Source organism: Mus caroli, unplaced genomic scaffold (genome assembly GCF_978045245.1).
Source record: "Mus caroli unplaced genomic scaffold, Mus_caroli_1 scaffold_17, whole genome shotgun sequence".
In the NCBI taxonomy this organism is placed as follows: Eukaryota; Metazoa; Chordata; class Mammalia; order Rodentia; family Muridae; genus Mus; species Mus caroli.
The window spans coordinates 30,717,099-30,860,447 of NW_028227272.1; the positions used below are offsets into that span (position 1 = coordinate 30,717,099).

The window sequence follows — 143,349 nt, forward strand, 5'->3', positions numbered from 1 at the left end:
CAATCTACCCAAGCCTCGCCTCCTCCTCTTTGCCTCTGTGTCTAGGCCACATTTCCCAGCTTCCTTCCCAGTTGGGTGAAACCTATTGTCGCGTTCTCCCTAGTGGAATGTAAGAGGAAGTGAGGCACACCCCTCCCGGCCTGGCTCCTGCTTACCTCCTGTGTTCTTACCTCCTCTGGCTGATTGGAATGCCGAATCCCAAAGCAAAGTTGGAAGCCATATGCTGTTGAACGGTAGAACCAGCGGATTGCACGTCCCTAAAAGAGCTGCCTCGCAGACCTTGACTTCTGTGTTGTGAACAAGGAGGAAATATCGTGGGGTTTAAGCTGCTGAGTATTGGAGTCTTGTTTGTTACTGCAAACCAAGGCACGAAAGCCTCTGTACAAGCTTCGACTCTGCTTAACTTGAGGAGGCAGAGACACTGGATTCCCGCAGCCCGCCGACTTCCCTGTCAGCTCCTATGGTGCACCCTCAGTCCTGCTTCTGGAGCCCTAGCTCCTCCAATTTGACCTGAGCTGTTTTCAGTCTAGATCATCAGACTCCCAAGGCCAGATTAGATCTTTGAGGGCATCTTACATATCCTCCCGGTTCTAGAGCGAAGTTCTAACTCATCTGAGATGATCGAGACTCTTGTCTGTATTTCCAGGTTCCTGAAGAAGAAGTGACACTACTGTTAGTACCAAACCCTAAAAGGCAGAGACTGTAGAAGGTTTGCTGGTAGCCTTCCTCACACACCTGTCTGCCACAAAGATCCATTTCCCTTCCCATAAAACTATGCCAGTCTCTAATAGCTGTTATGAATATCAAAGCCCCCACACTAGCTGTGGTGGTTTCAATATGCTTGGCCCAGAGAGTGTGGTACTATCAGGAGGTGTGGCCTTGTTGGAGGAAGTGTGTCACTGTGGGTGTGGGCAGTGAGACCCTCCTCCTAACCACATGGGATCGGGTCTTTTCCTAGTGGCCCTCAGATGCAGATGTAGAACTCTCAGCTCCTGCACCATGGCTGCCTGGATGCTGCCATGCTCCTGCCTTGAACCTGTAACCCAGCCTCAATGAAATGTTGTCCTTTTTAAGAGTTGCCTTGGTCATGGTGTCTGTTCACAGCAGTAAACCCTAGCTAAGCACCAGTCTTCTGGTCCTTCTCACCTCTCCCTCCACTACACTACCTCCCACACTGGTCTACCGCCCCACCCCCACCCACCCCACCATCTGTTCTTTATAAAGGATGGATTTTCCTACTTTTGCTCCACTCTCTCATCTTCTCTCCCCACTTTTTTTCCTCTGCTCCCAAGAGCTATCCCTGCCCAGAGCTGATTCTCTTCTTGTACTTTCTGTCCCTGAGAGGCAGCCATGGCTACTTTAGACTTCCCGAGTGCCTCTGGTTATTCTTTCATACTTACAACAAACCTTTCTTTCAGATACACCCATAGAGTGCTCCAGTCTGGTGGTTTCACTGGGCCCTGGCTTATGTGTCCTTAAGGCACCTGTTTTAACAGCCTTGCCCCTGAACCTTAAAACACTGGGATAGAACACTTCTTATTGATCATCTAGGACAATGTGTTTTATAGATGAAGTAATTAAGGCCTAGGTCACAGTTAAAGGAATCAGGGGAAAATAAGATTCTAGGAGCAAGCGGGCAGCTGTTTGCAAGTTCCTGACCCGAGTATAGCCTCCCTGATAATCCCTCTTGCTTTGTCCTAGGAGATGGAAAGGTATTAAGACCCAGCAACATCTTTGCAGCCCTTCATCCACCAGTTAGGCTGGCAGTTCCTCTGGAAGTTCAGGTGACTTAGAAGTAGAAAGACAGATCTGTGATGCTTAAAGGGAGAGGCAGGAGGCAGGTTCGATGCCCTTGGGCACTGGAGGCAAAGGCAAGATTCCCAAGTGAGCTTTCTGAATACACACGAGAAGCCCAGACAGGCCTTTAACCCCTTACGCCTTCCTGTTTGCCTGAAAGCATGTCCTGATCTTTAACTAGTCCTCCTTTCTGTTCAAGGGAGGAAGCTATGGTGACCAGAACCTCAGAGCACAGTGTACTGACCAGCTAGAGCTTAGCCAGCTGGAACTGGGCTGCTATGTAGTCCTGCTTGTTAACAGGGGAGCTGTGTCAGGAGGTGGGGCCATGCTGGGATTTGTTGTTGTTTTAGAAAGAAAGAGGACTGAGCATTTCATGTGAGACCTGAAAAGTTAGGTTTCGTTTGTGGTTCTATAAACCCTAACCCAAACCAATTCTCCACTCTTGGCTCATTTGTCTAAGGTAAACTTGTTTATACGGAGCATCCTTTGTGTCCTGCCAAGTGACTCACTTGTACTGAGTCACCAGAAAATGGGTCTAGGCCCATCTGCCGCTGCGTTGGACATTATGATCTGATCGTTCCCCTGGAGGCGGGTCGTGGAGGCTTGGAGACAGAGAGAGGAGGCAGAGACATGGGGAAAGAGACAAGCCTGTCTCCTGAACATTTGGTAAACAGACAAAGGACCCTAGCATATCTGAGAGCATCCCAAGGGATCTGTGGTTTTCATTTTGGATGAGATATTGTCTGAATTATTGACAACTCTAAGCTATGAGGTAAGCATGAAGCCACATGGTCATTCAATGAGAAATCCTTTAGTTGTTGGTTCTCTTAGCATCTCTTAAGCAAGTTATTGCCCCCTATTTTGAGCTGCTCGTTCTTGACTTACAAAGAAAAGAGATTTGAGTCTTAAAATCTGGACATATCATTTGTCTCCTGGGAGGGGAGGGAACAGGGACACACACAGAATTTTACTTACCAAGCAAGTTTATTGACACTCTGTCTTGGAACATCTCCCCTAAAGGTTTCATTTTAACTTCAGTGTGGGCTGCATTTTTTTTTAATGTTTAATTTGCAAATTGCTGTCCTTTTCCTGGCTATGGGTTTTCCCTTGCCCCAGACACGGTTCAGTTTTCTCTTCCCTCTGGCCTCTTTGGGTGTCTCAGCAGTGACATCTTTGAAGAACTATGGTGTAAGCCAAAGATAGCGTGGGAAGGAAATCAGGCTTATGAGCCTTAAAGAAGATGAGGGTTCCCGCCCTGGCTAAAGCAAGTCTTCTCACCAGCGCTGGGGACCCAAAAGGGCAGCGGTGGGTTGGGGCCTTTTCAGATCCTTAAGGGCAATGCAGGTCCACGGTATGGAACAGGGTCTAGGATTCACTTCTCTGTCTTTTGAAAGCTCTCTGTATACTCACTCACCTGATGTCAATTACACCGCCAGAATCTACTTTTCACAGACCTACTGTGTGGCTAAGGAACTGGGAAAGTGCCCCCCACCCCAATTCCATTTCTCCAAAAGCCAAAGCGATACTCCAGGGTGTGGGCCCTGTGACAAAAGTCGCAGGGGGCTCCATGAGTTCACCCGGGGGTTCCGTGAACTCACCCGGGAGACCCAGACCGCCCCCGCCCTCTTCCTGCCCTCTCCCCGCCCCCGGGCCCCCGCGCGGGGCGGGTGATGTCAACCGAGGAGGAGCCGCCCGCCCCGCGACCCGCCCGGGCTGATTGGCGTGTGGCAGCACCAGGGCTGCCTCCGCCCTCCCGCGGCTCGCACAACTTTTGCGGCTGAGAGCGCGCTCGCACCCTGCTCCGCTCGCCGCCGCCCTCGGCCCGGCGCCCGGCATGTGAGCGCGGGCGGCCGCCGCCACCATGGCCACGCCGCGCGCCCCGCGGTGGCCGCCACCGTCGCTGCTGTTGCTGCTGCTGCTACCGCTGCTGCTGCTGCCGCCCGCCGCCCCCGGGGCGCGGGGCTCCCTTCCCTCCCCGGCCCATCGTACACTCCTCCCGGTCGCGGGACCGCTTTCGCCGCCTGGCGCCGGACATACGGCCCCCGGACCGGTCGTCACGACCCGGCGGGGACGTTCCGGCCGTGTCCCCAGAGGCGTGAGCGCGGGTGAGTGAGAGTCTCCAGCGAGGGTCAGGGGGCGTGGGCGCTTCGCGGCTGCCCCATCCCGGCCGAGGCTCCGTGGACCCTCGTGGGTGGAACCCTGAGGGTGGCCCAGGACGGAGAAACGCTGTCCCTGGCCACTGGAATATAAAATGTTCACATGCGTTCCCTCCCTGAGCTTTGGAAGGAAACTCTCTTCTGGGGTAGCCCACACCCTTCTCACTCTTACAAAAAGAAGACCCCAAAGAGCCTCTCTCACCTCATGGGGAGTGGTAACTTCTGGCTGCTGTCCCTCGGTTTCAGCCCCCAACCCCCAGCCCCCAGATTTAGAACTGGTCTCTACTGGTCTAAAGCCTGACTTTCCAGTATAAGTAAATAACGGATTTCGGAGTTTGGAATGCTTCTAGTACTTAGGACTTCATAAAGGACAAAGAGTGCGCTTTAAAACAAAGCTACCCAGTTAACCTTAGGAGCAGGGTTACTTGGGATGGGGTTGGGGGCCCTGCAAGGTCAAACCCCTGGAAGCCACTGGCTGGCTCTGGACTGTCCTGGGGCCCTTTCCTCCCCCAGCCAGCTGCTTGCTGTGCAGGCAGGCACTGCCTGTCCTGGTCACAGAATGGGGACTCAGCTCCTGTGCCTGCCTCCTTTGTTTCTAGTTCCTTTTTCTGTTGGAAGAAAATGCCACGGCCTGGGTGGGATTCTAATGTAACCCCCACACGACCTTGGCTGTGTCTCATCTTTGGCTCTCAGTTTCCCCATCTGTGGAATGGAGGGGCCCCATTCCTCCCTGCCTCCAAGTGACAAGAGGTGACAAAATGAAAGTAAAAATAGTAGAAAGTGCTGTGAACCAAACCAGCCTAGGTGTTGTTAGCCATTTGTCCTCCCGTAAGAGGCAGAGGGCACACATCGGGCTCTGTTGTTGCCACACGGCTGGGACTGCCAAGGTTTTGTCCAGTTTCCACTTCTTGTCGGTCTGTCTGTCTGTCCATCTTACATGTTTTACAAACTTTCTCCAAACTTGCTCATCCTTAGAACGTAGAGGTACTACTTCCTAGAATTGAGTAAGAGAAACTTTTCTACCCTCATAAAGCCTCAGTTGAACCATAATCTCCCCTCCGCAGACTGCCTTAGCCTTGTGAATTTCTGAGTCACTGGTCCAAGACAGAGAGGGAAACTGAGGAAGGGTGAATAAAGGGAGGGAAAGCTGTGCTGAAGGTCCTTACAGACATGCTGTGCAGCCCCGACTTCCATAATCTTGATGACTGATTTTCAGAGAAAGGAATTGAGAACTTAGAAGACATTTAACTGTTCTAGATACAGTTGTGTGTAAGGAACTGATAACTCAGATGGCCACCTGGGAACCCAAGGCAGGTGCCACTAACTGGTACTCAGGCTGAGGGCTCCATCTTGTGAGGGGCTATGAAGGGAGCAGGGATGCTGAAGGGAGCAGGGATGCTGGGCTCCAGCTTGAGGCTGGCACAGGGATCTCCTTCCAATGGCAGAGCCTATTCCAGGCTCACACAGGCGTGAGTGTAGCATCAGGCTATAGTAGCACCTGAGTTAGGGGAGATAAGGTAAGAATGGGGGCCTTACAAGAGCCGGGCCTTCACAGCCATGGTGCTAGAACTGCTCTGTTCTGTTCGTTTGGGAAAACGCAGGATAGAGGCTTCAGGCAGAGGAAGAACCCAGGAAGGGGCAAGAATAATCCAGACTTTCTCTTAAGAAGGTTTCCTGATCTCTATTGCTCTAAGGCCCAGTCTTGGGCAGGGGTGTTTAAAAGGTAAAGTTAGAAGAGGTGCACTCTATGACCTGTTGAAACCTCCGAGAAGTTATCAGTGTGGCCGAAGATCTAGGCACTGCCTCTCGGGTTTCTGTTAGTGCCTCAAACGATGTCACTTAGGAAAAGGACACAGCAAACAAGCAGCTACAACACAACAGCAATCAGCGACCTCAGGGAGCCAGAGTTTTGTAGCAACCTCTTAAAATTTTCCTGGCCCACTTTGATCTCCTCCCCACTCCCCACTGGCCATTACACACTGCTAGGCCCTCACCTCTGCAGAAATCCTTGGTGGTCCTTTTGCAGACATTCAGCCTCCCTGATACCCGGGCAGATGGTCACTCATGCTCTGCAGCCACGTTTTTTGTGTTTAAGGAGATGAGTGTTCTTGATGGTAGTGAACCTTGACTCACACAAATAATACCCTTAAGCTGACAGTTGGGTTCCCTGAGCCACTTCTTCTGGGGGTGCTGGTGGCCAGTGCCTGGTCATCACGGTCTGGGCTTCCAAATATTCCCTGGTGAGTAGCAGAGACTTAATTCTTTTCAGAGGGTCCTTCTAGCTCCTCTCTCCCCAGAGAGTTCAAGGTTCCCACTGCTGGGTGGCTGTGTTTGCATTCCATTTGTGAGCTGTTTGCCTGTGTCACACTGTCCTCCAGGGAGAACTGCCCCCTGTTTGTATAGCCATTATTTGGCTTTTGTGACCCACCTGTCACCCGGTTCCGCTGTGTTTGCTGCTTCAGCCATCAATGAAAAGAGACCGAGAGCTAGAGATTTCCTCTCTCTGTGTCGGCTTTCCTATGACTGAGGGTCCCCCAGAGCCATCGCTCCGGGCTGAGAACTAAGTTTACTTTTTCAGTCCACGGGCCACACTTTCTGCGGGGCGGGGAGGTGGGAAAGAGGCTGGACTTAGACTGAGAATCCTCCGAAAGAACTTCCCCACCCGAGGGGGAAATGGTGCTGCTGCCTTGTTAAATTAAGCAGCCAACCCAAGGAATAATAATCTTACAGACATGTGGTTCCCTAAAGGAAGAGAGCCATGAGCCCATCCCCTTCTGAGATGTTAAGTGGTGGTTCCTAAATTGCTCTAACTTTGGAGCCCGACTTCATCCTTTAGCTAGGCTGCCACAATACCACTGCAAGGTGCTATGAAGGCTGGCTGGGGAAGAAAGTGTGACCCTTCTGGCTGAGGCTGAGAGGTAGTTCTGGGCATCTAGAAACCGCTTCTCTGACAGAGATTGTCACAAGTAGAGAGAGAGACTTGGTGTGCGGCATGCTGAAAAGCCACATCCTTTTCACCTTGCCTCTCTCCTGGTGCGTGCAGATGCTGAGCTCATGTTTTCTGCTCACCAGCTGACTTGTGTGTGGACAAGGGGAGACTTCACTGCGCCCATGCCAGCTGGGCAGTTACTGCCTCCTAGACCCAGGAGCAAGGGCAGGAGCCTCTCTGCCTTCCAGTGATCTCTCTGTTTCCACTGGTGCTGGCCAGATGTCTGAGAGCATCCTTATTCAGGGTCAGAAAGAAGGAAGCAGCAGATGGCAGTTGCTGTGTTCTTAGCTACTCCTTATCTACTTTAGTTAGCATCTTCCCTCTGCCCCAGCATCTTCTCTGTATGAGCAGGACACTTGAACTGCAATCGATACCTTTCATCGAAGAATCCTGCAGAGACAACAGGAAGGCAACTAACTGACATCCCTCTTAGAACTCCTAGCCTTTGAGCACCTGTGTGTGGTCAGAACACATATGTTATTTTACCCCATTTTACCCTCAAAGTCCTGCCAAGGGTAGTGCTTCCCATTAATCTCCCTTTATGGGAGACGAAGCCTAGCAAGGTTAGGTTACAGGGAAAGGAAGGAAACTGGGTATGATTTCAATCAAATTCATTAGCCCATCTCACCACGTTATGAGGTCTCTGTTTCTCATCTGAAGGACAGGAAAACCTTGTTATAGACCCTTAGGAGGTTCTCCAGCTCAACATCCTTGCGTGAAGTTGGGGACCCTGACTAGAACGAGGTGGCAGTCAAGATGCTGACAGGAGAGAGCTTTTCCAAAAATAATTTCTAAGGCTGGAGAGATGGCTCAGTGGTTAAGAGCACTGGCTGCTCTTCCAGGGGACCAGGGTTCAATTCCCAGCACCCACATGGTAATTCACAACTGTCTGTAACTCTAGCTCCCAAGGGATCTGGCACCCTCAACAGACATACATGCAAGCCTAACATCAGTGCACATAAAGCAAAACAAAACAGAAAAACCACAAAAACACACAAAATAATTTCAAAATATTTTTATTTTTAAGTGTGTGCATGTTTGTGTGCGTGTGCATGTGAGTGTGTGTGTGTGTGTGTGTGTGTGTGTGTGTGCGTGCGCAGGTGCCTGTGGAGGCCAGAGGCAGGTGGTTGTAAGCTGCCCAGTGTGGACTCTCAGAACAGAACTCAGGGCCTCTGAAAGAACATTGTACACTCTGAACCTCTGAGCCATCTCTCCAACTCCAAGAGAGAAGATTTTAAGATTATTTTTACGAGTAGAGGGATTGCCCATGAAAGTGCTTAAGTGTATAGATGTATAGAATGATGTTTTATATTGTTATTATGATACACAGCCTATATATATATATATATATATATATATATATATGTGTGTGTGTGTGTGTGTGTGTGTGTGTGTGTGTGTGTGTGTGTATACCAGTCCATAGATTACAGGTGCCTGGGGTAGCTCATTCATTTTCACTGATATGAAGTGTTGAATTCTGTGGGCTCTGGGCTGGGACCATGGAACAGTGACTAACATTGGCAATTGTCAGTTGCTCTCTCAGCACCTGCTCTGTGGAATGAAAACACGTTCAGAAGTTCCTCCCATCGCTTCCATTTTAACATCTGCGCAACTCAATATTCATTTTCCCATAGACGTGAACAAAGAGACTTCTGTCCTGTCTTTTCTCCCTTCCTTTTGTCAGAGTATGACAGATGTCTCCCTGCTTCTAAAAATAATCCTAAAAATTCTACCCTCTCTGGACTGGGAATGTGGCTCAATGGCTTCAAGTGCACACTGCTCCTGCAGAGGACCTGGGTTTAGTTCCCTGGGTTTAGAATCTCACTGGGCAGACTCACAGCTCCTGTCACTTCAGCTCCACAGGACCATTATAATGCTTCTGGCTTCCACAGTCACCCACACTCACATGCAAACACACACACACACACACACACACACACACACACACTAATTTTAAAAAAAAATTTTTTTTAGCCGGGCGTGGTGGCGCACGCCTTTAATCCCAGCACTCGGGAGGCAGAGGCAGGCGGATTTCTGAGTTCGAGGCCAGCCTGGTCTACAAAGTGAGTTCCAGGACAGCCAGGGCTATACAGAGAAACCCTGTCTCGAAAAACCAAAAAAAAAAAAAAAAAAAAAAAAAAAAAAAAAAAAAAAAAATTTTTTTAAATCTCTTCTCCGCAGGTTGTCGGCATCTTGGTTACCATCTCTTCTAATCATGATCCCAGAGCAAGCAATCCATGTCTTATTTGATTGGCTTATAAATCAGAAAATACTTATTAAAGCCTTACCCTGTCTGGAGAGCTTTGTCAGGTGACGTGGAGTTTGTAGGCACATCTGTGGTGTCCCCTTCCTCCCCAGGGATGATCTTGCTGGAGCCCAACTGTCAAGGATGTAAAACGTGGGACAACAATATAGTAATAATTCGTAAGCTAAGTAAAATCCACGTTGGTACTGACCAAAGGAATGGTATGGGCAGAGCAGGCTGTGGTATGGAAGTGTACACTGCAGGGGCTGCAGGGTGAGGGACCTCGTGAAGAAGGAGGGGGGTGCGATGAGTTTTGGAAGGTTGGCTCGGATATGAGTGGACAGATGTGGAAAGACTTTGGCATTAGCAGAATCTCACACGTTGAAAAGCTCAAGGCTGGTTTCTTCTTTTGTTTACGGTTTTGGGGGCTTATTTTTAGTTATTGTCCAGAATGATGGCTTCCCTGTGGCGTTTTCTGACATGTGTGTTATATGTTGCTTGTGTTTCTCTCCTGTTCCCCTAGCACCCGTCCCCTTTCTACTCTCCCCTAGTCCTCACTCTGTTTTCATGCCTTCTACTGAGTGTGCGTGTGCATGTGTACCTATGAACATAGGTCGCACAACACTCGTCTTTGTCTTTCTGTGTCTGGCTCATGTCACTCTGTGTGATCTGCACTTCCATGCGTGCCTCTAGAGTATCTTCATTCTCCTTGGCTGAATACATATGTACGTGGGTAGGCAGCACCTTTTCTTTATCTGCTCACCTATTGACAGCCATCTAGGCTGGTTCCATATTAGCTCAAGACTCTACGTAGAGGTTATCATCAGTCAAGGCCAGAGGAGAGAAGATGTGGGGATGTGAATTGGGATTGCGAAATTATCATAGACCACAGCCTGGGAAGGGAGCTAAGGCTGTTACAGAAGGGCCTAAGAATCCTGCCCTGTCCATGTAATGGAGCCACAAGCCCTTCATGGCCTTAGGGAAGAGAGCAGTGTCTTTTGTGTGTTCATATTTACTTGAGCCTGGAGTTGGGCCTTGCTGACAACCCCTGGCAGGTCTCTGCCTCACTCCAGCCCAGAAGGTATTCCGGAGCTTGTGGGAGGGAGGCTAAGAAATATTAAATCCTTGAGTTTGGGGGAATGGGCTAAAGTCAGGACAGGGCTGGAGTAGAGGCTGTGGGAAATGGAGGGTGAGAGAGACAAAGGCCTTTCAGGGGGATAACAGGAGAGCCCAAGGCTGCCAGCCAAGGAGATGCTGGGAGGGGAGAAGAAGGGAGAGGAGGGGAGGGGAGGATAGGGGAGGGGAGGAGAGGAGAAGGGAGAAGAGGGGAGGAGAGGGGAGGCTATCAAGAGGACTTGTCCTTCAGTGTAAGGAGGTGTCTCCTGCTGCAGCTTTTCACTGTAAAGACCCACAGGCAGCAGGTCCCAGCAGAAGAATTCTGCAGTGCCTTGATAGTAGGGACCTGACCTAGAGAGAAGCCAGGTCAGGTTCGTCCTGGAAGGGCAGTTGTTGAAGCCACATAGGAAGAGGAAGCTAGCTCAGCCTGGGTGGCGAGCACCCAGTCTAGATGACAAGAGGAAGAAGCAGTGACCCAGGCACCAGCCAGGGCGGGGAGGCACAGTGGGAAGTGTGGTGGTTTGGAAACTGGCTGTGGTCGGAAGAACACTTCAGTACCATACTCAGGATAGCCATGAAACCTGGAGGCTCTCCATCTACCTGTGAGAATAAGCTAGCGCGTTTCTGCTGACACATCCTTTGCCCTTGTTAGATCCAGGTCAGCGTGAGCAGGGAGACTGGGGAGGAAGTGGCTGGGCAGCTACCACTCTGTTTTATTTGAGCTGTTTAGTTGGGACAGGTAGGGTGTAAAGTGAAGCCTGTGGGTGGCATGGTGAGCGTGGGTGGCATCCGATGTGGTATCCCTGTAGCAGATTGGTCAGTGAAATGGAGAAAGACGATCAGAAAGATCTAGCGCCCACCGATTCTCCCCTGCAAGCCGACCACCCATGTCAGGAGCAGCACCCACCTACTTAACCCAGAAGCCCGGATGTCTTCTTCCTTGGCCTTCTACAGGCTGACTGTGCTTCTGACATAGACCAGGACTCTGCCCTCTGTGTCTCCCGTGCCCTTTCCGTTCACCCCATCCACCCTTTCCCACTAACGGATGCTCAGGAAAGCCACAGTGAACTTCTTAAAGTGTGACTCAGGTCACCTGATTCTTACCTTAAAACCGCTAATAGCTCTGCAGGGCAACACTACTGCCTTTCTAGACTCTGATGCTAACTAACTCCGCTTGCTTCTCAGAGCAGACAGTGTTTTCTTTTGCTTTGTTGTTTTTGAGGCAGCGTTCCGCTATGTAGCCCAGGCTGGCCTTGAACTTGGGATCCTGCCCCCTTACCTTCCCAAGTACTAGGATCACACGATCATAACCAGTAGTCAGTGCGTGTGTGCATGCCTGAGTGTGTGTGTGTGTGTGTGTGTGTGTGTGTGTGTAAATGCGAAATTTACTCCTGTCTTACTCCATCTTAGAGGCTTGACACAGGTGTCCCTTCCTGTAGCTCCCCTGTCACAAATGCATTAATATGTCAGTGTTGGAAGGAAGGCAGGTTGGCTGTGAGGACTGGATCCTGAAGGGCCAGGAAAACTGGAACAAGGTCACACTTCCTTTGCATGCCCTAGAGGGACTGTAGCAGGGCTGTACCCCATGCTGTAGGGCTAGGACTACCAGATCCTTTAGGGAGCTAAAAGACCATCAGCTAAATGCACCGAGGCTGCTAAAAACAGAAGAGCTCTTTCTGCTTTATATTTCAGCTCTAGGATCCTTGAACTCAGTAGCATTATTGTTACCTTTTGATCATGTGGCGTTCTTGAGGAAAGCATACAGTGAGATAGCACGGGAAAACATGGGCTATCTCCGCGTTTTTCCTTCCTGGGACTGTTAGGGCTAGGGGGCAGGGTGCAAAGGGGTGCTCTGATCTTGCTCAGAAATCCCGGGATATCTCTGTGTGAGGAAGGAGCCGAGCTTCTGGAGGTGAAGAGGTGGCTTTGGTAAGCTGACGTATGTCTCCTCCGTGTTTCTGGTAGATTGGGAGGTAAAGGCCGAGGAGGAAGATGAGTAGTGTGACTCCGTGCTCAGGGGTATCCTGCTACCACCATCCTTGGACGCATCCGAGTTTCAGGAAAGAGTAAAAAGTGCTCAGAAGAGAGTGCTAGGCTGTTGCCTGGAGGGATGAGCTTTGGACAGGGTTAAAGCCTCTGTTTTCTCTCCCTGGGAAGTAGAAGGGGATGGAGTAACTTCATTTGGGTTGTAGGCTTCATTCTTAGAGCCTCTGGAGCCACCATGGCATTTATTGTCACCATAGAGTAAGACTTCCAGTGTGTGACTAGAGTCCTGCTACCTTTACTGGCATTGACCCCAGCTGGTGTCCAAGCTCAGTGGCAGCCACTTGCCAGCTATGGGACTTTGAAGGTTTCGCTTCTTTGTACCATTGTTTTCTCATCTCTTAAGTGGGCAATTAAAGAGCCCTTCCCAGGGAGTATATGGGCCATCTGCCCTGTCAAGCCCCCAGCTCTGAGCCCAGCAGGAAAGCACTATAAATACTAGAAATTCTTCTGCTGCTGAAACTAGGGCTTGTTTGCACTGGGCACACTGTCTTACTTTGGTTTCTGCTGTTTTGGGTCAAAACCACATTGGAGTGGAAAGGGTCTATTTCATCTTACATCTTATGGTCCATCACTGAGGGAAGTCAGGGCAGGAACTGAAACAGACTATGGAGGAGCGCTGCTCACTGGTTTGCTGGCCTGGGCTTGCTTAGCCTGCTTCCTTATATGACCCAGAAACACCTCCTTATGAGCAGCACTGCCTACAGGTAACCTGGGTCCTCCCACCTCAAATGGTAATCAAGAAAATGCTCCTACGCACTTGTCCACAACCCCATCGTCTGATGGAGGCAGTTCTTTTGACCAGCCCAGTCTGATGGAGGCAGTTCTTTTGACCAGCCCAGTCTGATGGAGGCGGCAGTTCTTTTGACCAGCCCAGTCTGATGGAGGCAGTTCTTTTGACCAGCCCAGTCTGATGGAGGCAGTTCTTTTGACCAGCCCAGTCTGATGGAGGCAGTTCTTTTGACCAGCCCAGTCTGATGGAGGCAGTTCTTTTGACCAGCCCAGTCTGATGGAGGCAGTTCTTTTGACCAGCCCAGTCTGATGGAGGCAGTTCTTTTGACATCTCCTCTTTCCAGGTGTGTCTAGGTTTGTGTCCGGTTGATGAAATATAATCAGTGCAGACACTGTTGATAGCATCCTGCTATGCACACAGACATCCACTGGGTGTTTTAGCAGACCAGGTACCAGTTCTAAAAGCAAGACGCTCAAGTCTGCATCCTAGAGACCTCTGGCCTTCCTCTATTCCAGAGCTCCGCCATCCTCATCCATCTCATCCCTAGAACTCTCCACCCTTAGCCTTAAACAGAGCAGAAAGAGCCAGATTCAAAGCCAGAAAAGCTCAGTGCAGCCATCCCTGCCTGGTACCATCTGAGATGGGATGGGATGATCCCATAGGAAGGGAATGGGATGGGAAGGAAACAGTCACGTGAGGTGGGGTTGTGCAGTAATAAACCTCTGAGGAGCAGGTTTGCCGCTCTGTGTGCGATGGGCATTGTCCTAGGTGGGAACCTCTGGTGGGTCCTTCTTTTAAGCATGTGTGTTTCATTTTTAATTATGTGCATATGTGCATGTCTGTGTGGGTGTGTGCACATATTAAACACTGTCAGACTTTGGGGAGTCACATGAGCAGGAACAGAAATGTTGGCCTAAGTGTTGTCCCGATGAGACTTCTTTGAAAAGGCTCATACCCTCATAGGTGAGGTTTGTGGCTTGTAGGAAATTATTTATAGTACAGGCTTGCCTTGTGGTCATAGAGTGCTGTTTGTTGTCTGTGGTGGCCCTGTAGAGAGATGGCAACGGTGGCTCGAGGACTCTGACATGGGTCAGAGGACTTTGGTCTTAGCCCCTTCTCTGTCTAGCCATGTGGCCGAGGGGTGGGGGTCGGGGTGGGGGCAGGCTGCTTCTTAGTGTCTCAGGGTTATGTTAAAAATGGGGCCATTAGGAGCAGAAGATATGGCTCAGTGGTTAAGGGCACTGACTGTCCAGCCAGAGGACCTGGGTTCAAATCCCAGCACCTACATGGCAGCTTACAACTGTCTATAACTCCAAGATCTGACACTCTCATATAGACATACATGCAGGCAAAACACCATTGCACATTAAAAAAAGGTAAATGTATTTTTAAAAAATTGTAATGAGGCCATTAATATCTTTCCCACTCCTTAACAATTGTGACAATGACGGCACTCATAAACACAGTACTGTGAATGAAGACCTTGGGCGTATCATTTGCTCTGGACCTGCCTCCACATTTGTAAAACAGATATAACGGAACCCATCCTGTTGATTTCATGGTTATAAGCTTGAAATAAAACCACATGGCCATGCTTTGTAGACATGTACACACTGTTTATTATTAATGCTGTATCAGACTGTTAGTCTAAGACAGGGCTTCATGAAGGTTGACACGGCAGGATGAGGAGACAATCGGAAAGAAAGAGGAGAAAAGGGATGTTTGTAGTCAACGTCAGCGGCCTTTTTAAACGCTCTGTCCCTTTGTCCCTTCACTTGTCTCTGGCTGCTGTGACCAGTCCTCCCTGTCCTTCTCTCCCTCCAAGAGAGGCATCCTTCGCATCTCCCTTGGCCTTCGGCCTCCAGCTTAACCCCAGGGGTTGTTTGGGCAGTACCGCCTGTGAGCTGTAGAATCTCTGGAAAGAGACATGGGATTGCGACCGGAGAGTCAGAATGTGATCAGGTTGGTGAAAGTTGTCTCCCAGGGCAAATGTGTGGTCCTAAGGGAGAAGAGCTTTATTTCTGGGTGCTTCTGGTGTCGTCTTTCAATGGGACGAGGCTCTGGAGAGGCGGTTAGTTCTGAACTGGTTCTAAGAAACAGCCAGGTTTTGCTAGAAGGCAGGAGGAAAGCAGATAGGACATGCTGGGAGCAGATAAGTCATGCTGGGTAGGCAGGGAGAGCTCTACCCGTCTGCAACCCTACAGACTCTGCTAGGCAGGGAGAGCTCCACTGGTCTGCGAGCCTATAGACTCTATAGGGCAAAGATGGAGGGGGCAGCTTGCCTTCACCTGCTTTCTCGGAGCTTCACTCCTCTCAGTAGTTCAGGCCTGTCCCTTCTGCTAGCTGCCAGATGGTCACAGGTTTAAACCCATGGGTAGCAGTTACAGATGCAATGTGACATCCCTTCTACCCAGCTCCTCTATTGTTCTTGGTGGCCCTTCCTTCATCTCCCACCCACACTGAACTGCCATCATTTCTGTACTTGACTTCTCTCACCAGCCAGTAGTTATCCACCAACTCTTCCTCGCTCCTTGCCGGCATCCTCTTCCCCGCAAGTCCCAGTGGAACACAGACTCCTCTCATCTGTGGGCTACACAGAGCAGCATCCTCCTTTGGGCTATAAAACCTGTCTAGATCCCAGTGCCCTTGGTGACCCACCCTTGGAGCCCACCTAGGGGAAACCTGTTGGTCCTATTTGATGGGAGTGTGATCCCCACTCCTCTTAAAGAAACTTCTTAGCAAGCTGTGTGTGGCAGCACATGCCTTTAGTCCCAGCTTGCGACAAGTAAAAGCAAGAAGATCCATATGTGTTTGAGGCCAGCCTGGTCTACAGAGTGAGTTCCAGGACAGCCAGTGCTATTTAGAGAGAGACCTTGTCTCAGGCTATGGAGAGAGAATTTGTCTCAAAATATATATATATATATATATATAGATAGATAAAGAATCATGCCTGGTCAGGGTCCACGGGGGGGGGGGTCCCAGAGAGAGCTGATAACTCTGTTCCCAACCCGCTTCCCGCTTCCTCCTGAACCCCATGCCTACCAGGGTCTACTCCATTCATTTTCCAACAAGCATAAACAAATTAGATTTCCACGATTCCCTGGAGGCCACCGGAGCCACTTCACAGAGGTCTAGGAATACGTTAGCTGCAGAACTTAGAAAAGCTCCGCACAGGGCTGTGTAAATGTTGGAAGCCCTAGCCCCAGGTCCCGGCTCACACCCAGGCAGTTTCTTCCTGCCCCTTCTCGGCCCTCCTCTCTCTCCCCCTCTTCCTCCTCGGAACCAGGATGTTTTGCCTTGCCTCTTCATTGTTTCACTAACCTGGCAGGTCTCCTTTGGTGGAGCCCTGCCACAGCTTCCTCTCTGGGTGTGAGCTAACACAGGGAAGCACACAGGAGCAGAGGCCTGCTCTCGCCCTGTGCCTTCCTCAGCTCTTGGACAGGCATGGCACAGGCTGCCAGACTCGGCGTCCTTCCAGGGGTCCCCCTTGGCTGAGGAGCCTCTGCCAGCAGCCTTTGCATGTGCTTTTCAAAGGATGAGAGGGGCAGAGAAAATGCAAGGTCGGGTGCCCTTCCAAAACAAGGTAGACTACCCATTGCAGAAAGCTTTTATGTGTTCTTATCTAACTGAGTGGGAGTCTTCCGGCCTCGATCCCAAGACTTTCTCTTGAGGACACACGCGTGTTCTCTCTCTCTCTCGCGCACACACACACACACACACACACACACACACACACACACACACAGAATCCCATGAGTTATTTTTCTCCTGCCTGAGTAGGCTACTTCCCTCCATCGTGATCCTCAAGGGCCCCTCCTGGCCAGTTCTGTTTCTGGGAGGCTGACCCTAGTCTTACAACTCCAGGCTAGTCCTCGTCCTAGCCTGACTGAGTTCAGATCTCCAGATCTGTCTCTTCCTGAGAGGAAAGGACACGGCAGTGAACAGCTGACAAAGACTGGCTCTCACGGGCAGCGAGGGTGGTGTGCCTTGTCAACTTGACACTCTTCGTCAATAGAGCCTGCCCCAAGGGACTTTAAAAATAAAAAATCATCCTCAGACCTACATCCAAAGGCTCTGTGATGTGTGTGATTTTTTTCTTAGGGCTTCTCCTTTTAAGATAAGAACAAGGAACGAAACAAAGGTTCCTGGGAGTCCTGGACTGTCCACATTGACGGCTGAGTCTTTTGTTCACACAAAATCATTTGGCTCCCAAATGTCCTCCACCCAAAATCATTACATCCGCAGCAGCAGTTCAAAACACAGCCTGGAGTGGCCGTGCAGGCCTTTCTGGGGAGATTGCAACCACTTTCACACACATACACACACACACATCCAGGTTCCTGCCTGCCCCGAGAGTATCCCACCCCTGGCCATCCTGTCTGAAATCCCCCTCATTTGAAGAGTTCCTGGGAAGGGGAAGGCCAGGAGACTCCTCCTGGGGAGGGCCTCGGCAGCTCTGAGCAGAAGGAGGGCTTTCCAGCCCCAGGTTTTGCCTTGCAAACTCCCAGGGGCACCAGCTCTGCTTCGCTGAGCTTCTCACACCCCAGAGGGACACAGCTGACTTATTTACACAGCTCAGCCCTTACAGCAGCTCTCCCTGTCTGACTCATCCTTGTAGCCTATGGCTGGTGTTCAGTAAAAATATATGTTCTGGTTTTCAATGCTGCTAAATATACCCATCATAAAAGTTACCGCTTTGACCATTTCCAAGTTCCAGTCAACAATCACAATGTGATTGCACCCGTCACATTCATCTGCGGAAACCTCTCATCCTAAACAGAAACTCTTAAGTAATCGTCCCTGGCCTCAAGCCCCAAGTAACCTCTGGCCCGCTTTCTGTCTCCATGAAGTTTTCATTCCAAGTACTTCACGAGTGGAACCATACAGGGTTGGTCCTCTCGTGTCTGGCTCAGTTTGCTTACACATATTGGTAGCTGTAGGATATCCATTGTCTGCATATACCACATCCTGTTAACCCTCTCCTCCACTGCCTGCTTTCATCTCTGACTTGCTGTGGATACTGCTGCTGTGAACGGGTGTCAGTTATCTGTTCGGGTCTCCGCTGTCCGTCCGATGAGGTAGAGACCCAGAAGTGGGATTGCTGGAGACCATATTGCTAACTCTGTGTTGTCTAAGTTTTGCAGGGACTGCCTCACTGTTTCCACGGCGGCTGAACCATGTTTACATTCCTGCTGGCAGCACATATACTAAACTCCAGTCCGTCTGCATCTTCCTAGCCCTTGCTGCCCCCACCCCCATAGTAGTAGCCGTCCCTATGGGAGTTAGAACCGTTAGTTTGAATCCATACGTGCAACTCGCTGGCTAGACAGTGGATTTAGAACTATAATTCTCCCTCTTGTTCCTCTGTCCTGTCATCCAAAGCTAAGACTTAATTCGTTACAGTGATTCCTAGAGGACCTCGTCACCTTTAGAGAGGACTAGGGAGACGCCAATGCTAACCTAGCCACTGGCCAGAATGATTAGCACAAAGCTGTAGCAAGCTGGGAGTGGTGGCGCATGCCTTTAATCCCAGCACTTGGGAGGCAGAGGCAGGCGGATTTCTGAGTTTGAGGTGAGCCTGGTCTACAAAGTGAGTTCCAGGACAGCCAGGGCTACACAGAGAAACCCTGTGTCGAAAGAAAAAAAAAAAAAAAAAAAAACCAAAGCTGTAGCAAGTGACTTGGACACACACTGTCAATTAATTCAGGAGGAGCTGTCTAGGCTTCTCTTCTGGGCACCCACTAGTTTTATTGGCGATTAATTGGGAAAGACACCAGACATAAAGGTGTGGACTTGTAGCCTCTGATCTGCCACCATTTTCAGCGTTAACCTGCCTGGTGACTTCAGGGCTGTGCCTCAGTTTCCCCTTCTATTAAAGAGGGAAGAATTACCCTCGTGACTGCCTACTCAGAATGTAAGGATCTAGAAGGACAATTTAGGCCCCTTGAATTCTCCTGTATAAAGTGCTTTAGGTTAGGGAAATGTGTGGGATTCTTAATTGGCTCTCTTGGGATAAAAGCATAATTTCATTCTTGTGGGAAGGACCTGTGAGCTCTATGTTCTGCCTCTCTTCCGTAGGTGGCAATCCACAGGCTAAAAGAACCGAAAAGGGAGAGGAAAAGATTTCCCTCTTCCTTAAGACTTTTCTCTCCTCCCTATGTGAGCACTCCAATTTTAGGAACAATATTACAATTACAGAGAAACTCAATCATAAGCATGATACCCCATAGGTGCCAGGTGCCAGACAAAAGCTCTAAGGGGGCTTTTCAAGTTCAGGATCTGGGGGGCAGTGGGGTGCTCCAATGAGAGAGAAGCAGGGTTGGAGAAGTTCCAGGGCTGGGGATGAGGGCCATATGGCTGCAGAAGGTCCCAGGACCTTCATCCTTCTCCAATAGACTAAGTGGCCATTCTGCAGGACTGGTGCTGGTGGACCCCTGGGACCCTTCAGCTTATACCATCTTCCTCTTCCAAGGCCCTGAAATTACATCCTTGTCGTCTGTGTCCCTGCCGCTGGCAGACTGAAATCCTTTAAATCAGACCTGATCCTCAGTTCCACCTACATCCCCCATCTGCCATCCTTCTTTTTTTATCATTGATACTAGGCATTAGCCAGATGTTTGCTGTTGGAAGTCAAAACATCTCCTCAGCTTCACGTGTTGGAAGCAGACTTTTCGAGTTCCCCCGAAACTCATTCGAAACTCATTCTCCGTGCCCATGCCACTCTCTATTGCAGTTCCTTTCAGCATCCGTTGACATCATCTCTGCTGGAAAGCTGGTTTAGACATCCTCTTGCTCAGTCTCCTAGAGACTAATCTACAGCTGTTGGCACAGCAAGTCTGGTTTCAAAGCCCTTGCAATAAGACACATTTCCCTCCTCTTAGAGAGAAACAAAGTTGCCTTAAACCTGAAGTTTGAAAGCCAGAGGGATGGTTTTTTGTTTGGTTGGTTGGTTGGTTTGGTTTGCCGCCCCCCCCCCCCCCTTCAGCTCTACCAGCCAATGACCTGCAACCTCATGGAATACACTGGAGAAATAAAGGGCTTATCCTTCAACTCTGCCTTCTAAACACAAGATGATGCCAGGCTGCACTTGACGTTTGGCCTTCTGTAGGGCTGGATGGTGAGGGTAGGGGTGAGATCTCCAGGGGGAATCGGATTGTTTGGATACCGTTGCTGCTCAGGAGCAAGGCTAGCTTAACACACACACACACACTCATTCACTGGGATGCGGAAGGTGGCTGAGATGGGGCTGGGGATTGGAAGAGTTGCTGCTGAAGCAGCTGCTAATTAGGAAATCCGATTCCAGGCTGTGCCAGCTTCCCTCATGAACACCCGTTCCCACACAGATGTTTTAGAACATTAAGATGCTATAGAAATGGAAATTGTCAACTTGGGGGGTAAATATCCAAGCAAAGCAGTGTGACTTTCTTGTTAATTTAGTCTCCGTTCGTTCGTAGTACAGGGGAGAGTTTTGGACTGACACGGGGCTGAGCCCAGAAGGATTGCATTCTTGTTTAAGGGTGGCTGAGAGTGCAGACAGGCCAGCTCCAGCGGTTGGTGTGGCTCTTGTGGCTTTTGTGGCTCCATGGTCATGGGTTTGAATGATTGTCTCTGACAGAGAAGCTGGGTTGGAAAGGTGAATGGGGTAGCTTTGGCAGAGGCCACCTCTGCTCCTAAAGTGGGAAAAGCTAGAACCTAAGGCACAAAGAGACACTCAATAACTTCTTACCGATCTAGGCAATTACTAACCACAGCCAGCAGGTCTCAGGCCACCAGGAGTAGCAGTTCTGTCCTAAGGTGTACCTTGTCTCTGGATGCTCTGGAGAGATGCCCATTGGTCTCTTCTCTATGGCTGGTTCACTAGTTATGTCTACGGCTGACATCAATGGAAGCTGGGCATTGGGACCAAGCAGCCCACCCTCAAGTTATGTCATGAGGCCTTTGGCTGTGGCGTCACAAGCCACGCGCATGTTTATGTTTTATAAATGTCACTGGGGCCCCAGCTCACACCACTGCTTATGAGTCTCCTAAACCAACTTTGTATTTAACGGCTACAGCTCACCTACCAAGGGGACCGTGTAGGGTTCAGTTGAAGTCATTACAAAATGACTTTTCCAGATCTCCAGTCTCTGTGTCAAGATACCAGATGTGTTAGTTGCTTTTCTGTTGCTCTGAGAAGACACCAGGACTGAGACAACTTAGAGAAGAAAGAATTGGTCTCAGCTTGCAGGCTGGACGGTTAGAGTCCGTAATGGTGGAGTCAGCATGGTGGCAGGTAGCAGGCATGGCGGCAGGAACAGGGAGCTGAGAACTCACATCCTTTGCTGTGAGCACAAAACAGAGCAAACTGGAAATGCCAAGAGAATTTGAGCTTTGAAAGCCTGCCCCCGTGATGTACCTCCTCCAGCAAGGCTGTGCCTCCTAAACCTCCCCAGACAGCTCCGTTCCCTGGGAACCAAGTGTTAAAACTGGGGAGCCTGGGAGGCTACATCGTGAGACCCAGACTGGACTAGGCTACCAGCATGCTGTGTCTTAGCCCTCCTCCGTTAGCTTCTATTTTTAATAAGCCTACATATGCTTTAAAGATGGAATGAATTTTCACAAAGCTGTAGTGAAACTTCTGACCACTGTTAGTTGATATCATTTATAATTTTGTCCCTACCTATTAACTTTATTTTGTTTTCCAGTGATGCCCACTAATTTCTCTCTACAGAAATGTTATGTCCTTCCAAGGTCTACCAGGGTGGGCGTGACACATTCTAATTATGCTTAGGGTTATCGTGAGGTCCTGTCAATGGAGTTACCCTTCGGCACCAGTGAGTCTGATCCTGCCCTGCATGCTCTTGTTAGCTAAGGTTTATTCTACTGTAATAATCTCATTAATTAAAAACTCACTGTTTCTGTAGATGCACACACATGTTTCCCTTGCCTGTTGAATCGCCTTTCTTCTGATGTCTAGGGTTGCTTTCTTGTTTGAAATCAAACCTCGGTCACTTCTTTTAGGGTTAAGTCTTAAACCTGTGACAATTGGCTGACATTAACATATCAAAGCTGAAATTGGCCATCAGGTTCTCCCAGCATCCCTCAGTCTCCCTACCTATTACAGGCTATGGCTGGCATACCCTGCCCCTTACTTGAACTATCCAGCCCAGGGGCTTGGCTGCCCTCCCCCGCCCCTCCAGCTGCTTTTCTCTATATAATATAGCTATTTTGGTTACCTGGTTCTTTTGGTCCTTTTACCTCTTGGCCAGTCTCTTGGCTCAGGCCACGCCTCTTGATGGGCAGTTCCTCCCACTCTTTCCTCACGTGGCCAGCTCAGTCTGCCATGTTCACTCTGGACTCTCCCGGATGGCTCTGCCTCTGTCTGTGTGATGTCTCTCCCTTACATCTATAATAGAAACATCAACCCCTTAGGAGCTCTGGGCTCCTTCTTTCTCTTTTTCACTCAGGATGGAGGGCACTTAGCTCGCCTTTGAGTGAGAATCATTTTACTTGATTCTTTCATGGTACTTCTGAAAGATGGTTTTGCTCCAGATGTGATTCCAGCTGCTCTCTTAGCACATTGCAAAGGCTGCTCTACTGTCTTTACTTTGATTTCCTTTGTAGCTGGTTTACCTCTATTTGCTGTTTTTCTTCTGACGAAGACTTCTGTGAGTTTCTACAGGTTCATTATGATACACACACACACACACACACACACACACCCCAGGATTTTGTTAGAATTCCTTAGCTTACAGATCTGTGCTTTTCATTGGTTCTGGACATTTCTCTGCCATTATCTCTGTGAATATTGGCCTTTGGCTTGACCCCTCTCCTCCCACAGAACTCTGTTTAGAAGCTGGAGACATGGCTCAAAGGTTAAGAGAAATTGGTGCTCTTTCAGGGGACCTGAATTTGGTCCTCAGCACCTTTGATGGGCAGCTTACAGCTACCTGTAACTCCAGCTCCAGGGGAGCCTATATATTCTTCTAGTTTCTAGGGATACCCACCCACTCACACATCCCCACATAAAAAATAAATTTCAGTTCAATATGTGTTCAGCTTTTTTTTCCCCTAATTCGCTAAACTTCTGTTTATAGTTTCTGTATTTTTACCCGGTTCTTAGCATTTTCTCTCTCTTCCTTTTTAAGATTATGTGTGTGTGCCTGTGTATCTGTTTAGGGGTGTGTGCCTGTAAGTTCAGGTATCCATTAATATACACATCTTCTTCAGTGATTCTAGTCCTGGAAATCTTATCTGTTCATGAATGTTTTGTTCCTGGCTCATTTGCAATTTTTATTGTTGTTTTTGTTGTTGTTTTTCTGCAGTATGTTATTAGAGGTTTTTGTTTGTTTTTAATCAGTAAATGACAGGAATGGCTTTGAAGGTATGTCCATATAGAATGTTTGCGTGGATTTGCCTGGTTCCCCAAGGCACTGTCAGGTCCACTCCTTGTCTCCCCGTTATTCACTGATGTGTGAATGCCAGCGATCTTTAAATCACCTTTTAGATCATCTTTAGATCTCTAGCTCACCTTTAAAAGATGCGGTCTTCTTCAGTGTATGCACAGGGCTTAGCACCACTCTCCAGGACACCTGAATCATACAGGGAATGTGCATCTGTGCTGCTCACTCAGCCAAGATTAGCTTTGTGGTTACAGCCTTTATGGTGAGGTTGCTTTTAGCTTTCGGCTTAAACCAAGATTGACTGGCTGGGCTTCCTCGAAGTCCCTCTGTGGGTTCGTTTCCATTTGCCTTTTGTCCAGGGTCGAGTCCTTCCGATTCCAACCTGGTACAGTGGTTCCCTTTGAGCCTCCTTGAGAGTTCACGCGTTCTACCACTGTCAGCCCTGCCTTCCTCGAAAGGTTGAGATGTTGAATGGATGTCGGCTTCAGTCCTTGCTCGCCTGCCTCTGTTCCTAGGCTTGGCTGGGTTTGGGCCTCAAAGGATTTGATTCTTTCCTGATGCATCAGCTAAGAAGTACATTTGGGATATATATATATATATATATAGATGTATATATATATATATATACATCTATGTATATATATGTGTTTTATATAAATATATATAAAACATCTATTTTATTCAGGATTTTTAGCTGTTGATCGTGGCCAGATTATTGAGGACACCACAGGAGACTATCCCGCAGGGGACTATTGTCAACCATGTAGTTTTATTTATAGAGTGCATTTTTTCCATTCTTACATCTTTAGTCTGCCCTCGGGGAGATAGCATGGTTGCGTGTGAGCAGTGCTTTGCCAGTGGCCACTCTTCCTACAGTGAATTCCTTCAGCCGACAGGGGTCTGGGATCTCCACTCCTGACCTCTGAAGAAGGGGCTATCACTGCCTTCTCCTGCGCCAGCCACACTTGGGCCTCCTCTTCCTTTTTTATAAGGCTCTAATGGAGCTAAGGTTACCACCTTCCTTTTGTCTCTGGCTTCCCAGCCTTGGGGCATCACTCTCTCTGCCTTTCTGTAAGTCCTTTTTTTTTTTTCTTCTGATTTCCTTTGAGAGTAATTTTTCTTATTGTGTCCCAATTAACCAAAAGGGTAGAGATAGCATCCTTACACCTCTGTGCTTTTTCAGTCCTCTGCAGCAGCCCAGGAAGAAGAAGACAAGCATACCCGGTGGGTGGCTGCATTCATAACCTTAGAGACTTTGTGGTCACCTCTGGCAGCACCCTCCAGCTCGTAGCCTGTCAGCAAGCTGCGCCCCCAGAGGAGCCCAGAGGCCCTAGTGATTTCCCCGCCCCTCCAGGAAGCCTCTGCTAATTATCACCTCCAGGAAAGAGAGTCAAGCCATGAAAACAGTAATTCTCAGGGGACCGGGAAAGGAAATAACTCCCTTAGAAAGTTCTCAGAATCTCAGAGGGCAGTTTGTGTCATCACCACCCGACCCACCTCAAATAATCCAGTCGCTAGCCACTGCCTTGTAGGTGGCCAATGCAGTTTAGTGAGGTAGCTGCAGCCACGCCCGACCGTAGTTATTGAACCCTTAAAACATGGCCAGTAAAGGACTGGGGGGATAGCTCAGTGGTTAAGAGCACTGGCTACTTTTCCAGATGACCTGGGTTTGATTCCCAGCACCTACCAGTGCCTTCTTCTGGTCTCTGAGGGCACCAGACATGAAAGTGATGCAGACATACACTCAGGCAAAACCCACACATGTAAAGGGGTAGGAAACAGTAAAATATTAACTGGACTTCAAGTTCAGTACAAAAAAATATAATTACCATTATGATACTTCAAGTTTATATTGAAATGATATTTTGAATATGTTGAATAGAATAACATTTCATTTTTTATTTTATATATATATATATTTAAAGTGGCAACAAAGTTGGTTTTATGGGTTGTGGGTTTTGCTCACTTTATCTTCTGGGCAATAGTAATCTAAAAGATAACTTGTTCCTTTTTTTCCCTGTTTGTTCTATTTAGATGCAATGATAGTTCTGCCTGCCTGCAATCTCTGCTTATCAGATGCTTTGACATTTTTTGCCCGGGCATATAAAGATAGAAGTGACTTCATTCACTCCCCACTGAGAATTTTCCATGGTGCCACAGCCTGCAAGCCCAAGCACAAAGAGAAATATTCTCAAATCAGGAAAATAAAAATGGGAGGCAGGGAGCGGGGCGGTGGTGGCGCACACCTTTGATCCCAGCACTTGGGAGGCAGAGGCAGGCGGATTTCTGAGTTCGAGGCCAGCCTGGTCTACAGAGTGAGTTCCAGGACAGCCAGGGCTACACAGAGAAACCCTGTCTCGAAAAAAAAAGGGGGGGTAGCAGTTATAAAGATTTAATTTTTCAATTTGTGTGTGCGTGTACGTGTGCATGTGTGTGCATATATGCAATGCAAGTGTGTGCAGGTGCCCTCAGAGACCAAAAGAGGGGGCCCGAGTCCCTGGAGCCGCAGGTGTTGTGAGCCACTGGATGTGGGTGCTGGGCTGGACTCTCTGTAGGAGCAAAGAGTGCTCCTTAGTGAGGCGCCATCACCTTAACCCCTAAATGGAATTTGTAAGCAGTCACTCGGTCAGCAATAATCATTTTGGGGTGCTGAAGATTTCTTCGGGTTTGCTTTTCAAAAGCCATTGAGTTTTCAGTGACGTGCTTGTTATTTCAGCCTCTGCAAGGAACCGTTGGCTGGAAAGTAACCACCCTGAACCCCACATAAGATACAGTCCCTCTTATCAGAGTCAAGAGGACCATTCAGGTTCCAGAAAGGGAGTGACAGCTCAGACTGCCAGAATGAGCCACAGTTCCTCAGAAGGCCCAGAAAACCCCCGTCTCCTCCCTGAGACAAGTGCTGAGTGGAGCAACATGGCTTCCTCCCACAGAGCAGACATCGTTGGTCTGTGCCGTGGACCCTCTCCTGAGATCACCACGGCGCCAACCGCCCACAGCAGCTTGTTGTGTGAGTGTGTGTCTTGATGCTCATTCATGTATGTCCAGTCCTTGAAAACAAACTCTCTGCCCCATCACACACACACACATCCAAAGCAACTGTGTCCATGTAGAGGCTCTGCATTGGGGTGCATGAGGCAAGTCCTCCTCAGAGCCCCTCTTGTAAAGTCAGACCAGGGAGGAAGGTGCAGATTTGTTGAACATACTGGTTTGTCCTTTGACATCTATACTCCATGGCAGCCTAAATCCTCACCTCCAGCCTCCTGCCCAGGATCCTGCCACACAGTCATGTGTCTCAGGGGCGGTGGGAAAGGAAGGCTTTGTTTGTGTTGATGGAGTTTGAGTGGTTCTTGCTGCTTCAGTCTGCACAGTCCGTAGCTTAGGACTTCAGCAGAGGACTTGCAGTTCTCTGAGTGCAGCTCAACCCAAGAAGGACAAGACAAGAAATGTAGTGCTAATCAGGCACACCCCTACGTAGCAACAAGCCCGCTCTCCCAGTCCTTCCAGCAGCCTGGTGAGGTCCCGGTCATTCTTGCTCTGAGGCTTTGGAAACTGAAGCTCCCCACCGAGAATTTCCCCCAAGGAGAATAGTGGGCAGACTAGTCAACCCAGGGTATGGAAGCAGGCGGCAGGGTTCCAAGTGCGGAAAGCCCAAGTCTGTATGTTGGTGAGCGAGCACTACAGCTGAGGAACGGCATGCCTAGAGTGAGCAGTGATGTAAGGACAGAAAAACACGTGGCTTCCTGTGGGGCATCCGTGCCAGCATCCTCACCGGGAGAGTACAGAGCAGTGGGCGGACAGCACTATGGGTGCGGGGTAGGCATAGGATATTTGCAAGCCAGGCAGTTTTTACCTGATGTGGTGGGAAGACTAACTGAAGGGTTTTTGCACAGTGGAGTGATAGTGTTAACAGTCTGAGGGAGGTGCCATCTGGCAGCCAGCCTGTAAGGTGTCTGATATGGGAGTAAAAGAGGACCTGAAGTGAGTTGAACTATCAGGTAGACATCTAGACAGTGGGTGCTGGCTGACCAGGTGACTAAGAGCGGAAGAATAGCTCAGCAGAGAGTCTTCACAAAGGGAGGGCAGGAGACCTTGCGCCTAACAGGCATAGAGCCCTGGATTCAGTCCCCAGCACCATATAAAACACCGTGCATTCCCAGAATTCAGAAGGTGGAGGAGGCAGGAGAATCAGTAGTTCAAGATTGGGCTGGAGAGCCGGGCGGTGGTGGCGCACGCCTTTAATCCCAGCACTTGGGAGGCAGAGGCAGGCGGATTTCTGAGTTCAAGGCCAGCCTGGTCTACAGAGTGAGTTCCAGGACAGCCAGGACTACACAGAGAAACCCTGTCTCAAAAAAACAAAAAACAAAAAAAACAAAACAAACAAAAAAGATTGGGCTGGAGAGATGGCTCAGCCGCTAAAGTCACTTTCCCAGAGGAGCCATCTTCAGTTCACAGCACCCACACTGAATGTCTCAAAGCCACAGTAACTTAGCTCCAGGGGAGTCAATGCCTCTTCCGGCTTCCATAGGCACACACATGCATACTCGAGTATACATACATAAACACACACACACATAAATAAATCTTTTTAAAAAAATTCTTAAAAGTCATCCTTGAGCCGGGCGGTGGTGGCGCACGCCTTTAATCCTAGCACTTGGGAGGCAGAGGCAGGTGGATTTCTGAGTTCGAGGCCAGCCTGGTCTACAAAGTGAGTTCCAGGACAGCCAGAGCTATACAGAGAAACCCTGTCTCGAAAAACCAAAAAAAAAAAAAAAAAAAAAGTCATCCTTGAACTGAACCACCGACCAAAGAGCATACACGGGCTGGACCTACGCCTCCCCTGCACATAGGTAGCAGATGTGCAGCTTGGTCTTCACGTGGGTTCCAAACAACTGGAACAGGGGCTATCATCCCAAAAGCAGTTGCCTGTATGTGGGCTATGTTCTTCTAACTGCCTTGTCTGGCGTCAGGGAGAGGGGAAGCCCATAGCCTCCCAGAGACTTGAAGTACCAGGGTGAGGGGTATACCCAGGGGGCACCCACCCACTCAGAGAGGAAGGGGAAGGGACATGGGGGAAGGATTGTAGGAGTGGGTGACCAGGTGAGGAGCGGTAAATAGAAAAAAAAATTTAAAGGTTATCTTTGAGTTTGAGGCCAGGCTATACTACATGAGACCCCCACCTCAAAAATTAAAGTAAAAATAAAGATCCTTAAGCCAGGTACAATGGCATGTGCCTTTAATCCCAGCTGTGAAGAAGCAGTCAGGATCTGAGGTCCAGGCTGGCCGAGTCTACAGAGTGCGTTCTGGGACAGCCAGGGCTACGCAGTGAGATCCTATCTCAAAAAACCAAAACAAGTAAAACAGAAAAAGATTCCTATCAAAAGAAGGAAGGTGGAGAGCTGGTAGGGACCTCAGGCAGAGGCTGAAGCCATCGAAGGTGACTCTCTGGTTTCATACTCTGTGACTGTCTAGGGGAACTCCGTTCCGTAGGGGAAGGCATGAAGGCATTTTATGTTCCAGCCATTCATGAAGGCTGTAGAGCTCAGAAGCCCTACAGTGATACTCTCTGGTTTGGCTCATTGTCCAGTGTTGGGAATTCTGCATGTTTTGAATTCTGGTACTTCCTGGCGCACCTCATGAAGGTGAGGAATAAGTCCTCATGATCCAAGGCTGATCTCTAAATTGTAGAACAGTGGTTCTCAACCTTCCTAATGCTGTGACCCTCTACCACAGTTCGTCACGTTGTGGTGACCCCAACCATAAAATTATTTTTGTTGTTCCTTCATAACTGTAATTTTGCTACTATTATCAATTGTAATGTAAATATCTGTTTTCTGATAGCCTGAGGTGACCCCTGTGAAAGCATTGTTTGACGCCTCCAAAGAGGTCGAGACCTAGAGATTAATAACCACCCCAAAATAGTCTGAGGCTTGGCAACAGCTGACTCCATTACTGATAATCTTTTCCCTGAGGGCCGATCATGGGTGAGGTCAAAAGGCAATCTTTGGAGGCCAGCCTGGTCTACAGAGTGAGGATAGCCAGGGCTATACAGCGAAACCCTGTCTCGAAAAAAAATAAAACCAAATCAAACCAAACCAAACCAAACAAAACAAAAAAGACAATCTTTGGTTGGTGGTCTCTCTTGCAGTTCCCTAGTTTCCTAGGATGGGTAGTTCTTCCTGCCTTCTCCACACATCTGTGTATTTCATGAACTCTGAGTCTGAGCCCACTAGAGAGAACGCGCCATTTGGAAGGCCCGCTGGTAGGATTTTAACTGTTGTCGTCTGCTTTCAGCCTTGGAGAGCCTTCCTGAGTCACCCAGCAGTTCCAGGTCACAAAGAAGAATCACATCTTCTCAAACAGAGAGTGGGACATCCCTAGGCTTCCTGGAGAGGACGAGGGAGCTCCCAGAAGAAGGGACTGTGCACACGCAAGTGGCTGGCACCTGGGCTTCCCGCCAAGCCTCCCATCCTGCTCTGGAACCTGGGGAGTCAACTGTGCTCTCCCAGAAGAGAAATTCATCCAGCCAGGAACACTCAGGGCCACCATTCTCCTGGACTCAGAGTCACCCTCCTCCCTCAGACCACCCATCATGTGAGTACTCCTGTCCCCAGCTGAACCCTCCAATCTCAAAATAACCCCCAAGTGGCTGTGTATAGCCAGGTGGCTAAGTGCTGTGCCAGGCTAGGGGGCAACAATAAGCAAATAAGGATGATTTAAAAGCCACCCCTTCAGTGCCAAGTGCTTTGGGTTAGAAGTACAATAAATGCAGCTTATCTCAGTATTGAGCTTCTCACTTAAAATATGGAGGAAAATATCAGCTGGTCTGGTGGCTGCTGTGTCCCCGCCTCCTGTCTCCCCCTTTTCCTTTTCTCCCTCTCTCTCTCTACACACACACACAACAAAGATTACGTGTGTCTGCGGTGTGCTTATAAGAGAGGCTGTGTGCCAGGGGGCTTGAATAAAAGGTGAGCCAGACACCATTGCACCGTCTGATTAGCGCTTTTGAATCTTGTTTATTTTTGCAAAAGCAGTTTCTTTGATGGCCGAGAAAATAGGTGCGTGCCTGTTTTCCCGGCTTTGATTCAAAAGCTCACACAGTACAGGTGTTTGTGTGGCTTTTGTTAGGCCCTGTGGTTGTAGAGAACTGTCTTGTCCCATTCTGCCATGCCACTTCCGACGCACCAGCCCCAGCTAAGCTACTCTAAGCCACTCTTGTTTCTTCTGAGCCACTATATCACTTGTCAGACCAGGTCACCAGGACCTGCCCAGAGACTGTAGCTGTCTTAAGGACATTTCTAGAACAGTGTTCAGTAGTTTAGAATTGGGGGGCCAAGGGGGTGCTCACAGATCCCCCAGGGGGCAGAGGCAAAAAGATGCTGTAAGCTGCCCCTCTCCATGCAGTTCAGGTTGTGGTTTTAGCCTTGGGCTATGAGAGGCCAGACAGAGTGGCAGGATTTGCCCTTCAAAATCTTTTTAAGTCGGGGTTTTTTTGTTTGTTTGTTTGTTTGTTTGTTTTTAGTTTTAAGAATAAATATAGCTTTCTATTTATTCTTTGAGAATTTCATGCATGCATACAGTATATTTCAATCATGCTCAGCCCTCTCCATAATCACTGTCCACAACTCCTCCAGATTCCCTCCCTCCCTCCGTCCCTCCCTCCCTCCGGATCCAATCCTTGCTGCCCATAAATCCATGGGTGAGGCCATCCATTGAAGCATGGTCAACCAGGGACCACATCTCCTGGAAGAAACCAAGTCTCCCTATCCTAGCCAGCATCAACTATCAAGAGCTCCTCAGCCTGAGGTGGGGGCTTACGTTCTGCTCCCTCAACCACGACAGCACAGTTTTGTTTTGTTTTTTTAAGTACTTTGCAAAACTGGGAGTTTGTGTTTGTCATCAAAGCAAAGACTGGGCCCAGAGATCTACTCCTCTGGAACACCTATTTAAAGGACCAGTCTTCTTGCACGTCCCTGCTGATGGGGTGTGGGCGGAACTCATGCTTCATGTTTGTAGGAGATTGGCTTTAAGATTATTCGTAAGCAGCCTAGAGAGATGCCCACAGGTTGAGTCCTTCCTGCTCTTCGAGAGGACTGGAGTTTGGTTCCCAGCACCCATATCGGGCGACACTGAAGTCACAGTGTCTGTAACTTGAGGTCCAAAGGGCCAGTGTTTTCTTCTAGACATTCACAGGTACATTCACACAAACACACACATCTGCATGAATAAAACTAAATAAACCTTTTCAAAAAAAAGATGATTCCTAAGTATTGGTTGAATTAGACAAAAGCTATGATACTGTGCAGCCTCGGGCTCTGCGGCTTGATGATTTACAACCAGCTTTGTGTTTCTCAGAAATCTCTACTGTGATTCTGGTCAGGGTCATTGAATGTTAATCATACACATTACACCTAGTACTGCGGTGTATTTGAAATGAATCCGTGTTTCTAACTTTACTGGACTGGACTCTCTTCTTCTGTATGTTTTAAACAAAAAGGCAACAGACCCTCACATTCTTCCTTTAAAAAAAATAAAAAAAAAGACAGGGTCTTATTGTATAGTCCTGACTGTCCAGGAACTCACTGTGTAGACTGACCTTGAACTCATCTGCTTATCTCTGCGTCTCAAGTGCTGAGATTAGAGATGTGAGCCACTCAGCCTGCCTCTGACCCTCATTCATTGGGCAGTTGTCCTTCTAAGGCAGTGGTTCTCAGCCTTCCTGATGCTGCAACCCTTTAATACAGTTCTTCATGTTGTGGTGACCCCCAACCATAAAATTATTTCATTGTACTTCATAACTGTAATCTTTCTACTGCTATGAATTGTAATGTAAATGTCTGTGTTTTCTGATGGTCTTAGGTGGCCCCTGTGAAAGGATTGTTTGACCACCAAGGGGGTTGAGATCCACAGGTTGAGAACTGCTGTTCTAGAACCTTCCATGTCTAATGTTTGCAGTTTTGCTGACTTTCGTTGTCCTCGAGTCTTACTAAGAATTTGTCTTCCTTGGTGACCTGGGTATTCTGCTGTAGGTGATGTCAGACTGCCCTCTAAAATGTTCACTACAGAGGACTTTAGTGCAGAGAGCATACCCCAGCGAGTGCCTGAGGCCAATGAGGAAACAAATCTCTGTGGAAACAAGCCTCTGCCCTGTTTTTTTTTTTTTTTTTTTTCTTTTTTTTTTTTTTGGTTTTTCGAGACAGGGTTTCTCTGTGTAGTCCTGGCTGTCCTGGAACTCACTCTGTAGACCAGGCTGGCCTCGAACTCAGAAATCCGCCTGCCTCTGCCTCCCAAGTGCTGGGATTAAAGGCGTGCGCCACCACGCCCGGCCCCTCTGCCCTGTTTTTAAAGTTAGCCTGGCACCTTCTAGCCTACCCAGAAAGCTCGGTAAACCTCTCCTATTGAATGGACTTCATGAGATTCTACTGAGTCCCTTTCTGAGTCCGTGACTGACACAGGAGCTTTGGGGATGTAGGCCAGAGTGCCTAAGGAGGACCAGCAGGACCTATCACAGCAGACTTGGAGTCAGCCTGCCGTACCAGCCTGCTCAGTGAATGAGGACAAGCAATGGGGTCCTCGTTCAGGGGAAGAGTTTGTGATTTTTCTAGCAGTGTGACCTAGAGAAAAGCCCAACACTTAAACCAGTCAGGTCTATAATGTCCCTCAGGAGATGTGCCTACGGACGATAAACTAAGGGCATGGTGGGAGGTTCTTTTGATCTGAAAGGTGGCAGCATTTGATGAGCCATACATACTCAATCTGTGTCATCTGGGCCTCCTATCCTGCCACCTAGGAACACAGTGTGTGGTGCTGAGTGTGTTTTTGCCAACCTGACACAAACTGGGAAGAGGAACCCTCAATTGAGAAAATATCTCCATCTGATTGTCCTGTGGGGCAAATCTGTGTGTGTGTGTGTGTGTGTGTGTGTGTGGTGTGTGTGTATGTGTGTTTATGTGTGTGGGTTTTTTTTTTCTGTTTTGTTTTGTTTGTGTGGCTCCTGGTTCTGTAAGAAAGCAGGCTGAGGGACTAGAGAGATATCTCAGTGGTTAAAAACGCTGACTGCTCTTCCAGAGGTTCTGGGTTCAATTCCCAGCAGCCACATGGTGGCTCACAACCATCCGTAAGGGGATCCGATGCCCTCTTCTGATGTGTCTTAAGACAGCTATAATGTACTTATATACGTAAAATAAATAAATACATCTTTAAAAGAAAAATAGAAAAAGAAAGCAGGTTGAGCAAGCCAGTAAGTAGCGCCCTCTCCATGGGTCTACTTCAGTGATAAGCTTTTACCTAGAACTTTACAATAAAATAAGATAAACGTTCTTTATTTCCCGAGTTGCTCTTGGTCTGTATTTTATTACAGCAACAGAACACAGAGCAGAACAGACTGTTCAGTACAGCGTCTTCCACATCCTGGGTAGCCAGGAGTTAATCTGTTTCTAAATAGAATCTGTATCTTACAGCACCTAAGTAAGCCCAGGACGACGAGCCAGGGGACCTTGCTCTCCACCCTCTCCTGCCTAGCTGCCTCCCTGCCTCTCTAGACTTTCTGTGGTCTCTTTGACTGCTGGTCCTGGTGTGGGGGCGGGGCTATAAACAAAGCAACAAGGGGCCCTGCCCGGGTGAGGAGGGCAGGGAGGAAGCTCTGTTCTGAAGGCACAAATGTGTATGTTGAATTGTGTGAGAGTGACTACAATTCCGCACTAAATTTAGTGTGAGCTTCCTGGAAATGGGGGCGCAGGGGGAAGCTGGGTGGAGCGTGGGATTGTTGTCGGACCGGCAGCATACCGTTTAGCCCATAGGCAGTGGGCGGGCAGTGCTTCCAAGAGGAATATTTATTTATGTAAGGGATGCTGAAGATCATAATAGAAACTGCTTTCAATTGCTGGTTTTGTGAGAGTCGTGCTAATGTCCTTTGAAGGTGACATTTTGTAGACTCGGTAAGAGCTGGGGCGGAATAATGGGTCTTGACTTATGGGAGTCTTTCCTGTGGGCAATTGAGCTGTTGCAGTCCAGGTAAATGGCTTTGTGGTGATGTCACTTTTGTGAAGGGAGAGGACAGAAATGTGAAGGACTTTGGAATTCCAATTTTTTAAAAATTTTATTTAAAAATGTTTATTAACGGAGGGGAGTGCATTTGCCACAGTGTGTGGGAGCCAGAGAAAAACTGAACAACTCAGTTCTTCTCCTGCCAACCATGGCACACAGGACCGAACTCCTGTCAAGTTTGGTAGCAAGGGCCTTTACTGCTGAGTCATCTTGCCAGATTCAGTCATCCTACCTTCCCTCCTTCTTTTTAATTTTCTATTTATTTTTGCCTTTGCTGAGGCTCAAAGTCTGAAGGTTTCTAGTTTCCTAACGCCAGCCTGTGGGTTCCTAGTTAGTGTCGCAGGTGCCCGTGTAGGATCCTAGGCAGTGCCTGTGGACAAGCTAAGCAAGCATCCTCCAATCCCTTTCTCAAGACAGGGTTTCTCTGTGTAGACCAGGCTGACCTTGAACTCACAGAGATCCTCCTGCTTCTGCCTCCCAAGTGCTAGGACTAAAGGCGTGCACCACCACTGCCCGGCTCAAGCATTCCCTTTTTTTCTAGAGGCACTGCTTTGCAGAAGTGTTCACGCACATTGTGTTGCTTTACCGTGAGGATTAAATGAAAATTGTCAATCGGGCAAATAGCACAAGGCTCTGCCATTGCTTACTTGAGGACCGCTGTTTTGTTTTGTTGGGGAGGGGTCTTATACGCTGTAGTTGAGGTGGGCCTGGAACTTGCTGTGTAGACCAAACTGGCTTCCAGCTCCTGATCTTCCTGCTTCAGCCTCCCAAGGTTACAACATGTGCCTCATGCCCAACCAGGGTGGCTTGTTACAGTAATGATGTGGGTGACCGTGGGCTGCACAGTCCTGAGGCCAGGGGAATGGAGTTGCTTTCCTCTGTGACTCTGCATCTCTGTGGCCATTTCTTTGCTAATACTACCAAAATGGCAGGTTTGGGTTTTTCCAAGCTGAATCCAATATAGTCATCACAATGTTTTTGGTTTTGGTTTTGGTTTTTTACTGTTTTATTCTTTCTTTCTTTCTTTCTTTATTAGATATTTTCTTTATATACATTTCAGATGCTATCCCAAAAATTCCCTATACCCTCCCTCCGCCCTGCTCCCCTACCCACCCACTCCCGCTTCTTGGCCCTGGCATTCCCCTGTACTGGGGCATATAAAGTTTGCAATACCAAGGGGCTTCTCTTCCGACTAGGCCATCTTCTGCTACATATGCAACTAGAGATATGAGCTCTGGGGGTACTGGTTAGTTCATATTGTATCACAATGGGTTTTATCTTTAAGGTTTTATTTGTAATTGTGTGCATGTGTGTGTGTGTGTGTGTGTGTGTACACACGCGCGTGTGCGCACGATGTGCACCCCCCACCCCCACCCCCATTTGTGTGCAGGTTTTACACATGAATGAAGGTGCCCTCAGGGGCCAGAAGAGAATGTTGGGATCTCTGGAGCCAGAGCCACAGGCAGTTGTGAGCTGCCCAGTGTGAGTGCTGCAAACCAAACGCAGGTCCTCTGAAGGAGCAACACACACTTCTAATTGTTGAGTCCTGGCTACCCACCACCTCTGTGCCTTGATGGGAATACTGAACAGATGACACAGTGCAGTTGATTAGAGATAAAAATGCCTTTAAAGTAAATAAGAGGCTACTTATGGAACATATCCATATCTCTATCACTCCTTTCTTAGACAAAAGTGGCTTTTTTGCCTGGCAGTGGTGGCACACGCCTTTAATCCCAGCACTTGGGAGACAGAGGCAGGCGGATTTCTGAGTTCGAGGCCAGTCTGGTCTACAAAGTGAGTTCCAGGACAGCCAGCAGGGCTATACAGAGAAACCCTGTCTCAAAAAACAAAACAAAACAAAACAAAAAGTGGCTTTTTAAAATCACATGACAATTTTTCTTTTCTATTGGTTACAGATTTCATATATACATATAATGTATTTTGACCAAATTCAATTCCCCCATTCTCCACTTCCCAAAGTGCTGCTCTTTATGTTTTTTTTTTTAATTTTATTTTATGTTCACTGGTGTTTTGCCTGCATGTATGTTTGGATGAGGGCATCAGATATTGGAGTTACAGGTATTGTGAGCCGGCATGTTGATGCTAGAAATTGAACCCACGTCTTCTGGGAGAGCAGTCAGTGCTCTTAACTACTGAGCCATTTCTACAGCCCTGTGGTTTTTGTTTGTTGTTTGTGTTCCAGCAGGGCTGGATGCCTTTGCACGCACTGTCTCTATGGATAGCCTGCACCTGCGTCTGTTCTCATTAAGCTCCAGTAATCAGAGCAGCAGGCTGTGTTCCCATTGTCAGGGAGTTCGTGGCTTTGCACAAGAGTAAAAGGGACCGTTTCTTCCTACACTCTAATTTTCTTTAATTTCTTTTTTAATGATTTATTTATTTATTTTATCTGTATGAGTGCACCATTGCTGTTTTCAGACACACCAGAAGAGGGCATCAGACACCTTTGCAGATGGTTGTGAGCCACCAGGCAGTTGCTGGGAATTGAACTCAGGACCTCTGGAAGAGCAGTCAGTGCTCTTAACCACTCAACCATCTCTCCAGCCCCCATCTAATTTTTTTTAAGATTTATTTATTTATTTATTTATTTATTTATTTATTTAATGTAAGTACACTGTAGCTGTCTTCAGACACTCCAGAAGAGGGTGTCAGATCTCATTATGAATGGTTGTGAGCCACCATGTGGTTGCTGGGATTTGAACTAACCGCTGAGCCATCTCTCCAGCTCCCATTTCCCCATACTTTCTCTCTTTGACTAAAATCTGTTTGTGCTTTTGGCCATGACTGCACATAAGACTGGTCTTCAAAGAACTGTTTATAATAGCAGCTCCTTTTTCCCCTTTCGGAGTCGTGATTAACAGCTGAAGCCTTTCATGGTAGGGGTATAGACCATTCTTTGTTGCTGTTGGCTTCGTGTGGGAAAAAGAAAGGAAGCCCCTTCTCTCCTTGCCTGCCATCCTTTTGTTCCCTAGCTTTCCGGCACCTTATTCTTGCCTGTAATGAGGACATCATGTGGTGCTGGGTTTGAACACAGGGCCTGGTGCAATCTAAGTAAGCTCCCTACCACTGGGTTATGGCCTCAGCCCTTTGGTAATAGGGCTTTAAGATCTTTGAGGTACTTTGTTGAAGTCAGTTCTTTTTTTATTTGTTTGTTTTGTTTGGGTTTTTTTTTTGTTTGTTTTTTCCAGACAGGGTTTCTCTGTGTAGCCCTGGCTGTCCTGGAACTTACTCTGTAGACCAGGCTGGCCTCGAACTCACAGATCCTCCTGCCTCTGCCTCTGCCTCCCAAGTGCTGGGATTAAAGGTGTGCGCCACCACTGCCTGGCTAGGTCAGTTCTCAAGTACCCTTGGGAAGTTTCTGATGCTCTCAGCTATGCCACCGTGATGAGGGGCAGATGTCGCATTCTGACCTGTGGTAGATTTTATATATGTGCATATATATACATACATATATATATATATGTGTGTATATATATATTATATTATACACACATATATATGTATGTATATATGATATACGAATTCTTGTGGCTCTTGACAGGTATCCAAGGACATCCATCCATTTCACTGATCAGAAAGAAAAGAAACTGTCCCCGGCCTAGAGTTTTGGATTTCTAACACTATGCTGGTGTGAAGATGGCCCTTTCTAGCTTAGTAAGACTTGGTATCTACCGTAGTGGAGTTTGCCTGCTTTTAGGTGAAATTAAATAAAATTCCTCAGGCAATAATACACTCCCCTGTTGGTTAGTACTTCTGTTGATGTATGTCCTTTGAATGGTCTTTCGAAGCACAGGCTTCATGCTGACCATGATTTAGGGACTACTCCAGACCCTTTGATGGTTGGGGACCACTTTCATAAGCCAGCACTGCCCTGACTGTGTTCTGCAGAGCCCCAGTGCTGACGGAGGGGCTGTACACCATACACTGGCTCAACCCTGATTCACGGTGTGGACTGGATTGTAATCTATGATAGCATTTGAACCAAAGGGTTACATTGGTAAAAACAATCCTGCAGCAACAGCCTTATCATGGTGGCCTACCCTGTGGAATTACTAAGCTATAGCATGCAGCTCCCTACAGAAAACAAATTGATTTTTTTCCTTCGTTCGGGCTTCTCCTATCTACCTTTTAGCTCGAATAGAAAACTTAATTAGTGCATGGTGAAGAATCTGAGTGTAACCAGCCCTGTGAGACTCAGAGCTACTTCGGAGAAAGAAAAGGAGGGCCCCCTAGTTGTGCCTGCAGTATCAGCACGATACAGACTGCTCTCTGTTCTATCAATCACGTTAAAATATCAAATCAAATGGAATTAAATGGAATAACCATGATCTGTACCTAGATAGAACCCCGATTTTCTTAGCCGTTCAAGTAGTTTTGAAGCATGTTCTTCTTCTGCCTTAGCTTCTGGAAGTATGAAGAGTGGTAATCATTTCACCGCTCTCCAAAACCCATCAGTCACCCAGACAAAGAGCATCCTTATCACTGACACATACACTAATGGCGTCCCAAGAACTCTGCGGTCTCTGCCCGTCGGTGTGGACCCTGCAAAGGAGACAGAGGGTTTCCCTGAGCACTCCAGACTTGGTATAACTTCAGTGTCAGTCCACTCTTCACTCTCTGTGAAGGACTCAAGGACAAACAGTGGACTAACTGAGCATCTGGGAGATGGAGAAGGCACTGAGCTGTCTACAGAAAATGGATATGGACTTCCATCTATGCACTGGCAAAGTGATGTCCCCCGTGAGTAATCAACCTTTATTTGACCCATGGACATTTGCTATAGTTGGGTATCTCTAGGGGGCCTCTTTAAGGCCATTTGCAGTTTCTGAACGGATATGTGACTATGGTGATACCAGACCCTCTGTTAGCTTCTTTATCTTTGGGTGTGGAAAAGTGCCGTCCCTAAGATGAGAACACCAAGACTTGGAGGGCCTAAGTAAAGCAAGCACAACACCTTAGCTCACTCAGCAGAATGGAGACCTTAGCCTTGGGAGCTCTCACGGCTGGCTGGTCATCTTCCTTCATTCTATAATGTCATCTTCAAAGGGAGCCCTAGCCTGCTCTTTATAGCTGGATCCAGTGATTTTGTGTATAGACCATCTTTTTAAATAACTTGTCAGACATAAACATATATTCCAAATTCATAGTTTGGCTTACTCCTTATAGTTTATTTTACTACATATTAGAAGCAGGATGTTTAACAATATTCCAGATGGGTTTCTTTTTAGGAAAAAGAAATGTTGTTCCTATGGTATTTATGCCATTGAACTTGCTAGATGAAATGACTCTTCCCTTGAGCTACATTCTCAAGGGACAGCAACACCCAGGCCTATAACTTGCTGTTTGCACATTGCCGCTCACAAGTCTCCTGTTCACCGGCCTTTATCTTTAAGATTACAATGTTGCTGACATTCAATAATTTTAGAAAAAAAAATTGGAACATGATGATGCGTGTAGGGTGACCCATATAAACACTGTTAAGCAAGCTTGCCTGAGAGAGCACATCTTGGTTGTTAAGCATCCTTTTCAGATCCACTAATGGCCTCTCCCTCCTGTGATATCTCACAGCCTTCGGAAGACATCAGCTTGCCAGCAGCTCAGAAGCGGACGATGGAAGGGCCATGCCTCTGACTGAGACTGTGTTTAGATCAGCCCCCTCCATTGGTGGTGGAGAGAGCACCGGACGATGGGTCCTCACCAAGAAGAAAACATCCACAGATGCGGCAGAAAGCTCAGCTTTGCATCCAGAAGCTGGGGGCGCTGGGGGCCTGACTCAGTCCTCACACGCTGCACAACAGCCCCGAGGTGGTGGCGACGACTCAGGGATGGGTGGGAGGAGTTATACAGAGTCTTCATCTTCTTCATCTACATCTTCTTCCGAAAGTCTGGATTCCTCAGCACCTCTCAGAGAGCATTCATGTGAGTTCTTTTCTTTTTCTTTTTTCTTTTTTCTTTCTTTTTTTTTTTTTTTTTTTTTTTTTGGTTTTTCGAGACAGGGTTTCTCTGTGTAGCCTGTCCTGGCACTCACTTTGTAGACCAGGCTGGCATCGAACTCAGAAATCTGCCTGCCTCTGCCTCCCGAGTGCTGGGATTAAAGGCGTGCGCCACCACGCCCGGCTCATGTGAGTTCTTAGTGCATGGAAATAGAGCACAGGGCCTTAGGATGTGTCTGATCTATGCTTCGATCTACCAAAGCATACTTTAGGAAAGGAATGTCACTATTCCCAGGCCATTATTCTCTTAGCTGATTAATACAAAATTGCTCCATGCTGTTTGTCTGGTACATTTCAACTCTTTTTCTATGGTGAGTGTGTGTGTGTTTGTGTGTGTGCGCACGCGCGCACATGTGCAGGTTCACAAGTGCACAGATGCAAATGGAGGCCAAAGGTCAACCTCTCCCATTGTTCCTCTGAAGCGATCGGCTTTCTTTTGGAGACAAGTCTCTCCCTTAGGCTTGGGACTCACTAACTCAATAAGGCTGTCTGCTTGTCCCTGGTGTGAAGCATATAGGAGCATGCTGTCATGCTCTGCTTCTGATGTGAGCGCTAAGAACCAAACTCAGCTCCTTGTTTATGCATAGCAAGAGCTTTGTTGACTAAGCCACCTCCCCAGCCCCACATCTAAGGAGCTCCTGGTACCACCTCCTCTTCTCTCAGATAGAACTCAGGGTCTTCTGTGTCCACACCCCCATAGTATAGCCTGCTCTAAACCCAATACCTCCTAATGACAGAACTTGTGGATATTTCCTGTAGAAGCAATCATTTCATACATGGCCTTGATTCACATGGCCTCAGTTCATCAAACAGGTATCTGTACTTCTGAGTAGTGCGCCGTCAGGGATGCATTATTATTTACAGTGTATCTGTGATTGTTCAGGGACAAATTTTATGCAGATACATGCTGTCTTGGAATTACTAAGTTACATAGTAGTATCCTTTTTAAGTTTTTATGAAACTTGCCAATTTATTTTCCAAAGTGAGTGTGTGTTTGTGTGTGTATACACACATAGAGAGTGATACAAATCTGCCTTTCTCAGTTAATTATACAAGTGATAATGAACATCTATTCATATAGTAATTGCTGATGAGTGTGACTTCTTTGAAGATGCCCATTTGAATATTTTGATATTTTAAAGTTAAACTGCCACTTTTTGCATTGAGTATAAGGTGTTTTGTTTTGTTTTGTTTTTTTAATATCCTGGACACTAGTCCCTTCTGATATTTATAACTCACTCTACTTTCTCCTGTTCTGTACTTTGTTGATTTTACTTTTTAAATTTTTATTTATTTTTATTTTATGTTTATTAGTGCTTCACGAGCATGTGTGTCTAGGTAAGTGTGTCAAATCCTTTGGAACTCGAGTTACAGACAGCTGTGCGCTGCCATGTGGGTTCTGGGAATTGAACCTGGGTCCTCTGGAAGAGCAGCCAGTGCTCTTAACCACTGAGCAATCTCTGTAGCCCATCATTTTTGCTTTCTGATGGTATTATTAGAGCGTGAAAATTTTTAATTTTGGTGAAGTCTAATGTGGACATTTTAGAACATTTGTTGTTGTTATTTGTTTGTTTTGTTTTGTTCTGTTCTGTGGGGTATTTAAATATGCTTTTGAGTAATTTTTGAAAATAACTCCCAGTAGTTTTCTCATCATAATGTAGGTGCTGGTTAAAGCGAGCATGCTTGTTACTACATTTCTAACAGATTTAAATTCTGACTTCCCCACCTCCGAGGAGGTCTCTGCTTATTATGATGCCTGTAACGCACAGAAGTATCTGATTGTGAAAGAATCAACCTCATGTATGAGCTTGGTGTGGTATTGTGAGCCTTGTAAATCTCGCATTCAGGAGGCAGAAGCAGGTGGAGCTCTGAGTTCAAGGCCAGCCTGGTCTACATAGCAGTAGCATAGCTAGGGCGACAGTGAAACCCTGTCTCAAAAAAGAAAAGAAAAGAAAAGAAAAAAAAAGGACAGAAAAGACTAAAGAGCAAACGTGAAGGGAGAAGATGTTTACAGTCTTTTATTTCCTTGCCTGGGAAATATCATTTTCCACTCTCACCACTATGGGGCCCAGGCATGTTACCTTCTCAACCTGAGACCCTAGGTTCCTCCCCCAGCCCTACCCTGAGTAGGGAGGATTGAATTCGAAGCCTGGTGCACAACAAGCAGCAAGCATGCTGACGCTGCCCAGTGGCCCCCCCGGCACAGTCTTTGATTTTGTAGTGTTACATTTTCAGGATGCTCCTCTCTGCAGGTAATGCTCAGTTTGTTCATGTGGAAAACTTGGTTTTGGGTGGACTTTGGGTGATTAAAAAGCTTGCTGGGGCTGTAGGGGGTGGGGGATGGCTTGGCCATTAAGGATACTTGCTGCTTTTATAGAGGACCTGAATTTGGTTCCTAGCACCCAGGCAGCTCCCAACTCTGGAATATCTATGTGATGCCCCCTTCTGGCCTTCATGGGCAACTGCACCCATATGCACATAAATACATATGCACATACGTGTAAAATTTAAATCCTTTTATAAAAACTAGATAAGAAGCAGCCTCATTCCTGAAATGATCTCGCTATGGGTTCATGTAACACTTTCTCTCTTTGACTCTGACTCAGCCAAACTTAATTTTGACTCAGTCAAAATTAATAAGACATTAATTATAACACCTGCCTTGGCTAGTTCTCAGCCTGCCCCCTTGCTAGGTTCAAACTCAATTGCTTCCAGCTATGATGCTTCTATCAGCCTCTAACCTTGATGTGATTGTCTGCCTGCCTAAATTTCACTTGCAGAGTATACACAGCCTCTCAGTCAATATCTTTTCCTCTTTGCCCACAAAATTCCATTGTTGTGGCCCACAAATTTAAGAGTTGGGCCTCTTGCACCCATACTGGGTGGCTCAGCACCCAAGCCCTTCAGCATGCCTTAGGTCACCTTTGTTGATCTGAGTCACTGATGTCCTGTTCCCATGCTCATTTCCCGTTGAAGGTTCTTTTCTGTGCCTGGATAGACAAAGAGTGGAGAAGCCCTGATTAACACTAATGGTGATTTTAGGGATAGTTAATGGGGCTACAGAGATGGCACTCAGCCGTTGCATGCATACCACTCTTGCAGAGAACCTGTGTTCTTTTTCCATCACTTTAATCAAACGGTTCACAGCCAGCTGTAAGTCCAGGGGAATCTCACGCCCCCTCTGACCACTGTGGGTACTGCACTCTTGTTTACAAATCCACATTCAGATACACATAATTTAAAAATAAAAATAAAGGGTCTGGAGAGATGGCTCAGTGGCTTGTGACTCTTGGGCACTTGTGACTCTTTAGAGGACCTGGCTTCCTTTCCAGCACCCATATGGTGGCTCACAACTGCCTGTAACTACAGTTCCAGGGAATCCGATGCCCTCTTCTACCCTCTGCAGGCATTGGGCACACATGTGACACACACATATATATGTAGGCAAAACACTCGTACACACCAAAACATCCTTCACTGTGAATTCAGGACACCAGAACAGGTATCAACCCTCTGGCCACTGATAAAGAGCCTCTGGGCTCGAACGTGAGGCTAAAAGTCCTGTCCCTGCTTTTACCCGCGCTCTCTTGCCTGCAGCTCTGGAAGATGGTGCAATGCTGAGTGACAGCTCCGATCTGGCAGACAGCACTTTGGGGGCTCGCACACCTCACACGTCTGCAATGTCCACCCGGAGCGGGGAGCGCACGCTGCGGTCCCTTGACCTCTCGAGTGCAGCGACCCGCCCTGCGCGCCCCACTCCACGCGGGAACGTGACAGAGCATGCTGGCCTGCTGTCCGGGACACCAACTCTCGGAGGTGTGTCTTCCCACAGCTGCCTTCCTCTACTGTCTGTATACTGACCCCCCAGTCCTGGTATGTTAGGTTGACTGGCAACTCAAGAAGTAGCTTACTGCTTACTAGGAAGAGAACTTTCTGGGTTCCCCCACCCCTCTTGCCTCATGCTTGCTTGAGGTATATGAGATGACATCTGCCTGAGGGGTTTAAAATAAAGGAGAGCAGTAACTGCGGTGAAGGCCATCTCCTAGGAAGAAATACCTCATTATACGGAGTGGAAAGTTGGGAACGGGTTTCTTTTTCCATTTGATAATGGCAATTACTGTTTGGGATCTGGAAGCTTTTCAATGGCAATTTGTTTTTATTAGAAAGGGGCAAGAGGAAGGGCTTTGGAAACATTTCCTATTTTTAGGCTCCTAGTCCCCACTTATCCACTATTCTCACTTCTGTCAGGATCACTGCTTCTCGAAGGGGGGAGGGAGGATCTACTCTGAGTGACCCTGAATATATTAGCCTTCCTTTGTCATCTTCGCTCAGTGTGCTGGCCACGAGAAATCGCCTCTCACAGAGAGAGCATCTTCCTCTCTTTAAGTTCACGGATAAGACACAAAAGAGTATTGTCCAGTGCTTGTTTCGAAGGTTCCTCGTTTCCTTGACCCAACTTTGTCTTTTCCATTTGTAGTCACCGGACTTAGCTACACTCAAGAACATGGCTCAGACGCTGGACAGAGGACTTCCAGTGACCACACAGACCACGCCTATGTTCCGTCTACTTTCACCAAAGGAGAACGGACGCTACTGTCTATTACAGATAACACCTCCTACTCAGAGGCCAGCGAGAGCTCAACCTCTTCCGTTAAGATCTCAGACGCTCCTTCTCAGGCTCAGCCTAAACAGAGTAGCATGTCCTCCGACGATGATGAGCCTGCTCAGTCTTCCACAGAGCCACCAGTTCTGCATACGTCCAACCTGCCAACCTACATGTCCACTGTTAATATGCCAAACACCTTGGTTCTTGATACCAGTACCAAACCTGTTGAGGACCCATCCTATTCAGGGGTGCCTTCCACTCAACCCTCACCGTCACAACCCCAGCCATTCTCATCAGCCTTACCATCAACCGGGTCTCCTGGGTCTACCTCTGAGACAACCACATCCTCACCATCACCTTCACCCGTCTCCTTACTGGTGTCAACTCTTGCCCCATATTCTGTCTCACAAACAACCTTCCCACATCCATCTTCTACCCTAGTCGCTCACAGGCCAAGGGAGCCACGTGTGACTTCTGTCCAAATGTCGACGGCGATATCAGCCATTGCATTGATCCCCAGCAATCAAACAGCAAACCCCAAGAACCAGAGTACCCCACAACAAGAGAAACCCATCACAGAAGCTAAGTCACCAAGCTTGGTGTCTCCGCCCACAGACTCTACCAAAGCAGTAACAGTGAGCCTTCCTCCAGGGGCCCCTTGGTCCCCAGCCTTAACAGGGTTCTCCACAGAGCCAGCCCTTCCAGCCACAAGCACCAGCTTAGCCCAGATGTCTCCAGCTTTGACATCTGCCATGCCCCAGACGACTCACTCTCCTGTGACCAGTCCCAGTACTCTGTCACATGTAGAAGCTTTGACTCCAGACGCTGTAGTTGTGCACACTACCCCGAAGAAACCACATCTCCCAACCAATCCTGAAATCCTAGTGCCACACATCTCAACTGAGGGGGCCATCACCACAGAAGGGAGCCGGGAACATACGGATCCTACCACTCGGCCAATCCCTCCGACCACTTCAACCACGTCAGCAGGAGAAAGGACCACAGAGCTGGGCCGCGCGGAAGAGTCCAGTCCATCACATTTTCTTACACCGTCTTCACCTCAAACCACAGATGTTTCTACAGCTGAAATGTTGACTTCCAGATATACCACCTTTGCTGCTCAGAGCACCCCACAGTCACCAACAGCCTTGTCACCTCTAACCCCAGGTAAAGGGCATCTTACAAATACATTGACCACTAGGCCCTGTCCAACATTAGAGCTACAAGGGGCCTGTGGGTTGTGTGAGTGTGTAGACGTGGCTAGTATCTGGGTCTGTTTCATGACCCAGAATGACTCCCACTGAAGTACAAAGCATGAAATATGGGCAGTATGGGCCTAATTGTCTCCTGATATCCCCCACGTTATGTGATTCTCTCTGAAGAACGAGGAGAGAGAACACACCGGCCCTGTGTGATGTGTATAGAAGATACAACTGTAGCCTGTCACATCCTGTAATTGTCCAAGCATTTTAAGTGTGCCTTTAACTCATCTAAGGTCAGTGCCAGGTGTAGATGTGGGTTTGGACAGTGGAGACGCTGAAGGAGCAACTTTCACGGGGCTAAGGTGCAGAGTGTTGGCACTTGCCTAGCACACACACAGCCTCCCACAGGCTCTCAGGCACCACAGAAGAAAAAAGAAGCTTTAGTTTTTTTGTTAGAGGTAGAGGTCAGTTGAATGCCTGCTTTCCAGAGAGAACCCAGAGCTTCCCAGTCAGTCAGGTCAAGGAAGCACTCAGGGCTCCCCCCCACCCCCCACCCCAAGGCTTCATTCCATCAAAGAGGCCCCGAGGTCTTTGTCTTCCTAATTCTACTGCTAGTTTGTAACCAGAAGGCATGCAAACAAAAGGATGTTCAACAGACCTCTTCCCAGCGTTCCTTTACCTCATGGGTTATCTGTACAGTGTGTTGAAGGTACTGGTGTCAGGGGCAAAAGGCAAACGAGGGTGGGGGCAGAAGAAGGACAGCAGGACATGGGGTTCCCAAGGCACTTGTGGTTGATGCAGACTCCGGAAAAGAGAAGTGCTGTGGAAGGAGAGACAGATCGCATCTTAAGTTACAGGAAAGGGAGGGAACTGGTGTGTGTCGGCTACAGCAGAGAGCTCAGTATGTGGAACGAATTTCAGTTTGTGAGGATGAATCTGGAGTGCACGGTCATAAGCTGTCCCCACTGCTAGGCCACAGCACCCCCTTCTCAGCGACCTGAGTATGTCTAAGAAGTCAAAGATAATTGCTTCTCCAGAAAAAGAGATCTTCATTTCCACTGGCCAATACATACGGTCCCAGGTTCGGCAGGCTCCCTTAAAGCGAGTGTTAGCTGTTACAGTTGCTGGGGGTGTTTACAGCATGTTCACTGCAAACGATAGAATTACCTAAGGGCGCAGCGTTTAATCCTATAGGTGCTCTGTGCATATCGGTGATGCTAGGTGACATTTAAAGTCTGGGGGCTGGGGAGGCGACTCTGTGTCTGTTTAAAGGACATGACTGTTCTTGAAGTGATTCTGAGCTTGGTTCCCAGCACCCACATGGAGAAACTCACAACCACTTGTAATTCCAGCTCCAGGGATGCAGTGCCTACTCCTGGCCTCCATAAACAGTGCGCCCACATCTCTACCCACACCCCCACTTGTCTACCCACGCCCCCCCCCACGTACACATATTTTCAAAATGACAAATCTCAACAATAGCTGTGAAGAATAAGATTGTCATGTCTAGAGCAGCCCTCTTGTTTCTGGTTATTTTGAACGACATGACTTCGGTTGCCTTTCCCCTCTCCCCCAGGGATTTCCTCCCTGCAAGTGATAGAGTGGTTTTCAGCTTTTCAAAACCCCTTATGAAACAAGTATGTCATAACCAGAGTGTGACCCTTCCAACTATTTAGAGTAAGACAGAATGTGGGCGTCAGGGGGCAGAGAATGAATGGAAGACTCCAGGGTGACAGAAAAAAGGCCCTCATGGATTCAGATGGAAATCGCGGGGCATGGGACACCTGTAATCCTAGCACTTGGGAGGTGGAGACAGAAGACTCAGAAGTTCACTGCCATCCGGGTCGCCTAGGAGACCGAGACCGCAGTGAATACTTGAGAAGGGCATCCCCGTGTTTAAAAGATAGTTTTCTAGGCGGTGGGCAATCTGTGGAGGCCTGATTAAATTTCAAGACACTCAGACACTGAGCAGGGTGGTACACATGCAGGATCCCAGCACTTGGGAAGTAGAGTTAAGTGGATCAGGGGTTCAAGGCCATCCTGAGCTATTTAGTTAATTTAAGGCTAGCCTGGGCTACATGGGACCATCTCAAGATAGGTCAAAACAACAAAAAGTGCAACAACTACGAATAAATGTACATGTTTCGAGAATTTTCAGATAGAGGTGTCTAGAGTTTTGACAAAGTCCAAGAGAAAAAAAGGCGCCATGCATATGTGTGCCTTCCTGCACAGAGTGAATCTTGGAGCAGACAGGATAAATTGATTGGGGATTCTTTCCACCTTAGAACATGTTTTAGGTTGGCATTTACTTGAGTCCAGTAGAATTTTCTAAGTATCACTAAGGCAATTTAATTATTGGTCCTGAACCAAGTAGCCTGCAAGAAGCATTTAGTATTCGTGCTTACATTCAGGTATGCAGTTATCTAGCACTTGGCTATGAACACAAACTACATCTGTGCCCGGTACCATCACCTCTGTCTTCACACCTCTGGGGACCCTGCTCTATCTTAGTGGGTGTGAGTTTTTTTTCAGGGCAAGTAAGCAAACATAAGCTAGACCCAAGGGTTAACCTTGGGAATGAGATGTTTTCCAGAGCTGCTTTGACATCGCCTGTGTTATTCCTTCCATGTGTTTAGTCAACAGCTGTACCGTGAACCCTTGTCTTCATGATGGCAAATGCATTGTGGACCTCACTGGCCGTGGGTATCGATGTGTGTGCCCGCCTGCCTGGCAGGGGGAGAACTGCAGTGTGGGTAAGAGGCAGGATCATTTACTGGAATGTTACTTGGGCTATTGGGCTATTCAGTAAGATCCTATTTTCAGGGTTGACAGCATATACTGTGCTTGCAGAGGACCTAAGTTTGGGTACTATAACCCACATTGGGGCACTTCATTACTGCTTATAATTGTAGCTCCAACACAATTGGACACCTCTGGCCTCTGCAGGCACCTGCACGCATGTGTGCACATATATACACATACTTAAAAACAATCATTTTAAAAAAGCTTTTCTGTTTGTTCTAGAGTGTCCAAAGGTAAGATTTTTAGTTTAAGTGTTAGGATGCGTGTGTATTGTCTATATGATAATATGAAGGACCACAGCATGATACACACAAGCTTTTGGCCTGGTTCTGCTCTATAGATCCTCTACACCCCTGCAACACTGGATCATCTAGAACTCCCTAAAGATACCTACACTCTCCTGCCCTGGGCATTTACCCTGCTGGTCCCTCAGCTCAGAATCATACCCTCTTCCCAAAGATCTACTGGTCAAAATCTCTTTAGTCTTATTTATGATTTAAATATAATTTAAACATCTTTAATTCTTCCCTGCATCAAAATCTACTGTTTCTCCTGGGCATGTCCTTAATCCCAGCACCCAAGAGCCAGAGATAGTAGGATCTCTATGAGTTCAAAGCCACTCTGATCTACATAGTGAGTTCCAGGCCAGCCAGGGATAAAAGGATGAGACCCTGTCTCAAAGCAACAATAACAACCAACCCGATCTGTGTTTATCTCTGTACATGCCAATCCCGCCCTGTGATATAGTTAATTCTTCATATGGTTGCCACTGCCCTGGCAGGCAGCCATCCCCGTGAGAGCAAGGGTGGCTTCCCGCTCTTCTTTGGAAGCACACGACACACGACGCACGGTGCCAGTTGGTTTTAGTAGGCACCGAATGAGGATCCATTGCCTGCCACCCCATCAGCATGCTCTTGTTTGTCCCCTCCTGCAGATGTGAACGAATGTCTCTCCAGCCCCTGTCCTCCCCTAGCCGCGTGCAACAATACTCAGGGATCATTCACCTGCAGATGCCCAGTCGGGTATCAGTTGGAGAAAGGAATATGCAATCTGGGTAAGAGTTAAGTCTGCCTTGCAACTGGCTGCTTCCTTCCTAATCAAAGCCAACATTTTTTTCCAAGCTTAAAAAAACCAAGGGATATAGAAATGAAGCTCATTGCCTGTTATTTCAACACCTGCAGATGCAGTATTTTTCTTCACCTTTGATGATGTACATTATATTTTTATATATTAAATTTAAGAGATATCTGTAAGTATATCCCTGTGTCACTTTTAAAAAAAAAGGACAAATATCTTAATGCCTGCATAATGTGCTCATTTGTGCACAACAGTATTTGTTCAACCACTTTACCCTTCAATTAAAAAAAAAAATCAAAAGGATATTCCAACTACATAGGGGTTTTAAACATTATTTATTTACTTACAATTTCAGAGTGTTTAAAATTTCAGAGTGTTTATCTATTTATTTATATTTATATTTTAGAGTAAAAAAAAAAAAGAGTAAAATTCTGATTGCCTTCTGTGTCCACACATTCTCCTTGAGTTGTTAGCCACAGACTGGTGCATTTTGACGCAGCCACCTCTAAAATCAGGCCACTATATTGGTCATGTTTGTTCCTCATTCGACAGGTCCACAGAGCTGCTTGGTTTTCCATTCGCTTTTCATCCGACAGGTTAAAAAGTAGATCAACAAATGCAGCGAAGACAAAGGCTCTAGAGATGCTCAGTGGCCAAGCATGGGCCACAGCTGGTGAGAGGCCTGGTTTCCAGCCCACAGTTTTCTGTTGTACCACAGTGTGGTTATTATTAGAAAAGGGTTCTTGCACATAGGGCGTGACCCTTGTTGGGTTGCTGAGTTTAACACCATGCTTGCTAGAGAAGTTAGAATGAGAAATTCAGTTTTGAAGCTGAAACTATCAGATAAGATAATTGGCCTTTGGAACAGCTACAGTTGCCCAGTGTGAGGCCTCCTGAAGAAGTGCTCAGCCAGTGTTTTGGGGAGAAGCTATGTGTTGGCTGCAAGTGTTATCTGCATGAACCTCTAACAGCCACAGACAGAAAGAGCTTCTTAAGGCTGACACTCTACTAAAATAAGAATATTGAAAATTGTCTGAAATTTAAAAAAAAAGAGCATTATTTTCTAAAAAAGTGAAGTCTACATATGTAGACATGAGTCAAAATCAAGAATCCCTCTTAATTCTAATGCTTCTGGGTAACCTGGTCTGTGCAGCCACACTCTACAGGGAACTAGCTGAACGTGTGCAGTTGAAGAATGAAGGAGATGGGAATATTGGTTATTGCTGTTGGTGTTTTGAAACCCATGGTTTCAAATGCCTGACTTTAGGCTCCCAGCCACCACCTGCACTGACTCGCCAGAGCCTCAGTGTCCCCATCTGTTAAGTCAGATTGCACATTGCTCACTGCTCACTCAAGGTTTGGGGAATGTCGAATAAAATAATCTGCTTGAGTGAGCGCCGCCGAGTGTGAAGAGCTGTCCAGATGGAAGGCAGCGTTCACCAGACTGGATGCTAGGAAAACAAGCAGTTGTCGCAGGTCAATAGTGAAATCGGCAGTTAAATCTGAGATAAAAAAAAAATCTTATCTTATAAATAAGGTGGGCCAGCAGATAAAGGTGTCTGCAGAGTCTGACCAGCTGAGTTCAGTTCCCAGGACCCACGAGGTAGAAAGAGGAAACCAGTTTCCACAAGCTGTTCTCTGAATTTCACATGAGTGCTTTGGACCGTGAACACACACGCAAATGCACGCAGGCCAGCACAAAGTAAATCAGTGGGTTTTTTTTTTTGTTGTTGTTGTTGTTGTTTTTAACAATACCCATTTTAAAGCTGGGCGGGGTAACTGCAGACATGGAAGTTGTCTTGAATACACTAACTATATTAAAAACAGGGACACATCTGTGTCTTTCCACAATGTCAGAATTTATTGAGTCACAATAAGCTCACAAGCTACTTCAATTTCATTTGCTCTGATTTGCCAAATTATTCTCATCTCCCTTGACAGCTGGCCAGTGGCAAGCATTGGCTTATTCTAAATTTAATTATTAATATTAACTCAGATCACAAGTTACACATCAGGGTAAAGGGGTGTGTGTGTGTGTCACAGAATAGCTACAAAGGGGTTAAAGAGGCCACAGCAAAGTTCAAGAAGTTTAAAGAGGCCTTAGGAGTGTTAGAGAGCTAATACGGACGATGAATACCGACGACGAGAAGAGAATCAGTCCCTTTAGTGGTTAGATCAGGAACCACAATGGAGAGTTACTGAGGAACACATCAAGCTGCTGCGGGGTGCAGGCTTGAGCTGGGACTGTCCACGTGAAAGGAGCTTAGAGGCAGGCACAGGACTGTGAGGTGAAGCCCAGATCCACGTAGGCCACAGGGGAGAGATCTGACACAGAACCAGGGCCAGATGGACAAAGAGACAGAGAATGCCACAGCAAGAGTGGAGACTGAGCCGAGCTGAAGCCCTATGGTCATGCAGTCCCCGTGCATTCTGGGTAGTCAGATGCCAGGTTGCTGGGGCCATTGCCACAAGAGTATCAGGTGTCCTCCTCTTTATGGGGGGGCAGGAGTGGCTGTTGCACCCTTCCTTGGTGTGTTTCATAAGCTCTTGGAGCCTCCCTTTCCACTAAGGGTTTTGGTATGCCCCTATACTCATACAGATCCAATCTAATTGATAGAGTTTTGCAACAAGAAATGTAGTAGCCTGTGCCCCATGCTGGACAGGAGGTAGTGTTTTTATCCACAGCATGAAATAGAGTCAAATGCTTCTTGTATAATGGAGTCACCCAAGACAAAGCAGAGGCTGAAAGTCCCTGTTTTTACAATAAGCAGGAACTTAAGCCAAGCACAGCCTCCTCTCCACAGAGGTATAAATGCCTTGGGCAAATCCCTTCCAGGAAAGAAGACAGGGTTTAGGAAAGGACGGAAGATATTACTCATGCTAAAGACAGAAGACACAGGCAGGCAGAGAACGTCTGTGTGCCTTACCTGGGCAGTTTTCCAAAGGGAAGAGTCTGGATTTGAACCTGGGCCCATGAAGAGTGAAGCCGAGCAGGTCAGGTGACTGTGTGCAGAGTGCCCGCCCACAAGTAGCACAGATTGGGGTGGGGGGGGGAAGCGGTTCAGTTTTGCTAACGACTAGTCTTTCTCTTTTCAAGTCATTGGGCTTCATTGTTCGTAAACATCAGAGGGGCATGCAAATTAGAGCGTGCTGAAAGGCTTTCCCTTGGCCCAGAGTGTTTTCAAAGAGCTGCCTGCTGCTCCTAGAGAGTCCTAAGCAGCTGGCTTCACTGAACTGTGGAACAAGCAGAAGGATGTTAAATAAGAACTACCGGCTTTAGTCAGTTAACTCTGAAATGTTAGCTGCTTTCTCTGGCTCCCTTGCCAGCCTTCCTCTGAATTCAGCATGCAGCCCCTGTGTCTCGGGTTATTTTTCTTCTGTATTGAGGGGAAGATACGCGTTTAATATAATAAGATATAATTTAATATGATTAAATAATAATCGATAAATATAATTTAATGTAATGAGTGATAAGAGCCAGCTCTAAAGACGGACTGTTAATTTTTGGTTTTCTGCTCATTCTGGAGCCTCAGGCCTAATCATCAGAAATTGGTGTTTCCTAGAATTTTATTTTATGAGTGAAATAGGTCTCACAATGAGGGAACTGTCCTCCTTTCTGAATCCAGCCCTGTTTCTAACATGGCTTGTTTTCGTTACATGGCTGATAATCATGGGATCTTAGCACCTTGGAGTCTAAACCTACCACACACATGTGTCACTCCTTGGTCACCTAGATGAGGAAGGAGTGTATTTACCCTCAAGACACACCCAGACTGTCCCTTGGGGGAGTAAAGCTGGCCGTCCCCGGGATTTACAGCTGCATAGCCTTGCGTTGGTCTCTGCTGTGTGGCTTAATGGGCAATGTTTCCCTCTGCAGTTAGAACCTTCGTGACCGAGTTTAAGTTAAAGAAGACTTTTCTCAATACTACTGCAGAAAACCATTCCAACACTCATGAGCTTGAAAACGAGATCGCTCGAACAGTAAGTCTCCCCTACAGCGCTCTGCACGCTGATCATTAGTTTTCTAGACCAGATCTCATTCAGAAGTGCGTACTCCTTAGGGTCGTCTGTATCCGCCGGACTTACTTCTGTATTCACAGGGAAAGTTCAAGCTGAAGTTAAAGAAAAGAAAAAAGAAAAAGAAAAGTCTTGGAAATCAAAGAAAGGTGTTAGGATCTGAAAAGTGCTCTTCACAGGCAGTCCCCAGCTGCCAGGCTGCCAGGCTGTTCCGTTTTCTTGGGCAAACACAGAGTCAACAGGCACGATGATGCCTGCACCCATGTCAGCTGTGGATGAAGGGAAAAGCATAGCGTCCCATCTGCTGTTGATACCTGATGTGACCTCCTGTGTTCTCAGAGCTTGGAGAAAGGCCACTCCTTCCTCAAAGGATGCCAGCAGCCTGATCCTAATTCCGATTAGACTTGGAACTGGGCTTGTGAGCTCACAGTGTAAATTATCTAGAGGCCTTGGATGCTGTTCTTTCCCTCTTTGCTTTTATGGTAGAAAGGAAGAATGGAGAAATGGAAACGAAATGCAGACAATACATTTTTTTTTTTTGTTCTCCACTGCTGCCCAAGTCAAAGATTTGGTGTTTGGGAACTGAAACTTGCCATTACACTAAATTAGAGATGAAATGAAATTAGATTTGCCATTACATTGAATTACAGTTCATTCATTAGCCAGGAATTAAGTGTTCTTATAGGACTGTAGATTTTATTTGTATTTTAATTCCATTTCCATGTCTCATTTGTGACGAGGACTATGCCAGATGCTCAGTCCTGTGAGAGGGATGGTAACACATTTGCCGATGGGAAGCTGGGAGGCTCTGGAAGCTGACAGGCTTGTCTGAGTCCACACGAAGCAGAAGCAGTGTTGACAGCGGTCTACTTGGTCACCTATGTTACACTAGCTGCAAGTCTGGAAGTTTCTAGGAGCACTCTACATTTCAGTAATACACTAGGAGGACCCACAGAACTGATTGCAGGCCATGATCTTCACAGATCCAGTCTGTTGCACTGACAGGTTTTAAGTTCAAATTAGCCAAAGAAAGAGGTGCATGAGCCAGAGTGTCTGGAGGTCCCAAATGCAGAGCTTCTAGTGGCTGTGTCAGTATGGTATTACTGACATTGTTGGTACCTCTCGGCAGCAGTGTGTACTAACTATATGGAGTCCTGCCAGTCATAATGCTTACCTGAGCCTTGAGGTCTGAAGCATTTATTTGAACGTTGCCTTATAGACAAGGTTGACTGCCCAGGTGGCTGACTTCAGTCCCTAGGCCCTCTAGAGGCTGAGATGATGTCATATTACCCAGAGTTCCCTCTATTGTTGTGTGTGATCACATGGCTAGTGACAGGGGCTATGCCAGATACTCTGGCACGACCCAGGACTCTCAGCTCAACCAAGTTTTCCTTGTCAGTCAGGACACTCTGAATAAGAGCTCAGAAACTGCCTTGCAGGGGCAGAGGCATGGCATCTCTCGCCAAAAGGAGATTCATTGTTCCTCCTGCTTCTTCTGTAGGGAGATACTTTCTGCCTCCTGGTTATTCTGTAGGGAGATATTTTCTTGTAGCATACTGTAGGGCGTTAGAGCCCTGTGCAAAAGTGTAGTCCTTCTAAACAATTTGCCTAGCTTGGTTGGTTTGTTTCTTTGTTTGGACAAGTATCACCATAGGATACACTGGGCCATGGCACACCTGACCCCAACTAGCAGCGAAGAATTAAATGGCCGTCAGAGAAAGCATTAGCATGGGCTTTCTTAAGATAGCATTCTGCTCATACCTAGGTAAAAGGTTAATATGGCAGTAATAATAAATCATTGCTATACTAATGTGGCATTCAAACTCACAAACCATTTGGCACCATTCCACACCTGACTCCATCTTCCCAAGTCAGAGGGCTCTGAAGGCAGGTGGATCTACCTGGGATGAGATGCTGAGGTCCTCTGCTCCATTAAAGGGAATCTCGAGCTTCGCTGTCAGGGAGGCGGACACAACACTGTTGTGTTGCTCAGAGGCTTTCTGCTCTCCGTGGGCACAAGGCAAACAGGAGGCACAGGGCTCTAATGTGTTCCCAACAAAAGACCTCTTGACCCCCACCCCATCCCCATCATGTAATTTCCCACAGAGTCTTTTTGAGGAAGGACCTTTGTGGCAGGTCAACTCATCATTGTAGATTCTGAGGAGCCTGTAGTCAAACCTGGGGAGCTGAGAGGAGCTGAGCTTTGTCAGCTAACTTGTTCACTATGCAGAGTCCAAATAAACAGCTGCCTGGGTTTTTGTTTTTGAAACCCTGGGTCTTAGAAGGGATCTTCTCCTTTGAAGATGTTTTGTTTTCGCGGATGCAGCTCTGAACATTTCCTGCTGAGATTTGCCTGCTAATCCACTATCTGTCCTGGGGACAACAGGAAGATATTTAGGAGGGGGGGCGGGGATACAAAGGCCACACTGCTTTGAGTAAAACTGCCTGCTGATACCTTGGTGGTGATAGAAACTACCTGTTTTATCCTGAAAATAGGAAATTGTTTCTTGGCTCAAAGATTTTGTCTGACAACCGGGTTCTTCATTTCAGCTAAACGTGTGTTTTTCAACATTGCCCGGTTATATCCGAACTGCAGCCCATGTGTCTAGGTGAGAAACAGAATTTCTTTTGCTTATGATCTGATCTGTGGAATGGGGGGGGGGGAGAGGTAGGGGAAGGTGGGGTGGAGTGGTACTGTTCCCAAATCAAAATAAAGCCAGTCTCTGTTTTACAGCCAATACACCGGGTAACCCAAGACCACGGTCTCTGGGCCTTTATATTCTCCTATTCTTTCTGTGGAGAATGACAGTAACATGTACTTTGTAAGCTACCTGGAACCCACATGTCATTTCAAGTCAGTTAAGACCTTGCTAACTTTGCCCACAGGGAGCCCAGTACAGTGGTCATCTCACTGCAAACCACCTTTGCCCTGGCCTCCAATGTGACACTGTTTGACCTGGCAGACAGGATCCAGAAATATGTCAACTCCTGCAGGTCCTCTGCTGAAGTCTGCCAGCTCTTGGGGTCTCAGAGGCGGGTCTTTCGAGGTAAGATGGGAGACCTCTAGGTGAGGGGAAACCTGCTCTTCTTGCAGGTAGGCATAGACTTAGAGATGGGAGGTTTGGGGGCTCAGGCCCAGAAAAGTTGCTTCCCAGAGCTTGTCTTTAGAAGGTATAAGCACAAGCCTTCGTGACACTCAGTGCACACATCTGTCTACACATGGCCTTTACAGCATCAGCTCCTTGGTATCTGGCTCCTTCTTCTATACAGTGCCAGGGTGAGAGGAAGATATTACAGGAGCTGAAGGAACCAAAAGCTGTTACTCCCAGTTCCTGGGGAGACAGAAAGTGACATATATAGTCTGTCAAGTTGCCAATGATCCAACAATCTTTATATGGTGATGACTAAGAAAAAACAAAGAGCTATGCTCGTGCAGTATTACCTATCTTTTGTTTGTTTTCTATCATAAAGCCATAGAATGACTCAGAGGGCACAAGGCAGGATGCTCCCAGGAGTTCCATAATGACAGGACTCTCCCTTCTTTGTTCTTGTTTGGTCGGAGGCTCTTGCCCTGTGTTGGGGTAAGGCCAATGAGAAAGGTGACTCAGGACAAGTCTGGAAGACAGACTTGCATCTTTCAGGGATAGTTTTATAGCTGGGAGAAGAACACTTTTCTGGAATGAGAACCGCCCCTAGACACAGCAGGCTAGTCCCTCTTGGTGACCAAAGTGTACTCTGGTTAGCTCATTGGACCAGTGGTTGAGGTCTGGCAAAGGAAGGAGAGCTTAGGCTAAGTCTCCCCATCTGGCATCCAGATGTTAGACATAAATTGAAGGTATCAGGTTTTGGTGCCATAGCCGCTGGTTAGTCTAGGCCATTCCCAGTGGGTCAGGATGTTGTAACTGCTGGTCCAGAGCTTTCCTCGAGTGAACAGTTGCACTGCAGAGCTTGGGAGCTGATACTTAGCCTTTCACCCTGAGATAGGCTCAGGGGGGGGGGGGGAGGGGGGTTGGCTACTTAGTAACTGGGGGGAAATGAGCTGAACATAACAGAGTTGGAGTGTGTTGTTTCAAAGTTCATGCCCTGTTCTAGGGTGCTGGATACTTTGAGGCTCTCTGGTTGTATGGTTTTGTTTCTCTTGCCCAGGGATCCAGGGTACCATTTTTCCTCCCAGTGAGGTAGGCACCCTTCAGTTTGCTAACCATTTCTAGACTGCATTTGGCGTGGTCAGCATTGGACCAAGGTACTTTTCTGTTGCCAGCTTGTGCATCTGTGCTTTGCAGATCAAGTTGGCAAGATTGTGTGGATGCGCAAGAGCCCGCTCACCCAGCTGCTTTGCTTGGACTGCCCCCATGTGGCCTATAGGAAGACTCTTGTCCCCATGAGGAGGCCATCCTCACTGTGTTCCCTTCCAGTCCCTTGAGCATAAAGAGCCATGCCTAGTAGCCAAAATTGGACTCACATCTGTTTTTCCTCCAGATCTTCTCTAGGTTTTGCCAAAGGATCCGGCTCTGGCTCTTGGTAATTTTTCTGGAGCTAGAGAGGAGGCTAGACCAGCAGGTGCTGCACACCTCTGGGTTTCTAGCATCCGGGCAGCACTAGGATGCTCTGGACATTGCTGCTGGCGAGAAGGGCTTTGTCCCCTCAGTTCAGAGAATGTCCATCTCCCTCCTTTCAAAGCCCTTTAGTCCTCATGGTCTCCTGGGATTTAGAGACTTTGGAAATCCCCCCTCATGGCCTCAGCCTTGGCTCACTGAGTACTCATTGTCTATCTTGACGGATGTTATGCCCAGGAAAGACCATGGGAACGGTGAATGCAGAAGACTCACATCACCAAGGATCGATTTAAGTGAGATTCTGCATGGTCTTTTTGGGTGGCTTTATGAGACAACGTTCATTGAGAAAGCCACTTCTCATTCGAGGGGTGGGGCCTGCCCTCCCTGTTCAAACAGAAATCTGGCAGCAGGCAGGAACTGGTTGCTTTTGGCAATGAATATTCGTTAGCAGCCTAGATCAATGGGCAGGATGGAAGGAGAACTTAACATTGACTTCCAGAAAATACCCAATCAGAGTGGGATTTCCCAGCCTAGGATGGCCTGGATACTCCTTATGCTTGGAGGTGTTTTTCTCTGCTAAGTCTCTTTGACTGGCAACGCCTTCAGAGAAGTCAGATGTGAGGTGCCGGAAGCTGAGTTCCTCCCTGGTACCAGCTTTGCAAAGTTTGCCTGGTGAGATTTTTCCGTTTAAACATTTCCCCTTAAATACAAACTTTTCTTTTTTTTTTTTTAACAATAAACAAAGGAGCCCAGATTTAACATGTCGGCTTCCACTGATAAAGGCAGGAAATTCAATTCAGCACTGGGAACCGAAGCTGTGCCCTAATTCACCCGGCTAGACAGTCAGTCTCAGTTCTCAGGACCCTCAAGAGGGATGGATGCTGGGAATTCCACTCGGGGCCCATCAAGCCCTGGTGTCAGCTCCCATCACCAGAATTTGCCCAGGCAAGGGTTAATTTTGCAGAATTAGCAGGAACCTTCTGAAGAGCCTGGGGCCTTTTCTTTGACAGTGCCTACAAATTAGCACCCACTCTTCATTGTACAGTGCTCAGACTCTTCCCATCCCCCTGCCGCTCTCCTGGGTTCAACTTGCTTTTGACCCCCCAACAGCAGAAGCACACATCTGCCTTACTTTACCTTGTACATGTGAGGATAAGTTATTAGCCACTATCATGTTGGTTTCATAGTTCTGTTCTCTCTGTGCACCCACTGACGTGTATCTTGGGTGGTAAAAAATGTACTCTTCATTATCTTGGCCGTATTAAAACCTCCCAGAGGACTATGTGCCCAGCAGTGAATGCTTTTTGATACTAATAAGCTGATTCTTTATCAACCATGAGGTGAATACAGCCCCCAAATGAACACAAAACCAGCCTTAAAGCTGGGTTCTTTCCTCGTCTGCCTGTTTCTCCTGGTGATGGTGTAGCGACTGATCAGGCCAGTAGGACCTCCCCACCCCCACCCCAGCACATGCTCACCTACTGGTCTCTGTGCTGCAGATCCAATGCTGAATAAACCTTCCTAACACTGTAGTGGGAAGACAGACAGACAGACAGACAGACAGACAGACAGACAGACAGCTTCCTGCCAACCCTGGGGAATCAGATTACCATACAAACCTCGTTCTGTAATAAGCCTCCAAAAGGCAACACACTGAGAGCAAAACAAGCTGCCTTACCATGGAGTGGTCCTGGGCCCCTAGGACACAGAGCGCGGACATGTTTCCAATGTTTCCACTTGAGACTGGTCTGACTGCACTGGTTGGTTTGGGTCCAAGTTCCCGACTTCCTAAGAACATGGTCACATTTTCTGGGTTTGTTCCAGCTCCCACCCCCCACCTCCCTTACTCCCAGTCCTTCAACGTGAAGGTACAGAATACACCATACTGAGGCTGCATTTGTAGGTTGGGCAGCGCCCTTTCCTTCCTCAGTTTGGTTTCTCCATAGGGAATGCTTGTGAATATTTATTTACTGGCGGTGACCAGGGAACAAGAGGTAGAGACTGTGCAGGGCCTCAGAGGACTATGGTTCCAAGAAGACTCCGGGAAACTCTCCCCTGAGCCTATTGAAATAGCAAGTTCATGCGTCATAAGGTGTGAAGAAGAGGTTTGGTTTGGTCTCACTGCCTTGTTTTTCACATCCCAGCGGGCAGCTTGTGTAAGCGGAAGAGTCCAGAATGTGACAAAGAGACCTCCATCTGCACCGACCTGGATGGCGTCGCGCTCTGTCAGTGCAAGTCTGGCTACTTCCAGTTCAACAAGATGGATCACTCTTGCCGAGGTAGCTTCGGGTCCCCAGCAGTTGTGTGGCACATGCTCTGCAGCTGGTCTCTGCTCTGGGCAGGCGCAGTGCATTCCCTGCGGGTGGTCTCTGCTCAAAGTGTGATGCTTCTAAACTGGAGGTTACTGGCTCTTTCTATTTGACCGGCAGCAGGAATGAATACAGTGTTTCCTTCCAAGTATCTCCTGGTTTGTCATGGTCTAGCCAATACCATTTAATAGAAAAGGAAAATGAAAGCTATCACAAGGTCTCCCTTTCCCCTTTCCCTTGCTGTTAGAGGAAGTTAGAAAAATTAATTCTCTCCTCAAAGTGTTGTCTGTTGCCTGCTTATCACTAAAGGTAGAAATACAAGTACTGATCTGGGCCTGGGTCTGTCTGGGGGCACTGTGGCTTAGTAGTGAGTGTACTCAACGATGCCCAGGACACCCAGCTCAGAGCCACATTCTGCCTCACTAATCCGGTATCATCTTGAGCAAGCACTTCATTTCTCTAAACCTCAGATTCCTCTTCTTTGAAATGAGTGTGGTCACTTCGTTAGATGTCCCGAGAAGTACAGCTGTGACTCAAGTTGGGCTTTGTAACCCACAGGGACTTGCTTTTGTGTTTATCTAGGTTGTTGATAATTCAATGGGTTATCATTTTAAAGATTGCTTGGTATGTTGGAGAGTAAAAATCTAATTCTGCCAGCCTTTGGGAAGAAGCCAAAATGCACTCCGTTTGAGACAGAGACCACCACACTCAGTGAATGTGGTCCAAAAAGTTTCCCTAAAATCAGTTTTATTCAGCTCCAGAGTGCTGTGTCCCCTGGCTTCAAGGACAGCTACAGCCTGTGACAGTCAAGAAGGGAGTCATTACAGAGGCTCCTTTTTCACACACAGCATGGTCACCAGTTGTAATGTGAAAGGCACAGATTTCCTGGTCAGTCAACACCTTGCTGGCGACAGATGTGCTGAGATCCAGGTGAAAAATCCACACAAGGGCAAGGTGACATGCCACTGTTCAGTCAGGACCTATGCTGTGAGGACTCATTTCATCAAAGGGATATAAAAATATGTCTGGGGGCAGCACTTTCATCCTGCACCTTAGACCTGCTGACAGGGTTATGTTTAGATAGAAACTTCTTCAGAGGTGGGCGGTGCCAGCTCTCCACGTGGGACCTACAGGTTTGGAAGAGTGCCTGCTTTCGGAATTGGGCTTCTGGCCTGGCATGATTGGTCCCCAACATCCCAATGCCATGCCAGACTGTCGCTTTGCTGCAAAAGAAATAAACGTCCCTAGCTTCTTACCTGCTTTCCTGCCCTTCTTACAAACGAGGGCTGGAGCTCAGCTGCATGTGGGAAAATGACAGCACTGAGGCCGTGTGTGCGGTGCTATGGTGCTGTGTGCCATGGTGCCTGTGACACAGGTGAGCAGGACTGTGGGCAGAGCAGAGGAGCTGGCCTCAGAACTAGTCCTTCAAGGATGGCCTTGCCTGCACCCTTGCTCCTGACTGGTTTGGACCACTTCTTTCTACTTCCAAGTCAGCAATGTCCTAACCATATCTTACAGACAAGCGTAGCTAGAGGTTACCTTGGCTAAGCCTCTCTCCAAAAACAGTGTTTCTCAACCTTCCTGATGCTGTGACCCTTTAACACAGTTCCTTATGCTGTGCTGACCCCCAACCATAAAGTTATTTTTGTTGCTACTTCATAACTGTAATTTTGCACTGTTACGAATTGTAATGTAAATGTCTGTTTTCTGATGGTCCTGGCTGATCCATATGAGAACCAGTGCTCTTTATGGACATCTCCTTTGATTTTGTATGTAACTTTGAAAGTATGACAAAAACAATATAGAACTGTCTTGTAGGAGATAGTAAGAGGCGTCTGTATATATATGGGTGAATACCATATAAAAACTTGGCAATCTATAACTTGAATTGCAGAAATTTAGAAGAAAAAAAAATACACATTTCAATCCTCTGTTTACACAGAGATTTGTCCGAATTTGAGATGACTTGTGGAGAGAGGTGAGAAATGGTCTCCCCTTCTAACCCAAGCCTGTTTAGAATTCAGTAGATAGCCCAGCTAGCCTCAAGCTCACGATCTTCCTGTCTCAGGTGTCACCACACTCCTGTCTAGGTTGTCATTTTCAGGATGTGTGCTTTAAGTGACACAGGTATCCCCAACCTTATGCTTACAGGTAATGACCAAGCAGCAGCAAGGGGAGACCCTGATTAGCCTTGGGGCCTGTGAGGTGCTTCCTCAGCGGGGCAGGGCCAGCAGTCCTCTGATGATTGGATCTAGTAGGTTTGTGGACTCTAGCCCTGTCCGATGGGTTAGCAGTGACATCTTCTGGCCATTCGTGCTGGAGTGCAGACATTGAAAATTAAAATATGTGTCCTTCCTGTATTTCCTAGCTTCCTCCCACCACACAAGCATAGGTTCTAGCAACCTTGTTGTACCCTCTGACCAGGCTGAGATTAGCATTTTTAAAGGTCTTTTTTGGTGGGGGTGGGGGTGAGAGTTGATTTGTTTTTTAAAATAGGGTCTCACTATGAAGTCCTGGTTAGCCTTGAACAAAGATCTTCCTGCCTCTGCCCTCTTAGCTCTGGAATTAAAGGCATGCACCGTCACATAAAATTTTAATTTTAATTGTATGTGTTTGTGGGCCTTAAGTGTTACATGTGTGTACAAGTTACCCTAGAAGTCCAGAAGAGGGCACCATATCCTCTAAAGTGGAGTTACAGGTGATTGGGAGGGAAACTCCTGTCTCCTGGCATAACAGTGAGTGCTCTCAATCACTGGACATTCTCTGCAGCCAGGATTCTAGCAGTCTTAATTTTTTCAGATGGCAAGTGCCTTAAGACCCAACATTGAATGTAGGAAGGGTCAAGTGTCTAATGAAGCGGGCCATAGGACAACAGATACAGCTTAAGACCATCCCTGTCCTGCAAAGGCTTTACTAAGTGTTACTTAGTATCCGACAAAGGAGTTGCAAAGTGTTACTTAGTATCCTGCAAAGGCCTTACGAAGACTCCGCTGTGTACTTTAAGCTTGGTTTTGCTTTTTCCCTTGGCAGTAGGCAAAGCTCAGTGCTGTATATATGCAAATTCTTGCCACAATCGGTCTGTCTCTAGTGCTCCGGGTCAGAGTCCCTCTGTGGTGAGGAACTGAAAGTGCCTTTGCGGACAAGGTTTTCCCAAGAGCAGCAGGCACTCAATCTTTGATAAGTGATGGATACGCCCTTTAGAAAATACAGTTTAGGGGGGGAAAAAAAAAGTCAAGCCAGGCAGTGGTAGCATATGCTTTTAATCCCAGTACTCAAGAGGCAAAGGCAGTTGGATCTCTGTGAGTTCGAGACCAGTCTGGTCTACAGAGAGAGTTCTAGGATAGCCAGGCTACCCAGAGAAACCCTATCTTAAAAAGCCACACACACAAAAAAACTTTTTTATATATATTTATTTGTTTGGTCGTTTGTGTGAGTGCACATGTGTGACTGAAGGATAATCCAATAGCATTGCTTCTTTTTCTACCATATGTAGGTCCTGAGGATTGAACTCAGGTCATCTGGCATGGAGGTAAATGCCTTTACCCACCGAGCCACCTTACCAGCTTGTGTTCTTTCGATTAGAAAAATATCATTGGGGGGGGGCGTGGTCAAGATTCTTGTGATGTTAAATGAAAATAGCCCAAGCCGTCAGCTCGAGCGCATAGGCCGGACAACAGATGGAGCTTGTGCATAGTTGGGTGACAACCAGGAGTGGAAAGCTCCCCCCTCGGCACGTGAGGTTGGGGAGGTAGACAAATGTAAAAATGTCTTCAGGAACAAGTGTTTAGAATAGAATGGACTGGTGAGATCAGCCTACCTCAACGTGGAGGTGGGTGGAGAGGTGAGCAGTCCTAGTGGAGTACTTCCGTGGAGCACTCCTGTAGTCTGAGCCAGAAGTCATCCCTCATCGGCTTCCCACTGGAGCATGCCTCAGAGGCCCACAGTAGGAGGGGGACCTGAGTGAGGGCATGATGCTTTCTACTCAGGCCAGGGAGCACTCTGCTTGTTCTGTAGAGGAGGCCCTGCCTTCCTGAGACAGAGAACTCAGGGTGTCAAAGATTAGGGGATAAATCCTAGCAACCACATGGTGGCTAACAACCATCTGTAATGAGATCTGATGTCCTCTTCTGGGGTGTCTGAAGACAACTACAATGTACTTACATATAATAAACAAATAAATATTAAAAAAAGAAAAGATTAGGGGATTCAGCCTCATCTTTTCTCAAAATAGGACATGACACTCTATCTTGCTGAATAAAGGATTTGAAACACCTATTGAAAATTCTTATCATGAGTTGGGCAGTGGTGGTGCACACCTTTACCCCAGTACTCAGGAGGCAGAGTCAGGCAGATCTCTGTGAGTTCGAGGCCAGCCTGGTTTACAGAGTGAATTCCAGGACCGCCAGGGCTACACAGAATAACTCTATCTAAAAAAAAAAAAATTAAAAATAAAATAACAAACAAACAAAAACAGAGACATAGAGGGAGAAGGAAGGAAGGGAGGGAAGGAGGGAGGGAGGAAGGAAAGAAGGAAGGAAGAAAGAAAGAAATTTCAAGTAAAGAAACAAGGTTTTTACATATTAAAAGGGGATCAGCAGGATGGCTTGGTGGATAGGGACGTGGGCCTGATGAACTTAGCTCAATTCCCATATCCCATAAGGTGGCAGAAAGAATTGACTTCTGAGGCTTAACCTCTGACCTCCACATGCTCTGTAACATACACACAGCTGTACACACACACACACAAAATAAAAAATAAAATAAACAAACATGAACCTGAAACGGTACTGACTGGGCAGGGAGAACGACATGAAAAAGTCATTTACAAAAGAAGATGCACAAATGGCAGTAACTTATTAAAAGGTGTTCAGCATCCCTAGTCATCAGTGAAATGCAAATTAAAACCACTTTGAGATAGCACCTCACCCCAGTCAAAATGGCTGTCATCAACAAATCTGACAGCAAATGTCAGAGGATGTGGGAAAGGAAGCCCTGTGGGGATGCTGCTGGGGGTGGGGGTGGGAGGGCTCCCACTAATACATCAGTATGGAAATCAGTTCAGACGTTCCTTAAAAGATTAAAAATAGGACTACAGGAGTCAGCTATTTCACTTCTGGTATCTATGCAGAGAAGCCCGTGTCCTACCGCACAGATGTTCACACGCCCATATTTATTGTTGCTCCATTTACGATAACAAGGAAACGAAACTAACCTAGGTGTCCATCAACAGGTAAATGGATAATGAAAAATGTGGTGCGTACACAAAATGGAATGGAACATTACTCAGCTGTAGAGAAAATGATGTTACGATATTTGCAGGAAATAGATGGCAATAGAAGGTATAATGTTACGCAAGGTCACCCAAATTAAGAAAGAAACCAAACCAAACCAAACCATATGTCCTTCTCCCATATATGCAGACCCTGGCCTGTGATGTATACACATGCAAACAGTGTCAGTGTGGGTGCAGTATCACATTTAGAAAGGAGACCAAGTGAGGATGAGGAGGGTCAGAATAAAGACAAAAGGACACAGACCATGAAAGAGAACATAAAACTAACTGCTTTTCTAGTTTCAACTGTGTTGAACTTCTCCTTTTTGTGGTGGATAAGTGCATGAAAGGTGTAACTGATAGTTAAAGTATAAAACCCTAAGTGAGGCTCTACAGCTTCAGCCTAGAAGGTCTTAACTGTATTGAAGTTTACAGAAATGTATAGGATTTGGATCAGATCAAGTGTGTATTTCAGCAGGTGGCTGAGCCAGTGATGTTTTTGTTTCTTAATTTCATTACAATAAAGTGATTTTCTTTTCGAGATAGGGTCTTACTTACTGGGTAGCTCTGGCTGGCCTGGAACTCAAAATACAGACTAGGCTGTCCTCAAACTCACAAAGACCTGTCTGCCTCTGCCTATAGACAGCTGGGATTAAAAGCATGTACCACCACACTCTGACACATTATTATTTAAAAAAAGAAAAAGCAATCAGAGATTTCGCTGGTTAGGTATGGCACAGGAAAAAAGGGGGTGGAGGAACGGACATAGTCTCACGTACCTGTGACATCAGCCTTGGGGTGCTGAAGCAGGAGAATTATGAGTTCCAAGACAGCAAATGTTCCTCTTTAAGAGGTAAGTTGGATTAAGAGAATACTGGCTACTTTGTTGAGACTGGAGGGACAGGGAACATGCACAAAGCTAAATGGTGTATTTGCCCAGGAAGGCCATGCGTTTACATGCAAGGTCTAAGATCAGACACTAACCAGAAAGATCATGATCAGAACCCACGATGTCCAGAAAGCACACTAGTGTGGGCCAGGAGATCCCTGTCTTTTTAGGCATTGAGGCCCACAAGAAGTTTCTCTGGGCATGCTCACCAAGAAGTTACTATGATATTGTAGCAATGTGGTCCATGGCATCCTGCAATGGGGATTTCTTGTGGCTGCTGCTTAGATTAAACAGTCTGTAGCCTGATCTACAGAGAGTTCCAGGACAGCCAGGGCTACACTGAGCAAAACCCTGTCTTGAAAAACCAAACTGGGCTGGTGAGATGGCTCAGTGGTAAAGAGCACTGACTGCTCTGCCAGAGGTCCTGAGTTCAAATCCCAGCAACCACATGGTGGTTCACAACTATCCCTAATGAGATCTGACACCCACTTCTGGTGTGTCTAAAGACAGCTACAGTGTACTTACATATAATGAATAAATAAATCTGTGGGCCGGAGTGAGCAGAGGTCCTGAGTTTAAGTCCTAGCAACCACATGGTGGCTCACAACCATCTGTACAGCTACAGTATACTCATATACATAAAATAAATAAATACATTTTCTTTTATAAAAAGAAAAGGAAGGAAGGAAGGAAGGAAGGAAGGAAGGAAGGAAGGAAGGAAGGAAGGCAGGCAGGCAGGCAGGCAGGCAGGCAGGCAGGCAGACAGACCGACCAAACCAAACCCATGGAAGTTCATAGCTGGGTGGGTGGTGGTGGCTCACACCTTTAAACCCAGTACTTGGGAGGCAGAGGCAGGTGCATCTCTGTGAGTTTGAGGCCAGCCTGGTCTACAGAGTGAGTTTCAAGACAGCCAAGGTTTTAAGATCTGCCAGGAGATCTTTCATTGTCTGCTTTCACTTGCGCATGGGTTAGCATTCCTGCTGCTTGGTTGAGCAGTTATTGTAATATCGAAAGTGTCCTGTGATTAGACAAGCTTGAGAACTGTTGATCTGGGAGCAGAGCTGGACCTTACCCTATGCAGTAACCCAGCTATGTTCTTGGCAAGAAAATTAGGGCACATCTAGATCTGTCTAGAATTGCTGGAACAGACAACAAGGCAAGCATTCGCTTATGAAAACCTGGGCATCAACCAGGACTGAGTTTCCAGAGAGCATCACCCATAGCATGCCTACCTCCTCATGAAAGAGGGCTAAGAGAGCCAGGTCACAACGAGGGTGCCCAAGTGGGTAAAGATTTGCCCGTGTTATAATGGAAGGGTACTCCATGGGTGATGGTTTTCATCTCTAGAGAACATACTAAAAGAATTGCTGAACAATAATTACAAAGGGAGCCATTTACCTAATGATTGCTAGATGCCAGACCATGGGAGCCACTTTTGTGCCTTATTTTATATCACCTCTTCAAGAAACATTGATGTTACTGTTTTCTCATTATTCTCTTTTTATTGATGGGAAACTGAGGCACAATAAGGTCAAGAAAAGTTTCTTGATCATGACAGCAGTGTTCAGATCAGGATATAGATAATTTAAAAATTCTCTGCATCTAGAATAGTCCTGTGGACTTTTGGGTGGCTGATGTTTAACTAACTGTGACTTTTGGTCACGTTAACCCTCATGGATTTTCCTTTTCTCTTTCAGCATGTGAAGATGGATATAGGCTTGAAAATGAAACCTGTATGAGGTAGGGTCCCTATTCTCTTTTCCTGATGAAGTTGTTACAAATGTCTTTAAAAAAAAAATACTACCCTGGGGCTGGAAAGATGGCTCAGCGGTTAAGGGCACTGACTGCTCTGCCAGAGGTTCAGAGTTCAATTCCCAGCAACCACATGGTGGCTCACAACCATCTGCAATGGGGTCTGATGCTCTCTTCTGGTGTGTTTGAAGAGAGCAATGGTGTAGTCATATACATTAAACAAACAAACAAACAAACCTTTTTTGAAAAAAAAAGATTTAGGGTTTGACGATATTTCAGATGTGGGGGTCTTCAGGAATGTTTAACCTGTAACAAATAGCTTATTGATAATCAGTGATATAGAATGAAGTATGCTTATTTAAAACACAAAATAAAAAGCAGTGTTGGCATACATCTTTAATCCCAGCACTCAGAAGGCAGAGGCAGGTGGATCTCTGAATTCCAGGCCAGCCCAGTCTACAGAGAGGCCCTGTTTTGAAAACACAAAGAAACGCTGTTTTGAAAAATGCCTCCCTCCCCCTCCAGAAAAAGAGAAAGAATAAAAGACAGACTACCCTAATAAAGAACCCATCCTAACTGAAGAAATTTCTCACGTATGTTGCCTCCTTACAGATTTTGTTGTGATTTGAGACTGAGTCTTATCTTGTCTCTCTCTTGATTTACAGTTGCCCATTTGGCCTCGGTGGACTCAACTGTGGAAACCGTAAGTGTCCCAAAGGAGAGAATGTGACTGTGTGTGGCCGGCCAAGTTTGCTGGCAGGCAGGCTCCTCCCCTCTCCACTGTGTGCTTAACTTCTGTGCTAGGTGTGTGGGAAAACAAACAAACAGAGAGTAAGCCTTGTGTGGTGCTTTCCCAAGCTCGAGGTGTAGGGGAAAAAATAAGACCCCTGCACAGCTCTGCCTGTGCCGCGAACACAGCAACTCACGCGGGAGGTAGGAGCCACAGAGCAGAGCCCACACCTAAAGGATAATGCAAGACACTCGTGAATGTTTCCCGGAAGTCGTGGAATTGGAGGGAGGTTTAAAAGACTTTGAACAGATACATGGGTGGGATGAGAGTATGAAGAACGTTCCTCATTTAGAGTCTTGGGGCAATCACATGGTGTTTGAGGAACACTTTATATGTGGGTGTGCCCAAATTGGGGGTGCGGGGAGAGACAGGAAGCACAGCATTGGGTTTGCAGGGCGCCCAGGAAGAGAGCTGTTGGGCAGGGGAGGTACTGAGGCTGCAGTGGGTGACTGCTGCTAGGGAGCTATCGATCTGTCTTAGCACAGGGGAGTTACATAACTGCAGCGAGCAAGTGCGCCTGTACAGCATTGTCAGGAGACTTCCAGTGCAGTGCCAGAAGGGGAGCATGCGCGGTCCAAGCCCCGCCAAGCATGCTGATAGTGCAGCAAGTATGCGGTCTCAGGCTCCTCTTCTCCCTGAGGAGCGGTATGAGGCAGGGTAGATTTGCTTGCATGGGTATTCTTTTCGCCTTCAGATGCTTTTGAGGTGGAAATTACCTTCAAAATTATGAAATAAGCCGGGCATGGTGGCACACGCCTTTAATCCCAGCCCTCGGGAGACAGAGGCAGGTGGATTTCTGAGTTCGAGGCCAGACTGGTCTACAAAGTGAGTTCCAGGACAGCCAGGGCTATACAGAGCAACCCTGTCTCAAAAACGAAAACAAAATTATGAAATAAAATTTGTGATACAGGATATGGGAGAGCCTAGTATGAATTATAGGAATCAAGACAGTTTTAGGATGGCTTTGTCTCATACAGGTAAATGTTCGAATGGTAACTATCTAAGGTTGGAAGTAGGCGCAATTTTATTTCCTGTGTGTTGTGTATTGTCCGCCCCCCCCATTACTATTCCCTACTTGTATGTCCCACTTTTTATGTCTTCAGGATACCCTACCTTTGTTCTTTTTTTCCTTCCTTCCTTCCTTCCTTCCTTTCTTTTTCTTCCTTTTCTTCTTTCTTTCTTTCTTTTTTTTTTTTTTTTTTTTTTTTTTTTTTTTTGAAAAAAGTCTTCCTATGTAGCACTGGCTAGCCTGAAATCCACTATGACAAGACTGGTCTTGAATTTTTAGAGATTCCCCTGCCTCCGCCTCCGCCTCCTGAAGGCTTTCTACATTTGTGTTCAAGGGAATAGTTATCTTTCTAGAAGGTGAAATTCATGCATGAACTCACTTCCTGGGTTGTGTGCCATTGATGTTTATTGTTTTGTTGTTTTTTTGTTTTTGTTTTGTTTGCTATGAACGGTCACCATTTATTCTCTAAGCTCTTGCGGTCAAAATCAACCCCATTGTTTGTGGGGTCTATAACCAGGATTTCTCTCAGGTCCCTGCAGCCACTTTTCCCTCCCCATTTATCCAAGTGACCATCATTATGTCCAGCAGAGGGCAGCCCCCTCCTGGACTGCAGTCGGCCCCAGTCCACTTCAGGAATGAAGCTGGCAGTTTGTCTTTAAACTGGGGTGACTTGGAACAACATCAAGTTAGTATTATGAAACATTTTATGGTGACTAATAAAAATGTTATGACGTGATAGCATGAGCAGGACACACTGAGACACATTTGCCAGCGGCCTCCTTATCTGAGATCTGGGCCCAGCCCTGGGCATTGGTTATGAAGTTGGGGGGACACTTGAATCTCTCCCCATTCGTGACAGAAGCACCTGAGGTGTGTTTTGTGCCACCTTGCTACCCTCAAACTCAGCAACCCTCCTCCCTCCATCTCTTGTGTTCTGGGGTTACAAGTCTGCTCCACCATGCCCAGCCCATCGAGCTGGATTTTCCATAGGCAGGAAATGTCTCGGACAGATTTCTCCGCACCTGCTGTTCTCAGGCCCAGTAAGAGCAGTAAGCCAACCTCTTCCAGATACTGCATGACCTTGGAATTCTCTCCTTCTATATTCCTGGCTGTCACCCAGTTCCAGCATACTCTAGGCACCAGGGTAATCCGTATCCTGCCTTTTTAAAGTGTTTTTGCTAGCTCTCTAGTTCTGCCCAGGCTCCATGCCTTGCTGCCTGTAGAAAATATCCTTCAAAAGGGTAGGATGTCTTTCCCAAGGCTTTAGCTTTCAAGGACATGCAAGTCACCCATACCCAGGCTGGGGACCCCAACTAGCTTATCCCTTTTCTCTTCTTATTATGTAGTATTTGTCTCTGTTCATACCCCAAAGTCCAACAATTGTGTCTTCTTATCCCCTTGTCCAGAATTCTTTTCTAACCAGACCTGTCTTTTGCCTTTTTCTGCCCCCTCCTCTTCTGCTGTCCCCTCCTCCTCTGCTGCCCTCTCTCTTCTGCTGTTCTCTTAGGCTTGCACACTTTCTTAGTTGCTTGAATCTTATGTTGGTTGCTCTGCACAGGTATATATCATCACACCTGCTGCTTTGAGTTGCTTCAACTTTTTCCCATCTCATGCATGCCTGTTTGTATATGTGTGTATTTATGTGTATGTATGTGTATATGTGTGTATGTACATATGTATGTATATATGTATGTGTGCATATGTATATGTGTATGCATGTGTTTACTTGTTGAATTGGGATCTAGCCTATCTCCCATACTAGCCTAAAACCTACTTTGTAACCTAAGATGACCTCAAACTCAACAATCCTCCTGCCTCGGCCCTCTGTGTGCTGGGGTTATAGGCATGCGCTACCATGCTGGCCACCTTTTTCTCTTTTTCAAATTAACTGTACTTTGCCATAGCATAGAACAGTGTAAAATCAATTAGAGTAGAGGTGTAAGGTAAGGAAAGGGGAGCCTGCACGCCATCTGTCACCCACTACACACTGCACACCGTCTGCATGAGGACCAGCAGGCATCTGCCACCCAGAGTTCCAGACTTCCTCACTCCATACCCACGGAATCAGAATCTGGAAATTTACCAAACCCAGCAACTTGATTATGTGCTGCATTGCATGCACCCTACAGCTTGAAGAGTGCAGGTGTCATCCGAGTGGATGTGTGTCTCTTTTGCAAATAATTGGACCTCACTGGAGATACTATTTTTTAACCTAAACTCTTAAAGCTATACTATTTTTTTTTAATTTTTTATTTTACTTTATTTTATGTTATTTATTTTGAGACAGGGTTTCTCTGAATAGCCCTGGCTATCCTGGAACTCACTCTGTAGACCAGGCTGGCCTTGAACTTAGAAATCCACCTGTCTCTGCCTCCCAAGTGCTAGGATTAAAGGCATGTGCCACCACTGCCCAACCGTGTTTTGTTTTGTTTTTTTTAAGCTATACTATTTTTTAACCTAAACTTTTAAAGTTAAAATTTAATTTTATGTGATTGTTTTGCCCACATGTATATATCTGCACAGTGTATATACCCAGTATCCACAGAGGCCAGAAGAGGGCAGTGGATCCTCTGGAACTAGAGTCACATATGATTGTGAGTCACCTTGTAGGTGCCGGCAATCAAACCCAGGTCCTCTGGAAGAGCAGCCATCTGTGCTGACCAGCCATCTCGCCAGCCCTGTCACCTGTTTAACCGTGCAGTGACTTAATTTCTACACTCTTACTATGATAATGTTGATACTGCCATACTATTCTATACTATAATTTCCTTCTGTCTACCTTTTACGACACCTTTTTACCGGATTGTCCTCAAAGCCATTTCTCCCACTTATGGTTACTGTCACTTCATCAGACTGCAGAACTCGCACCGTTGTTTCTCATTAGTTTCTTCCTACCACAGACATTTTCATCCATCTCCCTTTCACATCCGTTCCACATGCCCTTTGCTTCAAAAGCTCTGGCTTTTGTAAATGCAGTCCCTTCTGGCTTTGCAGTGGCTCTTTAGAGCTGTCTTTTCAGTTTCCAACAAACCAGAGCACCCCACTTAAGGATATTCCCGACTGTCTTCCACCCACCCAAAACGTGGTATAGAAAGAACGTCTCACTTTGCTCTCCTTGCCATCCATCGCATACAGCCACAGGGAGATTCAGATCAGAGGGAGAGAGCACTGTGTGTCAGCAGAAATAGCTCAGAACGCGCACATCGCTCAGTGCGCATGTCCGGAAAGCCAGAGACAAAACAGGAGGAAATTCGATTCTAACCACCCGCATGTCAATGCTAGCTGGCCTCAGCTGGGGGCCGTCCTTTCCCATTGGAACTTGAAGGAAGCAAGGCATCGGGGGAGAGGAATACTATTCTGTATTTGATATCCCTGTAGCCTGATGAGATGGAAGGGACAGAAACTCCAGCTGAGAGTGAGTCACATGGAAAATTCTCCTAACAGAAGGGAGTAGCAACCCTCGATTCACACACAGCCTGGAGACTGAAAGGAAGACTCCAGAAGAAGAAAAGGAAGGCCTTGAGTCAAGTTGGAAGAGGATGGGAAAGCTTCAGAGGCAAAACTCTGACCTGATGTGGTTAAGCACCGAATGAATTTTAAACGAAAACCAATACAGCTTCCTAGGAAGGTCTGTTGTACAGGTGAAAGGATGTTCATCGATTAAAGTTCTGGAGGAAGGCTGACAAGTTTAAGCAAAGTTTATTGGAAGGACGTGTCCTGGGACCTGAGTGTCTGACATGGCTGGGATCGCTAGAATGGGCAGCTGAGGTCAGAACTTACAGAGCACACCCAATCGGGACTCCACCTCCTCTCTGCTTTTGCTTCACAAGGCTGTACACAGGCTTCCTTCCCTTCCCAGACTTGTGGTTTAGTCATTTTGAAAGAGAAAGTCCTCTCTGCTTTCCACATGAGTCTGGGCGTTGTGTTCATTCCTCATCAGCTGTGGCTGAGAATGTCAACAGGATTCTCCCCCACCTCCCCGAGAGTGCACGGGTGGAGGGATTAAACAGTTCTGGGAAGGGGTAGGGTACACAGACAATGGGTTTCGCCCAAGTAAACATGTAAACAAAGCTAAGAGCTCTGGAGGAAGGTGGTATCCAAGGTTGGTTTGGTGAAAAATGCAAGCTGAGAGGATGGCACTGGCCAGCACTGAACTACCAATGTGTGTTCATGGGGAAGGAGGCCCGAGGAGCCCAGCTCTCTCTGCAGCATCTCCTCACACTAGAAAGCACAGGACTGTCTCAATCTCACAGAAAGACTCACAGCACCCCTCCACGGCCAGAAGCAAACATGACAGTTGGCGCTGGGGAAGAAAGAGCCCACGAAGCCCCATGTCGCAGAAAGCAGAAGTGAGCACTTACACCTAAAATGATTCTGTAAGACATTGCCCTTGGTAGAGGTGGGTAAGGGTCTATGACATCTCTTCATCCTCTTACCTTTATATTTCTTTTATTTAAAATATTTAATTTGCATACGCACTTTCAAGATTCACGTTGGCATTTTTCAAACATAATTCTTTTAGGTTCTTTTTACCCGATGAACCCCTCAAGTCCCTCCCACCTCCCATAGACTCCTTTCCTGTTGTCATCTGTGTCCTGTCACCTCCCCTCTTAACTCTTAGCTGTCCCCTCTCACGTTCTCCTTTTTGGTTTTATAACTCACCTCACATCCATTCCTAGCCCCACATACAAACATTACACACTGGGATCACTTAGTATATTTTCCAACTCCATCCATGTTACTGCAAGTCTCATGCTGCCATAGCACACACATACATAGAAGTGTTCACATTGCTGTGACGTCCAAACATGGGGGCCTTTACAAACAGAATATGGCTGTGTTTTACCAATATATTGGTCCTCAGTGAATGAATGCCATTAGAAGAAGAAGAACGGGCAGTGTATGGTAGTTGATACCTAAAGGGAAAGATGGGGAAGTGAGTAAGGTTTTATTTTGTTTATTTAAAAAGCTATCCTGCTAGGTATGGTGGCACACACTTGTAAGTCTAGTATTTGGAAGGTTAAAGGAGGAGAATCATGAGTGTGAGGCCAGCCTGGGCTACATGGTGAGTTCCAGGCTACCCTTGGCTATATAGCCAGAGTTATTGTTCCCTGCTCCTTCTACTTTCATGCCATTCTTGTGTGTGTGTGTGTGTGTGTGTGTGTGTGTGTGAAATACATATATATTTTTTAAGTTTAGGTTTCTCATATGAGAAAAGGACAATATTCATATTTCTGAGTCCAGCTTATGCTATACAGTTCCATCTGTTTTCCTACAAAGTATATTGGTTTATGGCTTTTTTTGTTTTCTGTTTTGTTTTTGTTTTTGTTTTTTAAGATGTATTTATTTATTATATGTAAGCACACTGTAGCTGTCTTCAGACACTCCAGAAGAGGGAGTGAGATCTCATTATGAATGGTTGTAAGCCACCATGTGGTTGCTGGGAATTGAACTCAGGACCTTTGGAAGAGCAGTCAATGCTCTTAACCTCTGAGCCATCTCTCCAGTCCCCTGTTTTTTGTTTTTTTAGACAAAATTATTTCAAAGAGGAATGTAACCTGCGGCCCCTTGCAAAGATCACTGCTATCATAGATATTTGCTTGTTTTGCTATAAATGAGAAAACTTAGTTTGATGTGTAGAATAAAAATTAAACTTTTATGTTTGTTTTTTGAGACAGGGTCTTTCTGTGTTGCCCTGGCTGTCCTGAAACTCGCTCTGTAGATCAAGCTAGCCTTGACTTTACAGATATCTGCCTGTCTCTGCCTCTGACTGCTGGGATTAAAGGCATGTATCACTACTGCTCAATTTAGATTTTGGTTTTTAAGAGAAGAAGAAACTAGGCATGGTAGCACATGCCTGTAATCCCAGGCTCAAACAGGAGGATCATTTCAATTTAGAACCTGCCTGGGCTACATAGTAAGTGTAAGTATAGGCTACTAGGCTCTTGAGAGTCTATCTCAACTTAAAAAGAGAAAAAGACAGCCAGGCAATGGTAATACTCACATTTAATCCCAGCACTTGGAAGGCAGAGGCAGGTGGACTTCTGAGTTCAAGACCAGCCTGGTCTACAGAGAGAGTTCCCTGGTAGCACACACATATACAACAATGCAAACACACACACACACACACACACACACACACACACACACACAACCAAAAACAAAAAGACCAGGGGAGCCAGGCATGGTGACACAGGCCTGTAATCCCAGCACTTGAGAGATAGAGAGGCAGAAAGCAGAAGTTCACAGCCAGCCTTGGCTATATGAGACCCTGTCCAAAAAGGGGGTACAGGGCATAGAGAAACCAGATGTGATTGCCTGTAATCCCAGCACTCTGAATGTAGAGGCTAGCAGGAGTTCAAGGGCATCCTTGGCTACATAGCAAGGTAGAAGCCCACCTGGGCTATCCATGACTCTGTGTTTCAAAAATGAAAATAAGTAAGTAAATAAATAAGTAAAAAGAGCACTGGGAGCCACCAAAGTCTCTTAAAAGAAGAAAACAGCAAGGTCAGACTTGCTGTCCAGAGAAGACATGACAGGAGCTCAGGGCAGAGCTGGTAGAGATGAAGAACAGGGATGCCGGCTGGAAAGATGGTGTGGGGTTAAGTACACGAGCTGCTCTTCCAGAGGACTAGAGTTCAAGCCCCAACTTGGGTTGTTCACAACTCCCTGTAGCTCCAGCTCCTTGGGGTCTGCCACCCTCTTCTGGCACATACACACACAAAGCACACACAGACACACACATTCAAATATACAAATGATAAAAAAAATTAATTCTTTAGAAGGGATGGGGGTGAGGACTGAAGTGATGGCTTAGTGGTTAAGAGCACTTGCTGCTCTTCCAGAGCACCAAGGTTCTATTCCCAGCACCCACATAGTGGCTCACAACCATTCGTAACTCCAGTTTCAAGAAATCCAATGCCCATTTCTGATCTCCATGGTCAGTGATGCATAAAATAGGTATCTATTAACTAAGTGCATAAAATAAATATTTTTTTAAAAAATGAACAATGGCTACATCAAAGAGGCTTGTCTGTTCACTCACGTGTGCACACACACTAATATATGAAATTAAAAATAATTATGTAAAAGTAATAATATGGCAGGAGTTGAAACATACGAGAGAGATCTGGGCGCATATATCAGAGTCAAGGAAGAAGAGGGACACACCCTCTGATCTGACCTTGTCCCCTCTATACTGCAGAACTAAACTTCTTCATAATAATCTGGCCTCTTTGCGGCTTTGCTTAAATAAAAGGATAGATAAGGGGTGCATAGCTTATCGCCTGCATGTTCTACTCATAGCCCCTGATCTATGAGTCCATCGAGCAGACGGGACAAGAGCAGGAGAGCTGTGCCATGGCCCTGACTTTATAACCATGTCTGCAGATCATGGATCAGTCTTAGAATACTGTAAAGAGTCTGGTCGTTTGGGGCTAGAGAGATGGCTCAGTGGGAAAGAGCGCAGGTCTGCTCTAACAGAGGACCTGGGTTCCACTCCCAGAACCTATGTGATGGCTCACAACCCTCTGTAACTGTCCCAGTGGATCCTGATGTCCTTACCTGGTCTCTTTGGTCATGTCACAGACAAATAGTTGAATAAAACATTGGTAATGAAATATAAAATGTGTATTTTTGTAAAAAGAAAAAAAATCTAGTTTTTTCTTTCAAACTAGATCTTGTAACCCGAGAAACCAATTTTAATTTTATATCCATACAAAAATAAGAAATTTAATATAATTTATCATAAATTTTGCTACAATATACAGATATAAAATCCAACTAATTAGATATGTTAGCATTATTATATATAATATATGCTTCTATCAGTGCTAATTTCTGGTAATTAAATCAATGTATAAGGAGCCTCCTGGGTCTCTGGCATGCTTTACACAGTGAACACAGACTCTGGACTTAGCAGACTGTTAACATTTCTTTTGAAACTGAAGAGTTTAACCTGTCTCCGTTCTGTTTTACCAAGTAAGACTCTAAAACTGAATCAAATATCTGGTGTTTTGTTTTGTTTTTTGAGGCAGGGTCTCACTGCTGCCCTGGCTTGGCAGGAACTCATGATGTAGATCAGGCTGCCTCTGCCTCCAGGGTGAAGCACGAATCTTTATCTTCACTATTACCATCAAGATAAAAAGTTAAATTTCCTGATGTATAATTTTCACGGGATAAAAAGCACCCAAGTGAGAGAGGGAATAAGAGTAAAGTCTTTCAGAACAGTTTGGGGAAACTTGATGGTTGCCTGTCTCTTCTCTGGTTTAGTGACATCATTAGGATTGCTCTAGAGAAAGAAATTTGGGGCTGAAAGAGGGAATCCTCTCACTGCAAAGAAAGCAGAGCTCCAGCCTTGGAGGATCTCTGGGCCAGAAAGCAGGCAGTGGGGGAGAGCAGCTAGGGCCTCCCTGCGGTGGTGGGGTGGGGTGGAGGCTTACTTAGGACTGGGGACCTCCTGCCAATCAGCCCTGTTTGTTTTTTCCTTTGTCTTCTGTGTTTAGCCTATCAGCTCGTCACCGTGGTGATCGCAGCCGCAGGAGGTGGCCTCTTGCTCATCCTGGGCGTGGCACTCATTGTTACCTGTTGCAGGTGAGTGGTGAGACCTCTCATTTAGATCCCCCTTTCATGACCTGTGCTATATGAAGGTGGATTCTGAACCTTGCGTAAACTAGCACTTGGGAGACTGAGGCAGAAGGAAGATGACTCTGAGGACAGCCTGGGTTTATTAGCAGGTTCTAGGCAAGCCTGGACTACATAGTAAGACCCTGTCTCCAAAGCAACAAAATAAAAAGGACTTTATCAAAATCAAAAACTTACAAACTCTGGAGCTGAGGACATGGCTCAGAGCGCTTGCCTAGCGTGCATGAAGCCCTGCGCATGCTCCACGGCCATGCAGAACCAAAGAACAAAGCAAAGTCCCTGCGCATGCTCCGCAGCCATGCAGAACCAAAGAACAACGTGTCGTCCTCCTTATGATCCCAGCCCAGGACGGAAAGGCAAGAGGAATAAAGAATTCAAAATCATCCTTAGCTATAAAGCAAGTGCAAAGCCGGCCAGGTATACAGGCAGCTGTTTTGTTTTGTTTTGTTTTGTTTTAAAAACAACCAAAGTTGTTCACACACATTTTTAATCCCAGCACTCCGGAAGCAGATTTTTAAATCCCAGCACTCAGGAAGCAGATTTTTAATCCCAGCACTCAGGAAGCAGAGACACTTGGATTTCCTAGGTCAACCTAGTCTACATAGTGGGTTCCAGGTTCCCGGACAGCCAGGATTACATAGCAAGAGTGTCTTAAAATAAATAAATAACAGAAAATAAGGAATGTTGATGAGAATGTGGCAGAATTGGAGTCTTTAGGCACACATGGCTGCCAGGGATAGAAGAAAGAAAAGCAGCTTTGAATGTCTGGTAAACCCAGGACTCCCAGTCCCAGAAGATGCTTATGAGCCATTTGCACAAGAACTTGGACCTGGATATTCACAACAGTCCTATTCCTGAGAGTCAAAGGGGGGTGGGGAGAGGAGCAGTCCTAGCGCCTATGGGCACAAAACCCAGATGTGACAGAGGCACATTCTGTCAGCCACCGACTGACACACGTGAACCTTCAAACCCTTGTTCTCAGGAAAATGAGGCATCTCTAAGACCATCTGAAGTGCGATAGGAAAAGGGAGTTATAAGAGTCTCTGCATCTAATTGAGACAGAAAGTAGGCCAGTGGGAATCTAGGGCAGAGGTCAGGGTGGAGAAGTTGGGGTTGATTGATAAGGGGTCTGAGACTTCTGGAGGTGACAATGGTCACACCACTGTGAATACGTTTAAAAAAATGTTTATGAGTATACTGTATGGTTTCGTCAGTCGTCTCAGAGCTGTGTATGTACAGAGAGGCAGACAGAGGAAGGAAAGGAACTATTTTAGCAGTAAAAAAAGTCGGACCTAGCCAGGGGGTGGTGGCACACGCCTTGAATCCCAGCACTTGGGAGGCAGAGGCAGGTGGATTTCTGAGTTTGAGGCCAGCCTGGTCTACAAAGTGAGTGCCAGGACAGCCAGGGCTACACAGAGAAACCCGGTCTTGAAAAACCAAAAAAAAAAAAAAAAAAAAAGGAGGACCTTTTTTGGATGAACCTCAGTTCCAGGCTTCCTGCAATCGAGTTTCCATGAGAAGGAAGGGAAAGAAAGAACGAATTCCCCCTTGTCTCAATTCTCTGTTCAAGTAAAGGAACATTACAGTCATTGATTTAGATGATACCAAAAGGAAAGAATTATTTGTACGTGACAGCTGGAGGGACCTTTCCAAAATCGCTAGTTAACTCTTTTTTGTGCCAGTGTTAAAGGGACATTTTAAGGCATCCTCTGCCTCCAGGAAGGCCGCCGAGAATAATCAACTGCCTTTAAGTATCCCTTCTTAGATTACCATTAAAGATAAGTGTGAACCCGTTGAGGGCAGTTACCCAGAGAAACAGAGCCTGGCAGCTAGGGCACATGGGCCTTGCATTGGCAACATTCTCTACCACAGCCGTGTAGTCCTTTTAGGAGGGAACCTGGACTCTTGGTTAGTGAATGGGAAGCGTTGGCAGCCTGCTCTGAGCCTGGAGGAAGCCAGCACTGAAGGCAGAGTCATTTCTGTGCTTTTCCCAGGAACTGAAAGTGCTGAAGAAAGAACAACAGGCTTTAAAGTCTCTTACTCAGAGCAAATATAATTAAGTGTTTCTGATCCTTGGCCCACAAGACAGGTTGAAGACAGTTGTCTTAGAGTTTAAGACCGTTGTCTTAACCATATCTAAGCCATAAAACCTCACAGTTTCTGAGCTCCTGAAATGACAATGTGGAGAATCTGTAAGCAGGTGGCCCTCCTGAGGTTTTTGTGGCTAAGTTGTAAATAAAACATTGGCCGCAGAGAGGAGAGGCCAGCTCCATCCCAGGTCACTAGTAACCACCTGGTGAGCCAGGGGCTAAGTCTTCCTAAGCCAGCACCACCCTGTGGTCTGGCCCTCCATTCTGAAACCCAAGCACAGCACTGACGCTTCACCTGTGGCTTCTGATGTTTAACCATCACCGAGTTGCTGTCCCTCCATAGTCTGTGAACGCTGTTCCTGTCTCCCTGGCTACCCCAAGGGCACAGCGCCCTCTTCTCCCAGAGGACAGGACACTAACAGCTTCTCCAGGGTCATCTTCATGCCACTTTTAGACTCTTTACATTGGGAAAATCTTTTTTGCATCTTTTTTTGAATGGCAGAGGGGACCCCTCATGGCAGTTTTAGTGTTTTAGTCAAATAGTAAATTATACTACGTTCCCAGTCTTATTTACATTGCAAATCACACTCAGTCTTGTCGAAGATGTCATGTCTTGACACAACCTATTGATAGAATCTTGTTGCACATTTTTTTTTTTAATTCTCACAGAAAGAGTAAAAATGACATAAGTAAACTCATCTTCAAAAGTGGGGACTTCCAAATGTCCCCATACACCGATGCCCCCAAGAATCCTCGCTCGCAAGAGTGGGGCCGAGAAGCCATTGAAATGCACGAGAACGGAAGCACCAAAAACCTCCTGCAGATGACAGACGTGTACTACTCGGTAGGTGTCTGTGGCAGACGGCTTCAGGGCCCCCCAGCTCAGGGGTCACAGCTAAGGCTTTACCGGAACGGTGACATCAGCCTCTAAGACACACTGCTTACCGACTGGTTTAGTGGTGGCCTGGTGACATGGAGTTCTTCAGTGTGAGTATGAGAGACACTGCCACAGAGTAGGTTACTTTTAGGGAGTGGGAGTCATAATTCCCAAACTTAGCTTTAAGAATAGGAACAGGAGCCGGGCGGTGGTGGCGCACGCCTTTAATCCCAGCACTTGGGAGGCAGAGACAGGCGGATTTCTGAGTTCGAGGCCAGCCTGGTCTACAGAATGAGTTCCAGGACAGCCAGGGCTATACAGAGAAACCCTGTCTCGAAAAACCAAAAAAAAAAAAAAAAAGAATAGGAACAGGAACTTCAGAGGGAGAAAGTCGCTCCAGCCCCTTGCCCTCCTCTCTCTGTTATCTCCTTTGCTATCTTGAATCTCACCTCCTGTGCTGTGTCAGTCAAAACTCTGGGCTGGGAGAGGCAGAGCAAGAGAGACTCAAGGCTATCTTCACCATGTAGGTTTTAGAAACTCAGTAGGTCTTTAATAATTGGCTCCCCTGAGCCCAAGGCCACATCAGTGTGAAAGCTGAGAGCTTACCTTAAGCCAGTGGTTCTCAGCCTTCCTAATGTTGCGAGACCCTTGAACACAGTTCCTCATGCTGTGGTGATTCCCCCCAACCATAAAATTATTTCTGTTACTACTTCATGGCTGTAATTTTCCTACTGTTATGAGTTGTAATTTAAGTATGTGTTTTCTGATGGTCTGAGACAACCCCTCTGAAAAGGTCATTTGACACCCACCCAAAGGGGTCAAGACCCACAGGTTGAGAACCACTGTTTTAAGCTTCTTCTGCCCTGCAGGGAAGATAACACAGCTCTTATTGCTATTCCATTTGATTTGTCTTTAATTACACCGCGTCAGCCATAAAGCAGACACAAATGGGGTTATCTGAACCGAAAGATAAACAGATGTCAGGTGACCGCTAATCAGCCTGCTGTATGGCAATAAACATGAGACCTTGTGCTGTGGTGGCTTAATGGCACTAGACATTTCACTATAGAAACCATAATCCCTCTTGTTGCTATGGAGATTAATCAGGAGGATCAGACTTTGGATGGGAGGGACGGGTTTGTTCCAGGGTGCTCTTTGAAATTTTTCAGCCAGGAGGAAGAACAAGAAAGGTGGATATAATAAAGATGAACGCACCTCTCTATTTAAACTCTAGTTAAATGTCCTGTTTCTAAACAGGCATCGGCTTTTCCTTTCCGTCAGGGACGCATTTTCCCTTCCCTAACCGAAGCTGTACTAAGTGTGTCCGAGTCCCATGTGTTTTGCTAGGGACTCCTCAGCCCTGGTGTGGAATGGTGATTATAGCAAACAAGTGGGCTATCTCCTATGACCAAAAAGAAAGTTGGGGAGGAAAGGGTTTATTTGACTTACACCTCCACATTGCTCTGTTCATCACCAAAGGAAGTCAGGACAGGAACTCAAACAAGGCAGGAACCTGGAGGCAGGAGTCAATGCAGAGGTTGTAGAGGGTCGCTGCTTACTGGCTTGCTCACCCTGGCTTGCTCTTTTTTTTTTTTAAAGATTTATTTATTTATTATATGTAAGTACACCGTAGCTGTCTTCAGACACTCCAGAAGAGGGAGTCAGATCTCGTTATGGATGGTTGTGAGCCACCATGTGGTTGCTGGGATTTGAACTCTGGACCTTCAAAGGAGCAGTTGGGTGCCCTTACCAACTGAGCCATCTCACCAGCCCTCAACCTGCTTTCTTATAGAACCCAGGACCACCAGTTTAGGGATGGAACCACCCACCATGGGCTGAACCCTCTCCCATCAGACACTAATTGAGAAAATTCCTCACAGCTGGATCTCATAGAGGCATTTTCTCAGTTGAGATTCCCTCTTTTCAGATGACTCTAGCTTGTGTCAAGCTGACCTAAAACTAGCCAGGACAAGTCCTATCTTCCCTTTTTAGAAACAGAACCTGATGCTATCACCTGAGTGCCATTGTCTCTCACAGTGGGCACAAAGTGGTCCAGGCAGTGCCACCCTGGCTCTCATAGGTATCGTGTTTATAGTGCACATACTCTCTCATAGGCATCGTGTTTATAGTACACACTCTTTGGTATTTTACCTCTACCAAGAAAAAAAAAATCATTATCTCTGATGTTGCATGAGGACTTCCCAGTGCTTCAGATACCTGGCCTGACTAAGTTTTTTTTTTAACTCCCTTTTAAAATAAATTTAAAATCCCTGCCAGGCATAATGGTACATGCCTATAATCCCAGCATACAGTAGGAAGAGATAAGATTGTGGGGGCAGCTGGAGAGATGGCTCAGCAGTTAAGAGCACTGGCTGCTCTTCCAGAGGACCTGGGTAGGAGCTTTCAACTGTCTAACTCCAGTTCCAAGGCTTCAGATGCCCCCTCTTCAGGCCTCTGGGAGAACCATGCAAACAAGTAGTGTACAGACATACATGCAGGCAAAACCCTCATATACATAAAATAATACTCAGAAAAAAAATTCAAATATTTTTAAAAGAAGGCAGCCGGGCGTGGTGGCACACGCCTTTAATCCCAGCACTTGGGAGGCAGATGCAGGTGGATTTCTGAGCTTGAGGCCAGCCTGGCCTACAAAGTGAGTTCCAGGAGAGCCAGGGCTATACAGAGAAACCCTGTCTGGAAAAACCAAAAAAAAAAAGAAGAAGAAGAAGAAGAAGAGGGCGATTGTGGGGCTGGAGAGATGGCTTGGCAGTGGAGAGACCTGGCTGCTCAGCCTGAGGACCCAGGTTCAATTCCCAGCACCCACATAGCATCTCATTCCAGTTCTAGAGGATCTGACATCCTCATCTGGCTTTCCAGACACTGAGTCCATGTGGTACATACTCATACATTCGGGCAAAACCGCCCATACACGTAAGGAAAAAAAAAAAAAAAAGGAGGAGGAGGAGGCGAAGGAGGGAGAGACTTTGAGTTCCAGGTCACCAGGAACAGACAGCATGATTACCGGTCCTCCCCTCCTCTCCCACCCTACCTTATCTGAATACACAAATTGACCTGTGTGGGTTGTGCTTCTGGGTGAGGCAGTGCTTTGCTACTTATGGGTCGCCCCATTTACGTTAATTGAAATGTAAAAAGTTCTACATGTACTTTAGTCCAGGAATAATTGACCTCTCACCTTTTCCCGTTGGCCTCCAGCCCACAAACGTAAGGAACCCTGAACTTGAACGCAACGGACTGTACCCAGCCTACACTGGACTGCCCGGATCGAGACACTCTTGCATCTTCCCGGGACAGTATAACCCATCTTTCATCAGCGACGAGAGCAGGAGGAGAGATTACTTCTGAGTCGAGGAGACAGAGGGGGCCCCGTGTCTCTGAGCCACTTCCCCGGACATCTGGCTCAGAGCACTACACCCCAAAAGGGAGCACCATGCACTAGCTGCTCCTGGGACTCCACTGAGCCACGCTTGAGGGGCGTGGCCACAGTGGAAGGGAAAGACGGAGGCGGAACTGCAGGCCACTCGTTTCAGCACTGTTGTTAACTGTGAACAGGGTCGTGGGCCAGTACCGAGTCTCTGAATGCCTGACACAACACGTAGAATGGAATGCCTTCCATAACAGACCACTAGGCTACATTTCCAGGACCCAGTTTCCCTTTAATTTGCACTTTAATAGATTGGGCAGGGACACTTCATTCTGGACCCGTTTCCAGAGTATTCCAAAAAGCCTTTCTTTCCGAGAACACGTCCGCAGGCCTGTTTGGCGACTGATTGGCAGCCAGGAGCTGGCACTTTTGTTTTCCTGCCTGGTGCCTTGTTGGAGGTAAACGGACCACTGTGACGTAGAGGCCTAGCAGGCGCTGCAGTCAGGTGCATAGTATTTTAAGGTTTCTAGATTGTCTGTGCTCATTTCCAAGCCAATGCCATAAATGAGACCTTGACATTTGCAAGGCTCATCACAAAGCTTTTTTATGTCAAAGTGACACATTTGCTCACAATGTATTAGTTTTACTTTCCCAAGCAAGTATGAATGGGGCAAAACAACATTCCTTTGAATTTCCTTAGAAGCATCCAGGTGTCCCTTAGTGTGTCCCAGCAGGGCAATATCAGTCAGGTCCTACATGTGGTGAGGTGTTTTTGACCCATGGGGGAATTGCATGGGGCCTGAGGCTCTAACCATCAACGTGGAGCCAGAGTCTGCAGGGTGTTGTTGAAAAAGGAGAGGCAGTTGCAGGTGTGTCTGAGCTGGTGTCTCAACTCCGGAGTCAGCTGTAGGCCCCACAATTGGGCAGAGGAATGAACCGAGTAAACTGATACATTCCCCGAACTCCAGTGCAGAAGTTGGGGGCTCCCCCAAGAAGAATGGGGAGCTAGGAGGAAGCCACCGGCAAGGATGCATGCCTGCCAATCTTCCAACCCATAATGTTGCCCACCAACTCAACAGAAACTTTTAACCACTTAAAACTATTTATTCACTGAGGAGAGGACTTACTTACTCTCACCCAGCCATTGATGCATGTGTGTTCTTGGGCAGTGTCCCCTCAAGACTCCCCTATGACCCGAGTCAGCTTTGGAGAACTAAAGGCTGGCCAGCTAAGGGTCTGAGGGCTTGCTTTGGGGGAAGGAAGTTCTGTGTTTTGCTTATTGTATTGTGAGATCCTGGGCAGTGGGAGGACTATGTGGTGTTTGGTCCCCTGTGGAACTATCAGCTTGTGAGATGTCCTGGGTTTGGATGAGGTGAAGAGGTCAAAGCCTTATCCCCACCCAGATGATGGGGACTCCACAGCATATATTTCTGGAAATGGGACAGCTGTTAGAAATGGTTCTGTATGTGTTTCTTTGATGTTCTCTGATTCCTCTAAAATTTATGAAGGCCCCCATCCTCTTTTAAGTGTATCTTGTGTCCCATGGTCTGGTGACATGTGTCACCGATGGACTGTCACCACTCACTCTTACCTCCTACAGCAGGACCGTTTAGTCAGGTACAGAGGATTTTAACCATGTTACTACATTCATAGTACAGAGGATTCTGTTGCTCTTGGTTGATGTTAACTTAAAGTTGCAAAGCATCGCCATCTAGAAGCCATGGGTCTTGTTTGTGTCTCTGTGTGGAACCAATGGTTCCTTGTGTCATTGTGAGCCCCTGTGCTCTGCTTGCCTGAGCCCAGATCCCTTTCGAGGTAACCAGGTTCTAGCCCTTCTGGCAGTATTCCTGCTTGTCCCAGGCCTCATTGCTGTGGGAAGAGCCAGTGTGGTGGCTGTTCCCAGACACTTCTAATGTCTTCAGCTGGCAGCACAGCTGGTGAACACCTGTGTAGGGGGGCAGACTCCCAGGTGGTGAGTCAGGAGTACAGGGCCAGGAGCCTCAAGCCCCACAGAATGAAGTACTCTGTTCCTGGGAAGAATTCCAACATCCAGAAAAGTGTCCTGTGAGTTCCAAAATTGCTTGTTGACTCACAAGTTTGGCCCAAATAGAACGGAGTGAAAGTGTTCATTTTGTTCTTTTTTTACTGTGAAAAACACCAGGAGAGCCCCCAAACAAGGGTGCATTCACACTGGGTCTACCGTTTGTAGGTAGGGGAGAAGCTTGCGGTAGAAAGGCCTCTGCCCGCCATTGGGATGAAGGGGATATGGCTACTCTCCTACTTGGGGTTACATCCAGAAGGAGCCCCAAGAGGACACCAGCAACCCATGAGCAGAACAGACAGGCTGAGCCCACACCTGGACATGCAGAGTCTTTGCTAGACAGAAGTGCTCAGAATGGATAATTTGTGTGCATAAAAGTGTCACAGTCCTGAATTGGGCTCCCATGACAAGGGAAGTAGGCAGAAGGGAAAAGCTACACTGCCTAGGAGATGATAGAATGGAGAAGATCCAGGCCAGGTAGAACTTGTTTATCCTGGGGGCATCAGGAACAGGGCTAAGAAAGGGAGGGTCTTCCTAGATCCAGCCTGAGCTCTCTAAAACTCCAAGGTTTTTGGGTTTTGTTGTTATTTGTTGTTTTCTTTTTTCACTTCATGAGCCAGCTCATGACTACTGGGGCCTATTTCTTAGGAGGATAAATAGCATCATGTGTTCCCACCATGGTCCTGGCTCTATGCATGTAAGGTAGGTATCTGGCCTTACAGCATGTGGGTTAGCCAGTGCTGAGCACTCAGAGAAGAGGCGTGGGAATGTAGCTTCGGTGGCAGACTGCCTGCTTAGCATGTATAACACCCTGGGGTTTATCCTTGGAACCACATAAGCAGGGCAGAGTGGGACACTCTTGGAACCCCAGCCCTCAGAAGGTAGAGGCAGGAGGATCAGGAGTTCAAGGCCTTCCTGAAGAACAGGACAACCTCTCTTTAAAAAAGGGAAATACTGGCAGGTTTGTGGTTGGCAAGAGGCATATTGGTACGTGGCTTGGGCCCTCAGAAGTGAAAGGGGGTGGTCTAGGTGGGTTTTTGACATGCACAGCCAGGCTGAGGCAACCGTGAGGGCTGCCTGCCTTATTCTCAGACTCCCACCTAGTAGAAGTGTGAACCTATGTGGGCTGGGGGCGGAGTTGAGTGTCTGAGGTGCTGAGTGATCTTAACTAGGGAGGTTGCTTCTAGAAGTGTCTAAGTCATGTTGAACCAGAACTACTGTACAGTTAGAGCAGTCAAGCTGCCTGGTGGTATTTGAGGTCAAAGACTGAGAGCTGACTATTAGACTATTGTGGTCTAAAAGAGGAAGTCATAAAAGACGGCCCGTAGAGGAGAGCAGTGTTGTTGGAAAGAGACTGGAGGAAAGTCTTCCAAGATGCTGTCTATTCAGGTGTGAAGTTCCAGAGTGGGCAGGTTAGCATCACTAACGTGTGTAGCCTTTGGGTGCTTCCTTAAGCCACTTTGCCTAGTAGTGACCTGTGTGGGTCTCTATAACTGTGGGGCTTTGCCCAAAGCAGTAAAGCTGTACAGCCAAGTTGCCTTTGGCTTAGTGTTTCATAACACACTCAAAACTAGGGGCTTTACCCGTATTTCTAAATTTATGTTGATTTTTCTTTTGAGACCAAAGCAATTCTTTGGGTAGAAGGACAATACAAGGTTTTGCATTTTGATATTTTATTTAAAACAGTCCATTACAGCAGATAGAAATATTTATTTATCTGAAAGCTCTTTTTCTTCTTCTGTTTCTATGGGAGGGTAGAGTCAGGAGTGGACCCCAGGGCCTTGCACATACCAGACAAGTGCCGCCCCGTGGATCTGCACACCCCGCAGCCCTCTCATATCTTCTTGACAGTATCAGTCCAAGGTTCTAGTCTTGTTCCAGCATGTTTGGTTACGGAAATGGTTCTGTAGTTTGCCTTTAGGAATGTCTCTTCTCTTCTCTTCTCTTCTCTTCTCTTCTCTTCTCTTCTCTTCTCTTCTCTTCTCTTCTCTTCTTTTTTCTCAAATCCCCAAAGGGGAAAACACAATAGGAACATTGAAGTTAAAATAATCACTTTAAACTCTTTTTAAAATAACTGGTTAATATAATAGGGATATTAAAGTATTAAATGTCAATCAATTCATTGTACTTCAGTGTCTCCACAAGGTCACATCCCTTTATGTCTGTTGCAAACTTTAGCCTGCACAGTAGCCTGTGAAACCAAAGGGGAAGCATTTAGGTCTGAAAGGAGGCAGGTCCTGGCCTGCCTCTGTCACATGGGCATCTTCAAAGAAAACATTTCCAGTGGGGCTGCCTGGTAGATTCTGCTATAATTTTAAATGATGGGCTCAATGTTCTTGTTCTGAATTGTTGAGGAATGTGTGTTCCTCAACAGGGTAAAAAATAGTGATGGGACGGAGCCAGTTTGTCAGGGGAACTGAACCGACTCCCTTAACTTTGGGCATTACCTAGGCCTGCTCTACAGAGAAAAGGACAGTTCGCCATGAGTTGCTGTGACGTATGTGTGTTGCTGGTGTTACAGGTAAATGGGGATGAGGCTGCAGTACAAACTCCGTTCTGTTTGTCCTGGATCTTGTTCTGTATACCTTTAATGCTGACACCCAGGTTGACTGTGTGAGACCCATCATGAGAATGTTATTTAAAGTTGTATTATAATGTCACCTCCAATAATTATTCAGTACTGTAGTAGCAATGTGTTATTTGTAAGAATTTGGTTATTTTTATACTTATATCCACCCTAAGTCTGGCGTTCTAGTCAGCAAACAATGATGCAATAAAATTAGTAAGACTCCCATTGGCTTTCTCTTACAACAAGCAAACGAGAGTGTAAGTGGTTTTGTTTTGTTTGTTTGTTTGTTTGTTTATCAGTGCACTGTTTAAATAGTTGAAGTGAATAGTGGACTCTGAATGGCAAATGGAGGCAATGAGTCATCTCTCTGTCCTCAGTACCCCAAAGCAAAGAAAACACTGTTGATGAATGGGTGGGTGGATAGATGGATGGATGGATAGACGGATGGATAGTTGGGTGGGTGGGTGGATGGGTGGGTGGGCAGATGGCTGGATGGGTGGCTGGATGGATAGATGGGTGGGAGAGTGGGTGGATGGGTGGGTAGGTGAATGAATGGACCTACCTAAGTGATAAAGACCTAACTCAGCTATAACACCATCCTGTCTCTAAATTGGAGAGCTAGATCAGGCACTGACTGCTACCTGTGCCCACTACATGCCAACTCCTCTTGTCTTGGAGATGGGACAGTTAATAAGCATGTCTAAGAGTCTATGGGACTTTAAAACCAGTCCAGGAATCTTTCACATATGGTAGCCAAGGATGTGGTTATATAGCTAGATATATGTTCACCAATTTGTTCATTAGTTGCTTCCTTGAAAGCCTTTCATATATGTATTTATTATACAATGTATAATATACAATGTTCTGCCTGCATGTCTGCCTGCACACCAGAAGGGGGAACCAGATCTCATTACAGATGGTTGTGAGTACTGGCTTCTGGAAATTAAACTCAGGACCTCTGGAAGAGCAGCCAATGCTCTTAACCTCTGAGCCATCTCTCCAGACTGCCTCTCATATACTTTATAGGGGGAAAACCCTTCATATTAGTGGAAGCCAATAACCACAGCTTAAGGCATGAGAGCATCTTGTCAACAGACTCAATCAGGCTGTAGCTCATCAAACAGTTCTGGATGGCTAGTACCCTCTCCCTCTTAACCTCCCTTCAACTAACAGTGCACAACTGAGATCTCTCTCTCTCTCTCTCTCTCTCTCTCTCTCTCTCTCTCTCTCTCTCTCTCTCTCTCTCTCTCTCTCCCCCACCCCTCTGAGACAGTTTCACTGTATAGCCCTGGCTGTCCTGGAATTCACCCTGTAGACTAGGCTGGCCTTGAACTCAAAGATCTGCCTCCTCCCTCTGCCTCCTGAATGCTGGAATTAAAGGCATGTACCACCATTATCCAGCCCTTCTCCCCCCTTTTAATGCTAATATCCATTAAATACTTCTGTACCAATTTGTTTAGCCATTGGTCAGTGGACACTTAGGTTATTTCTACATCTTGGCTTCTGAGACTAGATGGAAGCCTTTTGCTTCATCAGGTGGCCTGAACATTCAACCCACTTGGGCCTCCATCCTGGCTGAGCCTCTGCCCCAGGGTCTGGTTTGCTGGGAAGGAAAGTTCTTCAAGCATCCTAAGACTCAGCCTGAAGACTTCTGTACTTGCAGTCACTCATTTTCCAGTCTCTTGGGGAGCAAAGGCCAGATGGGTAGTAGATCACCCTTGGGCAGAGTCCTCCTGTGTTGGTAGGTGATAGCTATGGTACTTGCAGTGCTGATAATGGCATTGTGACATCATGCAGCTCTTGGCATAGTAAACAGAAACTTGAGATTAGAGAGATGGGGCAATAGTGTCTGTGCTGACTTTTAGACTTTATATAATCATTCCACACTGACACTTGATATAAGACTTTCTTCTATACTTCTCTGCTGTTTCTTCCCAAATTACCATGACAGGCCCGAGTCTAACCCACTGTCTGAACCTGCCCTCCTCAACACAAAGGGACCAGTTAGCTCTGACTTTTAACTGGGGATGGACAGCAGAACAGTCTTGTCAGATATTCTATGCTAAGGGCTAGCCTCATAGCTAGGAAGCAATTAAGCAAATATGGACTAGTGGGGGCATGAATTATGGTCACTTGTGCCTATAATCCTAGAGTTTAAGCAGAGGGATGACGGCAAGTTTCTTAAGTGGCTAGCCTGGACAAACTGCGGTGCCTAGAAAGGGTGTGTCTCGGAGAAAGAGAAACACGGTTACCAGACATGTCTAACCTGTGGTCCATGGAGCACATACAGGATAGATACGAATGCAGCCCAACACATTTGTAGATGAAGCATTGTGTTCCGGTGGGGAATAATGTATGGAGTGTGGAATAACTATGCAATTGAGTATCACCAAAAATTAATTAAAGGAACAGACTACTAGAATAGGGAGAGACACGGGGGCTGGAGAGATGGCTCAGTGGTTAAGAGCACTGACTGCTCTTCCAGAGGTCCTGAGTTCAATTCCCAGCAACCACATGGTGGCTCACAACCATCTGTAATGGGATCTGATGCCATCTTCTGGAGTATCTGAAGACAGTGACAGTGTACTCATATAAATAAAATAAAAAATACATAATTAAAAAAAATAAAATTCAGATTTATTTTTTAAAAAAAAGGAGAGATGCAGCCACAAGACTGAGTCCAAAAGCTTTGTACTAAGTGAAAAAAAAAGAAAGAAAGAAAAGAAATCTGGGTGGGCTGGAGACATAGCAGTCAAGAACACTCACTGCTCTCTGACCTGGACTCTATTCTAAGCACCCACATGGCAGCCCACAACTTCCTGTCACTTCAGTTCTAAAGGATTTGATGCCCTCTTCAGACCTATTTGGGCTCCTGCATGCATGTGGTACACAGACGCAAAACTGTACAAATATATTTTTATGCTGAGCATAAAACCCTGTACACCGAGTCCATTTATAGTGCATCCTGGAAAGGATAAAACCATAGAGAATAGAAGAATGATTGGCAGAAGCGACTTTCCAATAACCAAACCTCTCCAGTATTTCCTTCCAGTCATGTGGTAGCATGACTCCCCAACCCTTGACAGGGGCCTGCATTGGCTAAAGATGTGAATTAAGGTGAAATGTGTCACTTCTGAGAAAACACTTTAGGAATCAGTATGTGGGGGCTAGGTGCAGGAGGCAGAGGCAGGTGGATCTCATGGATTCAAGGTCAGGCCAAGCTACATAGCAAGTATCATGAGGTCACTTAAGAAACACAGGATTGCTTAATGTCAGAGGCACATTGAAAAGCTGGTGGGGTCTCAACAGAAACTTCAAAGAACAACAACAACAAAAGAATTCAAATTTAAAAAAAAAAAAAAAAAAAAGCCAGGCCTGGTAGGGTAAGCCTGTAAACCTCTCTACTCAGGAGTCTGAGGCAGGAGGACCACAGGTTCAAGGCCAGTCTGGGCTCTGCAGTGAATTCAAGGCTAGCTCGGGCAACTTAGTGGAACCCTGTTTCAAAATTTAAAACGTCAAAAAGAGCTGGAGATACTAGCGGCCATGTGTCTAACATGTATAACTCCCTGGGTTCAAACCCCAGCCCCAGTCCCATAAAAGCAAGCCAGAAACATGCGCTTTGTGGTTAGTGTTTGCTCCTGTGTGCAGAGCTTTTGAGTGCTTTTGAGTAGAAACAACCTCCGTTTGAAACTCACCTATATTGTTTATTAGCATTGGAGCCTTAATGAATTTCTTAGCTAATCCAGCCTTTCTCTTTCCTGTGTTAATCTTACCAGGAGAGAATAAGACCTCAACCAAAAGCTTTGAGCCAAATTTTAATCAAGCTTTATTTAAATCCTGGCTGTGGCGATGGACACTAGCCAACTCCATACCCTGGATTCCCAGAGAGTGGCCTTGAATTACATTAGGTACTGATAAAGGCAAAACCCACAAGGCAATGTACTTCCCACCTTTGTCCAGTGAGGGGCAAGCACACATCCTGAGGTACTTCCTGCCTCCGTACCTCCCACCTACATGTGATCAGGCATAGCCTGTGCAGTTGGGACAACCAACCTTGTTTACAGAAGTGAGAATATGTGACTTGTGTCTTATATAACAGACCCCAGCATCCCAGGAAGTTATCTGTTCTTGGCCAAGTGGGGCTTATGGGTTAGAAACATTTTTATTTTATAGATCTCTCTCTCTCTTTTTTTTTTTGTTTGTTTTTCGAGACAGGGTTTCTCTTTATAGCTCTGGCTGTCCTAGAGCTCACTTTGTAGACCAGGCTGGCCTCGAACTCAGAAATCTGCCTGCCTCTGCCTCCCGAGTGCTGGGATTAAAGGCGTGCGCCACCACGCCCGGTTTATAGATCTCTTAAACACAGTCATTTAAACTTAAAACATAACTTTAGCCCTCACACCCAATTTATCATAGAAGAAATGATATAACCTAGTTCAGGGATAAATTAAAGGATTAAATTAAGATGTCCTGCAGAGGCAGGAGGATCTTTGTGAGTTTGAGCCAATCTTGTCTTTATAGAAAAACACTGTCTCCAAAAACAAACAAACAAACAAACAAACAAACCATTTTAAAGTAGATCTGAACGACAGAATGCATTTGACAAGATGCTGGATCTGGGATGAAGCAAATGTTGAATAAATGTGTGTACTCGAAGCAGCTGTTTTTATAATAGAAAAATCCAGAATGTTGATTCTCCTGGTGTTCCCTTCTCATTTCACAGCTGAGCAGACCCCGCAGTAATGTGCTGTTACTCTGACACAGTGACCATCCTCAATAAAGGATGCTGTACTGGCTGACACATCACTATTTAATAATCTACATGGGACTCAGTCTTTATTTAGCCTGCTGATAAGAAATCAGGAAACAAAGTCCTTGCTGTCTCTCTGTATGTTCATTCCCAGGGCTGGGTATCTTGTTCCTCACGCTCTGACTGGTTGGTTCATATCTGGTCCTTTCCAATTCCTTTCTAGATCCCTCAGGACCTGGTGTGATCTTTGTAACCCTGTAACACACACCACCACCACCACCACCACCACCACCATCTCACACACACCCTTCCCACACACCTCATGTGAGCAGCTCCCACCTCTCCCAAGTATCAGGGAAGCCAGCTGGCCCAGAGTTTGCAATCCTGCCGGAAGGAGGGCAGGGAGACTAAATAGGCAGAAATTATGGTGAGTCAGAGGGCAAACATAAAATTGATGAGGAGCTCTTAGTTGTTCATTTCCAAAGCAAAATTTCTGCTCCATTTCAATGCTATCTCATTGTTAAAAAAAAAAAAATCTCCCTTCTATTCTTTTGGTTGCATAGGTGCCAGTATTTTATGAAGTGGTGGTTCTGTCCTTGGGTTTTACATGATAGAGAAAGAGAACTAACTCTTACAAAGTGTCCTCTGACCTCTGCTTTTGAGCCATGGCATGTGTTCCTCTTCACAGGCAAAAAAATAAACAAATAAATGTAATAAAAAAGAAGCATATATTACATATATAGATGCTACACAAATATTTGATAAATGAAGGCATTGCGATGTTCATTCCACAGGTGAAACCATTTCGATAGCTCTCGGCTTCTACGAACTGCCAGTCTTTTTCAATCACATTCCTGACACCCTCCTAAGCCATGAAACAAGTTCAGAGTCGCATCAGAAAGAGAAGAACATACTAGCAGCGCAGCTCAGGCAGAGTGCTTGTCTACGTCCAATCTCCAGTACCAAAAAATAAATAATTAAAAAGCTGCACCAGTAATTCCTCACACAATAACATGACTGGAGGGTGACCTGGCAGCTCCTTGGACAGTGTGACAACAGACAAAGAAGACCATTCTTCTTATTCTCTGCAACGTCTTTACCCAACTGTCGCCACACCCCTTTGTTCTCAAGAGCAACTGGGAAGTGGCTTGTGGTGGCTTACAGGAGCATTCGAGATTCCCCCGAATGAACGCACACTGTGGGCCTCTGCTTGCTAATATATTCTCCAGACTGGTATGGTGGTGAATGCTGGTATCTACAGTACTTGAGAAACTGAAGCAGGAAGAGCGTGCACTCAAGTCCAGCCCAGGCTACATATGGAGATGTCTCAAAAGAAGACCAAAACAACCACAGATTATCCTCAGATATCTTTGGGAATATGTCAGCAGGTTGATATTTCCGGGTTTTATTTCTATTAATAGAAAATGTGTATGCCTTACAACAAGGTTCAGGGTCCAGGCCTTCCGGATCCTATATGCAATTTCCAGTTGCTTGTGTGAATAAAAGGATGTGGCAATCCAAAAGTAATAAAGCATGCTTGGAACCAGGTGACTCACAGAGGCTGAAGCTGGAAATGACGTATTGTTTGGCCCCCACTCCTTTTTACTAATAAGGAAACTGAACATCAGAGAGGGTGACTTCCCATGGCTAAAGAGCTTATTTGTAGAGGGAGTTTTAGAGAACTCAGACTGTAAATATCCAATTTATTATACTTTCCAGGGCATGTGTCATTTCTGAAGGAATTTGTCAGAAGAGCATGACGCTGCAGAGTTCACGTGAAAGGCGACAGATGAGACCGAACTCCACAGTAGAGGCAGAAGTCCTTGGCGATTCTTGAAAAAGTCTGGTTGGAGACTAGGCAGATGTCTGGATGAAATAAAAATGGTGTGGCATGGCTTGACATGGTGTGGCATGATGTGGCATGGTGTGGCGTGGCGTGGAGTGGGGTATAGAAAGCACAACCCTTGAAACCCGAGTTTGTTGCCGGCTTTGTCATCCTTCATGCTGTTACTTAAAGCCCCATGACCCAATGCCTGCCCACACAACTGACTTCCCAGAGTTGATTCACATGATAGACATCTTGATATTCACCCCAGTACTAAAAGTTCACTCTGGGAGATCAGTCTGTGGTCTCACTTGGAAGCCAGTTGTTAGTTCATTCTAGAAGATACAGTGACCACTCTGCTACGTCTCCCTGATGCTTTTGAGCTGTGGTGAGCTCACACTAGAGCAGTGTTCTCAACCTTCCTAATGCTATGACACTCTAATACAGATCCTCATACCGTGGTCACCCCCAACCATAAAATTATTTTTGTTGCTACTTCATTACTGTAATTTCACTACTGTTATGAATCGTGATGTAAATATCTCATATTCAGGATGTCTGATATGAGACTCCCAACCCCCCCCCCAAAAAAGTGGTTGTGACCCACAGGTTGATTGCAGCAGAAAAAAAAATGTGTCCAGAGGAAAGAGATTTGTTCCCAACTTAACCATGATTATTATGGCAAAAATGGCTCCTGAGGAGCTGTGGGCTTCGGGAACAGTGCCAACAATAAATTTTAACACAAGACAACGATTTTGAAGAGTTTCTTTGAGCCTAGACAAGTTGATATTAAATAAACACAAGGCAAAATGGCGCTTACATACAGATTTTATACTGTGTAGAGGCGTTTGATCAATTCATGTTTGTGGTTCACAGTGATGTGAGCCAGCTTTCTAACTATCCCGTGCAGCCAGAAGTTAAACTGAAAAGCAAACACATTTGCATCTGTTGGATTTTTATTAAGCTACAGTTCCTACCACTGTTTTGGGGCCTCAATGAAAATGAGTAGTTTTTCCTCCCTCCCTCCCTCCCTCCCTCCCTCCCTCCTTTCCTTCCTTCCTTCCTTTTTCTTTCAGAGACATGGTTTCTCTGCGTAACAGAGCCCTAACTGTCCTGGAACTCAGAGGTCCACCTGCCTCTGCCTCCCAAACACTGGCATCAAAAGCATGCACCACCATGCTTGGCCCTGATTTCCACTTCTGTGTTTTGAAGTGCATTTGTGTGCTCCCCAGGGAGTTACAAGAGCCCAGGAGGTTGCTCTGAGCATCAATTGCCTCAAGACAATATACTCTGAAATTAACATTTTTCTCTCTTCTCTCTCCTTTCCTTTCTTTCCTTTCTTCTTTTCTCCCTCTCCCCACTTCTTCTCCCGTACCTTTACCGATATATGATTCTATCTCGGTCACAGGGGCGCACCACACCACCACAACCAAGTCCATGTTCATTATTCCAACAAGAAGCCTGTGCTTCTGAGCCAGCGCCTCCTGCCCCAGCCCAGCAGCTGGCCCACCTTTCATCTCTACATCTGTGTCTGTTTGTACATTTATTACAAACAAAATCCTGCCATATGTACTGTGGGGTAGCCACCGAAGACGACTTCTTAGATATGGAGTTTAAGCCAATAGAAAGTCTTTATAACCTGGCAGGTGACTACCCTGGGTGGTCAGGATCCCACTGTAGCCCTGAGCCTTTCTCAGGGTAAGCTTTGAAACACAAAAGCATGTTCTAGGTTGACATATTTCGGTTAACAAGAACAGTTAACCAAACGTGTAACTACAGAAGCCAAAAAGCAAGGATAGTGCATGTGGGCCTTTCCCAGAGCTATGGACTTTGATGGAGTTGGTCTTTGTTTTCGTTTTGGCAGGCATTACTGTCTATGTGCCGAGTTTTACAGCCAGAATGGCACTTCCACCTCGGAGTTGGTTGTGCTAAGGTCTGGGACCCCATTACAATATCATAATTTTTGTCTGTGCTCTCCTTCCTCACTGTTATTTTCAAGTTTATTAGCGTTGGGCTCTGCTTCCTTTCTGTGGCTATGATGAAACGATCTGACCAAACCAGGCATGATGGGTAGGCACACACCTTTAACCCTGGCATTCGAGGCAGAAACAAGCAGATCTCTTAAGTTTGAGGCCAGCCCCGTCTAAGAGTGAGTTCTGAGCCAGTTAATGCTGTACAATAAGACCTTATCTCAAACTAAACTAAACTAAACTAAACTAAAAACTAAACTAAACTAAACACACTCTGACCAAAAGTAACATAGGGAAAGAAATATGTATTGGGCTTACATGTCTGAGTCACAGTCTGTCATTGAGGGCTGCCAAGGCAGGAACTCATGCTCTAAGTACTTGGGAGGCAGAGGCAGGTGGATTTCTGAGTTCAAGGCCAGCCTGGTCTATAGAGTGAGTTCCAGGACAGCCAGGGTGATACAGAGAAACCCTGTCTCAAAAAAACAAAAACAAAAAAGAAAGAAAGAAAGAAAGAAAGAGAGAGAGAGAGAGAGAGAGAGAGGGAGGGAGGGAGGGAGGGAGGGAGGGAGGGAGGGAGGGAGGGAGGGAGGAAGGAAGGAAGGAAGGAAGGAAGGAAGGAAGGAAGGAAGGAAGGAAGGAAGAAAGAAAGAAAGAAAGAAAGAAAGAAAGAAAGAAAGAAAGAAAGAAAGAAAGAAAGAAAGAAAGAAAGAAAGAAAGAAAGAAATTATGGGGACTACTGGTTTCTGGCTCACTCCACGGTTCATGTTTAACTTGCTTGCTTTAAAAGATTTTATTCTCAATTACACATATATGGATGTGGATGTGGGCCTCCTATGAGTGTTCTGATGTGGATGTTGAGAATTGAACCCAGGTCCTCTGGAAGCAGCCAGTGCTCTTAACCATTGAGCCATCTCTCCAGTCCTTAGCTAAGCTTTCTTACATGACCCAGAACCATCTTCCTAGGGATAGCACTACTTCCCACAATGCATTCTGCCCTCCCTCCTGCATCCAATAGTTATCAAGATAATCCCCTCACAGACAGGACCGCAGGCCAATATAATCTAGGTCATCCCTCAGTCTAGGCTCTCCTCTCAAACAACTAGGCTGCCCAGTTGACAGTGAAAGCTAACCAGGAAGTATAGTTATCAGCATTCCAGTCCTTTTCATGGATAAATAATAACCTTTGTATGGATAAGACGTGTTTTGCTTATTAACCAATTGATGGACAGTCAGGGCTTTGTTTTTGTGGTGGGGATTGGGGAATCGAGCTGATCTAATATCTACACTGTCATGAATGATGCTACCCTGGGTATTCTTGCATGAGGTTCTATGAGGATAACCTTTCTTCTCTCTCTCTTTTTTTTTTTTTAAAAAAGTCGGTCTCCTACGCAGCTGTGATGGGTTATTTTATTTTATTTTATGTTTATGAGTACACTGTAGTTCAGACACACTGGATCCCATTAAGATGGTTGTAAGTCGCCATGTGGTTGCTGGAAATTGAACTCAGGACCTCTGGAAAAGCAGTGCTCTTAACCACTGAGCCATCTCTCCAGCCCAAGGATAACCTTTCATTTCTCCAGTATCTATCTAGAAATGGAGCTGCTGGGTCAAGGGCTAATTCTACCTCTGTCTCTGCCTTGCTGAGGAGCCGCCATCTTGATTTCTAGGTTTGGCTCCCCGTGTTCCACCCTCAGGAGCAGTGAGTGAATGCTCTTCTTCCTCCATCCTTACGGACAGGATACAAGGAGTTTCTTGTTGGTAGGTAGTCCAGTGGCTACGTAGCAGGATTCAACTCATATTTCATTCTCTGAGCTGGAATGTTGTGGAGAACTTATCCTGCCTACTTCCCCAGACTTGGTTTACATGGGGACCCAGCCCTGTAGGGCATCTGGGGGTCTCCACTGAAGATGTAAGTCAGCTTAGAGAAGGGTGTCAGGGCTTGTGCCCCCTTGGTTATTCATGTTTTGCTTCATAAACTCAAACCCTGAGCTGTTCTCTAAGACGATACTATTGCAGGGGTTGGGGTTCCCAAGGGAACACAGCAGGCATTCACAGGAAAGGTTACTGAAGGCATCCTGACTTCATAGGAGCTAGAACAACAACCCATCCCTAGGCAGAAGCCCCACGTACAGTGTGCCTCAGCCCGGCCACCCGTTTCTTCATAGATCTCCTTCCCCTGCTTCCCCCAGACACTAAAAGGGTGCATTCTGGGAAATAGATGGGATGTGGATCTCACAACTGGTAAAACTGACTGAGGTACCAGAACAGAGCAACCAGAACAGAGAAGGGCTGCCTGGAAGGAGGAACCTTGCTCGGGAGTCAGGCCCAGCTTCAGAGCAGGAGTTTGTTGTGGGTGGGGATCTTCTGGCTCTGACCTGCCTGACAGCTGCTGACCAGGGTGTAGCATTCGAAGGCCAAAAGTAAAAAAAAAAAAAAAAAAAAAAAAGCCCCATTCTGTGACACACAGACATTGAGCACTTGGCCCCACCCAGTGACTCAGACGCCTCAGAGCAGTGGCTCTCAACCTTCCTAAGGCTGTGACCCTTCCACATAGCTCCTCAGGTTGTAGTGAACCCCACCCTTAAAGTTATTTTCATTGCTACTTCATAACTGCAGCTTTTCTGTGAGGAATCATAACGTAAAAAAATCTGTGTTTTCCAATGGTCCTATGCAACCCCTGTGAAAGAGTCATTTGACCCGAAGGGGTCAAGACCCACAAATGGAATATTCCTGCCTTACACAGAACCTGACTCCTGATGTCCCCTGGTGCCTCACTCCAAAAGACTATTCTTAGAAGGGGCAAATGGGATGGTAAAATGTGCTGCCTAGCCACATAGTGAGCTGCTCCCCTCTTATCTATTCAGTTAGCTCCCCATACAGGAAACAAGGCCAGGTAACGTCTCTTAACTGCCACACAAGGACCTACTTCCCATCAGGGGAATTCTGAGGGCTTGCCTGCTGCAGTTCTGTCCATAGTCTATTCTCTATTAAAACTTTTATATCAGGGGCTTGGATCCGTGCCTAAGTAGCTCATAATTACTCATAACTCCAGTGCCAGGAATCCGACACCCTTTTCTGAAGTCCTGAGGGACCAGGTACACAGTGCACAACCACATATGCAGGCAAAACACTCATGTACATGCATAAAATAAATAAATCTAAAAGAGAAAATGTCTGTATCGTCTCTCATCTGGCTAATATTTTATTGGACTATCTGAGCCCCTGCAGAAGCCAGTTGTGGGCTATGTGTTGTCTATTCAGAGCCTACTCTGCAGACACCATGCCTAATGGTGGAGGGTTCCAAGGTGAGGTTTTTCTATTATGGGTAGCCTTACTATCACAGGAATGCTATCTTTAGTTTCTTGCTGTGTCCCCAACGCCTAGAAGGGTGTCTTCCATTCCTAGGTGCCGGAAGGATTTGGTAAGGAGGGAGTCTAAACCAGTTGCTGGATAGTATGAAAAAATTCTGCAGTGGAATTGCTGGGACAAGTGACATTCCTATTTGTGTGTGTGTGTGGGGGGGTGGCAGTGAACAGTGTATGTGTGTGTGTGTGTGTGTGTGTGTGTGTGTGTGTGTGTGTGTGTGTGTGTGTGTGTGAATGCCCTAGTACATATATAAAGGTCAGAGAAAAACCTGTGGGAGTCCATTGTCTTCTCCCTGGGTTTTGAACTTAGGTCTTCAGGTTTAGCAGCAGTCACCTTTCCCTGCTAAGCCACCTTGCCAGCACCAACATTTAGTTCATATTGCCTATAAAGAATAAGGTTCCCAAGAAAGTTACATCAAAGACTTCACTTGGAAGAGACTTTCCATAGGTGACTTGGAATAACAGCATAAGAGGTCTAGTTAAGGATTAGGAAGAGATGGCTCAGTGGTTAAGAGCACTGGCTGCTCTTCCAGAGGTCCTGAGTTCAATTCCCAGCACCCACACGGCTGGCTGCTCACAGCTATGTATAACTACTCCCATAAGATCAGTTACAAACACCTATATATTTCAAAGGTGGGGAGGGAAGATTAGTGGAGCAGTTATCAATTGAATTCAAGCTTTGAGTTGTCTTATGACGTGTCATTTTGTTCTCCCAGGACACATGGCTGCCAGTGGTCAGGGTTCCTGTGAGCTGAGCCTCAAGCGTGGAAACCAGTAAGAAAGGCCAGTGAAGACCATTTCAGCCTCTGTACCGCTGCCTCTTTTGCTGGTTCGGAGGAACGTTTTTCTCACAACTTAAATGTGCTTTTCGTTGGCTGCTTCCCTGTGGAATAGAAGGCTCCTTCCCCACTGTCCACCTAACAAAGTGCCCTGGATCAGGGTGTCCCAACTTCAGGTGGCTTTGCTGTACCAGTGAGGTTCTTTATGTGGGGTGGTTTGGGTGGTGGTAGTGGTGGGGGTGGTGGTAGTAGTTTGTTGTTTAATTTTTTTTTAACTTTTGTATTTATTTTATGTGAATTGGTGTTTTGCCTGCTGTTTTTTTTGTTTGTTTGTTTGTTTGTTTTGTCTGTGTAAAGGTGTCAAATCATTTGGGACTGGATTACAGACAGCTGTGAGCTATTATATATGTGCTGAGAATTGAACCTGGGTCCTCTGGAAGAGCAAGACAATGCTCTTAACCATTGAGCCATTCCTCCAGCCCCTGGGTTTGATTTTTTCAGACAGGATCTCACTGCATGGCCCTGATTGGACTTGAACTCTGCCCCTGCTTCTGCTTCTGAGATTAATGGCATATGCCACCACATCTGGCTAACCTCGGGATTTTTGACAAACTAACTATACATCATCTCTTCACTCTGTTACATAATATTTTACTTGAAATTCACTTGTATTTTTAAAGATCTAAATGAATTTCTTGTGTTTTTTTAATATTTATTTGTGTGTGAGTATGCATGTATGTATATGTATGTGCATATTGCAGCACATGTGTGGGAGTCAGAAGACAACTTGCAGGGGTCAGTTCTCTTCTTCCACTATGTGGGTTCTAGAAATGAACTTCAGCTTATCAGGTTTGGCCACAAGCTCCTTCCCTGGCTGAGCCATCTCACTGGCCCCTTGAATTACTTTTAAAGTTGATATCACAACCACAGCTAGAAAAACACAACACAACACAACAAAACAAAACAAAACCCTATTTTTTCTTGGCCATAAATAGGAAGTAATTATAAAATAAAAATAATAAAAAGAAAACATTGATTCTAGGTGGACATCTTTGACTGCTCAAGGGTCTGTCTACCTAAGGGCAGCTCTCTCTCTTCTGAAGGGAGATGTGTTTGCATTCAAGAACAGCTGGGAGATAAACTTAATGAACCTCAGATTTTTCTCCTTGTATAATCGGAAAAACAAATTCAGAGGCATACACACACACACACACACACACACACACACACAATCACACATAATCTCTGTGACCTAGTGCTGTGTACAGAGACACCTGAAAGTCACTGGGCCTGCAGCACCGTGCGTCTCAGCCCTGCTCATCAAACCTGTTTAGTGGCTGAAACACAGACCAAGCCTACTGGTTGGCATGGCTGGACTTCAGAAACGGACAGGAGCAAACCAGAATTCCTCTGAGCCCGAGAAAGTACAACAAGACTTCCATCTGTGGTTTTCAACGTTCGTCCAGGGCCAAGCTGCCCTTGAGGTCAGGTTTCATCTTAGAACCACTCCCTGTATCCTCTGGCCTCCAGGAGACAGGTTTTTTTTTTTTTTCTTTTAATCTTAGTCAAGCTTCTCATAATTCCAGTTGGCAGTTGGAAGAGGAAGTAGTGAAAAATCAAACAGCTTCCTGGGGGGAGCCCCTTTATGGAACTTCTAGAAAGTTCCATATAGAAGATAGATAACGCTATGCAACTAAACAGTGCATTAAATTATTCATGGTGTGATAAAAATAAAATAAAAAAAAAGCAACAATTGAGAGCTGTGGGACAAATAGGTAAAATTTACAGACCAAAGCCCTGCCCCTCTAGAAGGCCGAGGAATTTGGGAACACATAGGCAGTGAGTAAACCCCATATGTGGAACCAGGTATGGTAGATCACACCTATAATACACACAACTTTGGGGCTAGCCTGGACTACATAGTGAGTTCCAGGCTAACCTGGGCTACAGAGTAAGCTCCTGTCTTAAGTCAAAGTAAAGCAAAGCAAAACCCCCATAGGCTGGTATTTGAAGCTTCCTCTAAATCTGTTAATCCTTTGTAAGAAGACAGAGCCAGGCTGGAGAGATGTCTCAGCAGTTAAGAGCACTGACTGCTCTTCTGAAAGTTCTAAGTTCAAATCCCAGCAACCATCCTTTTTTTTTTTTTTTAAGACTTATTTATTTATATGTAAGTACACTCACTGTAGCTGTCTTCAGACACTCCAGAAGAGGGAGTCAGATCTCGTTACGGATGGTTGTGAGTCACCATGTGGTTGCTGGGATTTGAACTCCGGACCTTCGGAAGAGCAGTCGGGTGCTCTTACCCACTGAGCCATCTCACCAGCCCCCCAGCAACCATCCTTAATGACATCTGATGCCCTCTCCTGGTGTGTCTGAAGATAGCTACAGTGTACTTAGATATAAAATAAATAATAAATAAATCTTAAAAAAAAAAAAAAAAGACGAAGAAGACAGAGCCACCATGAGCAAGCATGGCTGCTGCTCCTCAAGTCCCTGTCAGCTGTCCCGTGTCCTTATGACACGTTCTTTCCAGCTGCTGCTCTAGGACACTCAGCACTGCCCCTCCTGCCCTAAAAGGAAAGCCATTTCCTGACAAAGCAAGGCTGGTTTTGAAGGGTTGGGGGTTTTGCTCAATGTAGCCTGTTTACCAACAAGTATAAGGCTCTGGGTTCAAGCCCAGGCACTAGGGGGCCAAGGGAAGGGTGGGGACCATGGCTATTTTATATTTTCTTTCATTCGTTGTTTTGTGATTTTTCATCAAAAGAATATGAGCCAAGTTGTGTCTCCTGCCCCCAGTGGAGACATCCCAAAGGACCAGAAGAGAATTAGGTTACTGTCTAGCAGGAGGCTTACTGGCAAAACAATAAAGACAAACCAAATCTTCACCTTTGAGAGTTAATCCAGGGAAAAGTGAGAGGGCTCAAGGTGGATAATGGGGCTTGCAGCCAAGGTTATCAACATGAGTTTGATTCCTGAGGCCCTCTGGGCTTGTTGCTGCTTCCCTTCCCACCAACAAATGTAAGTATATAAAAACTAGTTATGCCGGGCGTGGTGGCGCACGCCTTTAATCCCAGCACTCGGGAGGCAGAGGCAGGCGGATTTCTGAGTTCGAGGCCAGCCTGGTCTACAAAGTGAGTTCCAGGACAGCCAGGGCTACACAGAGAAACCCTGTCTCGAAAAACAAACAAACAAACAAACAAAAAAAAAAAAACTAGTTAATATGTTAATATAAATGAGGCCTAGCTTATAGTCCCAGCAATCCACAGACAGAGGTGAAGCCCATGGGTCTACATAGCAAGTTCTAGGCCAGTGGCGGTTACATGGTTTTATACACACACACACACACACACACACACACACACACACACACACACACACACACACGTATGCGCATGTGCGTGTAAAAATATAGTTATATTAATTTGTCTTTTAGCATTTGCATGCCTTCAAAATTTATGAAAAGTTAGCTATGTCTCACACATGTTCGTTCAGTGATTATATTTTCTCTCTTGTGAATTATTTGAACCTAATAACTTCCTTGTGGAGAACAAGTCACTCAAAGTGCTCACTTTGCACACAGCCCCAGCTCCTGGCCTTACCCTCTAGTGAGCACACAGCCCCAGCTCCTGGCCTTACCCTCTAGTGAGCACACAGCCCCAGCTCCTGGCCTTACCCTCTAGTGAGCACACAGCCCCAGCTCCTGGCCTTACCCTCTAGTGAGCACACAGCCCCAGCTCCTGGCCTTACCCTCTAGTGAGCACACAGCCCCAGCTCCTGGCCTTACCCTCTAGTGAGCACACAGCCCCAGCTCCTGTCCCTACCCTCTAGTGAGCACACAGCCCCAGCTCCTGGCCTTACCCTCTAGTGAGCACACAGCCCCAGCTCCTGGCCCTACCCTCTAGTGAGCACACAGCCCCAGCTCCTGTCCCTACCCTCTAGTGAGCACACAGCCCCAGCTCCTGGCCTTACCCTCTAGTGAGCACACAGCCCCAGCTCCTGTCCCTACCCTCTAGTGAGCACACAGCCCCAGCTCCTGGCCTTACCCTCTAGTGAGCACACAGCCCCAGCTCCTGGCCTTACCCTCTAGTGAGCACACAGCCCCAGCTCCTGGCCTTACCCTCTAGTGAGCACACAGCCCCAGCTCCTGGCCTTACCCTCTAGTGAGCACACAGCCCCAGCTCCTGGCCTTACCCTCTTGCATTCCTTAGTCCTGCACCCAAAATAAACCCCACAGCCTCTATCCACCTATTCTTCTGTCTTCATAAATATTTACTGAGCAAGTCCTACCTGCCAGCTGTTCTGAGGGATGGAGACGGGGTGAACAGGGCAAGGACCACAGTCAACTCAGCAGCCAACAAAGAGAAAAGGCTCCTGAATAGAGTCCACTGGGTAGAGCTAATCCTTTAGATAAGACCATAAAGAAGAGGCCATATTCAGGCTAAGATATCTCCGTGACTTCTTATGGCTGCAGTTGGTTAAAGTTCACCCTGCCTGCCAGGACCTGGGAGGCCCTGCAGGGTCAGGCCCAGTCTCCTCTGATATCACTTTATGCCCAGCCCCCTAAGCCACATGGCTCCTCAAACCCACCCCAGCTGCCCTAGACTCCTGGCTTTTGCACTGGCTGGAGTGTCCTGTTTCTCTTGAAGTCTGAGTAGCACATCTAGTGGGCACTCAGCTCCCATGAGACCCTGCCAATCTCTCCATGTAAAGTGGCCCCTTTCGCCCCACGAGGAGCCATCCCATTGTTGTCTCATTTCTTTCATAGCAATTGGCCTTGGAAATGACTTCCTTTCTTTGCTTGTGTTTTGCTTGCCTGAACTCCACCCCAGCCCAGGAAGGTCCAGGGAGGCAGAGGACTCCCTGTCTTGCTCATTGCTCCATCTTGCACAGAGATAGAGACAGATGCTTTCAGTGGCTGCTGGGAGCTGGGCACACAGCACATGCCTGCAATCCCAGCACTTGGGAGATAGCCTTAGGAGGTGAAGAATGCTTGGCTAGCTGCAGTAAACCCAAGGCTAGCCTGAGCTACAATGAGAGCACATGTAGAAAGGAGGTACAGCAGTACACATCGATAATCTCAGCACCAGGTAAGCAGAGACAGGCAGATCCCTTAAGCCTCTGGCCAGCCATTCTAGCCAAATGGCGGGAAGCCATTTTTTGGCTACTTTTTCTTTTCCTTTTCCTTTTTCTTTTTCTTTCTTTCTTTTCTTTTCTTTCTTTTTCTTTCCTTTCTTTTTTCTTTCTTTCTTCCTCTTTCTCTCTTTCTTTCTTTCTTTCTTTCTTTCTTTCTTTCTTTCTTTCTTTCTTTCTTTCTTTCTTTCTTTTTTCTTCAAGACAGGATTTCTCTTATAGCCCTGGCTGTCCTGGAACTCGCTTTGTAGACCAGGCTAGCTTCAACTCAGAAATCTGCCTGCCTCTGCCTCCCAAGTGTTGGGATTAAAGGTGTGCGCCAACCACTGCCTGGTGTGTTCTTTCTTCCACCCTTTGACACCCCCTTTTTTCCTCCCTTTCAACCCCCCAATGCTAAATAAGAGAGAAAGGAAGGATGGAGGGAAGAGAGGAAAGGAAAGAGATCCTGAATCTAATTTCTTCCTCAACAACAACTGCTAACAAATCACAACCAACCCCCCTGAATGACCGACACCAACCCACCAACCCCTCCTCTCAGGGCTCCAGCATTTGTGTACCCTCTGAAAAGTCCCCAGAATTCCAAACATCACACAATCACAGAAACTGTCTACCACTGACAAAAATCACACCCCTACTAGAGCACAAGGCAAGACATAGTCAGCTGCTGTGGACAGTCTGAAGTAGGCCCACATCCCACACCTGGGATTAAAACAAGAACATATTCTTAAAACATTTCTGTGTGTTTTAAAATAATTATGTATTTATGTATCTGTAGCTGTTTTCTTGACACACAAGAAGAAGGCATCAGATCCCATTCCAGATGGTTGTGGGCCATAGTGTGGTTGCTGGGAATTTAACTTAGGACCTTTGGGAGAGCAGTCAGTGCTCTTAACCACTGAGCCATCTCTCTAGCCCCATTTCTGTGTTTTTTAAGAAAACCAAAATCCCAAAATTGTCGCTACACCAATGAGCTCCAGGTTCAAGGAGAGATCTTATCTCAAAAAATAAAGAAAAGAGCACACGTGCTTGCAAGCACGCGCGTACACACACACACACACACACACACACACACACACACACACACACGGGTTGATAGCATTTCTCTCTATAGCCAGTAGAATCTTTGCTGGTCACCCTTGAAGAACAGTTCCGTTTTGTAGGCAGTTGTAGATACATCTCCCTCTTAATAGCTGACTCTATGACCAAATCACCTACATATAACATCTTTTCTATGAGCAAGTTAACTGTACTCTTGGTTTATAGATAAAAAATTAGGATATAGCAAAATCATGCTAATAGATATCATCTGTTTTTCCGGTCTGGGTTTTAATAATGTGAGAAGACAAAGCATGACAGATAGAGTAAAATATCATTTTTATCTAGTTGTTTCTTTTGAGACAAGTGTAGTGGTAGATACCAGTGGTAGAATTCCAGCAATCAAGGGATTGGACAGAGGGATCAGGATTCAAGGCCAGCCTGGGATACATAGCAAAAACAACACATAGAAAATAAATAAATAAAAACATAAAGAAGAGGTTGGGGAGATAGGAGATGATGGTTCAGTGAGTAAGAAAACCCTTGCCCCATGTAAAAGCCAGTAGGCATAGCGGCTGCCTATAATTCCGGCACTGAGGAGAGACAGGATCCCCCTCTCCCCAGGAATCTGTCAAACTAGACTAACCAGAATTGGCAAACTCTGGGTGGAGAGTGATTGAGGACAGTATCTAAAGTTAATGGCATGCCGCTACATAGAGCGCTCAAGGGCGCTCGAGTACGCATGCGCACAGCACCCGCATGTGTACCTGCCCGTGTGCCTCCTCTTCCCCTTCCCCCCTTTCTTCTTGTGACACACTCTCTGTGTAGGTCAGGCTGGCCTTCAACTCAGTCCTCGGCTAGGACTTCCCCATACTGGGTCTTTACCTTCCCAGATCCATAGTCCAGAACCCAGGTTCCCATAGAGGAAGTGCAGGATATGAAGAGAGTTTGCTCGTTTGAAATAACTCCCCGCCACTCCCTTAGGGTAAAATTAATAAACAAATACAAGGAACTGTGAGCCTTGCAGGAAGTGAGGCTCCTCTACACAGAAGGAGCCGTAAAGAAAGGATTTCTCCTGGGGAGGCGTTCCGTTCTGTTATCCTGGGATGTGTCTTACTATCATAGCCCTGGCTAGCCTGGAACTCACTATGTAGACCAGGCTGTCCACAAAGAACCATTTGCCTCTGCCTCCAGAGTGCTCAGGCTTCAAGGCCCGTGCTACCATGCCCTGCCTCGCCGATTGTCTTGTTGCCTATATTTTTCCAGATAAAGTCAGGGAAGAGCCAGGAGTCAGGCGCTTGGCAATCCTCCATCCCTTCCTGGTCATATTCTTTGTTCAGTGCCACAGAGATGGTACAGAGGGTTCTAATAAGCATTCCCACTGAACAACATGGTGGTGGCGGAGGTGGCAGCAGCCGCCACGGCCGCCTCTGGTGCTGGAGTACTACAGGCATCACTCAGTGTTACGTTTTTTTTTTTTTTTCTTTTAAATTTAGTGTTTTATTTGATGTGTATAAGCGTTTGCCTGCTGGGATATGTATCAATCACATGTGTGCTTTTTAAAAAAAACAATCTTTAATTCTTAGTTTTGTTATTTTTTTAGGTGTGTGTGTTGTGTATGTGTGTTGTATTATGCGTGATATATATATTACATGCACGTGCATTTATGGGTACACGTGCCCGTGTGCGCAAAGGCAGAGGCCGAAGGAGAATGTTGGCTGGGTGTCTTCCTCTATTGTTCTCTGCCTTAGTCCCTTGACACAGGGTCTCTCACTGATCCAGGAGCTTATTGCTTTGGCTAAGCTGCCTGGCTAGCAAGCTTGTCTCTGCCCTCCAAAGCTGGGGTTATGGGCATGTGAGGCCATGCCCAGATTTTTACATGCATGTTGAGGATATGATTCTTATGCTTGCTACATAGTGAGACACTATCTAATACATACATAATACACACACACACACACACAGATGGATGAAGAGATAGATAGATGAGGGGTGGGGGGTAATGGGCTCTTGGGACTCCAAAACAAGAAGACAACAATTTAATCTATAATAGAAAAAACTTGGGGGCTGAAGAGATAGCTCAGTGGTTAAGAGCACTGACTGCTCTTCTGAAGGTCTAGAGTTCAAATCCCAGCAACCACATGGTGGCTCACAACTATCTGTAATGAGATCCAAAGCCTTCTTCTGGTGCATCTGAAGACAGCTACAGTGTACTTAGATATAATAATAAATAAATCTTTAGACCGCAGTGAGTGGGACTGACCAGAGAGAGTAGAGGTCCTGAATTCCCAGCAACCACATGATGGCTCACAACCATCAGTACAGCTACAGTGTACTCACATATATTAAATAAATAAATAAATAAATCTTTTTTAAAAAGAAGAAAGAACTTGGACTGCGATGTAGCTGAGTTGGTGGAGCACTTAGCTAGCACACATGAGACCCTGGGTTCAGTGCTAGACACTGATGAACCATACACGGTGGCAGAATGATATCTGTCTGTGCTCCTGGCACCTGGGAGATAGAGGTAGGAAGGTCAGAAGATCAAGGCCATCCCCAGTCAACACAGACAATTAATTCCAGGACAGCCTGGGTAACATGAGATCCTACCTACAAATGATTTGAACAGATAACTTAGAGAGGGAGACACAAATGCCTAAAATAAGCACATGAAATAATTTTCAACATCCTTTGTCATCAGGAGATATATACTAAAACTAGATTGAGAAGCTACTAGCTAATGGTGTGCTTCTGTACCCAAGTCAGTGTGGCTCCAGAAGTCCTAGACAGTGCTGGCAGAGACGGTTAGGGGTTCTGGAGTGATTCACCTTTGTGGCCAAGCCGGCTAGTCCTTAGTAGACCTAGTAAGCTCCGTGATCTGCCACCCCACCCACACCACGGTGTCCATCTTTTAACATGGATGCCGGGGCCTTGACCGGGGTGTTGACTATACTCACACCCCTCTCCCAGCCTCTTTATCATAGTCCTCTTATTTTTTAATATTAATTTTTATTATCTTTAAGACTGTGTGTACATGCCTGCCAGAGGCGTGGATTCCCCTTGAACCTGAGTTACAGGATCAGTTGGGAGCCACCTGGCCTGCGAGTTGAAAGCAGAACACCTGTCCGTCATCTGCAAAACCAGGAAGCACTTTTAACCTCTAAGCCGTGTCTTCAGCCCCCAATCATAGTCTTGAGTGGAGTCTCTGGGGACAATAGGAGCTTCTGAGCATTAATATGATTTTTAGATTGAGAACAGAGTTAAGGGTCAGGTTAAAGGATGTGGGGATGGTTGGTGTATCTTCCTCTGGGTGGGGCTGGATCTCAGGAAAGGACTGGATTAAGCAAGCCTTATCAGGTGACAGAGCTGGCTCCTGAGATGGTGGGAGCTCTAGGGTGGGAGAACAAAGGGCTGAGGCAGTGACGCGTGAGCACACATTGATCCCCCAGGTGACAGGGGATAATGACGAAAGGACCCTTTGTGCCAACTCCCATTGAGGAGGACTTCAGTCTATTTCCCCCAAGTTTTCAGACAGACAGCTTTTCTGAGGTCAGTGTCCTGCTTCGGTGATTGACAGGCCCCTCTGGATAAAGTCTTAGGAGACGGGGCGCTGGTATGCCTCGTTTCTTCTCTAGAAAGCCCTGTCTCTACCCAGGGCCGTGGACAGAAGACAGAGCTGAGCGCAGAAGAATGATCGACCAGTAACAATGGGCCTGCTTTGCCGGGAGGAAGCAGCCTTCCTTCTCTTTGTGGGCCTCAACAAAGCTGTCACCCCCACCTTCCTTCTTCCCTTCCCTTTTTTTAATAGCGAGGAAGGAATGCTTTTAAAAAGTGACTATGATGCCATTCACATGGTGATTGTTCTGTTGCTGTTTGTTTGATTTTATTGTTTTGTTTTTTAAAGACAGTCTTACTAGGCAACCCTGGTTGGCCTGGGACTCTCTCTGTAGAGTAGGCTGGCCTTGAACTCACAGAGATCTGTCTGCCTCTTCTGCCTCCCAAGTTTTCTCTTTGCTTGTGGAATTTCAAATTCTAAGGAGAGGCAGTTACGATAATTGGCTTCCGTTAAAATTGGACTCACGACAGATGGTGGGCCAAGATGGTTATGGGAAAGGGAGCCTATCCTCAATGACCTTCAAGCCTGCTTCTAATAGGAGCGTGACAACTAGGGTCTATGTCCAGTTAAAGTGATATGTGAGATGGAGGGAAGCTTGGAAACGCTAGCTCTAGAAGTTTCTAGAAGTGACCATTAGGAAAAGCCCAGAGAGGGAGTGCACAGCAAAAGATGACACAAGTCAAGTCATAAATAGTTGAAGAAAACATGAAAGGACTTTTCAGGTATTCTTGGAACGGCAGGTAGAGAAAATAGAATTCTTTGCAGTCAAATGGTGGAGAGTTGGGAAGGGGAGGGCCCAGAAGATGACTCAGAGGTAAAGCCATCTGCCACCAAGCCTGATGACCTGAATTCCATCCCATGATCCCACATGGTGAAGGGTCAAGAATCAACCCTTCCCACCATCCTCTGGCAGCGACATGAGCACTGTGGTGTGCACACACAAAATAAGAAGGGGTCAGAGGTAAGGCCATGATCATTCACGGCTAGATTACTGAGTGTGTGGAGAGACGGTAGTAGGCTCTGGGAGGTGATAGGTCTACCATTCCCAAGATATAGAGAGATTAGCTGAATACACTCACCTTTGACCTTGCAAGGATTTCTAAAGAGAACTCAGACTTCTACAGTTGTCCTGGACTTTGAGTCAAGGATATCAACCTGAAGCTGGGCTCAAGTGACCTGACTCTGAGGCTGGAAGCAGCCCGTGCTGTATGACCAGATCCTGACCACGAATTGCCTTTGCCTCTATCAGTTAATGAGTGGACTTCGGACTTGAAAGACAGTTAAAACTCCAGGCAGCGAAGGAGAGGACACATTTCCTCCTTGGATTATCAAGCAAGAGCAGCCACCATGAAAGGCTTCCTGCTTCTCTCTCTCAGTCTCCTTTTGATGACTGCAGGTAAGAAGCTCCTTTTTTGTTATTTTGTGGTTGCTTCTGTAACTTGATAACTTGAATTGGCATCGTAGTCTCTGAAACAGAAACAGCAGGCTTGATCCTACAACTTTTTAAAGTGACTGCTAGTCTTGACTTGGGGCCATTTCTTGTCTAGCTCAGCTCAGAGACTCTGACATTTTCATCTGTGACCCCCAAGACAGCAGAGGCAAAAGAAGTCTATGGCTGACATTGGGACACAGCAGGGCAGAGGTTTGTCTGAAGTTGGCTAAAGATGACTCAGTCGTGCAAGGATGAGGTAGCAAGCCGGATCTGTTCCTGTGATCATCAGAGAGTCAGACCTGGAGGGGTCGGGGATATGTCTGTTTTCACCAACACTTGAAACTGGGGATCGCTGGCCAAAACGAGCAATCCCTGTGGGGGTTAGACACCCTACAGGTATTCTTCTTCTGGACTAGGGAGAGGTTATCTGGGTTTGAGTAGGTAAGGGATTTGTCCCCCACCCCCACTCCATCCTGGGAGAAATCCAGATCTAGAAGTCAAATGCAAGAAAGGAATAAGGCATTGGAGGCAGTGGAAGGGGGAAGAGAAATTGAGTTCAATGTAAAGGACCACTTGTTTTGCTTTGTTTGGGGGATGGAATCTCATGCTACCAAGGTTAAACTGAACTCTCCGTACAGTAGATGAACTTCTGATCCAACTGCCTTGGAGTGCTGGGTTATAGGTATGAGCCAACATACATGGCAAGATAGGAGCTTTTGAAACCTCTTACTACATTTAATTACCAAACATGTGGAGGTCATCGGACAACTCCCAGAAAGTGGTTTCTCTCTTCCCACCCCCTGCGTGAGATTGAACACAGGTGGCCAGCCTTGGCAGCAGGCTTCTTTTCTTTCTTTCTTTTTTTTCTTCTTAATTTTTTATTATTTAAATGCATTTTATACATTTATAACACATTAATAATATTGAGTATTTTGAGAATCAAATAACATAAAAAACTTGTTCAACTTTTATATTCATATCCTTTCATACCCTAAAAATATCATTAATGGATATTTAATACTATCCATAAGCAAGCTTCTTTATTCCCTGACCCAATTTTTTTTTTTTTTTTTTTTTTTGGTTTTTCAAGACAGGGTTTCTCTGTATAGTCCTGGCTGTCCTGGAACTCACTTTGTAGACCAGGCTGGCCTCGAACTCAGAAATCCGCCTGCCTCTGCCTCCCAAGTGCTGGGATTAAAGGCGTGCGCCACCACCGCCCGGCAATATTTTTTTTTTTTTTTGATCTGCTTTTAAGATTGGGGGAGAAGAGCTGTCCTAAGAGGAGGGTAGGCCTCACCAGATCTCCTCTGCCAAACCTGAGGCAGGTGCTGTGGCCAAGTCTTCAGGTCCCAATTAGAACTGATAAGATCTATGTGACTTTCAGGAGTCACCGCGAAGAAGAAATGCCTTCTGTAAGACATAAGGGTACTGAGAAGGGAATCCTTTGCTGGGAAGGCTTGGGGAAATGGCTAGAGGTTAGAGAATTCATAGTCGTGGATCTCAAGGTACCTTAGAGGTGTAGAAAGGAGACTTGGGCCAGAGAATTCCCCTAGCAGGGTACAGGAGCAGGCTCCACACTTCAGAGCTTGGTAGGCAGGGATCCAAATACAGTGTAGTCGGTTACTAGCTGTGGTTTCTCCTTCCGTAATAACAGAGGAGACAGCCCACAGCAGGAAGCTTAGGCTCATAGCACTGTATCTGCCATTGGATCCAATATTTAAACATTTGTGTTTGCTCTTGCTTGCGTATGTTCCATGTCGGTCTCAGCAGTTGAGGACAGGAGGTGGATCTTATACATCTTCCACCTGTCTCACCCAGAAATGTCATAAGGACTTCCTGGACAATGAGGGCATGCTCAGATGGCATCCTAAGCCCCCTCATCAGGATCCATTTGCCAGCGTTTTGCTTCCCCTAACCACTAGGGCTCCTCTTTTCCATGGCATCTAGTGAGAGGCAGCATCTCTTACTATTGAGGACTTCTGTCTGTCAGAAGCATTTTAGTATGGCTCTCAGCTAGCATTGGGTACCATGTGCTCTGGACAGATGGTGGTCCTAGAGTGTTCTCCAGAAAAGAACCAATAGAAAGAACTTTTTTTTCCTCATTTAAGTCAATAGTTGGCACCCTATAGTTGATCTATAGCTGTAGGGTTATTACTGTGGTGTGGGTTAGAAAGCAGCTCTCAGATCTGAGGGAACAGAAAGATGGAAGCTGGGGCTGGAGAGATGCCTCAGTGGCTAAGAGCGTTTATAGTTCTTGTAGAGGACCGGGGCTCACCTCCCAACTGGAACTCCAGTTGTATAGGATCCAATCGCCTTTTCTGACTTCCATAGGCTCATGCATGCCTCTCCACAGACCTCTGACAAAGTTGTAGTTCAAACAGTGCCATGGACAAATCATCTCAACCAATGTCCATGGGCTCTTCTCAGGTGGACATTTGTGTCTGTCTCACAGGGTCACATCAGGTATAGGGTAAGCCCTTGATAAATGAGAAAGTCCCAGGAGATGTGAGGCAGTGGGCCACATGACTGTGGTCAACTAGTGACTATTTTCTTGGTGATGGAAAAACAATTGCTTATCTCTTTGTCTCTTCTAGCTACTAGTAGCCAAGTCCTGTCCAAGGTGAAGAACTGGGCCTTGCCTGGAGCATCTTACTGGCCCCTGGGGGAATCATAGTGAACATTAGCATCCTATATCATAGGGCTTATGAATGGTTTCCTCTCTACAAAGGTTTTCATTTAATAATTTGTATAATCTGTTGTCAATGTCAGAGTTCTTAGAGACAAGAGGAGTCCCAGGAAATGGGTCACTAAGTGGGCGACTAAAAGGCAGTCTTCCAAGCTTCCTAGGGAGTTCTAGGAAAGCGGTAAATACAGCTTTGATGTCTATCACAGTCTTTAGGACACGGACCATTTATTTATCTTATTATCTCAAAGCAGATGTGTCTAGAGAAATGTACCAGAAAACAACAACAACAACACAAACAAACAAACACACTGGTCCAGCACTCAGAAAGATTGGGAATTTCTGGCCAACTACACTGCATAGCAAGACCTGTCTCAAAAAAACCAAACCAAACCAAAATGTGGAAGAACTATAATCAGCACTCAGTGAAGTGTTCAAAGCTAGCCTGAGCTACAGGAGACTATCTCAATTTACAAAAGAAGGCATCCTTTTTTTTTTTTTTTTTTTTTCTTTTTTTAGTTTTTCGAGACAGGGTTTCTCTGTGTAGCCCTGGCTGTCCTGGAACTCACTCTGTAGACCAGGCTGGCCTCAAACTCAGAAATCCTGCCTCTGCCTCCCAAGTGCTGAGATTACAGGCATGTGCCACCACTGCCTGGCTCAGTGAGGTGTTTCTACGAGATTATTCTCTTAAAACCAACTTCTCAGGTCCCCTTCAACATAGAAAACTGCCCCAATGTGGACAATCAAGTCTGTTTCCTTGGAATGTAGAAAGAAGGCACTTCCTGGTGGTAACAGCGCCACCACTTTCAATTGTCTTCCTCTGAATGTCCTGGGAATTTATTAAACACAGTTTCCCAAATATAGATATAAAATTTGCTTTTTCTTGGTATTAATGTCTTCTTTTGTAAATTGAGATAGAGTCTCCTGTAGCTCAGGCTAGCTTTGAACTTGATAGGGAGCAAAGGGTGTCCTGAGCCTCTTGTCTCTGTCACCAAAGTTCAGGTACTGATCTCAGTGGTTTTTTTTGTTTCCGTTCTCAGTTTTGCAACATGGCCTCATGTAGCCCAGGCTTGCCTCTACAGACATATACTACCACTCCCGACTTGATACTCTTCATGAATGTTATCACCACAACTCTACACTCAGTTAGCTCTCCACAGGCATAATTAAGCTATGTTAGGTGTGGTAGTTTTCAATAATATTTTCCATTTTTGTCTGTTTTTATTTTAAATTTTGTTATGCTGAGAAGGAGCCACTTTTAACATAATCAAGTATATTCATTTCCCCCAGAAAATCCAAGATGAGTTTTGATTAGAATGGACAGTAATTGCTATTATTTATCTAACACACTGTCCTCTGACATTTGGCTACCTTGTTCCCTTAACCAAAATCACAACAGCCTCTGCCTCAAGTATTGTTAATGATCTGCCTGAGAATGTAGCCAATGAGACCAGAGATAGTTCAATTCTGTCCTCTGTGACAACCAAGTCTGACAAGAAGTCTGGGACAATTCAGACCAAAGGGAATTCACCTCAGCCTCCTGGAACAAATCTGTCTCCTAGTGTCGCCAGCTCTTCCATGGTGACTCGCAGCACTAATCCTCCCACGTGGGACTCTGTCCACAGGTAGTTCATCTCAGGCCGATAATTCAGCATCTTCTGGTGGCAACAGTCCTCCCACCTCGGCACCGAGTCAATCTCCAGGTAGTTCATCTCAGCCTGGATCAGCTCAGCCTCCTGGAGGCGCCAGTCCTCCCACCCCGGCACCGAGTCAATCTCCAGGTAGTTCATCTCAGCCTGGATCAGCTCAGCCTCCTGGAGGCGCCAGTCCTCCCACCCCGGCACCGAGTCAATCTCCAGGTAGTTCATCTCAGCCTGGATCAGCTCAGCCTCCTGGTGGCGCCAGTCCTCCCACCCCGGCACCGAGTCAATCTCCAGGTAGTTCATCTCAGCCTGGATCAGCTCAGCCTCCTGGTGGCGCCAGTCCTCCCACCGCGGCACCGAGTCAATCTCCAGGTAGTTCATCTCAGCCTGGATCAGCTCAGCCTCCTGGTGGCGCCAGTCCTCCCACCGCGGCACCGAGTCAATCTCCAGGTAGTTCATCTCAGCCTGGATCAGCTCAGCCTCCTGGTGGCGCCAGTCCTCCCACCGCGGCACCGAGTCAATCTCCAGGTAGTTCATCTCAGCCTGGATCAGCTCAGCCTCCTGGTGGCGCCAGTCCTCCCACCCCGGCACCGAGTCAATCTCCAGGTAGTTCATCTCAGCCTGGATCAGCTCAGCCTCCTGGTGGCGCCAGTCCTCCCACCCCGGCACCGAGTCAATCTCCAGGTAGTTCATCTCAGCCTGGATCAGCTCAGCCTCCTGGTGGCGCCAGTCCTCCCACCCCGGCACCAAGTCAATCTCCAGGTAGTTCATCTCAGCCCTCTGGGCCAACCCAGCCTCCTGGTGGCGCCAGCTCTTCCACCGTGCCTAGCGGTAGTAGCACAGGTAAGCGTGGTCCCTGAAAATCTCCTCACTAGGGTTCAGAGCACCGAAGTCTGTGATGTGTCAGTATGTTCTGGTGAGGAAGGGGAATGGTGCGGGAGGAACCCCTAAGTTAGCGCTCAGTTATATTCTTTCCCTTCCTGTCCCTTAAGCTACTTGCTAACTGTGGAAGATGTTCTTTTAAGTTTGGTCTTTGTGAGAGCTGCCCAAAGGAGAGCCGGAAGTAGTTTCAGGTTCTTTGAAAAAATACAGGTTAGCCTAAGAGCTTGCTGGCTTGTCAGCCACACTGGTCCTTAAGGAAGAAATCGGCTCTACCCTGGAATCCGTCAGGATGGTGGCTGATCACAGTTCCCACACTTAGTCAAGCCTTTGAATTTGGGCCCAAGGGTTAAGAAGCCAAACAATGACTGTCCTCAAACAGTTGTTGGCTGACCAGGGCCAAAGTGTGATTGGCCATAAGCAATGATACTAAACCACTTGACGAGTTCTCCAAACTTGATCTAGAATGAGTGTCAGCAAAGTTTATCAGAAAAACAAAACAAAACAAAACAGAGAGTATATATAAAAAAAGAGAGAGTATATATTTTAGGCTTTGTGGGCAACATGTGGTCTCTGTTGAAACAAAACAAAAGCAGCCGTGTCAATGTACAAATGAATGAACTTGGCTATATCCCAATAAAAATGTATTTATAAAAATAAAGGGTTGGTTAGTTACAGCTCATGGGCCATAATTTACCAAGCACTGGCCTAGAGGACTCCCCAGACTTCAGAATTTAGAGTTCAAATACATCACGTCATTCTAGGAAAAGGAAACTGAGGCCCAAAGAGAACAGTGACTTGCCCCAAAGAGATCATGTGTGTCTCCGTGCACTTTTGATCTCTTTCCAAGTTTTCCTTGACAGATATCTAAGAAATCAGTTCGATCAGTCATTAGCACCCAGCCATGTGGGCAGCTGTGGTGGTCTTAGAACCGGGAGCTTCTCCAGGCCATTTCTGCTTCCTCCAGAGCAGTCCTTCATGACTCCTCATGCTGGCTGGCATGAGGCAAGCTGCTTCTCTCTTGGCTCCAGTGAACTCACTTAAGACCTTGAGATTAATGTTGGGGTGGGGGGGAAAGGCCTTTAATCCCAGCACTTGGGAGGCAGAGGTAGGTGGATCTCTGAGTTCAAGGCCAGCTTGACCTATAGAACAGGTTTAATCCCAGCACTTGGGAGGCAGAGGTAGGTGGATCTCTGAGTTCAAGGCCAGCTTGACCTATAGAACAGGTTTAATCCCAGCATTTGGGAGGCAGAGGTAGGTGGATCTCTGAGTTCAAGGCCAGCCTTGACCTATAGAACAGGCTTCAGGACAGCCAAGACTTCACAGAGAAATCCTGTCTCAACAAACAAAACAAAACAACACAACATCCCTTTGAAACTAAGGAGTGATGCTCATCCCTTCCACCTTTAACATCTAACGTGATTAACGTGACTTAACCATTCCTCCACCAATCACTCTCCTGAGTTTGCCCTTTATTTCTAGAAAGAAAACATGTCTTGTCGTCCTGCGTTGCTTGTTTGCTGTCCCCCAGAGAGAACCCGCATCCTATTTCTCCTTGCTATGGGGCTGAATCCTTTTTTTTTTTTTTTTAAAGCCATTTACTTTACTTAACATACCTGGCTTTGCCGGGTCTAGTAGCACACAGGTAGTCCCAGGGCTTGGAAGATTGAGACAGGAGGATCAAGTGTTCGAGGCTGTCCTTGGCTATGTAACAAGTTTGAGGCCAGCCTGGACTCTAGGGATGCTGCCTGAAAAGTTTAAAAGAGGAGCCAATGAGATGGCACAGTTGGCTAAAGTGCTGGAGTTCCATCTTCAGATCCTACACACGTGTGCCTATTCATCCATCCCACAGGAAATGAATAAGTGAAAGAATTCTTTTAATTAAAAAAACATCCAATAAAACGAAAACACAGCAGGCCCACGGTTGTGTCAGTAAAGCTTAATCAGGACAAAAGGGTAAGCAGTTAAAGCCAGTGTCCTTTTCCCCTAAACACCATGGCCCTTGGAGAACTCTAGAAGCAACCTCTACTGCCAGATCCTTGTGTCCCCCTTCAAAGACAACCTAAGCAAATGCAGTAAGTACAACTGCTCTCTTGTCACAGAGGAGCATGTCACACATACTGGGTCTTAAAATTAGCTTTTTGAACTGGGAGAAGTGGCACATGCCTTTACTCCCAGCACTCAGAAGGCAGAGAGGCAGGCAGATCTCTGAGTTCGAGGCCAGCCTGATTTACAGAGCAAGTTCCAGTAAAGCCAGGGCTACATACAGAAACCCTCTCTTGAAAAACCAAACCAAACAACAAACAAACAAACAAAAATCCTTTTTGAAAAATCTCCAGACTTTGTGGAGATGAAGAACATAGTGAACCAGTGGCTGAGGCTATAGCTCAGTGGTAGAGCACGCGCCTAACATGCATGAGGGCCTGGGTTCAATCCCCAGTCCTGAAAAAAACGGAAGAAGGCAGGCAGGCCAATCGAGATCACCATGTGCTCGCCTGTAGATGTCCCTCCTCCAATCTTACCAGTTTCCTGGAAATAGGGCCTGAGCCATGTGTGTCCAACCCAGGAATCTAGGTCAGGGTGCAGGATCCATTGTAATATTTCTTTGTTCTGAATCCTCCCTTGCAGAGTCAAGGGTGCAGCATGTCCTTGATGCCCCCCCTAGAAAGCTACTACTGGGTTGCCCAGGCCACTCTACCCTGAATGGACTTGATTTCACGGGAAGCTAAGCAGGTTGGACTTGGTCCGTACTTGGATGGGAGGAAGTTCACTAGGCCAATCTGCATTCTTCTTAATTGTTCCTTTTCTTTCTTGGTTATTTCTTTTGAGAAAGAGTTTTCTTCCATAGCCCAGGCTGGCCTGAAACTTACTCTATAGACCAAGCTGGTCTCAAACTCTCAGAGATCCAACAGTGTCCGCCTTCTGGAGGCTGGGATTAAAGACATGTGCTACCATGCCTGGCTGTCTCTCCCTTTCTTCATGGATGTGTGACAGCTCTGCTCCTCAGAATATATTCCCCTTTGGAACTTCCTGCTATCCTGCCCTGTCTGGTGATTACCGCACTGTTCTATAAAAACCTGCTTTGTTTAAAAAGGGTTTGGGGAGCCTTCCTTTGTGTTTGGGAGCAGGCACTGATGCCCTCAGGATCTGAAGAGCTTCCACTCCTTACAAGTAGAAAGCTACTCCTCTTTCAAACAGGGATCTAAGAAAGCAGATTGGGGGCAATCTCTAACCTTTGCTGCCGGCAAACAGTCAGCCCCCAAACCATAGTATTGATCTTCCCCACAGACCGAAGCAAACACACTGTTACCAGGCCTTCTAAAGATGTACTATGAAGTCATACAAGAAGGGTAGAGAGGCCAGGTATGGTGGTGCACACCTTTGATCCCAACACTTGGGAGACAGAGGCAGGTGGGCCTCTGTGAGTTTAAGGCTAGTCTGATCTGCGTAGGAATTTGCAGGCCAGCCAGGGTGAGCAAGCGCTTCCAGAAGGGGGGTGTGAAGAGTAGAGAAGACTCACCAGGAGTTACTCGCTGAGGTCTGTGGATTTGTAATGTCTTTCTCCTCCATCTAAGGTCCCAGTGATCCCTGCAACTCTAACCCCTGTAAAGGAGCTGCTTCTTGTGTTAAGCTGCATAGCGAATACTTCTGCTTGTGTTTAGAAGGCTATTACTACAACGAGTCTCTGTCGTCATGTGAGAAAGGTAAGCGCCAAAGGACAGCCAAGGCGGAGTCCTGCATCTCATATCTGGAAGTGGACTTTACAGGGATCTCAAACAATAGCAAAAGGGGCAGACAAAAATCTGAAGGCAGGCGATGAAGACGGGGGGTGGGGGGGTCTGCTTTTGTTCCAGCCAATCCTGGGGAAGTGGGGGATAGATTAAGGCAGATTTGGAAGCTAGGCTGAAGGAAGGTCTGGTGTGGGCCAAACCCTTCCCTCTGCTTCTTCAGAATGGACTAGATACAAAATGAGATACACAATGTGTCAGTTTCCCCTGAAAACTGACTACAAAATAAGAACTAGTCTACAGTGTACAGATGCAACCACAGGGCACTGAGGCAGAGGAAGGCTGTGAGCTTGGCCTGAGTTGTCAGAGCTCCAAAAAATGGACTTAACCAAGTGCCTCAGTGCAAGGTGAGTTAGGTCACCCAGCGCTGCAGACCCCAAAGCCTGCTTGCTTGCCTTCTAAATCAGTGGTTCTCCTCCTGGGGGCCGAGACACAGGGGTCACCTAAGACCACCAGAAAATGTGGGTGTTTACATTATAATTTATAACAGTTGCAAAATTAGTTATGAAGTAGCAACAAAAATAGTCACCACAACATGAGGAACTATATTAAAGAGTCACAGCATTACAAAGGTTGAGAACCAATTTTTTAAAATTTTTATTAGGAGTAGTAGTAGTATTTATTTTATGTATGTGAATACACTTTAGCTGTCTTCAGACACACCAGAAGAGGGCATCAGGTCTCATTACAGATGGTTGTGAGCCGCTATGTGGTTGCTGGGATTTGAACTCAGGACCCATGGAAGAGCAGTCAGTGCTCTTAACCACTGAGCCATCTCTCCAGCCCAAGAATCAATGGTTTAAATGATATTTTTTGTTCTGCTTTATAAGTAGAAAATTGCTTTTCCTGCTAGAGCAGATCAGTTGTATAAGAAGCAGACAGACTATGTTGCCCACAATAGTTAGAGCTATATTTCCCAAAGTTTGTATTTTTAGCACTAATAATCTGATTTCTGGGTATCTACTCCATGTAAATGATGCCTTTCCATTTTAAATAGTATGCACCAAGTTCAAGAATAAAAAAAAAAAAAAAAAAAAAAAAAGCCAAAGACAGTGGCACATGCCTTTAATTCCAGCACTTGGGAGACAGACCAGGCAGTTCTCTGTGAATTTGGAGCTAGCCTGATCTACAAATGGAGTTCCAGATCAGCCTGTGGACAGGAATACACAGTGAGACCATGTTTAAAGCAGGGGAAATGGGAAGGAAAAGAAAGAGAGAAAGAAGAAGAAAAGTAACACACTTTAGACACAAAATTGCAATGGCCCTATTAACATTAAATGGTTCAGAGAGGGTTTGCCTGATTTTCAGGAAGGACATTCCCTGGGGACATTAGCATGAGTGTGTCTGAAACAGCCAACTTGGAAGATGAAAACTCTGTGGGCTATCAAGAGTTGTACAACAATGTTGTCAAATTTGTAAGTATTTTCCCACTTTCTCATCTATGAAGTATCTTCCTTCTCAGCTGGACCAGCAAAGCATGGGACTGATCTTCATGTGGCCACATGACACAATTGTGCTTTTTGTTGACAAAGTGACATGTACCCCTCCTGGAGGACAGGTAGCTCCCCAGGGATTCTTGGGCCTCCTTGTGGTTGTGCATCTGTGCGTTCACCCAGCATAGCCCTGCCCTGCCTCCAGAAAGCAGCCTTGGGACTCGGCTCCAGACCTGCCAGTTAGAGAAGCTATTGGTGTGGTTTTAAATAAATAAGAGCTCTAACTGTGTCTTTTGAAACAAATTAGTTTGTGGGGTGTTGTAATGCATGCCTTTAATCGAAGCAGAAGGCAGAGACAGAGAAACCCTGTCTCAAAACCACAAGAGAGAGAGAGAGAGAGAGAGAGAGAGAGAGAGAGAGAGAGAGAGAATGAGAGAGAGCTCAGAAACTCTCTACAGCATTCAGCCAGCCAGTGTTTAGACACCTGAGCTCAGTCAGGAGAGTCCAGGAGGCAGTCAAGCATTCTTACAGTTTCAAAGAGTCAAATAGTGTTTTTGTTTATTTGGTTTTAGAAAACATTTTTTTTGTTGTTGTTGTTATTTTGTTTTTGGAGACAGGGTTTCTCTGTATAGCCCTGGCTGTCCTGGAACTCACTTTGTAGACCAGGCTGGCCTCGAACTCAGAAATCCGCCTGCTTCTGCCTCCCAAGTGCTGGGATTAAAGGCATGTGCTACCACCACCCGGCTAGAAAACATTTTTGTATTATTGTTCTTTTTCTTTTTTCTTTTCTATGAATTATTTATTTATTTTATGTATATGAGTATACTGTTGCTATCTTCAGACACACCAGATGAGGGCATCAGATCCCATTACAGATGGCTGTGAGCTAACATGTGGTTGCTGGGAATTGAACTCAGGACCTCTGGAAGAGCAGTCAGTGCTCTTAACCCTGAGCCATCTCTCCAACTTCCATGTTATTGTTCTTTTTAAAATATTTTAGTGTGTGTGTGTGTGTGTGTGTGTGTGTGTGTGCATGCACTGGTGTGAGTATGTCATATTGTTTGTGTCAAAGACAACATTCAGGAGTTGGCTTTCCTTCCACCTTGCTAGGACATGGTCTCTTGTTTCTGCCACACTTTGTATATTCCAAGCTAGCTGGCCTTCCAACTTCTGGATGATTCTCTTCTCTCTGCCTTTCATCTTGACATAAGAAGGGAAGGAGAGGGAGGGAGGGAGGAAGAAGTGAGGGAGTGGGGAGGGAGGAAAAAGGGAAGGAATGGGGGAAGGAAGAGAAAAAGAAAAAAGAAAAGAAATATTTAAACCTAGAATATAATTTAAATTTGTTCCCCTTGTTATTACATCTGTTTTCCTCCACAGTTTGAAAAAACATTTAATAAGACTGACTATGGACAGACTGTAATTATTAAAGTGAGGTAAGTTGGCTTTGGACCAGTGAGGTACTTTGGAGGCAGCTTATCTGTGCTTCACGTCTGCTCTTCTTGATGATACGTCAAGAAGAAATAGCCGTGGGGCCAGGGAGGTGGCTCAGGTGGTAAAGTGCTTGCCCCACAAGCACAAGGAACTGAGTTTGGAACCCCAGTACCTACATAAGAAGCCTCAGTTGGGGAATAGAGACAGTGGGATCCCTGGAGCTCACGCTCACTGGCAAGCCAACCTAGGCAAATTGGTGAGCTCCAGCCTCAGTCTCCTAAGGTAGACTGTCCCTACCCCTTCACTGGTGGGTAGAGCCATGGTGTTCCGGGATGGGGTTTGCCAATGTCATCAAGGATAAAGGCTACTTTCGGGGACAACAGGGGAATCAAAGGGACAGTGAGAGGGTAAAACTGGCTACGATGGTCAAAAATGCTTCGTGATCCAGGACAGAAACAAATACAACACACTCAAATATAGGGAGACAGCTCTTGTAGCGGACGGGAACGCCATCCTTCAGAGTGCTTACGCCGGCTGAAAGGGAGTATAACAGCCGGTGCTCATGAACTACCGAGATACTGTGTGGAAGCCACAGGCTACAGCACTTGCCTGCTGCTGGCCGACAGGCTCCTTAGCAGGTTTGGCATGGCCAAGGAGTTCAGGGGCAAGTGGAGGTACATGGAGAAGAACACATCGTGGAAAACCCTGGTGGTCAACCAAGGCCTTCACTTGCCCACTGTTGGATGCCACTTGCCAGACTGGCAATTGGTAATAAAGTTCTGGGGCCCAGAAAGGAGCTGTGGATAGAGCCTTATCTGTCCACAGTTCCAGGTGATTCCTGGTAATGATCCAGGGAATCACATAGGAAGCACAATCTTGGGACAGAACATTGCAGATTGTGAGAGGGAAGAAGATTAAATAGGCTTATAAAAACAGTTCTTGGGCCCAGAAGATGGCTCAGTGGGTAAGCCAAATTCAGTGACCTGGGTTTGATTTCCAGAGTTCCAGAAAGTTGTCCTCTGAACTTCATATGTATGTGTATGCTGCAGCACTCATGGACTCACACCTGCACATGCATGTGTACACACACACACACACTCATACAAAAGAGCACACGTGACTCTGGTGCCTCTAAAATCCTACTGACTCCAGTCAGTGTAGACAGGCTGTGGCCTGAGATGGAAAGCTGTGGATGTCTGCCCAGCATCTTGTTCATACAGACCTTGTTGGATCCTTTGGTTGTAAACCATACCTGATTTGAGAACTCCAAGTACCTTCCAAAAGAATGTTGTCTTGGGGGCTGGAGAGATGCCTCAGCAGTTAAAAGCACTGACTGCTCCTCCAGAGGTCCTGAGTTCAATTCTTAGCAACCACATGGTGGCTCACAACCATCTATAATGGGATCTGATGCCCTCTTCTGGTGTGTCTGAAGACAGCTACAGCATACTCGTGTACATAAAATAAATAATTCTTGAAAAAGAAGAAAAAAAAAAAAGAATTGTTTTCATTATAGTTTTCTCTGAGCACACATCAAATAGAAGCCAGCAGGCTGAAAATTTGACACTGTGTTACCCCCGGGCCTCCATATGTGATCTAGTGGGTCAGGGCTGGAGCACACACAGCAGACTTGGGCATCAGGGAGGTTCAGAGACTGTTTGTTGACTCCTCAGTTTGATTTATCCATTGAAGTCCCTATTTCTCTTTTAGCACAGCCCCTTCACGGTCAGCAAGATCTGCAATGCGTGATGCTACAAAGGAAGTCAGTGTATCCATAGTAAATATGTTTAGAGCAGACACAAAAGAAACTGAAAAGAGTGTATCTTCTGCAATTGAAACTGCAATTAAGACTGATAGCAACGTGCAAGGCTATGTCAGTGAGTACTAAGTAATTTTACTTAAAGTTTGCCTAAAGGTCTAACAGATTGATTGCTGTCTTCAAACCCTCCCCACCCTCCCCCACAACCTTCCACCCTCCCCCTCTGTGTGTGTGTAGTGTTTGTGTGTGTGTGTGTGTAAGTCAATCTCTGCAGGTGTTCCCCCTCAGGAGTCATCTACCCTGAGTTCATCTTCCTGGGGCTTAAACCTAGGGTCCCCTGGATGCTAATCAAGTGTCCCACACTAGGCCACCCCACAGAAGGCTACCTTTTTTCTCTGATAAGTGAGATAGCTAGTCTGGCAGGCCAGTGGATCCCAAGGCCCTCCTATCTCCACTTCTTCAGAGCTAGAGTTATAAGTGGGCACCACCATGCCTGCTCCCCCCCCTCCGCCCCCTGTGGTTGCTTGAGATTGAACCTGGGTTCTCACACTTGGACTTGGGTTCTCACACTTGGACTTACTTGGGTTCTCACACTTGGACTTGGGTTCTCACACTCGGACTTGGGTTCTCACACTTGAACTTGGGTTCTCACACTTAGACTTGGGTTCTCACACTTGGACTTACTTGGGTTCTCACACTTGAACTTGGGTTCTCACACTTGAACTTGGATTCTCACACTTGAACTTGGGTTCTCACACTTGGACTTGGGTTCTCACACTTGGACTTGGGTTCTCACACTTGGACTTACTTGGGTTCTCACACTTGGACTTGGGTTCTCACACTTGAACTTGGATTCTCACACTTGAACTTGGGTTCTCACACTTGAACTTGGATTCTCACACTTGAACTTGGGTTCTCACACTTGGACAATAGCACTTTATTGACTGAGTCATCTCCCCGACCCCTGAGTTCTGTTTTTCAAAACATAAATAAATGTGTTCACTTAGAGTTTCCCAACACCTTTTTCTTTGGGACTTTACAAAGATTCTTTCTTCTCGTGTGTTATGTGTTAGGACCTAGAGCGTAAAATACTGTGAGACAGAGCTCTGTTGTGGGACCTACCACTGCTAATCCACCGATGTATTTCTTGGTCTCAGAATTTTGTCTAGAGTAGCAGTGGCCTCTGCGCCCTGGCCTTGTGTAGTTTGGGGCTAGATAGGCCTTAGCACACACATGAAGAAACTGAGAGTCCCCATCAGCATGGGCACTGACCACAGGTACTCATCAGCTAAGAAAAATTTACCCATTTCTCAGTATAATCTCGGGGAGCCCCCTCCCCAACTCCAGAGTTCTCATTTTTACACTCCTGAGTAATTGCTTCTCTTATAATCCCTCATTTTCAGAGCTGAAACTGGTCAAAAAATTAGAAAAATTAAAAAAAAAAAACTGGTGAAAAAATTAGAACAGTGTCAAAAGCTGAGTGTACTGGCACACACCTTTAATTCCAGCACTCAGGAAGCAGAGGCAGATGGATCTCTGAGTTCAAGACCAGCCTGGTCTACAGATCAAGTTTCAGGATAGCCAGGGCTACACAGAAAAAAACCCCTGCCTTGAAAAACCAAACCGAAACAAACAAAAAACTAAAAACTTTAGTGTCCTTAGCCTAACTTTTAAATGTCACTGTATCTACAAATGAACAAAATACTGTAGGGTATTGAGGTCCCCGTGTGGGCCATCATTTACATTAGCTCCTTCTGTTCTCACTGCAAACATGGAAACACTTATGAGAGCCGTTTTATAGGTGGAGGAAACGTGGACACAGAAAACTCAAATAACTGAATGACTGCATAGGGAGCGAGGGTGAAATGCTGTCACGAGTTATCTATATGGGCTTCCTCAATGTGCTTTTTTAATTTGGTGTTTTGTGTATTTATGTCTCTCACAGGTATAAATTTGTGTGATCATTATGGTTGTGTAGGGAATGACAGCAATAAATGCCAGGACATTTTACAATGCAAGTGCAAACCTGGGCTGGACAGGCTGAACCCGCAGGTTCCTTTTTGTGTTGGTAAGTGTTACAACTGCTTCCAAACTTACCTTCCCACTCTCACTCCATCCCCTAGTATTTTCAAAAAAACAATCATGACTGCTTTGGGTTCCCATGTATATTTTAACTTTAGCCTAGGACCTGGGTAAGAGTTGGTGCGGTGCCCATGGTCAGCTTCACATGAGACACATCCTTATGTTACTTAGAAAAAAAAAATGCACAAAATTGTAATATGTTACATGCCATCTTGGGGTTGAAGAGATTGTCTCTGGGGTGGTGAGATGGCTCTAACCAGCAAAGACACTTGCTAAGCAAGCCTGGCGACCTGAGTTTACTCAGTTTACCTGAAAGAACTGACTCTGCTCAGAAAGTAATTTGTCCTGTGACTTCCACGTAAGTCCTGTGGCATGTGCTCTCTAACACACACACACACACACACACACACACACACACACACACACACACACACACATTTCTTCTTCTTCTTCTTCTTCTTCCCCTCCTCCTCCTCCTCCTTCTTCTTCCTCCCCTCCTCCTCCTCCTTCTTCTTCCTCCCCTCCTCCTCCTCCTCTTCCTCTCCTTCTCCTCCTCCTCTTCCTCCTCCTTCTTTTTCTTCTTCAAGAGATTGTTTCTGAAAATGACCTAGAAACCACTCTGTTTTAAAGCTATAACGTGCTCTCAGCCCTGCAATGCAGAGGAGAAGGAGCAGTGCTTAAAGACGGATAACGGAGTAATGGAATGTGTGTGCATGCCGGGCTACCAGAGGGCAAACGGGAACAGGAAGTGTGAAGAGTAAGAAATCACTTCATTTTTATCTTGTCACAACATAGCTAGGCCAAAGCTTGTAGCACATATGCTGGTTCAGTGTCAGGAAGCTGGCAAGCTGGCATGGGTTGGCAGAGACAGGGTATCACGGTGTCATCAAGAACCAAGAAGATTGGTTGGTTGTTTTGTTTGGTTTTGTTTTGTTTTTCCTGAAGATATATTTATTCACTTTATGTGTATGAGTGCTGTATCTGCATGCACACCTGCATGCCTGAAGAGGGCATCAGACCCCATTCTAGATGGTTATAAACTACCATGTGGGTGCTGGGAATTGAACTCAGGACCTCTGGAAGAGCAGCCCTTAACCTCTGAGCCATCTCATCAATACCCATCCAAGAGTTTTTGAGCTTTCTGTATTCCTAGAAACTCCAGTAGGTAGAACCTATCATGCAACAGTTACAAACATGTTAGGTGCCTATTACAAAATGAAGAAACAAACCTGAATCATGACACAGGCCCTTGAGAGGGTCCATCTACTCCATGCTTTTACATTCAGCTTTGCCTGAATGGTCAAGCCTTCCTCGAGTTCAGAGGCTGTTATGTTCAGTCTTCAGCAAATAAGACCACAGTGGGTTGAGTGCACCTCACCCTTCCAGAACCCCATGGAAGGTATTCTCTTGAGAAAGTGGTAGCATAAAGAAGATGACAGAAATCAAGGAAGGACAGAATGAAAGGCAGACAGAAAGGGAGAAATGGAAATTGGGCTGAGAATTAAAGAGACTCTTTAACATGGCTCCCTACTGTGAATGTGTTCCAGGTGTCCATTTGGCTACAGCGGGATGGATTGCAAAGACCGTGAGTATAGATACACTAAACTCCTAAACATCCAAGAAATACATGCAGACTACATCCAGAGCCCTGCTCACTCCACCAAAGGTTCCTGAACTCACTGAGAGAAAAACTCAGCTTTGAGCTTGTCTTCTGGACCCTGTACCCCACATTCACCTGTGTTAGAGATAACAGAACTCAGACCCAGGGGTGAGCCGGTGGCTCTGAACCTACATAGGACCAAAGAAAGGCATCCTTAGTCATCTACTCAGATTCTATATTATAGATCGTGTGTTCAAAAATGATGGGTACTGGTGAACATTTAGAAACCTGGCATTTAAATTCTTAAGCAGGTCTTACCAAATTTCATTCATTCATTTTGGAAACAGGGTCTTACTATGTAACCTGGGTGGCCTAAAACCCAGAGAGTCACCTGCCTCTGCCTCTTGAGTACTGGATTAAAGGTGTGTGCCACCATTGTTGGCATTAGTGGGTTTTCAAATGTTTTTCAGACTGTGTTTGGGACTGGGTTGTGTGTTATGTTTACGGGCCATCTTATGGTCATTTTTCAAGAGTCCATAGTAGCCAGGCAGAGTGGTAGATGTCTGTAGTCTTAGTACTAGGATCGCTGAGACATGAGGACTGCTGTGAATGTAAGGACATCCTGGGCTATATAATAAAAGGTCTATAGCCCTCACCTGGGGCAGATAAAGAGTATTAGCATTAACAGACTCCTCCCTGGTAAGCCATTACCTGCCCCCTCTACTAGTGACCCTGGTGGCGCTTTGGAGGGCAGGCAGTGGTAGGAGAAATGGAGAGAGAGATGAGAGACCTCAGCTGAGATTGTATCTGTGATTTTATAGCTGGAAAGGCTGCTTGTGATGACCGTGTGCTGCAGACATGGTTAAAACATGAGGACAAGGAGAGGGTGGCAACAGAGACGAGCGCCTGCCCTGCTTGCCTCTGTGATAGAGCTCATGGTGGGAGCCACTGGGAACACAGCCTCTCTGCAGTAGATAGCAGGACCCATGTGCTGAAGGCTGCCAGTTTGTTCTAGTTTTATTTCTTTTGCTGAGACAAATACTCTGGCCAAAGCAATATAAGAGAGAAAGCTACTCGGGCAGTGGTCACACATGGCTTTAATCCCAGCACGTGAGAGACAAAGGCAGGTGGGTTTCTGTGAGTTCAAGGCTAGCCTGGTCTACAGAGTGAGCTCCAGGACAGCCAAAAGCTACAGAAAGAAACCTTGTGGGGACGAGGGGGAGGAGAGAGGGCAGGGGCTTTGTTTGGTTTATAATTCCAGGTTACAGTCTTATTATTTTGAGGAAATCAAGGCAGGTATTCAAACATTGCCTCCACAGTCAAGAGTAAAAAGAGAATGTACACAGGGATCCTTGCTTTCTGCACTCTGGCTCCCAGCTAGCTCTCTTCTCTCTTACTGTTCAGGACCCCCTGCCTAGGGAATGGTGCTCCCCACCATGGGCGGTATCAGTTAACAGTCAAGGCAACCACTGATCCAGATGTAAGCCATCAGCTCACCAAATTTAGATAATGCCTCCTTAAGATACTCTTTTTTCCAAGTTGTGCCGCGTTGACAGTTAACACTAACCGGGCCTCTCTTCTGTTTTCCCTTTCAGAATTTCAACTGATCCTCACCATCGTGGGCACCATTGCTGGAGCCCTCATCCTCATCTTGCTGATTGCTTTTATCGTCTCTGCGAGGTATGGGGGTGAATAGATGCTGCTAAATATGCTGCTCTCCAGATGCTCCTAGATACTCATGCATGAGAAAGAGGAAACGATATATTTATTATATAAATTATATCACAATTTATTATATTTATATTATATATTATAATTAATATTTATATAAAATAAATATATTAGTACATATCATATAATATTGTGTATATAATATATGATATGTGATATAAATTAGTATATATTAATATATAAAACAATATCTATAATATATTAATTATAATAATACAATATGTTCTGTGTAATATACTGGTATGTTACAGGAATTATTTATATTTTAATACTTTATAGCTATCATTTATACATTATATATAAAATGCTTAGAGAAAAATCATAAAAATAAATCCTTTAAAAAGAAAGGAAATTATTTGTTTCTTTTATATTTATATATAATAATATGTATTTACATATAACATTTAAATATAATATATAAATAATTAATAAGTGATCTATAAATAATAAATAAGTAAACAATATATCTCTATATAATAGTACATTATGTATTTTATGTTATATAATATATAAAATAAGTATATGTGAGAGAAAGTGTCCAAGGGATCCGGAGGAGTGTCAGATTCCTTAGAACTGGGGTCACAGGCAGCTGTAAGCTCAGCTCCCAGCCTGGTGCTGTACCCTGAACTCAGGTCCTCTCCACAAGCTCTAGATGTTCATGCCCATTGAATAGAACTGTCCAATGGGGCTGGTGAGATGGCTCAGTGGTTAAGAGCACCGACTGCTTTTCTGAAGGTTCTAAGTTCAAATCCCAGCAACCACATACATGGTGGCTCACAACCGCCTGTAATGAGATCTGATGCCCTCTTCTGGTGTGTCAGAAGACAGCTACAGTATACTTATGTATAGTAATAAATAAATCTTTTTTTTAAAAAAAAAAAAGAACTGTCCAATGGCTTTTACTTAATTCTGTCTTTTTAGGTGATACTATATACATGGCTAAATGTCCTTTATGATTAAATATTTTTGTTTAAGTTGCTTCACATCAGTCAGACTCAATAATCGGTTTTCTATAGCAACAATTCTTCCCTAGAACTAGGGGTAGTACCTTTGATCCCAGCACTCGGGAGGCAGATGCGGCAGGATTTTTGTGAGTTCAAGGCCAGCCTGGTCTACTTAGTGAGCTCCAAGACAACCAGGGTTATAGTGAAGCCTGTCTCAGAAAACAACAACAATAAACAAACAAACAAAACTCATACCTTAAGAAACTTTGTTGCCCTCCCTGAGTCCTCATTACATTTTCTGATTATAGGTCAAAGAACAAAAAGAAGGATGGAGAACAGCAGAGGCTGATTGAGGATGACTTTCATAACCTACGACTGAGGCAGACCGGCTTCTCCAACTTAGGAGCAGACAACAGCATCTTCCCCAAAGTCAGAACAGGGGTCCCAAGTCAGACCTCTAATCCCTACGCAAACCAGCGAAGCATGCCTCGCCCTGACTACTAGGTGAGTGCAGCCTCTGTCTTGGCAGGACCTAATGCCCAGGTAGAGGAGAGGGGAGGCATGGCTGGAGAGGTGGCTCAGCGGTTAAGAGCACGTGTCACTCTTACCGAGGACCTGAGGGCTGGTTGCCAGCACTCACATGATGATACAGGTTCCAGGCAAGCACAGGGTATGCATACATAAATGCAAGCAAAACACTCATACACATAAAAGAAGTAAACAAATCTTTTAAGAAATATTAGCAAACAAGGAGGTCCCAGCCACAGCCTCAGTCACCACTTGGTCCCTAGCTAGGACTAATGGCCATCTACATGACATCAGCCCTGTCTCTGAATGTCTCAGGGCTTCCATTTCCTCTTTTATAAAACAGAGTAGCTCAGTCTTAGCATCCTTGAGTGCCTCTAACTTACCCACTTTCTGGCTACTGAGGTCACTCAGCTGGGAAAGGTACTTGCCTCTTGAGCCTGATGAGCTGAGCTCAGTCCCAGGACCCACATGCAGGAGGGAGAGAACAGGCTCCCATAAACTGTTCTTGGGCTTCCACATGCACAGTGTGGCATGTGTATTCTCCCTCCCAGGTATATAAATGTAATAGGTAGACAAATAATTATCCACTTCTAACCAGGACCAATCGTGAGAGCTACTCAAGATACAAGAAGGTAGCAAGTTCAGGGCCCTCCTGAGCTACAGAAGGAATTCACAGCCAGCCTGGAGGACTCAGTGAGATGCTGTCTCAAAAGGAAAAACGATTTGATGGTGGGGGGAGATTATAGATGAGGAGAACAATTAAGAACAAAATACACGGTGAAATCTAGCTCTTTACATTACTAAAATAGTAATTAAGAGAGGTGAAGTAACATATTATGAATAAAGAGAGGCGCAGTAACACTGTGAGGCCCTACAGTTTATAGTACCAAAAATAAAACAAAAATAAAATTAAACTAAATATCCACTTCCATGACTCTGACCTACATGCTTGGGACGGCAGCACCAGGGTGTAAATAAAAAACTGGGGTATAAGTCAGGTGTGGAAATGACAGTGAGGGCAGGGTGGAGCTGTGAGAACCTGTATGTCAAATGCACAAAAGCACAAACACAGCTCTCTTCTTCCCCGACATCTCAAGGCAATAGTTTATTTCTAAATTTATGCCAGGGCTGGAGAGATGGCTCAGCAGTTAAAAGAACCAGCTGCTCTTCCAGAGGACCTGGGTTTGATCCCCAGCCTCCACATGGCAGCAGCTCACAACCATCTATAAGTCCAGCCTCACGGGATCCAGTGCCCTTTTCTGGTCTTCACAGGCAACAGGCACACACATAGTACACAGACATATATGCAGGCAAAGCACCCATACACATATAATAAATAAATATATATGTACATATATTATACATTTGTATATATACATACATATACATTATATGTGTATATGTGTCTACCCATTATATGTGTGTATAGATAGATAGATAGATAGATAGATAGATAGATAGATAGATAGATAGTGCCTTAGGCCAGTCCTACAAAGCAGTCTATTTCAATCTTTCAAAAGAGAAAAGCAAGTTTGACTGGAAACATTTTGTTTCCCAGGGGAGGATTTGGGGCTGGTGAGAAGTGGCTCTAAGGGACGACTGACAAAGGGCTGAGGTACAGAAAAGGAAGAGGAGAAAGGAGCCAGGGACAAGGTGGGAAGGGAAGAGAAAACAGAGACAATTTGTTCAAAAGAAAAAAAAATGGTGAGATGGCTCAGTGGGTAAGAGCACCCGACTGTTCTTCCGAAGGTCCGGAGTTCAAATCCCAGCAACCACATGGTGGCTCACAACCATCTGTAACGAGATCTGACTCTCTCTTCTGGAGTGTCTGAAGACAGCTACAGTGTACTTACATATAATAAATAAATAAAATCTTTTTAAAAAAACCAACAACCTTGTTAAAAAAAAAATGTAAAGGGAACTGAGAAGATGGCTCAGTCAGTGAAGATCCTGTTGAGCAAGCAAGGGGACCTGAGTTCAGATCCCAGCACTCCATAAACGCTTGGTCTTCACACATATATTGCATACAAGCACGTACACATACACATACATGAACACATACACCACACACACATACACACACCAATGAAAGAATCAAATATAAAAGAGGAAGAAAGGGGTCTTGAGATATAGCAGTAGATCTCCATGTAAGCTTCAGGCTAGTCTGGGCTACATGTGACTTCCAGGCTAGCCCGACTGAAGCTACATATTGAGAACCCGGCACATAAAAACAAAGCAAAACACAAGAGATTGGAAATACCAACAGCAGCAAAACCCAGACAGCAACTGGGGAGGCTGAAGCAAGAGGACCACACATCTGAAGCCTGCTGTCTTAGTCAGTTCCTCTGTGGTAAGACAGCATGACCAAGACTACTACCTGTAGAAGAAAGAGTTTAGTGAGACTTACATTGTCGGGGATAAGTGCATGGCCATCCTGGTGGGGAGAAAGGCAAGCTTGGCACTGGAGCAGTAGCTCAGAGCTCACACGGAGTTAACTGGGAATGGTGTGGGCTTTTGAAACCCCAAAGCCGCCTCCAGTGACATGCCTCCTCCATCAGAGCCACACCCCCTAATCCTTCCCAAACAGCCCCACCAAAGAGGACCAATTATTCAATCATGTAAATCTATGGGAGCCATCCTCATTCAAAACACAGCATCAGGTTAGGCTATAAAGATCCTGTCTCAAACCAGACAGACAGACAGACAGACAGACAGACACCCCAAAGACACAAGGGAGCATAGGGAAAAAGCTGGAGAAGATAAAAAATATATTAAAATAATTGACAAATATCAGTTTTCTCCTGTTGCTGTCTAGAAATCTTTTCTAAGCCTTGCCTCTCTCTCTCCTCCTGTATAGAATGATAAGAATTTGGAACCCTCCCTAGCCCAGCCCACACAAGCTACGGTCTTAAGGACAAGGAGAAATGGGCAGAGACAAAGTTTGACCTCCAGCATTCCTCTGCGTGCTTTGCCAACCCCTCTGGGTGTGGACCTGTGTGAAGACCGAAGCTTGATGAAGACACGCCTATCAAATTAAATGCGCATAGACCCTATGAGCCTTTGTAAGAGTTGATTTTCTCCAGTTAGTACAGAATGCTATGGCGATTGGTGTGGGGCTTTTCTTTCCTGGTGGGTCAACTCTTAGTGTTTCCAATCTAGAGGGAGCAGCCTCATAACTCATCCCCGAGCAGTGCCACTCCTGAGCTCTGGACTCCGGCCACTCTTGAACAGCTAGCTGCTTGTGATAGGGCCTCCCCCCAAAAGGACAGGCAAGAGATGGAAGCATGTCCCAGCTTTCTCAGGAGGACTCTGGGGACCCAGGCACCTCCAGATGACAAAAAGAAGGCTTGGACTGGCTCTGTCCTCTGTGGGGACATTCAAGTCTTTGAGATGTTAGTTGGTAGGAAAGCAGGGAGGAGAAACAGGAGCATTGGAGGTAGAGAGAGGCCAAGGAAGCTATGCTGGAAGGCTGAGGGAGGGAGAAGGTAGCAGGTGGCATCTTCTCCCTTGATGATGTCCCTCCTCAGGCAGCAAATGGGTACTCTCCGGTGCTGCCATCCCCCCAAGACATAGATCCTGGGAAAGCCACAAAAGCAGCAGTCAGTGTGAAGCCCCCGTGACAGCACAGGCCTTCTATCTGGAACTCTGACAGAGGAGCCAGGTGTCCACTCAGTGATGCTTCACTGAGCCTCTGCTCCATGATGGAGGCTTAGCAGTGGCCACACACACACACACACACACACACACACACACACACACGATAAATATAAATACATCCATCATCTGTCTTTTTAAATGTTAATTGTGCCCTCCTGTCTGTCTGACGTCTGGTCCTCTCGAAAGGTATTTTTGTTATTATTTGTTCTTGATTGTTCATTGTGGAAGGCAATGATTTAATAAAATATATTTGGTGGATAGTGTCCTTTCTTGTGTTGGGAGGCTCGCAGTAGTGAGTCTCACGTATCCCAGGCTGGCTTCGAACATTTTACACAGCAGGAGATGACCTGAAATTTCTGCTCTTCCTACCTCTGCCTCACCAGAGCTGTCTCTGCATTGCTAGTGTGGGGTTTACAGGTGTGTGCCACCATGCCTGGTTTATGTGGTTCGTAGGGATGATAGCGGGTATATCAGGGCTTCATGCATGCCAGGCAAGCACCCTCGAAAACAAGTCAGCCCTAGTTCCTAGCACAAGTCTCATTTCATGTTTAAAGATTTTTTTTAAACTTTTAAAGTAGGTGTAGATGTTTTATTTTTTATTTTCTATGTGCAGATGTAGTTGGCTTTGGGGGTCAGAGGCATCAGACCCCCTAGAGCTGGAGTCAAGGCAGATGTGAGCTGCCTGATTCGGATGCTGAGAGCTCAGGTGCTCAGTCCGTACTGCCTACTGCTGAACTGCAGGAGCAATAAGTTCTCTTCACTGCTGAGCCATCTCCCTGGCTCCCCCTTGAGTCTCATTTTAAACAGAAAATGTGACTTGACACCTTGGAGTGACCTGCCCGACATTTGCTACCTTCACCAGGGATTTTCCATCACCCAAGACAACATTTTAACATGTCGTAGACCATGTTGGCTTCTATCTCTCAAACACAACTCCATGACAAGTATCCAGGCCAAGGGATCCCATTCTTGGATGCAGGGATTGGCCAGGCCATCCCAGTGGAGGCTGACTTATTCTGAGCACCTATATGTTGGTAAACTGCTATTTTAGCTTGTTGAGAGTGTTTGTTTTGGCGATGGAAAGCGGATTAACGTAGATGGGACCCAGACGTTCAGATACCAGCACATTAAAGAAAAAAAAATATCTGAATAGATCGGGAAACCATCCCTCCCTCTGGCCAGGTTTTCCTAACCACACCTTCTACCCTAAGCACTCTGGTGAGGTACAGCTTCCCTCCGTTCTAGCTTACTGCCACAGGCCAGCAAATTTTATGGTCAGTAGATGGCGCTGTCTCCTATAATTTGCGGGAAAGTGCGACTAGAGCTATTCTTTCATAGAGGTTTCTTTCTGACTGCTTGACTTCCTTGCTTGCTTTCTTGCTTTTTTTTTTTTTTTTTGCTTGTTGTTTGTTTGAGAATAGGGTCTCACTTGGGAACATCACAGCCAAGTATAATCATTGACTTTATTTTTTAAGCGGGATAGGGGGCAGGGGAGAGGGGAAGGTTGCGCACGCGCATGCATGTGCGTGCATGCTCCAGTACCCCAGCATGCATGTGAAGGTCAGAACACATATTTGGGGAGTCAGTTCTCTCTTTCCACTGTGAACTTAAGGTATTAAAATCAGAATTTTCAGACTTTCCAGGCAAGTACTTCTGCCCATTAAGTCGTGTTTGGGCCCTTAGTCAGAATGAACGCAGTCGTAGGGATCGAACCCAGGCCTTCACATGCTAAACAAACACTGCACAACTGAGCTGCGGCCCCAACCCACTTTGTGGTTGTTGTGTTTTTATTTTTGTTTTTAGCCAGGGTCTTACTATATCAACTGTGGTATCCTGCCACTTTCCATGCATGTTCAGGCTGGTCTTGAACCTGTGATAAATAAGTCCTACCTCTAACTCTAGTTGTTGGGATGTCAGGCGTGTACCACCATGCCTGGCTTGGCTGGATTCTGTTGAAATATTTGCATCCTTTTTACTTGGGCATTAGAGAGCCTTCAGTGTCTCCTTTATTGGTCTTCTACTATAACTGAGTGTTCTTGGTGCTAGGGGGTTGAAGCTGGTGCGTCAGCCATTTTCTCGAAGCTCTAACTCCACTATGGGGCTACATCCCCAGTACTGAGCAATGTCACTGTCGCATCAGTGGTACTGAGTACAACGGTGTAGATAATAAACAGTTTGTTTGTTGGGCAGTGGTAGTGCACGCACGCCTTTAATCCCAGCACTCGGGAGGCAGAGGCAGGCAGATTTCTGAGTTCAAGGCCAGCCTGGTCTACAAAGTGAGTTCCAGGACAGCCAGGGCTATACAGAGAAACCCTGTCTCAAAAAAACAAATAAATAAATAAACAAACAAACAATTTCATTTAGTGGTAATTTAAAAAGAGAGATAAAGTTATTTACATGGAAAAATCCTTCAGTTAAGAAAACAAAAGGCTCCCAGTGAGAAGTTTCTGTCTTTCATCAGTTTTTATGTGGTGAGCAAGGGCTGCTGGGGCTTTTCAGTGTTGTTCAGGTATTCTGACTTGGCCTCAGCTGACAACCCTCAACACAGAAAGCAAGGTTAGAGAGGAGCCCGGGGGAGCCTGGAACAAATATAGCGTCTCCTCCTCACTGCTGGGACCTACTCTCTTCCAATCAGGGGCAGAGGCTCAGGCAAACCATACAAACTGTCATTCTACAGGCCTGGGAATCCTTTTTCCTGAGCTCATAGTCACAGCCCTGGCCAGTTCCAGAAAGCTCTGTTGCTTCTAGATGAAAAGCAGCAGCAACAGACAGCCTATTAGAGGGTATTCCCCAGGATCCAGGGACACATCTTAGTGGCTCCTGTTGTGTAACCTCCTTAGCTTCTCAGGGTAGTTATGAACTAGGCAGCATTGTCACTAATGCTAAGCGAACAGGAAGATAACTTGAGCAAGTCAGAAAGCTACTAAAAAGCCTGGCCAAGATCTGAACCCAGGCAGTCCGACTTAAGAGTCTGCATCATGAATGTCAAAATTATCCACCTGGGTAACATATGAGACTCACCTCTGAGCTGGACAGGGTTCTGTATTTCTTGCGCTTTGGTGACAGGTGCAGTAGAGAAATTCCGGGTTGTATTCCCGGAGCTCATGAGCCTTTAGTTCCAAAGCTGAACAATTTTTCCATTACTAATGTTCAAATTTCACACAATCCTCTCCCTGGTAGTTATGCATATAAAATCACCCGCAATGGGGCTAGAGAGCTTCGCAGGGGCTGAGACACTGGTTGCCCTTTACAGAGGGGACCTGTATTTGAATACCCAGCATCCACAGGGTGGCTGGTCTATAACTGATTTCAGGGGATTCAATACCCTCTTTTGCTCTCCACAGGAGCCAGGTATGTGCATGATGCATATATATACATTCAGGCAAAACATTTAATCACATAAAGTAATAAAATAAATTTTTTGTAATTTATTTTTTTATTGGGTATTTATTTCATTTACATTTCCAATGCTATCCCAAAAGCCCCCCACCCACTCCCCTACCCACCCACTCCCACTTTTTGGCCCTGGGGTTCCCCTGTACTGAGGCATATAAAGTTTGCACGACCAATGGGCCTCTCTTTCCACTAATGGCCGACTAGGCCATCTTCTGATTCATATGCAGCTAGAGACACGAGGTCCGGGGGTGGTGGTGGTGGTATTGGTTAGTTCATATTGTTGTTCCACCTATAGGGTTGCAGATCCCTTTAGCTCCTTGGGTACTTTCTCTAGCTTCTCCATTGGGGGCCCTGTGATCCATCCAATAGCTGACTGTGAGCATCCACTTCTGTGTTTGCCAGGTCCCGGCATAGTCTCACAAGAGACAGCCATATCTAGGTCCTTTTAGCAAAATCTTGCTAGTGTATGCAATGGTGTCAGCATTTGGAAGCTGATTATGGGATGGATCCCTGGATATGGCAGTTTCTAGATGGTCCATCCTTTTGTCTCAGCTCCAAACTTTGTCTCTGTAACTCCTATAAAATAAAATTTTTAATTGACTATAATGTTCTTGCTTGTTACATATTATCTCAGGTCTGACTGAGGAAGGTCCACTCTGTGGGGACCTTCCAGCTCTTGGATATACTGTCCCTCCACCCACTGGCCAGTGGTGGTGTCCTGCTCCTTAATAGTGATGGAAAGATCTTTGAAACTTCTTTCCTTGAAACAGCAATGCCTCCATAAGCCCTTGCCAGGAAGGGGCTTCTCAGAGGCCATGCCTCTCCATCTCATCTGAGGTCTCTGCTACGCAGAAAGTCCTCTGTGGTATTTACATTCACAGAAGAGCATGCTAGGGCAAAGAGTGTCCTGGAACACAAAAGCAAATCAATAGAGTAAAGGCTAAAAAAAGGCATCTTTGGAGTTTTTGTCATTTTTGAAACAGGGTTGAACGGACATGCACGTATGTGTGTCGTGTGCTATGGCACACACAGCTATGGTTATAGTGTTGTGGAGGTCAGAGGACATGTACAGGGAGTTGGTTCTTTCCTGCCACCTTAGAAGATCCTGAGGTTGAACTCAGGTCTTTAGACCTGTGTATGAGGCCTCTACCAGGTAAGCCATCTCCCTGGTTCCCCACCTTCATTTCTCCTCCTCCTCCTCCTCCTCCTCCATATCTTCAACAGATTTATTTTTAAAGGAATGGTCTAAGGGCAAAAAAGGGCTCAGAGTATGGACTAGAAATAAATACAAATGTAAAAAAGCTGTTTTATGAATTCTTTTATAACCACAGACATGTACAGAGAATTATACTCCCCACAAAACACAACGGATTCAAAGCAAGGTGTTCTCTTAGCAAGGCTAAAGATTCAGTCTCTGGTACTTGGAATTTAGGATGCAGTCCCTGTTTTTGGATGGATCTCTGGGTATTTGGCACAGTCCATGCTTTTAACCAGATTTGAA

The 143,349-nt window shown here is 46.2% G+C and overlaps 2 protein-coding genes and 1 pseudogene across 4 annotated transcripts; 2 read left to right on the forward strand and 1 right to left on the reverse strand.

The window, feature by feature from the left end:
• Positions 1-3,537: 3,537 nt before the first annotated feature.
• On the forward strand, positions 3,538-87,913 carry Heg1 (heart development protein with EGF like domains 1). 3 transcript variants are annotated; one of them, XM_085832292.1, is made up of 18 exons: positions 3,538-3,902; positions 26,178-26,468; positions 29,753-30,052; positions 38,924-39,262; positions 40,091-40,441; positions 44,113-44,331; positions 44,993-46,288; positions 48,960-49,076; positions 50,060-50,179; positions 54,080-54,183; positions 56,770-56,828; positions 57,106-57,266; positions 60,920-61,054; positions 68,943-68,985; positions 69,663-69,700; positions 79,301-79,388; positions 82,199-82,373; positions 85,620-87,913. In XM_085832292.1, exons 1-18 carry the CDS (start codon positions 3,659-3,661, stop codon positions 85,767-85,769), a joined length of 4,230 nt encoding a protein of 1,409 aa, XP_085688418.1. In that variant the 5' UTR covers positions 3,538-3,658; the 3' UTR covers positions 85,770-87,913. The 3 variants fall into 3 exon arrangements, with proteins under 3 accessions (XP_085688418.1, XP_021040614.1, XP_021040613.1); XM_021184954.3 differs by lacking the exon at positions 26,178-26,468 and having other exon boundaries at positions 3,541-3,902; XM_021184955.3 differs by lacking the exons at positions 26,178-26,468; positions 82,199-82,373.
• A 26,299-nt stretch (positions 87,914-114,212) lies between these two features.
• Muc13 (mucin 13, cell surface associated) lies at positions 114,213-137,798 on the forward strand. Its single transcript, XM_085832287.1, has 13 exons — positions 114,213-114,261; positions 118,606-118,686; positions 118,918-119,466; positions 123,078-123,206; positions 124,599-124,705; positions 126,101-126,156; positions 127,862-128,028; positions 129,856-129,978; positions 130,623-130,749; positions 131,540-131,577; positions 133,188-133,272; positions 134,576-134,771; positions 137,653-137,798. The coding sequence occupies exons 1-12, from the start codon at positions 114,213-114,215 to the stop codon at positions 134,769-134,771; spliced, it is 1,707 nt and encodes a 568-aa protein (XP_085688413.1). The 3' UTR covers positions 137,653-137,798.
• A 5,536-nt stretch (positions 137,799-143,334) lies between these two features.
• LOC110311688 (dynein light chain 1, cytoplasmic pseudogene) overlaps positions 143,335-143,349 on the reverse strand; it is a 236-nt pseudogene continuing 221 nt past the window's right edge.

Excerpts from the sequence above, each read along its gene's own strand:
- Heg1 (XM_085832292.1), top strand. The coding sequence starts at position 3,659 with ATGGCCACGCCGCGCGCCCCGCGGTGGCCGCCACCGTCGCTGCTGTTG. Across the intron at positions 57,267-60,919 it reads TCAGAGGCGGGTCTTTCGAG|CGGGCAGCTTGTGTAAGCGG; the intron begins GTAAGATGGGAG and ends TTCACATCCCAG. Across the intron at positions 61,055-68,942 it reads GATGGATCACTCTTGCCGAG|CATGTGAAGATGGATATAGG; the intron begins GTAGCTTCGGGT and ends TTTCTCTTTCAG.
- Muc13 (XM_085832287.1), top strand. The coding sequence starts at position 114,213 with ATGAAAGGCTTCCTGCTTCTCTCTCTCAGTCTCCTTTTGATGACTGCA. Across the intron at positions 114,262-118,605 it reads TCTCCTTTTGATGACTGCAG|GTAGTTCATCTCAGGCCGAT; the intron begins GTAAGAAGCTCC and ends CTCTGTCCACAG. Across the intron at positions 118,687-118,917 it reads ACCGAGTCAATCTCCAGGTA|GTAGTTCATCTCAGCCTGGA; the intron begins GTTCATCTCAGC and ends GTCAATCTCCAG.